The 144179-nt window shown below is 45.4% G+C and overlaps 2 protein-coding genes across 2 annotated transcripts; both read left to right on the top strand.

The window, feature by feature from the left end:
* The first annotated feature begins 78203 nt into the window (after window positions 1–78203).
* LOC149339779 (uncharacterized) lies at window positions 78204–81271 on the top strand. Its single transcript, XM_089550994.1, has 2 exons — window positions 78204–79286; window positions 81158–81271. Exons 1-2 carry the CDS (start codon window positions 78327–78329, stop codon window positions 81269–81271), a joined length of 1074 nt encoding a protein of 357 aa, XP_089407120.1. The 5' UTR covers window positions 78204–78326.
* Window positions 81272–87513: 6242 nt separating this feature from the next.
* On the top strand, window positions 87514–139890 carry LOC149339778 (uncharacterized). The gene is made up of 6 exons (XM_089550571.1): window positions 87514–87910; window positions 112697–113068; window positions 129486–129833; window positions 134551–134571; window positions 135345–135436; window positions 137879–139890. The coding sequence occupies exons 1-5, from the start codon at window positions 87856–87858 to the stop codon at window positions 135431–135433; spliced, it is 885 nt and encodes a 294-aa protein (XP_089406697.1). The 5' UTR covers window positions 87514–87855; the 3' UTR covers window positions 135434–135436; window positions 137879–139890.
* Window positions 139891–144179: the final 4289 nt, after the last annotated feature.

Below are 144179 nucleotides of genomic sequence, written 5' to 3'. Positions count from 1 at the left end.
ACCCAGCACGGCATGCTGAATGGGAAAATAAGATGAAAACATTTCCAGAACGAATGCATCGAAAGATCTTTTCAAGATTACGGTGAACGACGTCGTGAATGAACTCACGCCTGAAGCCACATGCTGTCCCTACAGTATTCGAAAATTATCCACCTCATCTTGTGCCTAAAAAGACGGTGAAAAAGAAGGTGCGAAGCATTTGCGACCAAGGACCGGCACCTAAATAACGGAAGCGAAATGTTGAGCTGGTGGATTCCGAGTTGTCCTCTACAGTCGACGGTGATGATACGCGGGCTGACCCTCATTGCATCGCTCGTGGAGGCGCATCAGAGGAACTCCAGAGGTGTTCAGATTCCGAGCAGACAGACATTGTTACAGGACCGGTGTGTGATAGCGAAGCGATACTGCAGTGTCCGTGCCCAAGTGATGTTCGGCACCCGTTCGATGGAATTCTGATTCCGGTGACATGGATGAAGTTGCCTGCTGCGTCAAATGGCGCTTTAACTTATGTCTGTTGCCAGACCGAAACTGGTGACTTCTCGAAACAATTCATCGAAAGAATGGTGACTTTTGTAAAAACTTTGCGTGAGCACGGTTATGTAATTGCCACAATCTGCTTCCGAGGAAGAGAAAAGGAAAAGCGCGTACTTGCATCCCGCCATGAGGCAGATTAATCTAAGAAATGGCTCTGCGTGGCCTTTGTAATGGATGCGGCATGATTCCTGTTGCAGGCTAGCACACTTCATACAGAAGTATGCACTTTGCAGAGAAATGCATGCTGACCACCGATAGAAAAGGAGAGTCTTGCTTGCAGTGCAAATATTTACGGAAGCTCTCGCAGAACAACATGTACAAAAGAAAAAAGACGAAAGATCCTTGCAGTGACAAAAAAAAATCAAGAATTTTTCTCGTGCTTTGAGTAAGACAAAGAAAAGCGTGGCCAATGCTCAGCAACATGTGACTCAAATGAAGGAGTAAAACAATGCACTGAGCGAAGAAACACTCGTGGCAAAAAATGCAGTCACTACCGAAGAAGCAGCAGTTAGCTGTGAGAGCTTGTTTCCTGGCCGTAAGACGAAAGTCTCTGAGAGGCATGCCTTATGATGATGCCTGGATTGTGGAATGTTTTCTAATGAGGAGCCCAAAGCTCTGCGAGCACCTTCGGAAGCAGAGCATCATGATTTTGCCTGGGCGAAAATACTTGCAAAAAAACACGAAGGTTTTTTTAGGCTTTAAGCGAAAAGACCAAAAGCATGGACACATTCAGCCGTAATCGTAACAACTTCTCTTTACTTGGAACTTTTAAAATTTATATAAATTATAGGCTGTAATGGATTAACAATAGCGTAGTGTTTTATCTGTTTCCGTACTAATATACTCAAAAGCTGTAAGTTTGATATCCTGTCGCTTTGGCAAGTATAAAATGTGCTACTCTATCACACTCAAAGTTAATTTGTGTAGGTGAAGCCTACACAGTGTCTATCTGTTGCTGGCTATCTGTGACAATGCCTATCTGTTGCCACTGCAATTGAATACGCACTTTATCGTACTTTCTGTTGGCCAAAAAGCCTTACCCCCACTCGCACTTCCCCTTTGATTAAACATACTGCATTCATTCTATTAAACCGAATTGTGCGTTTTGTGAAACGTGTTTTTTTTTTTAGCTTGAATTCCATCAACCGCTTACGCTCCCGTGTGCTTACAGTTGGTTTGGTTAGCCCTTTCCAACCCTCAGAGGCGCGACGCGTGCGAGAAACCGGCTCGCCCCGACGCGCGCGCTCACCCTACACCCTCCCGCACCACAGCGCCGCTACGCGGCCGCGGCGGCAGGCATCACCGCGGGTGCCACCGCGGCGCCCGCGCTCAGCACACTAGCCAGTATATTCTAGGCACTATAACATGGTCTCAGGAAAGATTTATCCACTTTGACCCAACTATCATGGGTTATTCGCAGGTTTGCAAGTCTTTAACCACTCAGAGCAGGTAAATGCCATTTTTTATATTTTCAGAAAGCTTTTGATATCTTGTAACATGCTAAACTAATGTATAAACTTGAACTAATTGGTCTTCCTAAATTTGTAGTCCTATGGGTTTCGTCATATCTCACCAACCGTGTACAGATTGTTAGCATTGACGGCTATCATTCAAATTTTCTACCATTTACTTCAGGCGTGCGACAAGGTAGTGTACTAGGGCCGTTGGTATTTCTAATATATCTGAATGGTATCGTTACTGTTATATCCGAACCGGTCCAAATTAGGCTCTTTGCTGATGATTGCATTTTGTTTAACGCAATCAACAGTCCTGAAGACCAAATTCTCCTTAACACTAACCTCCAGAAAATTGACGTATGGTGCTGTAATTGGGATATGCAGCTTAATGCTGCCAAAACACTTTTTATGAAAATCACCAACGAAAAAAATTGTACACTCATTTCCATACACCCTTCCATCGCATCCCCTCTTGGAAGTTAAGGGATATAAACACCTCGGTGTTACCATAACTAATTATATAAGTTGAAAGAGTCATATTGCCAATACATGCTCATCCTCGTACAGAAAACTTGGACTTCTTCGCCACAAACTTAAAAATGTTCCTTCCCGGATAAAGCAGTTAGCGTACTACGGCCTCATGGGACCCAAAGTAGAGTATGCTTGCACAGTCCGGGACACTTACACCAGGAAGAATAATGAGGCATCGGAGGCTGTACAGCGGAAAGCCGTGCGCTTCACCTTTTCAAAATATCGCAAATCTGTCTCTCCTTCCATTTTAATGAAAGAAACTGCCATCCAGCAAATAAAAATGCATAAGAAAATCCACGGACTAAAATTTCTATTTCTACTGAAAAACAACAAACTTGCCTTATGAGTTCTGAACTTAACCTTGCGCCCCTTACAACTCGTCCCACAAGACATCATCATGCATATGCTTTAACTCCATATCAAGCTAAAATTAATGCCTTTAAGCATTCCTTTTACCCTCGTACTATTGAGGAATGAAACAAGCTGCCTTCTGATGTCATCATGTTCATTGACTCTATTGACAAATTGTTGACGTCTACCTCATAGTCGTGTTTCGCTTTTATCTGTGTTTTCTTGCAAGAGTTGAACTTCTCCCATTGTATTTTGCTCACTTATGTTTCGCACGATGAATTCATATTCATAACGCTGTATATTCTCGCCCCTCCTGCTAGGGTCCCCTTAGAGCCTGCGGTATTTGTAAATAAATAAAATAAATAAAGTATGCATGTTTGAATAAATTTTCTTTCATCATTCGAAGGTGTTTCCGCAAAGAAAGCTCAGCTGTACTGTACTCTAGGAAAATATCACACCGCTTGAAAGAATGAAATAGAGACCAGAGAGCCCTTTCTAGACACTAAGTAAAATTTGGTGACGTCAACCTTTGCTTTCTACTGGTGAGAATCGATCCAGTTTTCTACGTAGAAAACTGAGCTGCCACTCTGTACTGCAGGAATCTTAAATGTAGCCGCCACCTTAGGCAATGTAGAAACTCCTCCACACAATTCGAAAAAATTTCCACAATACACATTGAAACTCGTAGACGCATTACCTAAATCGGCTAAAAGGGCAGCTCCGGAGCTTTTCGAACATACTGATGTACTGGTCTTATCGAATTCCTTGAAGCCCCACGTCTCCGGCACAACAAACTGTTTTGAAAACACCAAGTAGAACTAATTTATAAGAGAAAAAGGAGCAAACCAAAACTCGGTTGATGGCCAGAGATCATTCTCTGGTTGATGCGAGCTAAGAGATCGCATACAGCATTTTAAAAAATTTCGTACGCATGTTTATTTGCTGAAATATCGATTGGGAATCAAGGCTCAGTTCATAAAATACATTATATAATCTAATAGAAGCCTCATAAATTGCTGTTTACGCAGGGAGCCGGAATGACGTACGATTGCTGTCTAGGACTTCGTAAATGCAGTTTTGCCCTTAGAAATCATCTTAACTGAGGCCAAGAAAATGGACAGGTTTAAAATTGATTTGCGCCCGAATCGATCGGCGCAAAATTCAGCCTTAGTACCTGCTGGCCCACTCGTATTTACGACCTTTCAAATTTACGGAAGTGCTGCCTTTCAACGCATACAATCCAAACAGAAGGTTTCCGTTCCGTTCCGCGAGCTGAAGGCGCACAGGCAAATCCCCTTTCCTTCTACGTACACAAAAAAAAGGAAATAAATATTTGAATTGAATTTGAATTTGAATTTCATGAATGCACATCATTGCCCGCACCTCAGATGCAACTTTCTAAAGTGCTGTTTCTCGTTCCTCTGCTCGTCCGATTCCGATTGAGCGTTCTCCATCGATGAAGGAGCCAGCTCAGCCGATACGACATGCTCCGTTTCAAGCTTAGCAGCGAGCAGCTTTTCTGGGGGGATTCTTCGCTCATCTTTTATGTGTGTATTGCGAATGCCAGGATGAAAAGAATGCAACAAAATATACTGAATCACCATTCTGGTCTCCTTGGATAGAGTGGAAGTCAGTTCCTGCTATCGATAGGAGACTCGCACGGTTCGAAGGCATGCTCGACAAACAGGCCGTCTAGTTGTAGGAACATTGAAATGAGCGCTCTGTTATTATATACAGGCTAACCTGTGCGCTGCTGTGCATTACTTACTGTGGAAGCTTTTTTTCGGATACCTATGGTCGCAGACAGCGCTCGTCTTTCCGTTCTTCCTACGTTTCCGTATTTTTTCGCGCTCACTACACTAATGGGTTGCGAATTCACCCAAGCATCTGGTTTAGCCTATCATCATTACCGTTACCCGCCCACCTAACTATGTGCAGCTCCCTGTTAGGTTGCGTTTTCTTGGAATGCACTCCGTCACCCTTATAAACCAGCGGTTATCTTTCCTACGCATTACAAACCGTGCCCAAGAATATTTGGTACTCTTAATTTGGACTAGAATATCATTTACCCGCGTTTGTTCCCTCACCCACTCTTGCCGCTTCCGGTCTCTTAACGTTACACCTATCATATTTTCATCCATAGCTCGCTGCAATGTGCTTAACTTAAGCTACCTATAGCTGTACTCAACATAAATGAGACCTCGTAGCGTTCCTCAGGATAAAATAACGTGACATTTGCCGCAGTGCGGGTTTCTCCATCGCTTAATTTCTTTCCAAATCCTGCTCTTCAAGCCTTTCAGCAGTTCCGGTAGAACAGAGTGGTGTTGTGTACCTAGAGTTGCAAGAGGTCATGAAATTTTGGTGTGCCTGAAAACAAACAGCATTTTCTCGAGTTTTCGTTTCTATAAATTATAAAAAAATGAAGAAAAACATATATGCAGAGAGCCCTTCAAAAGTCTACAAAATTCTTCCTTCAAGGCAGAAAAGAACGCATGGCATTGATATAATGGGGTACAATGTCTCATAGCTACTCTTGCTAGAGAGACGCCGTAGTACAGGGCTCCGTATAATTTCGACCACCTCTGGTTCTTTAACGTGCCCTGACATCGCAGAGTGCACGAGCATCTAGCATATCGCTTCCATCGATAAGCACGCCGCCGCGGTGGCTCAGAGGTTATGGCGCTCTGTTGTTGACCCAAACGACGAAGGTTCTATCCCGGCCACGGTGGTCGAATTTCGATCGACGCGAAATTCTAGTGGCCCGTCCACTGTGCGATGTCAGTGTACGTTAAAGAACCCCAGGTGGTCGAAATTTCCGGAGCCCGTCACTACGGCGTCTCTCAAAGCCTCAGTCACTTTTGGACGTCAAACCCCATAAAACCAACAAACCAACCATGGATAAGCGACTGCCACGCCCGGAATAGAAACCGCGTTTTTGGGGTCAGCAGCCGAGCACCATAACAACTTAGCCACCACGGCGGCTGAAAGCAATGTTGTTATTATATGATTGAATCGCAAATGTTCAAGCAGAGCTTTCAGGATGAAAATTTAGGCAAGATATCACGTAAGGTTTTTTGAGCGACGAACGGCGTCAACCTGTGTTCGTATACATTTCAGCTGAACGGGTTCACACTTCGCTGTGCACCGGACGAAGCCTTCCTGACGTTGAGGTTAAAGAGGACACACATGGCTTTTGCACGCGGTCCCTTTGAGCCTGCTGCGCAGGATAGCGTGCACATTTCTAAATTCCACCAAATTTCCTTCACAGGTCCCGAAAGAGTCCGTGACAGGCGAGTGGGCTCAAGGGTTGGTTGGAGCAAAGTCCTTGCCCCCACGTGGATAAGTGCAGGTGCTTCGCAGAATGCCATACTCCTTCTCTTCAGTAAGCTCTCTTAGATGTTCTCTATTTATTTATTTATAGATACTGCAGCGCAATTATTGCTCTATGGCAGGAGTCGGAAAAAACAAAAAGCAGAATGCTCAGCAAAGGTAACAAAATTCAACAAAATGTACAAAGTGAGCACAATAAAGATCAAATCACACAAAAAAAGTACCAAACAAGAAAGAAACTGTTAATGACACGGTAGGAATATTTAGCTATTATGCGTCTTCGATGGCAGTTTGAACTGGAACTGAACTTTGAACTGGAGATGAATGAATGGACCCAGGTAGAGAATTCTAGGCTTCTATTGAACGGGGAAAAAACTGAATTTGAACAAATTAGTACGTGCAAAATACGGTATAAAATTTAGCTCGTGATGACTTCTTGTAGATGATGATGGTGCAGTGTTAATGGACTGGTTATCTGAGAGCCTTACCGAGAAATTGCTGATACAATGGCATCAATCTCTATTCTGCGAGGTTAGAGATTAGTTTCCCGATGTCTAACCATAGGTGCTCTACCCGCAAGTAGATCCAGTCAAATGGGACAGCAGCCTGCGCGTCCTCCAGGTATTTGCACGATACTTTGGCTCTGGGAGGTTAGCAGTGATGTGAATGGGGCGCACTCAGAACGCCTTCTACCCACTGATCACATGAAGCTACTGGAGTTATAGGGAGTTTTACCTAATATAACCAGGCAATGTGAAGTAGTTGTGCCAGCCTGAAGCATAGCACAGCACGGATAATGTTTTCCGCATGCCCGCTCAGTTGCCTTTATGTGCAATACATGGTAGTGTATCAAGAATCCGGTTCCCGTCGTGTGTCATCAAAACCGAAGTGGAAAAGCAGATTGTTTTGGCATAAGAAGAATGTTCCCGAGGGGCACTTACAATACTGTAACATCGGTGCTTCTCTAGTGACCAGAGATTAAAGATGTATGGAAATGCGAGCTTTGTTCTTCCGTCTACTAGAGATGTTTAATTGGTGTGTACAAAAAGCTATTTATGAATTATATCCTGATCAAAGACAGAAACACAATTTCTCCACTGCGTCCAGGTGTTTGAAGTTGAATACCTGTACGAGGCATTTACTTGTATGTACGCAAGTATGTACCGTGCATGTCTAATTTGGTTCAAATCACAAAAATTATCCCCTTTACATATTAAACTCAGCACTGAGAAAGCCGCGATCTGGAGGCGATTACAGAGCAACAGCTTCCCTAACCTTTACTTGCACAACGTCCTCCACGCTTCCAGATATCTTCACACCTCTGCCTTGGTACGGTGAAGAGGTCATGGTATTTAGTATTTCGTACAGTTACGTGGGAAAACCATCCCAGCTGAGGACATCAAAAACATTATATGAGCAGTGGTACACAGCGCTGACTAGCAATCGTTTTGGAAGATGAACCCCAGGTGATCCCACTGGCCTAAACAACAGTGCCAACGACTTGAGCTCTGACTCGTCCAACATCTAAAAACGAATATTTTCTCTCTCTGACACCCGTCGAGTTGCTGAGAAAGCTTCAGAAATATTTTCATCACAGGTAGCTGTAATTTTGAGAATTTTATGTGTGGCAGGAATGTCACTTCGTTGTCACAAATCAATCATAACAATTTTTCCACGCCCTTATCGGTCGCGCAGTTAATTTAGGTGCATGGTGGCATCAGTTTGCAACACCCGTCTGAGCGAGGCTAGACAAGTCTTGAAGTGAAAAAAGACCTCAACCCTTATGTGTGAGCCAAAGTAGCCAGTTTCTTTGTAGTGATCTGTATTTGTCTCTCAAACATCGATGCACTGGAGGATGCGCATGTTGAGTGGAAAAGTTCGCAAAGTGAACAGACAAAGAACTTGAAAATAATTTATTCTACGAGGTTCATTTTCAGATGAAAGCAGTATTACTTATAAGACACTCTTGCGGCACACCGTATTCGTGCACGCAACCCTTTCATAGCGTAGCGCTTAGGCGTGTTTCAAAGGGACGGCTGTGCAGAAAGGTCCTGAAGACGTTAAGCATCTTCCTGCAGATGCGTAGTTGTCCTATGTCCTGTAGCAATGCTGTGCTTCGGGTGGCACCGTACGCTTTCTCTACGTCGAACAAGACCGCAAGACAGGGCTGGTAATGCAAGAATGCCCCTCGAAATGCATTTTCAGGAAGAGCTATAGATAAGGAATTGTCGAGTCGGACTTTGTGAAACCCCTTTCATACGCCCACTGCTAAATTTTCAATATTTCTTATTGAGGTAAAGGTGAGCTTTTTACTGCAGAAAAAGAGCAGTATTTGGCGGACGACAAAAAAAGAGCTAATTTGTAATGACTACTAATGCGATTGACTAATTACTCATTATTTAATTTTTTGTTTCACTGTTATCCGTAGGCGCTCACTTGCGTCAGCCGGGCGCTTGTGATAACGAGGTCAGTTATAGCCATTAAGAAAACGCAATTACCATTGTCACGGTGGTGTAACTAATTTAGGCCATTTCTCGGGGCGTTCGAAAACCGTGCTCCAACGGTGAGCGCAACCCAACGTCAATAAAATCGCGATACCACGTGAAGCACTCACGACGCGACAATCTCTGCCCCAGTCGTGCTGCGGAGCTTCGCTCCTCTAGCCACTTCACTGCTACTTTGCTATTTTCCTGTTCACTTCACCAGGTAATAAAATTTGCCTGTTTTTTGACGTCGCCAATAGTGGTATTACTATGCTGAGGAAACCTTGTGTTCACCTCCAAAAACCCTATGGCTAAAAATTGGTTGCGGGCTTCCCTAAAACCGTGGTACGTCATGGAATTGACGAGATACGTGAACAAGCGCTCGCCTAATATTTAAAACGCTTTCAAATGATTTCTTAAGATAGCTCGGAAAGATTGGTTTATGGTTATTGGGGGTTTACGGTCCGAAAGCGACGGAGGTTATAAGAGACGCCCTAGTGAAGGGCTCCGAAAATTTCGACCATCTGGGGTTCTTTAACGTGGACTGATATCGCACAGTACACGGGCCTCTAGAATTTCACCTTCATCGAAGTTAGACCACTCCTAAGTATTGAGTGGTGGTTTACCGGGTTTTAGCAAAGGTACCAGCAGGTCTGTTTCTAGGCTTTCGGTATTTTGTCTCTAACAGAATTTCTTAGAGATTTGTGAACGAGCCTCTACGCCACCCATGGATGTGGATTCACTGTGTATAGTATTTTATCTGGTCGTGTACCGTCTGTTTAGCAGAAGATCGCACTATTTTTAATCATTGTAGTGTATTGGGCAGAAACCTATGGGGCAGAAACGTGGTAGCTAACGAAGAGGGTTCAGCTTAACGACAACGCAGCGAGCTATGGAAAGAAAATGGTAGTTGTAACATTAAGAGATCAGAAGCTGGCGGAGTGGATGAGGAAACAAACGCGGATTAAAGACATCCTAATTGAAATCAAGAGGAAGAAATGGGCTTGGGCAGGGCATGTAATGCAAAGGCAGGGTAACCGCTGGTCCTTAAGGGCAACGGAGTGTATTCCGAGAAGGCAGGGCAAGAGAAGGCGTCAGAAAGTTAGGTGGGCGGATGAGATTGCGAAGTTTGCGGGGATAGGGTGGCCGCAACTGGCAAAGGACGTGGCTTAATTGGAGAGACATGGGAAGGGCCTTTGCGCTCTAGTGGGTGTAGTCAGGCTGATGATGACAGTGGTGAGTGCGATCAGCCTTTTGTAGACATCCTTGTGCCAGTTGCTGTAGAAAGTTGTTGTTTTTCTGCAATACCACTGTGTGTTTTTTGTTGTAATAATATATTCACAGGAAGCAGCTAAAACCTGCTGTCGAATGTTCGCCTAATATATTGCCACCAAGCGGCCCCAGGTAGCACCAAAAGACAAGGAGTTTAATGATTTCACTAGCGCCCTGATAGCTTTTCTGGGAACGCTGCCGGTGAGCGGTGTCTCCAACCTTGGTTCCGTGACAATATTTCCCTGTTCTTCAAGAGCTTGTTGATTCTCGGCTGTTGATAACACGGGCATAGTAAACGTAGAATTATCGCGTTCAATTCCAAAAATGATTTTAAAATCAGACGTGCTTTTTGAGGGCATATATTTTTTCTTAATGTTCTTTCCGCAATTTTCCGCATGCAGTGTCAGCTAGCCGTGGAAATTTTAAAAATCACAACATTCTCTGCTGTGTATAGAAAAGCCTATGAATGTCAGCCAAACATTTTTTTCTTATTTACACTACATTGTTTCTTGTACCTTCCGCTTTCTCCGACAAGTCGTGATGCTTTAATGTTAGCTAGTGTTGGTGCAGCGAATATGCGTTCGGAAAACATTTAATTAAAGTCGCGTATGCTGAGCTGCTCTCGAAAGGCATGCAATGCAGCATTTTCTTTTTTTTTGTAAACGCTAACCATTTTGAGCGTTTGACGGTCTTATTTGGAGCAAAGGAGTTGGCGATAATAACTTGAAGGCTTCGGTACATGATTTATGCCGCGAAGGTAGCACAAAAAAAAAGGCATTTAAACCGTTAATATTCGCGGTGACGTGATGGTAAAACTAAGGCAGATTTGCGAGAATTATATAGTTGTTTGAGTGTTCAACAACCTGTCTTGTTCGAGAGCATAAAAAATTCAAGCGTCTGACCTCTATTGTCTTTGCGCTCTGTTTCTTCAAATTGGCAGTCAACATTAAAATCTTGCAATGTCGTCTCTGGCATTGTCCAAACATTTCCTATTAATCATCATTAATTGCTAATATGAGGTTAGTTTAGGTGGTTGGTATAAAAACTGGCACCACAGACCATTGTAGCCTCGAAATTTGTATGCAGAATTGACCGAGCTATTGGTATAATTGTGTCTATGGTTCTTCAGCAGACGCTTAGAACTCATTTGTATTATAAGCGGCATGTTTTAATGTTCGGTGCACGAAAAAGAAACACGATATTTTATCTGCTCTTTTTTTTTCGGGGGGGGGGGGGGGGGGGGTGCGCTTACTGGGCTCTTGCCCTCAGAGATATGCCGGCCCTTCAACGCGGGCGCGATGGAAGTCTTGTATATCACCTACGTGGAAGTCGCTGGAGGTGATCGGTGAACCCGCTCCTGTACGCATGTAAAGCCTCGCCTGACGTGTAGAGGTCTTGTGGCCATCGGCCTAGAGGCTGGCAAGCACTTTTTCAGATTTAGTGGGCACCCTTCACCGCGTCTACAAGGGGCGTGGGTGTCTCTGCCACGGGGTAAGTGAACACGACCTGGGCAGATACTCAAGTACAGAGCAGTGCATGGACCATGCGCACTACGTCGATGCAATTGGTTTGACAGTGAATGAGAACATGCCATAGCGAAAGAAAATCTTCTTCGAGCCTCTTTAAATCAAATATTTCTGATATGTTAAAGTAATCACTTCATTTTGATTACTCCACGAGGAGGACGACATTGGTTTTGATGCGGAGTCTTTTCTGTCGCAGTTTTCGCAGTGTGACGCAGCGTCATAGCTGTCATTAGAGAGTGCGTTAGAACCATATTTTGTGGCGCTTTGGTGACCGCAGCAGCTGTGCGAGCTGTGGCTGTATCTCTGGCCCTTAAACATCGATCGCGGTTCGGCCTGCGTGATTCAAGGTGAATATTCGTATACCGCGCTTCAGACGAGTCAGGCAGTGTAAAGGAGTTCAAGGAGGGAAATAGGTACTTTGTTCGCAATTTTTTGGCTAGCCATGAGATTTTTCATCACGTAGTCTGATTACAATTTTACGACTATGCCAAGCTATCATTTCTCCGTTTTCTGAGTAGCAAATCTCCCGGAATAAATTACTTATGCTAGGACGTCGACATGGGGTACCTTTTTAGTACGTAATTCGTCACATATACAATATTTGTCGCAACAGGTCACCATTAGCCGTTTTGTTTACTTGTACCCTCAGACCTAGGCATATTTAGCACTTTTAAGACCTGGGAACGCGATAGAACGCTAGCTTTTTTTTCAGGATGCTTCACTCTAAAACACATGATGGTTTCTGTTTTTTTTTTCCTGGAAGCACGCCTCCTTTTGGAAGGGAATTATTTTAATGAAAACGCCGAAGCCAAAAAAAGAATTTTTAATTTGTCTATCTTGCAGGTCGCCCAACAAAAATCGGGACATGAGTTAAGAGCTAGTACTCTGCACTCCAGCTGTACGCCACCACTGTATTCATATATAGTGGAACTATGGGTAGTCGCTACACACGGGGTGACCGCAGCCATTATGCAGACAGAAAGAACCAAGAACAGAGGAGGAGACAGGAAAGTTTTGATCGAAATGATAGTAAGTGAAAGAGAAAGGAGGAAAGGAAAAGGCGGCAGGCGATTACCTTTTTGGGGTCACCCCCAGCAGGCACGGGCAGTCTACGGAAAACGGGGGCCAAAGCTGTGTGTTGCTTCCGCAGAGTGACCTGAAAGCTTCAAACACTAGGTGTTTCCATTAGGATCCCTTTTTGCTGCAGACAACCAAACGGGACGCCAGCTACACATGCGTATAAGCCGAGCCCACGTCTGCTCAGAAAACCGCAGTGTCGCAGCTCATCATCATAACAGAGACGCCGCGGTGGCTCTGTGGTTATGGCGCTCGGCTGCTGACCCTAAAGACGCGGGTTCAATACCAGCTGCGGCGGTTGATTTTTGATGGAGGCGGTATTGTAGAGGACCGTGCACTGTGCGATGTCAGTGCACGTTAAAGAACCCCCGGTGGTCGAAATTTCCGGAGGCATCCACTACGGCGTTCCTCATAGCCTGAGTCGCTGTGGGACATTAAACCTCCCAGAGAACAAAAATCATCACCATAACAAATATATTGCAGATGCTTCTGCGAGGACGAAGGGCAGATAACCTGTAAACTCTTAGGGCCATAGAGTGCATTCCCGAATAAGGCAAACGTAGGAGGTGCTGCAAAGAGTGAGGTGGGCGGATCAGTTGAAAAAGTTTGCGAGGGTGATGCCGTCGTCTCTGGCAGAAGGACCGAGTAAACGGAAGCTGAGTGGCAGAGATCTTCATCCTGGAAACGATGCACTACAGTTCGTAATTATTATTTTGGTGTGGAGCCTCAAACACGTTACAGTCAAGGTGAAAAATGGTTCATAAAGGGAAACTCTCCACAAAGCGATGAAATAATGCCAAAACAACAAGCAAGAATTGTGTAAAACAAATCTATGGCTATGAAATTGAATGGTGCCGAAATTCTCATGATGGTCGAAAGCATAGTATTCAATATTAAACTAATAACTAAAACAAGCAACACACGCAAAGAAAAGTTAGACATACAAAGAAAAGTGCACCACACATGCAAAGTAACACGGATGCTTGGGTTAGTGTCCCACCTTATCAAGGAAATGGGGTTTACGGCCTATGATGGGCGACTATGGCAAAGAAAACGGCAACGCACTCTGTCAAATGAACCTTTCCTCTGCTCTCGTAGCTCGGATAAAATTTTCTCGTAACCTTATTTTGTGTGATGGAGCTTTGCGATCTTTTCTTGCGACGTACGTGCTGAAAACGCTGCCCTTCCTAAGGAAGCGCGTGTAGTTGTTGTTGGCATGCCGTTCGCGCTTCCTCGGTGTTCTCGAAATGTTGCTTCGGTTTCACTATCATTGTTTCTTTATTTTTTGCAGTATTCAATGGTGCCAGAAGCCAGCGCTGCCGAGCTTCACGAAGAAGGCAGCCTCGCTTTCGCCGTGTGACCTCTCACTTGATGGAGCGGCCCTCCTCGACCGCGCCTATTCAGCCGCATCTCGCGGTGGCCATCTGTTTAGGTTTTTATGGCGTACGCAGCCTGGAACATTTTTCACCTTGGCACGCGCTGGCTGCTGATAAATGAGTGGAAAGGCGAGGAGCAATGACAGCACTCGCTCTCCCTAAGCTCAAAGAGAGCAACCGTACGCTATAAGACGCCGGCCGCATGCTTTATTTTATTCTCGTTGCGTGAACGCCTATAGCTTTGTTTACTTTTATCTGCCAGCAGAGTTTTAATATGTTGGAAACTAGACGTTGCAAACGTTCGCTTCTTCTTGTAGTGAATTCTGTCCTCCGGGTCAATTTCACCTCGTTGCCGTAGCCTTCTCCTTCTTTTACGTGTTGCCGTAACAAGGTGATAAATCACTGGTAATATCAGCGCCCTCCCTGGGAGGTATTGGGTATTGCACCCCTCACCTTTAGAACCAAGCGAAAAGCATCCAGAAGAAGTTTTAGTTTACTTCTAAACTTCTAGTGTTTTTTTGCGATCAAAGTGTTATTGAGCGGCCATTTAATACCAAACATTTTAGAGGACCCGCAGAGGATAAATAGAGTCGAGTGCCGCAAATGTTGAGAAGAAACTACTTCAGAAGAAATTCAATTGCCCTGGTTCTCAGGACGTCATCAAAAACGTCTCTTGAATTGGAGCCGCCTGCTTTACGAAATCCTCATCTACACTGTTCTTGGAACCCGGTGCTTCAGGGTTAAGAAAATACGCAGCCAGTATGAACTGATGAGATCGTATCATTGTGGCGTCTAGCTTGAACATGCTGCGGCCATAGAGTTTCTAAATTTTACAAAGAGGAAAAGCCGGCGCCGCCATATTCGGGAGTTTCTTAAGGAGCACTTCATTCTCCGCTTGAATGTCGGAAAAACAAGGTTTCAAGTTTTTCTTGCCTTGTGTTGGGCTGAATTTATCAATTCCACCTCGGAATCGATAGCTGCGCCGCGATGCTCTGCTGTATGCGCGGAATAGACTATTTAAATAGCACGTCTCTCACCGCAGTAAATTTAATGAAAGCAAGCAAAAGTTTGGTGTTAACCCGGCAGGAAAACTTTCGCACGATTTCTTCTATGTATGCCTCGAGAGGAGTTGTATTGTTAAGGCTGAATCCACGTGTTAATGCCAAAAATATTCAGACCACATGATAAACCTAATCTTCTTGGCGTTACTGCGTCTCTTCATTGCTGATGAAGCTCAGCACCTCCTGCTTTAACTCTAGGCACCATTGGGAAATATGTGCTTGTGGCAGTGTGGTACGGACAAATCCGACTACACAGTGCGGCAAACAGTCTTTTAGGGTTTTATTCAAGCAGGGCCTGGCGTGATTCTGGGAGGCCAGGAATAAGTCTACCGCTCGTACCTGATGACCCCAACAAGAGACCCTGGAGAAGCAGGCAGCCCACAGCACAAGTACGCTGGTGTGCTCACTGTACTTTTGCTTATAAGCTGGTCCATGAAATTCATTTGGAAAGACATTTGTACAAAATAAAGTTGAACATTGCATGAAATATAGCTTTCTTTACTTCCAAACTTCAACCAATGAACTGAGAAGTGTTTGTGTTGTTTTGCAGCATTCTGTTTGCTTCTTTCAGTGTTCATACGGTGTAAATGAAATGCCACAAATGAGCACATCTAACACTTGTTCAGCGCGCAAGCAAACAGCTCCTATATGACTCTGATTTGTATGTTTGGAGCAGAACAGGCTTGGGCAGGTTGGCAATTCATATTAACACAGTAATCATAGCGCGCGAACAACGCAAGACAAAGAGGAGACGGGACAAGCGCTAACTGTCAACACAGCGGATTTATTACAGATCAGGAGCATATATACACTATTGATACAGCAGATAGAAAGAAGAAACACGAAGAAACATAGCAACATGCCACATGCCGTCATGCCATGAAATCTACCTCTTTCTCCGGTAATGTCAGAGACGGTTTGCTGACGCATTGATCTCCTGCCCGTGCTATCCCACACACTACCTTGATTTCTCTAGTTAATTCGTTATGGTGCCAATACAAAATGACTGTTTTGTTGAACAGGGGAAGACAAGGTGGTACTGCGTCACATTTTTTGCAATGGGCCGCCAGGTGGCCGTCTGTGGTGATGTTACCAACTTTACTGTTGTGCTCTAGTAAGCGCACATTCATTGGTCTTCCATTTTTGTGCTGGCTTGAAAGAAAACTCTAGTGCTGAAATGAATGAAACCACATAACCAAATCTGTTGCTTTATTACGAAAGCTGAATTATTTCTTTTTCTTTACGCAGGTACATGTCTCAAATAAAGACAAGCAACACAGTAGAGAGGGCTTTTGCGATCTGGAAGAGGAAATTCCCATTACTGACCGTGACACTCGAGATAAAGACGATGACGACACCAGTTGTGGTAATAGCTTGCGCTGCCCTGCACAACGTGGGCCCTGTACTCAATTAGCCGTTTCCACCGGCATCAAAGCAGCCGCCTCCTGACAACCATGACCGGCAGTCTGGTCAGCTGCAGTCACCAGATGGCATTGCATGCTAAAGCTAACGACAGCCCATCTCCCCGCGTTAGCGACACTCACTGAAATGACACCAAAGTCAGCAATATTCCTCATTACACGCAGACCAAAACATTGGTCAGGAATGGGAAAGCACGAACTGTTTCTTGTAGTTTCTCTGCCTTCAAAAGGGAAGTTTTTGCATGCAGGAGGTCGAGGTTCTCCCTCTTTACCTTTAAACTGAGCTCGAAGAGCTGCTTCGACTGGTTTTGCTGGTGCAGCTGGGCTCTCAACAACTTCATTCTCAGAAGGTTCTCTTTTTCTCGCTTATTTTCTTCGGAAACTCCCACAAAGCGACCCTGCAGCTCTGCCTCGCCAAACGCAGTACTATTGTACTTGTGCGCCCGTGGGACCACTGCTAGGGATTCTACAGCAGTACCACTTCCAGGCCAACGTTACTAGACTAGCCAACCAGCGCTGAAATGCGGGAGAAAAGGTGCGCAGACTTGTAGTAACGCCCCGAAGCGTTTGGGGGAGAGGGATGCGCCGGAACAAAGTGCAGCAGTAATTGAGTTTAACGCGTGCGTTCGTGCGTTTACTGGGCTATGCTGAAGGCAGAGTGTATGGAAACAAGGCTTCGTACGCGCAAGCAGCACGTGCGTGCATGTACAGGCAGAGTGGGGGCGAACTTCGTAGCTGCAGCATGCGGTCGCGTCTAAGTGTTGCGTCGGATCGAAACATGTTCATAGAGGAACAGTGCGGTTTCTCTTTTTACCGCATCCAACACATAATGTATAGTTAGCATAATTATATAATTAAAAATACAACGGGCGCGTCTGTTTCTTATTCTACTGCGCTGATTTCCGCAACGCACGTCGCTGGAAAAATGCTCCCTTTTACAATGACGAAGGCTGTTCGAGACGCGGGCGCCGTAATCTTGCCACTTTTGTAAGTGCTTCAGCAACATCGACTAGACTTTCAAGGCCGCAGTGCTCGCTCCTTGACGTCACGCGATGAAGGTGGGTGCGCGTCGCCGGGATGCGCGCAAGGAGGGAAAGCGTGCACGAATCTGAGAACGCGGATTTCGCGGTAGCAGCTTTTTATTTGTGAATTGCCTCCCCGTGTCAAACCTGCCAACCAATGCCCCGAGTCGATGTTTAGCTAGCACACTTTCCCCCACCTCGTGACGTCACGGTGCCAGCACTACGCCCTTGAAGTCACTACTGTCGACCCAACGTTACCAGGCCAACGTTGCTAGTCTAGTAACATTGTTCCAGGCAACCTCGATGCATAGGTTGGAGGCTCGCTTGATGTTTCCCGAGCTGGTGCAGGGTCCAGGCTTGACTCGTGTGCTGCTTTACCTGTGAAGTCATTCTTCGGGCTCAGCTGGTGCTCTCGACAGTCAGCTTCTACAAAGATTTTAGCTGTTATCGTATCACAACAAAACATCTATTAAAAGTGGAATGCTAAAAATAACAACCCACGGACACGGGCATGCGACAGGTACAACTGCCTAATTAGAGGGAAGAAAGGAATGGTGATAGTTTGCTGTGCTTGAAATTTAAAATGTTCTACATTTTTAGACGAATACACAGATAGACGTGACAGGACGGGCGCTGGCCATGACATGTCTATCTCTGTATTCCTGTCATGTGTATCGCGGTCATGTCTATTTGTGTATTCGTCTAAAAACATAGCGCGTTTTAAATTTCAAGAAAAGAAATTGCATCACCAACTAGCCCCGCAACATGTTTTGCTGTGCACTTACAGCACACGAGCAAAGAAGAGAAAAAAATTAGATATGGAACTGTGAAAACAAAATATGGTAGTAAAATAGAGGCACTTAAAAAAGTGCAATTTTCGATGTCATTCTAACTACATAATCCAAGCAAAAGCGTCCAACTGGTATGATTGTGCACTAGACAGCAAATAAAAGAAGAAGTCTCAGAAAACACGACAAGCAGAAGTTACTCAGCAAAACGGCTCTGAATCATTTGTCATAAGCAGACCCATTTCACTGTCTGCAAACATGAGCATAATGCACGAAGTAACGGCTTGCATGCTGCTCGCTAGTTGAATAGCTCGGCGTGGCATAACTGACAATGTTAACTCTGCACGGCTTGGAGACACTCGTGTCCCCTAGCCTCTACACGAGCAGCACACATGATACTCGATTCATATGGCAGGATGTTGAGCAACATGAGACACATTAACCAACATGTTTTGTTCATATCGCTGGTGTGCTTCGGCAGTGTGACAGAAGCTCAGAACCATATTGCCTGAACTGCAGATTTTTAAAATGACGAGAAAAAGTTGTCAGCCAAGTTTCGGGAGAAACGCACAAAAATCATACTATTAGCACTTTGCGTCGCTTGTAATAGGGCCACTAAAGGAAGGGCGTAATTTCCACTGGTGCAAGAGTCACTTGTGTGTCGGCCACGGTCACTGTCATAGATAATAGCGAGTCTTGTGTTCATGTCCCCAGCCACAGCACCAGCCTGTTGCAGATCGTCAGTCATTTGGCTTCTAGGTGGGCTTTTACTACCTGGAACAATGCACGTTTTTCAAGATTAGCATCCTCTCGGAACATATACCACAAAATGTGACAGACAGCCAATCGCCTGAATCCAGTGATGAGACAGCTACGTTTCGTGTGCAGACATACGCACCCTTGCTCTAGAAGTAGCAGTAATAATATCAGTGTTGACTGGCCTACATACTGCTTTTTTTTAAGTTAAACTGTTAGTTAAAGAATTAATGAACGAGTGAATATAAATTTCATCAGTTTGCTGGGTGTACAGTCCCAAGCAGGCTACACAGAAGGCCCCACTGGGAGAGACTGGGAGAGACTGTAGTAGCCAATACAAAGGAATGTCAAAAGATGCAGCACAAAAAATGTGACCAGAGGGGTTCAGTCTATCAAATTATGCTGCCAGTGATATGCAAGGGCCCAAACACATAACGATGCGACAGTTATACGGTAACTAATTAGCTGTGTTGTTCACTTTGGTTCTACTTCACCGTACCTCACAAACCTTTCATAGCATCCAACCAAACATCATGACGACCTCTGCGTCTACCAGCACCGCTTCCGTTCCAACCCGTAGTGCCTTAACAGCTAATTAGTATCCCTGTGTCCTCGCATGGCTGTCGTTATTCAATCAACCCATTTTCCTCACCACTCCTCGTCCCCCTTACATATGCTGCGTGGTGGTGGGAGAACACAGCGGTAATCCAACAATCAGCACACTTGCTCTGAGCTTAATACTCCGATAACAACAAACTCATTTCCTGTGTTTTCATCTCTAACGGCCCGGCTATTCAACCGTGATCTCAATCAGAATACACTGCGCCCCACCGCGGTGGCTCAGTCGTTACGTCGCCGAAAGACGCTGTTTCGATCCCGGCCGCGGCGGCTGAATTTCGATGAAGGCGAAATTCTAGAGGCCCGTGTAGTGTACTCTGCGATGTCAGTGCACGTTAAAGAACTCCAGGTGGTCGAAATTTCCGGAGCCCTTCACCACGGTGTCCCTCATAGCCTGAGCTGCTTCGGGACGTTAAACCCCGATAAAGCAAACAGAACAGAATTACACTGTTGACCAAATGTTTAGGGGAATCCCCCAAGGTGGAGTAGATTTGTAATAAGGGAGTAATTACTCAATTCGCTCTCGCTCTACCATAAGCTTGCCGTCCCGGTTAGCTCAATTGGTAGAGCGACTGCTCCGGTGTAGCGGTGGTCCCAGGTTCGAACCCCGGACCAGGACGAATTTTTCTTTAACTACGAAGTTTCTGAGAAAGCTGTATAGCTTTCCATTGTAGCCGTATGGCTGCGCTCGGGTGGACGTCAATGAGTAATTACTCACTTATTACAAATCTACTCCACCTTGGGGGATTCCCCTAAACATTTGGTCAACACTGTTTCCACTTCGAGTTATTGATCAATTCGCTCTCGCTCTACCATAAGCTTGCCTTCCCGGTTAGCTCAATTGGTAGAGCGACTGCTCCGGTGTAGCGGTGGTCCCGGGTTCGAACCCCGGACCAAGACGAATTTTTCTTTAACTACGAAGTTTCTGAGAAAGCTGTATAGCTTTCCATTGTAGCCGTATGGCTGCGCTCGGGTGGATGTCAATGAGTAATTACTCCCTTATTACAAATCTACTCCACCTTGGGGGATTCCCCTAAACATTTGGTCAACACTGTTTCCACTTCGAGTTATTGATCAATTCGCTCTCGCCCTACCATAAGCTTGCCGTCCCGGTTAGCTGAATTGGTAGAGCGACTGCTCCGGTGTAGCGGTGGTCCCGGGTTCGAACCCCGGACCAGGACGAATTTTTCTTTAACTACGAAGTTTCTGAGAAAGCTGTATAGCTTTCCATTGTAGCCGTATGGCTGCGCTCGGGTGGACGTCAATGAGTACTTACTCCCTTATTACAAATCTACTCCACCTTGGGGGATTCCCCTAAACATTTGGTCAACACTGTTTCCACTTCGAGTTATTGATCAATTCGCTCTCGCCCTACCATAAGCTTGCCGCCCCGGAAAGCTCAGTTGGTAGAGTGACTGCTCCGGTTCCTTTCATATTCCGGTTCCTTTCATATTCGGTCAAACGGAGTCCATAATATCCAACATTTAACTACCTGTGAAGCTCTGTTATTCCTGAGAAAAAAAATTTAGCTGTGGCTTAGCTAAGGTTAAGCCTGGATATCTCGAAGCGAAAAGCTCTCGCTGCTTTTCAGCCAACTCCCAAGCTACCACTTCTGGATCGGTGTTTCTGCGCCGTCCGACCGTTGCTTCTTCTTCTCCTTCCATGGCGAGTGTCTGCGCCTGCGCTATGGGCAAGCGCGCCTTATATACCCCGCCTTTCAAATGCACACTGGGCACGGCTGCGGCAAAAGGTCGAACGGTGGCGAGGAGGAGAAGCGGCAGCGCACATGCGCAGAGCACGCGGCGGCGACGACGGCTGCGGCAGCAGCGTCCACCTGCGCTCCGCGTAACGTCACTCGGTTTCGCGCATGCGCAACTGTGGCAGATCTGTAGTGTGGCTCACGCGAAGCGCGGTGTTGACGAGCCTAGTGGAGCTTTTCGCTTCAAAAATGAGGAACTTGGTATGCCTCATAGCTTTAATGTAGTAATGGCCGTATATGCGGAATATTTCATTCTGTACTTTATATTCATAGACACCCGCCACAGTGGTGCAGCGGTTAATGAAAGCGCCACTTCTCTAAGATGGCAGATGCTGCCACCGACGAGGCATACGAGACCCAGTATGCTCTTCCCCAGCAACATCTCGCAGCCATTCGTTAATTTAAATGCCTGCCATGGTGGGCAGTTTCCGCATAATCCAGTTAGCTGGTTGCGATGACATCAGCAGGCCATGTCACCTAAGTGGCGCACCCGCCACCCACGTTGCTTCAGCTGGGGTGATTCGTGGAATTTGGCTCTCGGCTAACGAGGCTGACGACAACACCAGCTGTTTTGCGACACACGATCTTAATGTTATCACGCTATAATAACAAATGAAGTGAAGTGAAGTGAAGTTTATTTTTTGACATCAATTTGTCAGAGGATATGGGACAAAAGGCAATTCATTTTTTGCCTGACGTGGCCCCGTCACCCGTTACATTGCTCAGGGGGGTGACAAATTACACAGCAAAGTACACAAAGCAAAACAAGAAAAGTTACAACATCGCATACGTACTACATGAATTATATGTAACGATCAATGAGTTACACATAATTAACACAGATGCAATTGAAAATGAAGGAAACAACACCGCATAGCTAAAATGTCTATAGGACAAACAAAAAATTGAAATAGCAAACAATGAGATACACAGGAATAACATACAGGCAAGGAGAGAAATAGGACGCAAACCAAAAACAATAAAAACCGCATCGCTTACCTCATACGTCTTTAGGACAACAAAACCAAAAATAGCGAACCTGGACATACACGCAGCGAGTAAAAGAAAATAACCAGAATAAATATTTCTGATGGCCACATATAATTCAAGTGTATGCCGGAAACAGTATAAAACATAAATAAAAGGACTTGTTAGATATAACAATTGCTAATACGCATAAATTTACTAGAAACGAAGATTTAAAATAGTGCTAGTTTTGTTCAATTCTTAACCGCTCTAAGTCAAAAAGTTTGTTAATTTGGCATGCTCTAGATTTTGCTTTTTTTTTTTTCAACTACACTTTCGTGAGGAAGACGAAAACATCTGCCACAAGTGAATATCACGTTGAAGCTCTGGCCGTGAGCTGTGTTGGAAACGCCCTGTTTTTGTACGTTATCAACAAGAAAGTGGAGCCACTTCATTGAGGTTTAAGAGTTCGACATTTAGAGTCCCTTGTCTGGCGTTCTCGTTACGACCGCTGCTTGTGTCGCGTCTGCCAGGAGCGAATGTCTGTGTGATGGCAGCCATTTTCAGACCTGTTTAATCGCGTCTTGTGTGTTTGTGATCGATTTTTCATTTTTAGGCCCTCAGCCTGATTATACTTTCATCTTCATTATGGAGCCGGAGAAAAACATTACTGAAGCAGCCTCTTCTCCGCACCCCCTTAGATTGCCGTGCTTGAGATAGGTGCACCACTAAGTACGTTCGTTCTGAGTAATCACGTCACTTGCTGCTTGCGCATTCTGTTACAGGCAACGAGTTCCACAAACCGCTTACCACAGACCGCTGGATGACTGGTCCGTTTTATACAATTGCCGCAAAAGAGATTTAGCAGCGCCGCTTAGGGAAAGACGCTATTCGGTGCTCAAATGTGTTTGCAAATGGTCGCTGCCTTTTTGAATGGTCGTTATAACGACGAAGAAGGCCTGTTCATAATAGCTGCACGAGTAACGGCACGGACATTTTTGTTTTCGGTGCGTTGTTTTTCATCGAAGGGAAGCTGTTGCAGCTCAATATTGCTTTCCTAAAGTATCTGAGGAGAAATGAACATACCCTCTCAAAATGTGGCGAGGTCGCATTATGCGCATGGGAGTTACAATGGCTTTTCTGAATGCCAGAATGCATGCACGTGTTTGCTCAGCGCAAAAAAGGCCTCTTATGAAAATATTTCGCTGGCTTTGCTTGCAGAAAACAGCAGTTGGCAGCAGAAATCAGTAGCTTCACTACGGTTGTCTTTTCGAGGGTCGTTCTGTTTCAGTTACCCTTTCCACCTTGCAGTCTTCATTCCGTAGGTGTGGCCTTCTTGGAGCCGGGTTTAAATTGGTTTTTGAGTTTAGCTGAGAAATGTGCGCCAGGCAATTAGATTTGGTTATTTGCCAGCGCTGCTTTCGCGCCATCATGCCTCGAGGCACATGCATTTCGCTTGCCATATGTCATAAAAGTTATTCTATACTGTCGTCTGTTCCGCACACTAAATTACTTTTTTCTAAAACGAAGTGTAATACATAATATTATTGAAGGCAGAGCTTGCGACAACGTCAGCAGTGACAACATACTGTTCTGCATTCAAGAATTGTCACCTGAAAGCGTCGCTAAGGCAACGGCACATTGACAGTATTGTTCAGTGCTTGTGTGAGGAATGAGCAGAATTCCGATTCATTCCGGCTAGCACAGATCGGCCTCCGGAATTTGATAAGCCCAATCTGCATTTCTCTTCGGTCGTCCTTTCTTCGGGAAGTTAGTAAGGCAATAGTCCGCTAAAATATCAGCATTGAATGTATAACAAGTTTACATAAGAAAGAAAATCTGGTGTGCTTTACGTTGTTTTACTTCACAAGCTATCCTAGCTAGCGAGTCTTAAAAACGCAAAATTTCGCTTTGCACCGGTTTAAACTGAGAACTGTATTTGTCAATAAGTAAATACATTAAAAGTAATGGTAGGCGGAAAAGAACGGAATGTAAATATGAGCGCTTCCTCAGAGGAAGGAACAGAATAATCGGAAATAGCCATACTAAAACACTTAGCTTGCTAATGTGAAAATACAAGGTATTTGTGGGATTTGCCGATGCAAACATAAAGAAACCACTCTCAACAACACGTCTCTATAGTAAGAAGCCCGCGACCAAACAAAAAACATGTGTGCTCCATGTAGCTACGACGCATTTGGAAATCGCGGCTTTTAAACCAGAGTTAACAGGATCGTGCTTGTAATGCGGAACTCTTCATGACAGTCAGTAATGTGAATTGGGCGAGAAAATGAACCCGAAGAGGTGCAGCCTTATGCTTTCTTTAGCATGCAGCATTCGCAGCGAAAACTTCAGCAGAAAAACGCAGATTTTCTCCCTACTTATTACCTGCAGAACCAAGCTCCAAGTTAAGTAATTTCTGCTTCATTCTTTTCTGTAGTGGAAATTTTCTAAATAGGTACAGATATAAAGTCGCCATGACAACAGACACGGTCCCTCGATGCTTTTTAATGGTTTGTCCGCCGTAATGAGGGTGTAATTACTCATCGGCTTCCATCCAAGCGCACCCATACAGCTACAAAGGAAAGTTATACAGCTTCTTCAGAAGCTTCGCAGTTAAAGAAAAAATTCCTGCTTGTTCGAGTTTGAACCCGGGACCACCGCTTAACCGGAGAAGTCGATCTACCAACTGAGCAAACCAGGACGGCAAGCTTGTGGTAGGGCGAGAGCGAATAGATCAAGAACTCGAAGGGAAGCAGTAATCAGTGGCATCCACTCAGCGTCCACAGTGTTCCCACTTCGAGTAGTTGATGAATTCACTCTGGCCCTACCCTAAGTATGCCGTCCCGGTTAGCTCAGTTGGAAGAGCGACTGCTCCGGTTAAGCGGTGGTCCCGGATTTGAACCTCAGGCAATGAAAAATGTTTTCTTTAACTTCGAAGTTTGTGAGAAAGTTGTACAGCTTTCCTTTGTACCCGTATGGCAGCGCTTGGGTGGATGCCAATCAGTAATTACTCACTTATTACAAATGCACTCCGCCTTTCCCTTAAACATTTGACCAACACTCTCTGGCGTGTGGAATACCACATAACGTTCTTTGCACGACGGCCGACCTGTCATCAGGAAAGCTTAGTTTAGTCTTAGAAAGCTTAGCATTTATACGCCACTCCACGCGTATAAATGCGCGCTTGCCTTGGCGTGAATGCTTTGCTATGCAGTCCTCTAAGGAGAAGTGGCAGCGACAGCAATAAGCGAGAAAGCGACAACGTGCACAAGAGGCGCCAGAACAGCGTGAAGAACGTTTTGCAAAGCGTCGTGCTAAGGATGCAGCTCGGCGACAACGTTCTACCTCGCAGAGTGGTTCCATGTCATCGGTCACCGATGAATCTCAACAGCGGACTGCTCAGGAATGCCGCAATGCTAACGCAATTTACCCGGATTAACCAGAACTAAACCACATCATTTTTTTTTTCACAACTTGTTTTGTATTTACGTTTGAAGAATTTTTAATTATGAGCTTCTAACCTTATGTCACCGCACTGCTTTTGATCTACCAATATTGCAATCGTTTTTCGCTGACTTCTGCCGCACGTCCAAGCACATTAAACTAGTTATCTATCACTCCCGGAGCCTCAGGGAGAGCTATTGCGCTTGTATCGACATCTGGAGGGATGTTCCCACGTTCTAATAAAATATCTTCTGGATTAGTTTAGGGGGGTTTAACGTCCCGGAGTGGCTCAAGCTATGAGGGAAGCCGCAGCGTTGAGCTCCGGTAATTTCGACTGCCTGGGGTTCTTTAACGTGCACTGACATCGCACAGCACATGGGCCTCCACATTTCTGCCTGTATCGAAACTGGACCACCGCGGCTGGTATGGAATCCGTGTCTTTCGAGCCATCAGGCGAGTGCCATAACCCCTGAGCCACCAAAAAAAGAAAAATATCTTCGTGTGTTTGTACGGATTTACCAGAAACTCCACATATGTAACCTTCTAGGTTAAATTTCTTTTTGTAGCTTCCCGCTCTAAGATACCGTGACCTCGCTTCAGCTGTTAGGGCTCTGCCTCTAGAGTTCTCATAGATCGACTCACTCCTGATTTCTTTTTTCCGCTTTTTGTACAGGTCAACAGTTTGCTTTTTTTTTTCATTGAATTATTCCAGTCCTTCACCTCTGCGTTTTTGGCCAGCCTTTGGAGTTCGTTATTTCTCTGAATTTGGAATGCTGCAATATAGCGCCCCCATTAACGCACAGTTCTTCACAGGCTGACCACATTGGAGCAGGGTAAATGCTGCTTGAGTTGGAAGAGCACTTCGGCTACAGATGTGGAACCATCAATGCCATAAAAGGGTCTAGCTGGAACTGTCTTTCTTATAAACTTGAAAGCGCTCCAACTTGAAAGTTGAAAAAAGTCATTTCGTAAAAGCACGAAACACATGGTAGCTGTTTGTCCTCTATGAGCACGAAACTAATTTGGGCAAAGCAATCAACTTGGAAGGTTGCTCAGGGTGGTTAGATGCCTAAAATGACGCGTCTAGTGCGACGGAAGATGAAAAACGTGAGAATACAAAACGCGAAACGTTTGTGAGCAATGTTTTATGTTGTTCTAGAGTGTGATGTTATTAACGATGCTCCTGTCCTTAGCAGTCGAAAAATTATGATGATTGTTGCAGCGAAGGATTCGACAAATGCCCAACATGCACCGTGAATGGCTCGAGTGCTGGGTTAAGTGCCTGCGTCTTAATATGGCCAACGATTCATTGGTCTGTAAAACACAATCATTCTAAAAAAAATATTTGCGCAGTGTAAGGTTAACCTCTTCTGTCATAGCCGGGGTAAAAGTTTTTCGAAACCTAATTTTTCATAAAGGACTTTCTGATGTTTTCCTGCGACCAACTACCGCGATACGCGGCACTACCCAAACGTGTGCATGCCTTTTTGTATTTTGTCATTACTCGGTAAATGCAACTTTGGTTAACCTCTGGCGTTTGGTTTTCCTCTGTTAGCGCTATCACTTTGATGAAAAAGGCGCCCTCATCTTCTACACGTGACCTCTGACTTGATGGAGCACCCCTTCTCGACCGTGCCCATTCAGCCGGCTGCCGCGGTGGCTATCGGATGCGGGTTTGCTCGCGTACGAAGCCGGAAACATTTTTCACCTTGACACGTGCGGGTTGCTGATAAATGAGGGGAAATTCGAGGAAGAAGGATAGCATACGCGGTCTCTGGGCTGTAAGACGGGAAGCATGCGTTGCTATGTGCCCAAGGCGGGCGTCACTTGCGTTTCTTAGACGCTCTATTTTTGCGTTTGCATGGCTCAACCAGCAGTCTAGGCCAGATTTTAATATGTTGCTAGCTAGACATGGCAAAATTTCGCTTCGATTTATACTGAATGCATTTGTTCAGCTGATTTTCATTTCTCTGTCAAAGCCTCACTTTCCTCTTACGTGTCGCCGTAACAAGGTCATAAATCACTGGAACTATCAACGCTCTACTGGAGCCGCGGATTACGTCTTTACTCACCGAATGAAAAAATAAACACTCCAACTCCAAATAGCTCTCATTCACTGCGAGATTGTGACCGCACTTTCTTTATTTACGTTGCTTTCTCTTGGAAGCAATATCTATCATTTACAAGAAAATATGTTAGAAGTCTCGTCACCACGCAACCCCTTTTTCGATACTATTAGTGGACGAAAAATGAACGCCTTTCATCTGCGGGCATGAAAGTAAAAAAAAAAATCTTTTGGATTGAATCCACGCTTTCTCATACCGCTTTATGACATCTGTCAGTCAGCTGTTTGGCGTTAGGAAAAGAACAAAATTGCTTCTGGAAGTCTTCGCACTCCTTGGCTCTGTTGCGTCCCAGATCACAACACGATGACATTATAGTAGAGGGCACGATAGTGAGGCGGCGTCTTCCAAAAGTGTAGTGCCAGCACTGAGTTTTGTGATTCCTTCCTTCCTTCCTTCCTTCCTTCCTTCCTTCCTTCCTTCCTTCCTTCCTTCCTTCCTTCCTTCCTTCCTTCCTTCCTTCCTTCCTTCCTTCCTTCCTTCCTTCCTTCCTTCCTTCCTTCCTTCCTTCCTTCCTTCCTTCCTTCCTTCCTTCCTTCCTTCCTTCCTTCCTTCCTTCCTTCCTTCCTTCCTTCCTTCCTTCCTTCCTTCCTTCCTTCCTTCCTTCCTTCCTTCCTTCCTTCCTTCCTTCCTTCCTTCCTTCCTTCCTTCCTTCCTTCCTTCCTTCCTTCCTTCCTTCCTTCCTTCCTTCCTTCCTTCCTTCCTTCCTTCCTTCCTTCCTTCCTTCCTTCCTTCCTTCCTTCCTTCCTTCCTTCCTTCCTTCCTTCCTTCCTTCCTTCCTTCCTTCCTTCCTTCCTTCCTTCCTTCCTTCCTTCCTTCCTTCCTTCCTTCCTTCCTTCCTTCCTTCCTTCCTTCCTTCCTTCCTTCCTTCCTTCCTTCCTTCCTTCCTTCCTTCCTTCCTTCCTTCCTTCCTTCCTTCCTTCCTTCCTTCCTTCCTTCCTTCCTTCCTTCCTTCCTTCCTTCCTTCCTTCCTTCCTTCCTTCCTTCCTTCCTTCCTTCCTTCTTTCCTTCCTTCATTCCTTCCTTCCTTCCTTCCTTCCTTCCTTCCTTCCTTCCTTCCTTCCTTCCTTCCTTCCTTTGTGCTTTCGTCGTTTTTCGCGTTGTCGGTTCATCACAACCGTTATCGTGATTAATCTTCGATCACAAGGATGTTGATCTACGATTTTCTTGAACTAGTGCTTCTCTGTAATCAGGTGTTACCTGTCTGAGCGTTCGGATCAATAGTATCATCAGCCTTTTCGTAGTGTAAGCCTAGAACTAGAGCGGTAAGAATGCCATGCTTAGTCACCAGTTTCAAGAAAAGAAGTCAGCGAAGTGCGTGGGAGGTAGGAAATTTATGTAGACTGTCAAGGAGCTCAAGCGAAACCACAGGATAAATGTCCCTTAAAAAAAAACGAAACAACGAAATAGCATGGCGCGTTTGAAAAGTCTGGCTATTGTTTCAGGGTTAGCTAAAAAAAGATGCTGATGCTTAAAAAAAAAAAACACGACTTCCAATGAGAGTTTTTTGCTCACTCTCAAATAAAATATCTGGCTGTGCATTGCATATTGGCCGCATTTTTTTTTATTTGAAGGGAAAGCTTCGCTAGGAAATAGGCTCCAGCGCAGTGCAAAATAAGGTCCCATTTGTACCAAAAAATGCGTAGGTGGCACTCTGTTTGAAGCCTGAGCGCACAGGGCCGAAAGTACTTGACATACAAAGAGGACGTTTAAGACAGGCCGCTCTCTCCTGTGTTTACCGCACGTAGCGAGAGTCTCGCACAGCCCGCAAATCTGCGGCTGCTTCCAGAAGCAGCCGGCTCTCGTATACATTGCCTAATGCTGCATACTGGTCCAGAACCCAGCCTCCCACCAATTACCATGACCGGCCGTTATGGGATGGCCTGGAACGGGCAACGCCGGCGGGAAGCCTCGCAAAGAAGAAGGGGTCCGGTGATTCCACGTGGGTATGAGGGCAGTATAAGTAGGGGAACCTGCTTCCTTCTTTCCAACGCTCATTTGGAGCACTCTGTAAGATGTCTGGGCAGCTTGTAGGCTCACTGGGAAGCAATCTCACGGCTCTGCTCAAGTAATGGTTCTCGGTGGGGTTGTAATGAGACCGCAGAGATGTTGGGAGTGGCGTTCGTGGCTTTAGTGGCCGGAAAAGGATAGCGTTACCGCCGACCGTGCAGAGATCAGAGAGTGTACCAAGGAAAAAACACTCATTTGTTGCTCTGTACGCCATGTTGGTCCGGCTTGACTAAGCAGTGTAACCTTGTTCCGCTTCCTGTGGCAACAAACCTGCCACGATTGCTCTCTGAGCGGCGCAATCTCCTTAATGATATTGAGAAAGTTTCCTTTCTTTACCGTTATTTTGTTTGCAGCCAGACCAATTTCACCGCTTGTTATACCTTGCACAGCATCTCAGTGCTACCGTTACCAGTATAAATTAAAGAAAGCTGGTGCTCTTAATTTGCTTCTCTTTTTTTTTTGACGATATTGCTTAAGGATTTGACAGCAGTGGCCGTGGCATCACCACGGAGCATTGGAGAATTCAAGGATGAAATATTCTATGTCTATTAGGGCATCGTCACGTATAGGTCCTTCACCGTAATCCGGGACGCCGTTTCTAATGTCTGGACGGCTGCCGTCTATTCCGATGTTCACGCTCCTTGCAAAACAAAAACGTTTATAGCTAATTTTTTTCATCACTCCTAAATATTGCTCTTGGAGGCAGGCAGGCAGTGTTCTTTATTTACCATCTTTATTCCACAACAAAGGAACTAAGTTCTTTTGCACCGCCAAGTCATATTATTAGATGCTAATAGGAAATTAGTTATTATCAATCACAATATCTGCACTAGGAATGAGTTGACGTGCATTCATAAGTCACAAGTCATTTTCAAAAAAAGTTGATGGAAACAGAACCGGTAGAGCACATACACGGTGACGTCAGCAAGCGCTGCCACCAAACATTTATTCTTAGAGACGCACACGCATGGATACTGGCCAGAGACATTAGGTAACTGATTCTAACCGCACATCTCACGGGCTTGAGTTAAGAAATTCGCTCTCGATAACAAGCAGAGGCCGTCAGATGTAAGTTATGTGACGTGTTGCTTCTTTGTGTTTGTGTGTCAAAGGCTCATTGAGTAATTGAGGAAAAAACCGCACATTAGTCGTACGCATGAGTCGACATGCTTTTCAAGATTCGGCCAGCTTTAAGGATCGATGACTATTTATCGAATCTGTTTTCAAATAATTACGAATTGAGCAGTAAACTTTTTAGGTAAATATAAGAAAAGCCCCTGCTCTTTATTCCCCTCCCGAGAGGCGAAGGCCAGATGGAGATAGGTGTCAAACTGCTAGTGTAGCACAGTAACAATTTTACATTATATATAGTAGCACAGCTTGCTCGAAAGCTAAACGCGGAATACACACCATGTGATATCGAGCTGGAATCAGGTTGTCTTTTGTCCTCTATGGTAACGTTGCTTAGCAACCTTTTTGCTATTCTCCGTTGAATTCCTCTTCAACACCAGGTAGATGAAGTTTGTCAAAAAAGCCGGGCAGTCTAGCCATGCGCGAGTTCAAATGGTGGGCAATGTGTCGACGTGTGATTGGAGACGTTTGAGGAAAGTACAGCTTCTGGAAGCTTCTAGCACAAGTCGAGACATGTCCCTTAACTTTTTCGCAATATAATCTTCAACATTACGACCACCCGCTCTACCAAAGAATTGGCCTGAGGCCGGTGTAGTGGTGTGGTGACATCAGCGATTCCAAGACGATGATGCACAGCTCCCTCTTCTTATTGAGGAACGATGTTGCTTGATCTGTCACGATCATTTTGGGACTATGAATCATGGCATCTATCTGCTCAACATGTACTATATACATGTTCACTGAAAGCGCAGCGACTGCGTCGATATGAGGTGTGGCATAGTAGATGTAGTATCGCGATCACAATATTACGGAACGCATGTTATTGCAAAAAAATTCATTGCAGCTCTATCTCGCAAAAACGTCGCGTGGTGGTGTTTCCAGCGCATAGACCATATTTGTCTCCTCATAGCGTTAGACATTTCAGGCGACTGGATTACGTGACTGCTCCGACAAAGTTATTTCCACATACTTGCGTCCCCTGAACTTTTGATCGCGATAGTACATGAGCACGTGCTAGTAACTTTCATTTTCTTCCCATGGACTGAAGTGATCTAGTGACGTTACCACGTTTGCATGAGTTCAGATATTTCTTGGCTGCCCCCCCCCCCCCCCCCCCTCATTTCTGGTTCTTAGGTTCACCCTCTTGCAAACGTCACAAGACATATTATAGTTCACTGGACGTTGCATCTGGGCTAGCAGTATATTCTCTGAATTTGGCTTAGGTTGCTCTGTGAAACTATACATCATCATGAATCGAGAGAGATTTGAAGTACGAAATCTCTTAAGAGAGCACGTACTTTTCGGGCACCTTTTCATTAGCACTATCCGAAGCAGAACAAGTAGTCGGCCCAATATTGGAAGCGTATTGGCAAATGCAGGTCTAACCATGGACCATAGTGAAACCATCCTTTCGCAATATTGAGTCGATTACTTCTGCTGCTTGGGATCGCGCGCAAAAATGTCACTTCAAACAGCTAATTATGCGTTCTTCTTTTCGGCCCGTTGGCATATTTGTTTACAGTCCGTGTACGTTTTTTTAGTATTCACTTAGACTGCTACTGCCTGTCATTGCGTCCATGATTATGTCTGTGTCATCTGCTGTCAGGGGAACTTGGGGAGACTCTGACTCTGCGATAGGATCGTCTATCCTGGAAAGCACGCCTGCTATGTTCGGTCCGCCTGCGCGATAACAAGCAGTAAAACTGTATTCTCTTATGTTCACAGTTCATCGTTCGAATGGGCTCCTAGTCGGTCTTTTTGTGATAAGTGCGTGAGGCTCAGGTTCTCTCCGAGTGCCGTAAACTGTGCCCCCCTTTCGGTTTGATTTGGTTGATGCAGTTTAACGTCCCAAAGCAACTCAGGCTATGAGGGACGCCGTAGTGAAGGGCTCCGGAAATTTCGACCACCTAGGGTTTTTTAACGTGCACTGCCACCGCACAGCACACGGGCCTCTAGAATTTCGCCTCCATCGAAATTCGTCCGCCGCGGCCGGGATCGAACCCTTTCCGGTCAAGGACAAAGTTCTCTGCGATAAACAAGCGTGACATGTGGCATGATAAGAAAGTTTCCTGTTTCGTTTATTATTCGACCTTTGTCCACATGAACTCAAAGTCTACTATCAGATTCGGGATAGCCGTGAGGCTACGGGAATAGAGTCTCAATCTGATTTAGTGCTCGGCGTGTGGACACATTCCCAGTTAGCGCTCCTTGGTAGCGAAAGCTTTCTCGTGAGAAGTCAAGATTTCATGCAACCACTTGCGACCGTCAGGGATTGCATCAGTTGTGAGCTCGACTGCGTCCGTAATTTTCTGCTTAATTTAGGGGTCCAGACCGGCTCAAGTATTATTAGTATTTCTCATATGCGTTCATGCCGTTCTGCCACTTATTATGCACAGAAAACAGTTAAAAGCTACGGGACGAGCTAAAGTGTGCACGGGGCAAAGCTCCGTGTTTTGTTCCCTTCCTTTGTCTCAGAATCCTTCCTGACACAAAGCACCATCACCTGTAAGAAAGGGTATAATGTTGGACAGCTTTTGTCATCGATTAAAAAATGCATTATTCTTTTGGACTAGCTGGGAATCGAAGTAGCGGCTGCGCAGTTGAGCGGTTCGTCGCACAAAACAAGCTCCGTTTTCCAGTGAAGTTGACCTCTCCTCTGGTTTTATATAAGCATGCTCTATAGTTTACAGGCGACCACCTAAAGTTTGTGTCTGTGTGTGGGGGGGGGGGGGTGGGGGGACAGGTACGCTCTCACTGAGGCACGCTCGTCACCCATCTCTTCCTCACAGGAGACGATGTGGGGTGGCCACACACCGTGTATGTGCACGCGTGCTTCAACTGTTAATCTCTCCCCCCCCCCCCTCCACCCCCCCCCCCCCTTTCCTCTACAGCGATCGAAATAAGATAGTTCTCCTGTTCTTATAGTCGGCATTTAAGAGCGTAGCTGAGCCATTTCATGCGTGCGTAAAGGGCATGCCTGATTTATTGCCTGCTAACGCAAAAAACACATGCGGTGGGTTCGACATCATAACGACCGATCTGGAATTCTCCATCGCTTGAACCCTGCTATCATAGTCGAATAATACGGTTCGGGGGAACGATAAAGTGGTGTGTTTTTCTTATCGCAGGAGTGGATCTCGAAATATGTAAACAAAAACGCCGACTTTGCCTTTTCCATGTCATACGGAAGGCGCATGTGCGACGCTAATGTCATAGTCCTCGTCTGCAGACGGCTGAGATGGCCTGCTAGAAGCAACGGCGTGTACATGTTCTCGTCGGAACGAAAAACAAAGAGGGAGCGTCAGCATAGGTTAACCGGAGTGAAAATCGATAGCGCTAGACACAGCCTCATGCCGGAAGGGGGGGGGGGGGGGGGGGGTGCAGAGCTGTGGTTTGCTCGCATGAGCTCCACCAGAGCTGTGTTGATTTTCCAAGCAATCCTATCGTTAGTGTCGCACGCAATGAAGACGACCGTAATAGTTTATATTATTCCCTACGGGGGAAAGGGTAAGTGCTCCTACTGAATTAAAGATTAAGGTTCGCTTCCTAGTTTCCAGCAGACATGATCAATTATACAATGCAGGCATTGCGGCTTCGACTGCATCCGTGCAGTCCTCAGCGCGTGGTAGCCGCTGAACTCGTTGTCAGCTGTGCTGGCAGGCTGAGTCAGTTTATAGCGGCGTCTAGCTATGACAGGATAGCCGGGATTGCTGCTCAATAAAAGTTAACAAGCTGCATTTTGTTTTGGAGATCTCGCTGTTTGCATATATACACTACTGCTATGCACTCCTCTGTCACTCAGAGGCTTATCAATTGACCGAGAAAACATAAAAAGACATCCTAACAGTATTTTATAGAGCATCCTTCTTAGCAGAGTGCAAATATCCAACACCTTCTTCGCGGACATTCTGGCAAGAATACATATTAAACAAAAATTAATTGTCCGCCTCAGGAATCAAACTCAGGTGCGCTCAATAGGAAGAAAGCTAAAGAAACGGAAACAAACTGGTTAGCTCAGTGGAATTTAATGTGAGCGTTACTATTTAATAGGCTCTCGAAGGCTGTGTCTCTTATCAAAACGGCAAAATTGACAAGAAGAGTCTACTAATGATTTGCTCCAGTTGTGCCTGTCCACAGAGCTTGTCGTGCGCTAAATAACCTGGACAGAACCGCAGCAGTCAAGGATCAACGACGCCCCAAAATTCTTTTAGGTTCTGAGCAGCGGCAGTAATTGTTCACGAAGTAGCGACTGCAACGTAGGTGGCACTAACTGCTCTTTTTATCACCAAGCGACGATCCTAATGCCTGAGGCGGTAGAATAGCGACGGCAACTCAAATCTGGCGCCGTAAGCATTGGGCCACATAAGAAGCGGAAGCTGTATTTGCACTGAACTTCCGTTGTGCTTTGTGCGCTCAGTGACATTTTATGTGGCAAAAACGCAATTTCTCGCAAATTACGGATTTCAAGCTCAATTTTCGCCTCACTTCCAAAAGCTGGTGCGGCCTAATGTACGTGATGTACTGACTAAGCACAGCAAAACCGTCAGGTATATAGCTTCAGGTGGTAGTATTTGAAATGAGGCTAAAAAATATGAATCGCCTCCCCTGAAATTGTGTTTCCTTGTCCACTTGTCCAAAACTTCACTGTAGCAGTGTTTTGTTTTAGATACTTCCATTTTGATGCATTTTTCAGTTATATATTTTAAAACTTTTCTTTACTAATTTTGTCAGTTTTTTTTACAGTGTACGTGCAGACTATTCGTACTAGCAGTTCCGATTGGTACTTGCCGGAGATTAATTTTGGTGCACCATTATAGTTTTTTTTTCTTATCTTGCCTATCTTGAAGCAAGTTCGACAACTGCTGCTTGCCTTTGGGCATATTCTGTGGTTCCCGTCACAGCAATTGAAGTTGCAATATGAGATTTTAAGCAAGAATATTTCTTGTTAGTTCCAGCGCTGTTTGAAGATGTTTTGCGCTGAGTAACTCTAGTTCTTCAGTCTCTCTAAGTGCATAAGAAAAAAAGAAGTCCGTGATTCGATAATCGCCTCTCCTCTCGCACCTACTTTGTTCTGGTTATTTCCCCTTTTTCTAGCTTTCCTACCGAAGAGCTTGCGCTGCGTGCATATTATTGCTTGTTGATTGTCGATAGCCTCCTCGTGCCGTTGCCTCTATTTTTACTTCATCCAAAACATGGTCCTGCCGTTGTTGGCATCTAGGACGGCGGCGCGCATGTTACAACTCGCGCCAGCAGCCGGAAGAACCGCTCCTTGCGACATAAGGTTGTAGCACCGTGGAACAGCAGTAATGATCCGTGTTGTCGGCTCGCACACTACAGGAAGATTCCTTTGGATGTCTGAACCCCCCTTTCGGTCGTAAGCGCTACGAAAGATCTTGTTTCTGCTCAGAACTGGCGGCAGATATATTCGCAGGAATTCCCAGAAGTGCGATAACAATATCTTTTTCTCCGCTGAAGCTGTACTGTATACAAAGGACGCACACACTGACAATATTTCTTTTGCATATATTTATTTCTTCTTTTTAACCTAACATTTGTATTGGGGAACCTGCTGAGGCTTCTGAGCTTGATTTGCTTTTGAATATCGGGGAGCGCAGTCAAACTTTCCGTGGCCACCTTCTCGGGGCTGCACACACAGCAAGACTGTGCGTACACCGATGTAGAAACATCACGCGGCCGTGGTATAACTTGCATTTAGCCTATGGTTGATTGGGACTTGGTCGCCATTATATTAAGGTGGAATCGTTACCAGGACTCCGCTGGCTGGCGCTTTCTTGTGCGCCCGCTCTATCATCCGTTGCTGGTCTTACGGAGAGGTGCGCTCAACAGCATATGTGGCTTCGGGTTCTCGCATTTGTTGCGTTGCGCTGAGGCTATCGAGCGCGGTACATTTATTACCGTGTCTGCTTGGCAGGGCGATAAAATTGTGGCAGGGCATAGTTCAGAGGGTGCTTATTGGACGCGACCACAGTAACACAGCGTCAGCCAGAGCTAACACAATGACGACGAGAGCCCAAGGGAGTTTGTGTTTAAACCGCCTAGTGACGCTCTTGTACGAGCCATAGAAGACCTAAGTTTCGGAGGGTGAGAACAGCATGTAGCATGTACAGAATATGTAGCACCGGTGGGGATGCAGAACCAGCCACATGGCGTGGCCTAGAAGCAAATCTCCGAGTGCTCCAAACATTTGACAAAGCTTCGCACCTTTAAGTAACATCGCTGTTGGCATCGAAGGGGCAAAGCATATCGCGGTCACTTTGCTGAAACCACTGAAATCTTATTCACAACAACAACAACTATAAAAAAATTAGGCCAGCTTGATCAGCTTGATAAAATAAGTAAAGCTGCTTGTCTTAATGAAAAAAATTCATTTCACGCCCCTTGCTTTAAGTGTAAAAAAATATAGTCAGCTCAGCTCTTGAAAGCTCTCAACCGCTTTAGTTATACAATCTAAATAGTCAACCGTTTCATCAACACCTGCCTGCCATTATCACAAACACCAGGCACGGCATCATCCAAGAACGTTCACTTCTATCAAGTTGCACTTGGTTTCAACTAGCGCGATTTTTTTTTAACCAGGCTAAGCTCCGTTCGCTCACGCTGAGATCTAAAACTTCATACGCTTAATGAGTTTCTCCAATTTCTCTGAGATAGTGAGGAACGATATTTTTAACTAGGTGGCGTAGCCATATGCTTAGATGTACACTACTAGCTGACGGTCCACACGAGCTCAAACGCCCATAAACTCTTTGTCGTTAGCACAGGTTTCTGTCCATCTCACATACCATATTTCCATAATGCTTTTGGGCTCCGTCTGTCTGCGCATATTTGCTAAATTGTCGGGGGCAAAAAAATTCACAGCTGAACGGTACTGAATTCTGTGCTCCCAATGCAATGAAATTAACAACTTATGATGCCTTTACCAGAAGTGGCGTCACTTCCTTTGAGGTGATGTCACGTCTGGCCTGGTGACATAATTTACCCACTGCCTGCCAACGACTTTAGCTTCCGACTAAACATTCTCTTCCCGACGAGGGTTTCCCATTATGCTAGTTCATGATCATTTGTATGAAGCCGTAATAGTCGGGAGCATTTTTTTTTTACCATGGCATTGTTGACCAGCTTCCCTTCAATTGCTTCCTTGATCTAACTTGAGATGTCCACGGTGAAGTCGTTAGTCTCTTGCAGTATAGAGGCAGCTTCTCCAACTTCAGTGTAAGGACGTTCTTGCCCTGTTCCAGGTTAAAAATGAGAGCGATAGCTTTCATGCAATTTGTTCTCCCGCCCTGTTTCCCCCACGTCAGTCACTAATCCCTGCTTATCTGAATCACATGTGCGCGTTCATCGCCTTCGGAAGAGAGTTCAATCTCCCCACGGACACGGCCTATTTGGTCTCTATTCTCAGTGCACAACAGATAAAGGCTGTATTTTTGTTTATCACGCACAATTTCATGAACATGCACACTTGTACAAAAAAAAAAAAGCCGAGAACGATAGTTTTACATGATGTCTCAAGAAAGCAATCCACCGTCCCTCTTCCATTCCATCCCCCCTGCCCCCCCAATTTTTTTCAAATGGGGTTTGGGAGCTTATGCATAGTTTTCGTGACACAGTAATACTAATGTTAGCTAGCCTCTGAACACAGGAAAATGAAGTTAATTACTATCCCGGTTAACTACACTGTCATTGCTCATTTTTACGCATTGCAATGAGGTGCCTTGCTAGAATATGGGATTTGTCGCTGACCATTAAGAATAGCTATAACGACTTATAGTAGCTTTAAAATACGGTTATCCTCCGTGCTGCCACTGATGTATTTATATCGCGCACCATTCGAACACTGGAGGTTACTGTTAACTTCGCTGCTTCGCAATACTTGACAGCGAGCAGCGCAGCGAGCATGTGACAAACAAGTGACGTGGAGCGTGCTACATGAAGTGGCGTGTACTGTTGGGCATCGCTATGTGCGCTCCGCATCTGTACGAATGGTGCACGGCACGCGAGATGGGAAATAACACTTCCGTTTTTTTTATAGAGGGTGTTCGAGGGCGTACCTTAAATAGTTTTATAAAATATGCTTGTTAAGGTAAAACATTCATTCCTCCGCTATCATAGCGTCGACATTTGTGGAAAAAATGTGTGAAATAATTTAATTACTATATTAGTTAACAAAACTCCCCTAACATTGGAGTTCTAGCTTTTAGGCGCCTGGTGGCAAGATGAGAATTGTGTTGGGCCCTCAAGGCACCAATATCAATTATTGCATGCGTTTAAATGTAGTAATTCTTGATGTAATCTTGAGATTAATTTCGGTTGTCCTTGAGCATCGGCTGGGCGCACGCCCGCGACACAGCTAGTGTAGCCACTCTCACCTTCCTCTCGCGTGCTCGTACGAAAGCAGTGTGCTGCGTCTGCTGGTAGCTACGTCACTTCGTGGGCGCGACTGCGCTGGCTTCGTAGTTGCCACGCACCGCTTCCATGCGTCTGGACCACCGACATGCAGAGCGTCGTAGTGCCAAGCGCAAGAGTGAATTTCGCTTCATAAAAGGACTAGCTTTGGCGTAGCCGACTGCTTTTTTAAGCAAATGAAGCCATAAAACCCTTGGGAAAGCGAGCTTTGCAAGCCCCCAGCAAGCAAAAGTTATTGTAAGTTCCTTATTTTGTACTGCGAGTTTGTTTCACAATCTAGAACCTCCTAGAGCCCAAATTACAATGTAACTTTTTGCCACTGCAGGCTTTTGTAGCCTCCCGAAGAGAATAGTTCTATACTTTTCATTGTGACATTATTACGTTGTCTCATATAACGCTTTTTTTTTTCTATTGCTATAACATCTCGTACTGCTCTAAGTTAAAAATATCTCCGCAGAAAATGTAGAAAAAAGCGCAGAATCTATTACTATTACCGACTGAACAACTCATGTAGACAAGGTTTTATTGGTTTAAGGGCAGCTTGGCGGAAGGACGCCATGACTAACATATATGGGGACATGGCAAGCTGGATTGATAGTCTTTTTTCAGACATTGTTTGTCTCTAAAATGGTGAAAAATAAATAAGCAAAAGCGCGAGGAAGTTCGGACCAAGAGTGCTTTGCTGGGTTTGCAGCCAATTGAAGATAAAATAATCTTGGCGCAAGAAAAAGAAAATTAAATTTTATATGCTAAACTGTTTTGTAGAGATAAAACACAAAACAAGAGTCTAGCCCCGGGTCAAAACTGTCAAACCGCAGATTCAAGCGGATTTCTTAAAGCATTTCAGCTGGACACGCTGACGCCTAGAACAAGTGAAAGCTGGTGCTCGTCAAAAAAAAATTAGCTCTGGTTTAACTACTGTTGAACATGGTAAGAAAGCAAAAGCTGTGGTGCATCGGGCAACTAAAAGCAGCTTGGCGTCTGTAATCTTGTGTACGCCCCGGACAACTTCGCTACTCGCTTATTTGGAACACCTGTAATTTACATGATCATAATAAAACTATTCAGGAACGCCTGAGAATATAACTCGAGGATACATTTTCGAGACGACTGTTCATTCACTAGACGCGCTCCATCTGCTGGACCATCGCGTATATTACGGTGTTTTCAGTGTATGCCGTATGATGGCGCTACGGCTGCATGCCATGCGCGAAGGAAATTCACCGGAAACGTTCTCTGCTACTCGATTAATTGGGATATCTGTAATTTACATGCTCATCATTAAATTGTTTATGCGCGCCTTAGCACATCTCTTGAAGATACGCGTCTTGGACATCTGTGCACTCAACGCGCTTTCATTAACTTCCAAGAGGCAATATAGAAAAAAAACAAAAGAACAGTCGTGGCGGAGTGCAAGCCCTCCTTTTCCCATGCCAAAGGCCCGTGCACGATACCCACCTTCAGCACAATTGTGTTCTTTTTTATTAAACGAGGCCGCTTCAAGTTCATATCAACGCCGTAAAATGGCCCTCAAGGTTTGTACGCGAAAAGTGGAGCATTCGCTCCGAAACCGAAGCATAGCCTTCGCTACTAGGGCCCACACCTTCCGAATGCTGGGCGCATGCTGGAAACCTTGGGCTGCGCATATCTAACGTTTGTAAACTGGTTGCGAGAAATATACGCGCGAGGCTATCTATATTTTGGTCAATTGGTACGTCTTTGACCCTTGTATCCAGCGAATCACTTTTCATTCACTTATTCTACAACCAATGCAGTTCATCACGTAGCTATAGTTCACTATTGTGACCTTAATTGCTGCTGCTCGTGCTGAGTTTGTACAATCTTTCGAGCAACTGATAAACCTGCATTTGCTCGTTTAAGAACCACAGTTTTAATGCTATAGCGTTAAGGGCCCCATGTCGCAGAAAAGCCGGTGTCGTCGTCAGCGTCGGCGGTATTGGCCGTGAGCGAAAAATCCCAGAAGCGGTATTAAAAAAATCGAGGAAGAAGTTGATTCAGTTTGGGAATCGAACCGTGGCCTCCGGTGTGCAAGACGAGCACGCAAAGCACTGCGCCACGCCAGTTCTTTTCTTTTTCTTCCATGGTATTTATTCTACATGGTTATGTTCACAAAGGATATATATACATATATATAAGTGTGTGTATAGACACACAAAAAAAAACTATTCGCAGAGCACCTAGGTAGGCGCTACGTGGCACAAACATGATAGAAGTTCTGACCTATGGTTTGGTTCATGGAGCACGACTCCGCATCTGTACGTTGGAATAGAATGGTCTTGTGTGCCTCCTAAAACATCTTGGTGTTCCGCTTCATGCATTCGCATCAAGTGCGCATAACTGGAGAGAGCGAGTTCCGGCTGTTGAGCGTTATGCTTAGACGTTTGCCCCTCATCGGCTTTCTAGTTTTGGTTGAGCCCAGGCTTGCAGCACCTTTCTGGCGACAAGAATTTATTACGTACTCCAGGTCCTTCACTGCGCTAGACATTACATACAGCGTTTTAATTGTATATTTGCGTCGCTTATGTGGGCTCCCAAATTTGAGCCCATGCGGCGTTATAACCTTTTCAGGCCTGTTTGTGCAGGAGGACTGGGCCTAGAGCACCTCTATGTGAGACAGTGTGTTGCCCGTTTCTTCTTTTTTCGTGATTGTTCGCATCCAATTATTAGAGCATTCTTGCTTTATGCACGAAGTTTATGCTTCCTTGCTTTTTTGACAGTTCAGTTTTCAAATAAGTACTTATATTCTGTTTCGCGCAAAAATCGGTACAGGGATTTGATAACGACGCTCTTCCCGCCCCACTGTTTCATTCTCTCTACTTTGGGCTCTTGGGTCATGACGTCTTAAAGCGAATGCGTAAAATGCCAATTTCTTCTTGCACCAAAACATTTTTCTATAAAATACACTCCGCTACTCTACCTGTAAACACGTGGCTGAAGTGTCTACTGTAAACTGCCGCTTGTGCAATGTGCCTGAAACAATTAAACAGTGTTTTATAGACTGCAAAGACGCGATTCTGTTTTGCGATATGTTGCAGAGGACGCTGCAAAAAGATTGTCTCCTAAATTCCTACAGTGTGCTCTACCTTGATCTTTCACAACCTGACTCGAGACTCTATGATGATTTTCCTGATTGGAGTTCATAGCCTTTCGAAAACGCGCATGCAAGACCGGAACGTTGAACCGGTTGTTTCACCCAGAATTCATTTTAGCCGAATGTTGCGCACGTGACGGACATTTCCAAAGAACTGGACTTTTTACCGGATTGGTTTCCTCTCCTGATGCGCTGTATATCCTGACGGCCTTTTAATCCGCCATGCCAGCTCGGTGGTTTGGAATGAACAAAGGCGCGTCTAGTGAATACGGTAGTGAATACGATCTAGAAGGGTGATTTAGAGACATTTACTGTGGTGTATATTTGTAGTTAAGAGCACGGAAATTACAGAAGTCGCAGTTAAGTGAGTAGCAAAGTAGTACGTTTCCGCAACCTTTCCTCATCGCTTGGCGCGCACGTAGCGCAATCAGAAGGAGCCCACGAAAACCGCTCCCTCAGCCTCTTCCTCGCAATGCACACCATTGCCCCAACAGATAGCGCGTGACGGCAGCGCCTCCCGCTCGTCTCGTTCGGGCGCAGTGGGGCCGCGCGTGGTGTAGGAATCACGCGGTGAGCGGCGAACAACGGCAGTGCACATCCAAGGCGCGTTCACCACGAAGCTTCCGGCTTGCTGCCCTTTCGTTCGGAGCGGAAGCTAGACTGGCGTACGTGGCATCGGGTTTGACGAGAACGATGTGCCGACGAACCACGACTGCAACTTGAGTTTCGATGAGAAGTGAGAAAGAAAAGGAATGAGAAGAGGAAAAAGGAGAAGGCGCGATCGCGTCTACTCTTAAGGCGAAGCTTAAGCGTCCTCCTAGTTTTTCTTTCCGGAATTTTGCGTGGGTGCGCGCCTTGCACGAGTAAGCCCTTCAGACATAAAATGCCTCTAGAGACAATTTAGCGCTGCTGCGACTTCTGCGCAGATTAATTACCAGAGCCGGTCACCAGTTAAACAGACTTTTATTCCCTTACTTCCTGCCTCTTTCTCTCCCATTGTTCTCAGATGGCCTCACTTCATCAGAGAGAACCCAGGGACGGTCATCTTTCGTTTCTTCGGTATTGTAAGGAGCGCTACTCCCCTTAGAGCTATTTTAGACCACGTCTGCCGACAACGGAAGCCACGCATTAAAAATCAATGCGCAGACTTGAAGAGAAGCTCTCTTCAGTCGGCCAGTCGGCCTCATTTCATGGCTGCAAGCCGTCAACTAATCGACGTATGAGCGTAGGACTCGAATCACACAGGGCAGCTTAGGAAGCTGTATAGCTTTCTTGTGGTGTCGTATAGCTGCGGTTGGGTGGTTGCCAACGAATAATTACTTCCATATTAGCGCTACTGTGTTACTTGCGTGCACCCACGGCGTGCATATGGCTGACAGCGCGTCTCGCACGTTTGTATGCTGTAGTGCTTTTCTGTTGGTTCAGGTCGCTCTGCAAGGGAGCTTTCTACCCGAAGAGATTATCGGTTTCTTAAGGAAGTGTGGGCTATGCAGGTGTGCTCGTCATGATGCGTCCAGCGTAGCCAGCCGATTTTGACTAGATGAGAACTTTAAGCACAATGTAAATCTAGACTGCAGAGGCAACCCTGACGCTTATATCAGAGGTGTAAAGAAAAGTAGGCCAAGTAGGAGCAAGCGCGAAATGTTTGGGGCGCATAACCGCAACATCAAATGCATGCATCTAGAATCGTTAGAAGAAGCCGAGGAAACACTTTTTTCCAGCTGCCACCGAACCAATTCAGGACGAAAATGTGTAGCGTCTGCTCTTGAACGACGAAGCAGCTGCCGGGTATTGCAGCAAGTATTGTTGCCGCTCATTCTTGCGCCTTTTTTGTGCGAATGCTGAAAAGCAACGACCGCAGTATGGAAATGTGAGCTTTTGGTTTGATTCTCGTCTTCCCCAGTCACCAGGGGAAAGCATCTAATATGAGAGCAGAAAGCGCAGCGATTTCAGGAGTTAAAAAAGGAACATAAAAGAATTGCGACCCAGAATGTTTTTCTGGCTTGTGCTATAGAAAATCCTAAACGGCCGCTTTACACATGGCCGTAGTACTCGCCAGTTCGGCAAGAAAGGAGGGAAAGTGGCCGCCAACATCGGCGTTTTTTTTCCTTCTTCGGTCTGCTGGAGAACAGAGGCCCGCATATTGTTGTGTGCTTTTTCTGTGCGGTGCACGCTGGTCCACTGGAACACCTCCTTCCCAAAACGATACTACTTTTGTCACTAGCATTTCTCGCCAAAGGGTGCACACTTTTGTACCAAAAGAAGCAGTATAAAGCCCTGATTATCTTAACCCAGGAATGCATGCGTACTGTTCAACGTGCTAATCTAATGCATAACGGAAGGAACGAAACAAAGAAGGTTTTTACTAAAGAAGGCTGCATGTCCTGCATTCAGTGCGTCACTTGTAAGCGCCCACATGGCAGCATTGTTGACGTGGAGTATACCGTTTTGTCTACTTAAGAATCCCAGCCTGTGCTCGGCGTCTCGGCACGAGCATCCATTTTTGATTTCATTTAATATTCTTCTGTCTCACGCGTTCCAGGTATATATAGTCGGTCTGCTGGATGTAACAAACGAGGACGCTAGCGTTGCACACGCATGTATGTAGACATTTCATGCACACGACGAGCCAACCAGAGACAGAAACTATCGTACAGGGAGATGAAAAACACGGAAACTACAAGTACATGCAAGTACGGATAGTAGCATATGCGAAGCACGCAACGGAGGCGTACCCGAACGTAACGAAAAAAAAAAAACATACAATCGAGAAAGGCGAAGGAACTAAAAAATAAGAGATGGGATTCTGTGTGTACTGGAGGATTCACGCGAGGCTCCCTTTAGGAATACCTTACAAGAAGCCCGTTTTCTTCCGCTACGTCTGCACGTTTCCAAAAAACTGCATCTACAATAAGTTCGCCTTGGGGAGACCCGGACACGCGACCTTGGACAGGTCAGGCGCTGCTTCGTCGACTGCGAGCTATGTGCAGCCCTTCACGCCCTAAGCATAGTCCTAACCACGGGACGCAGGAGCCAGCAGAACCCGCCATGGCTTTATGATGACATTCATTGCCTCGCGTGCAAGAGCACCGGGGTTCGAATCTCGGAGCTGCGCAATGCTCCACCGGGTTAAAAAAAAGAACTCCGTGCGTCGATGAAATTGCATAACCAGGCCTGGGTGCTGCCTGATCTCGATGACCACAACCGACAACGCACTCCCTCACCAGAACAGGATGAAGACTTCCACCCAGAATTCCTCGCCAGCTGGAAACAGTTTATCACCGACGGCTTGCGATACCATTTCGGTCAAATAAACAGTCCGCTTTGTTGCAACTGCGACTCTATCGAAAAATTGGAACATATGCTGCTTGAGTGCCCTGCATATGCTGACGAGCGTGCCCACTATGAACATTGCATGGAGAAGCTCTCCCCAGTGCCTCTGACAATGGACAGCGTTTGAGGTCTCTTAGCCTGCCCTAGGCATCAGAGACTTACAATGAAGTTTTTATTTGCATATTTAAAGGACATTGGACATATTGACAAGCTATAGTTTCACCTTTCATATTAGCCTCAACCATTTCTCACGCTGTGATCTTCGATATTCCTATGTCGGACTATTTCTTCATTTTACATTTGACACCACTACTCGCCGATGCATCGTAGTATGCATTTAATGGACGTTGATGAAACGATGGCAAGAAGCTGTTCGCAAGAAATGTGCAAGTTGATGGGCAGAGCTGCATCGGACGGCACGAGAACTAACGTGACAACAAGTGAGGTTCCTCGATGGTGGTAAATCCGCTTGCTTCCTACAGAAACCTAGCATTCGCAAAATATTTATTTTAGTTTCTGGAAGTTCAACGTCTCAAACAACTCGGGCGATGAGGGTCACCGTAGTAAAGGGCTCCGGAAATTTATATCACCTGGAGTTCTTAAACGTGCAATGATATCGCACAGCACACAGGGCTCTAGAATTTCGCCTCCATCAACCGCCGAGGCGGGAATCGAACCCGCGGTTTTCGGGTCTGCAGCCGAGTGCCGTAACCACTGAGCTATCGCGGTAGTGCAACCGGGAAACGTAGTTCCTACCGTGACAAGCGACCTTTCCGTTGCGGGTGCAACGCAAAGCACTCAGGCCGTCTTGGTGTTCATAGCTAGGAAGGAGGTCAAGAGCAGGACCGGCACGAAAAAACAGGGTCCCAATGAAGGCATGCCGCAGATGACGTACTGCTGAGCCCACGCTTTTTCTTTTGCGCATTAAATGTAATGTAAGTGAAAGACCTGTGTTATGCAGACAGGGGAAGGTTTAAAAAAATTGTTATATTTACCTCAAAGACAGTCATAATATAATCCTCCATTTCGTGGTTCATGCTCAAAATCACGCAAGACAAATACAAAAGCTTATCTTCCCCACATACCCGTTCCTCCCAATACTGCAAGAACTGCTGCTTCATTAATTTTACCTCCGGGTTTTTTAGAGATATTATGCGGTAAGAGGCCGTTGTGACGCACATTTGCGCTGTAAAAATACTGCATAAATCCCTCCCGTTCTTTGGAAACTGTTTAATTTAAGCGACATTAACACCGACCTGTGGGTCACAATATAGGTTTTCGGTTTTGTATCTCGCTATGCTTACCTGTATACGCTTTTTCGTGAGCAGACATTCAAGCGTATGGTACAAAATCTTTGCATTGTGATCGTCATCAAGAAGAGTTGCGTACACTATTCTGATCCGATTTGTTCATTGGAGCGTAAAGCCGTGTGTTCGAATTTTCCCAACATTTGCTGAGCGAACAAAGGTGTCTCTCAATGCCTCTCGCGAAGTTCGTTTCTGTGAAATAGTCCGGATTGGGTGGTCTCGCACAATAATTTTTTTCTCGACTATAAGCAGTATACAAAGCAGTTACAATGAACTATGCATGAGCTATTCCCTAAGGTTCTTGAGAGTGACAACAATTAGGTCATTAGGTAATTTCTGCAGAAATTATCTCCATGTTCTCCGGTCGTACGAAGGAAAGTTGGTAAAAGCATAGGGAGCCAGAGTGTACCTATCGTTCGTAAAATGAATGCTGTTTCGAAAGAAAACCATAATCGTTCCTGTAAAATTTTGGTAATACATGATCAATGAAAGAAACATTTTAATTGCCATCAAATTGCTATTTGTTTAGTAAAATTGCCGCCGAGCTCTATGTGATTCAATGACAAACATATTTATCCGAAAAAAAACTTGTTTGGGAGTCCTTGTTAAGGCTACAGTTTTTAATTGTGCTGTGGGGCGAAATTTCTTTCCCGCACAATTTCTCCTCCAATTGCGGGGGAAAAAAGGAAATAAATATAATTCTTCGCTACAGGCACCTCTTGTTCGCCGTCTTCAGTCAGTAAAGAGGTTCGAATTGCAAGATGTGCGGATGCTCTTCATGCTTTTATCTATGCACCAGCTGGCGCAAGGCTATAATTATGCTGAAAGTGACGCAAATTCTGCAGAACACTTTCGTACTTTAAAAATATTCTTTTATTGCACAAATAACGTCGACGATTACATTTTCAAGTGAAACTTGACAACGAATTCACACGACTATCTAGCACTTGGCTTGTACTTGGGAAGTTCGTTCACATTCACCTCGTGAGTTAATGTCAGCAGCACTCAATGAAAGTAAAGGAAATTTTTGTACATATTACCAAATGACCTAACTGCTGTCAGTGTAATTGACCTTGGCCGGTAGATTAAGTCTGTCATATCATGTGCTTCTGAAAATGCTTATAACTCAGCAAGGAAGAAGTTCGTGAGCCTACTTATCTGGATTAATTCGAAGGGCTAGTTTTCTCGCTATGTTCATGCGCGCAAGAAAACCAATGAAAAAAAAAACAAGGGATAAAGGTAAGAGGGGATAAACACAGCTCTGCTAGGGGCCGTATTCTGTAAGGATCCATTATCTATTTTTCAGTTCGGATATATCTTATCCCCTGGCATTTTTCACAGTTGTTGGTTAGTTAGCTGCGGTTTTCAACAGTCCGTAGGAACTGACCGGACCATAGTCTTATTGTCGACCTGACCATACCATTGGCTCCATAACACAACCAATGATGAGGCGGTGCATGCGATGAGTGGAGAAGGTTGTCGTCGAGGGAGCGCCTACTACACAGTAATTTCAGTGAATTCCCGCTTGCTGCTCTCGAGCGAGTCTGCCGTCGCACCGACATCACACCAAATGAAATGAAAATCAGTAACCGATCCATATAGAATGCGGCCCTGTACTCAAAAGCAAAAACGTTTATTGGAGGAAAGCAGAAACTTATGCACTTTAACCGTACGCGCGTGCGGGGATGGGGCACGCGTTGTTTTAATTACCAAATTATAAAAACAAGAAACGAAAACTCCTAAAAGGTATTAACCACCACACACATGTTCACCGGCAATAGCGACTCAACTGTGGCCATTTCATGTAGAACAGTTGAGCGGAAGGCTTGCTCTCACAGGCTTTCAAGCCTATCCGGGTTACCTGTTCACGGTGGCGAAATAAACGTTTAGTCTCAGCAAACAACAGCCTGCTATTCTGCTTTTGCTGGGGCTTACAGGCACCAACCACACAACGCTGGCAGTAGAAGCCTCTGGTAATTCTTTACATGATTGCTATCTCACAAAATCTCGGAAAATAGGCTAACCGTCGTCAAGTTTGGAAATTGCCGTTTCGGCATGAGAATGTTTATGAAAATTGTGCAAGAAGGCCAGTTCTGCAGTCATCAAAAATGTAAACATTGCCGTTATGCACGAGCCACGGTTACCACCAGAGTTATGCACCAGTTAAGGCAGGGTACTTATCTCCGTTTCCTTGCGGTCGTCCATACATCGGCAAAACTGCCCGATATCTCAACGAAAGGCTCAAAGACCAAAACTACCACGCCACTGTGGTTGTCTCCGTACACTAAGGTGTACACTGCCACATTGCCAATGTCTACATTGAAATCTGTAGCAAACCACAACTCTGCTTCGGTTCGCGGATAAATAATATGAGGGAGATATAATTTTGGCCTGTAGCTGTTAGTTCATTTTTATGGAAGAACACGGTAAAAAAAGGACAAGACACAGAGCTAGTGTGTGCCCTAAGTGTCGCATCTTTCTTGCCCTGTCCTTCCACCAAAATAAACGAGGTAGGTAATCGAGCTTTCGTTTCGTAAGCATGCCATCGAGTTTCGAGTCAGCATGCCATCTATGTTGTTCAGCGATAGGGAGCGCCTTTTCTTAGGCATGGTGGCCCAGTAACAGCTTCTTCAAGGCTGCCTCTTCACACGTACACTGCCTCTTCTCTGTCCTTTCAGTGCGAAGAATTGTTCATTTGACTGTGACGTGGTATTGTTTCGTGGGAAGTTCATCGCCGCTTTAAGGTTTGGACGTGATATATATCCTCGATGTTTGAGTTTTTTTTTCTTCCGTGGGCTTACATGTGTAAATGCAGGCTCTCAGTGGCAATAAACTAATTGAAATCTGCGCTTGCGGTATCTCTATATCTACTGACGCTCATTTTATGTTCGCTGTAGTGCACCGAATCTCCTGCGATATTTTGCCGCGCATGAATGACGCTTCTAAGACGCAATACGACACGATCCTTTTTCTTTATAGTCGTTATCGAACTACGACGGACCTCCTCACATGCCGCAGACGAAATCGCGCAAGAGAGAGCAATATGCTAACTCCGAATAAAAATTGAGGCCACCTTTAATTAATGAGCGAGGCTTTCGAGAAGTTTCTCAAATAGCAAAGATAATAACGATAAAAACTAGAAAGACATCACGGGTACAGCACTTGGTTACGGTGAACGGCCCGGTAGAAGCTGGCCTAAGCTGACCCTATCAATTGCATCCTGGATACCTATCCAGGTAGGAGAGCTGCTGCCGCTCGAGGCGAAACGACGAACTTTCAACTTCCCTCTCAAACGCATTATGCTCGAAATCAAGCGATTTTTTTTTGTGTGCGTAACTTACCTCATTCTTTTTGGATCCGCACTGATTAGTAACATATTTAGTCATGATCTTTCCTGCGCGCTCTTTGATTGTTGCCAGCGAGGATGCACACCTGCCGAGAGAACATTGGGCACGAGAACGGAACACTGAAGTGCAGCCTTTCGCATGGCAAGCAGCATGACGCGGGAAAAGCGGGAAGTGGACATTCAAGATATACTTCCCACGCGTGCTTGCCGGCGCATGCACAACCAACTGCAGCTGTGGAGCCATACGAAAAGTGTTGCTTTATTGGAAACAGCGATATGGACGGCACCGTAAAGAAGACGGACACAACCAGAGCTATCATACACCGGTTTGTTTCCAGAAGAAAATTAAATGGGCTTTTAAGCATTCAAACACAAAGGACAGACAAAGGCGATGTCAACTTGAGGCATGTAACATGAAAAGCTGGCCCCAAATAGGATGCATCAGGCAAGATATATGAAATCTACGCGAATGTTTGCAAAAACACCTGTTTTGTTTCAAATCTGGCAGGCTTTCATCTATTAAAAGGAAGGTGGATGTATTTTTCAGCACAATATTTAAATTTTTATATGCTGGAACTTCACATTTGTTGCATAATAACCCAGGAGTCCGTCGTGTTAAAGGTTTGGTTCCGAAAAGCAAATAATTTGAAAGGGGTGAACAAAAGCTTTTTTTTCTAATTTCACAGGTTCAGACAAATTTTTTGAAAGGGGAGGGGGGGGGGGGGGGGCGAGAGGGAGAAAGAATACCTTTTCTATCGTAATTCCTAAATGCGGTGACGCAAAGGAGTGAAAAAAAATGTAATTACGAACACTGTCGTATAAGCGCCAGCTCACTATTGATAAGGGAAAGTAACTTGACACCAGGAAAAAAAGCGCGATAATATGACATTTCACATTAAAATACTCTGCCATGTGAAATATCATAAGTACCACTTTCATGCTTGCAGCACTAATAACAGAATGGTTAATAAATCTGACTCTCTCGTGCCGATGTCAGTAAAGCCGCATTAATTTACCACCTTACAAAGAAAAGTTTTTATGATAGATTGGAGCTAATTTTCAAATACTGAAAATAAAAGCAACATGAGCTTTCATACTGGGTAAGTATTTAGTGCTTAAAATTGAATAGAGCACAAAATTGCAAACATTCGACCATCCCCTACAAACGCTCATTAATAAGTTATCAACTCTTGCAGTTGTAAAATTCGTAAAATGAGATTTCATCCTTTCAAAGAGTAAAATTTTTAAGTCTTTCAAATACGCATAAATGCATGAATGATTTCGAAATCCTGCGCTCGGATAAAGTTCTTACGTGCTGCTCCCTGCCGCCTGAAGAGGCATGGAAGCCGCGCGAGCGTCGATGCGTTTCAGCTAGAGAGGCCCAAGGGCATTGAGGCTTGCAGTCCGGGCGCTGTCGACCCTTAATTAACGCGCCGGCTCCGCAGCACCAAACTGAACCCCGGCATTTCGGTCGTCCAGTAATTGGCCTCATCCCAAATTGCTTCGGCGAATTAAACTTTGACCAGCGCTGGCAGCGGTGCGTGTGAGCTTGACCCCTGTCGACAGCTGTTACCCTCTGAGATCTCAACCTTTGGCCGGCTATATTAGGCGCCTGTCGCACTGACGGCCTTGATGCCCTTCCCACTCAAAGAAAATACGATGGAAACGAAGTCTCTTCGTGAAGTCAGATCAAAGGGTGAGATTTATTTCCACATAAATGCGTTCAATCGAGCTGTTTTCTCATATCTGCCTTTGATGTCGTGGACCCGCTTGATTGGAAGCCGGCATCTACTGTCAGAGTTACTAAATAATTAAAAATCAGGTGTTTCCGTATACCATACCGGTGCTAGGCTTGTACTTTTACTTCAATTCCAATACAAATCTGGTACTATGTAAACATTTTTGTTCAGTCATTTTTGGTCAGGAAGATGTGATGCGCAAAATATTTTCAGAATTGAAGGATAGCACTGTACAAAAGAGGTCTTTGTTTTTGCGTAACGGGCCAAACATTCTGCACTCACGATAATTCTGTACATAACAAGCTTTCAAGTACGAAATGGGTGGAGTAAACCTACTCGGAAGATGTGAAAATATATTCTCACAGCTGCTGCAAGTGTCAAATATTGTGGTGGAGTGGTTTACGACATTTCAGCTAGATGATGCCCTAAGACCTGTTGGAGTGCACCTGGCACGTTAGGAGTTGCTAATAACAGTTTTCCAGACTTCAATGAGGGCACAAGGAAATTCAAGACATTAAAGAGGCAGCTGGTCCTCTGACGCTTCCAAAATATGCCACCAAAGGCTTGCTGGATTGCTGCTGCTGCTGTCCTTCAGATAAGGTGAGGAGCCTGTTTCAGTGAAAAGTTCACATTCTCAACAAATATTCCTCGTTTGGAGAATAATTAACCACGGTTTGAAAGTTCTGGGTGGAGCTAAAGACGTCACCTTTATGTACTCGACCCAGGCTCCTAACGTAGGGTAAGAGGGCTGCTTTCGAGAAAAGGTGTTTTTGCCAAAATTTATTAATCGTTGAATAGAACACAGATAAATGAAAAAGAATGTTTATTAGAAAGGAAACATGCATGCTCATTGTGCAGCGGCGGGTTGACAGCCGTTTGTCAGAAGTGGTCGGCGTCCTGAGTCTATCAGTCAATCCCGACCGCGGCGGCTGAATTTCGATTGAGGTGAAATTCTAGAGGCCCGTGTGCTGTGCGATGTCAGTGCACGTTAAAGAATCCCAGGAGGTCGAAATTTCCGGAGCCCTTCACTACGGCGTCTCTCATAGCCTGAGCTGCTTTGGGACGTTAAACCCCAATAAACCAAACCAATCTATCAGTCCGAATATAAAGAAGATGGCGATTTATGGCTTCTGAAGTAGCAAGGTGACGAAAAGCACAATAGGTGATATTCAAAATTCCGCAAGTGCGCTTTCCCACATAACTATGTTGCCCCAGACAAGATGGCCGACTTCGCTATAAATGAACTACGTGGTCTACAGGACAGGCACTAAAGGTGTGAATAGAATGTGAGAAACGTATTTTGGAAGAATCAAACAAAAAACCAGTCTTTCTTGCTTTGTTTCAGCTGGAAACGCATGGTCAGCCATCTTGTTGGGGGCAACGTTGTTATGCGGGAAAGTGCACTTGCGGAATTTTGAATATCCCCTATAGCGTCTCATCAACGTAAATGGTCCTACGTAGAGGTAACGTTCAGGTTTTGTTTAGGCTAAATAATCACTAAACACTCCAGGGTCGCCGAATTCGTGGTCCACGCTTTCGGTGGCACAGATCTGCAACTGTACGCAGTTACTGGCTCGAGCTCGTCGTTCTTCCCGACCAGCATGACGCCCACGTCTCCCCTGATAGTGCTGTTATGGACTATATTCTTGGTGCTTTATTGACAGCACCCGACGACTGCTCGGACTGCAAACAACGCTAAGTTCTTAGAAGGTTTCAATTTCCGCTGCTTTCTAATCTAATGAAGCGTCTGTCTTTTTAAATTGCTTGATGGGTGAGGTGATCCGTAAAGAGTTCTTTGATTGCTCAAGTATTACGTGCAGTTTTCAAAGTTGGATACACATAAGTTTAATGTCAGCAATAATTTGGAAGTCTTCTGACAGCATCAGTTTTCTGCGGTGCAGCGCGTACTCTACCTTTTGTGACCCCATACGCAAAGCGGCGCTCTTTCGGCTTTACGAGAGGCGCGAAACACGTGTTAGCTTCCAGTAGTGCTTGCGGCTTCTTCAGGTTTTAGGAAATGCATTTCGCCATAACAGTTACGTAAACTGGTCAAAAGAAAAAAAGTGTTTCCTTTCAGCTGTGCGAATACAGTGGTCGCAACTGAGAGAAAATTTTGTGGCGCGGAGCATTAGCTATGTGACTTACTCTGAACTTGAACAGGACTTTTAGGTATGGTGAATGAAGCTTAACTCGATCGACTTTCTTTTTGAAATTATATCTGGCATAGTGTGTACTTGAAGTATTTCGAAGGAAACTACGCGGCAGTCATAACTGAGGCCTGGGTATCGTAGATGTCTGGCAGATAGCAGACGCGCTGCAGTGTTATGCTGTTGATTTAGAAGCATTCGGTGTATAACTGCAACTGTTGTCTTTTCGACTGGAACAATTGATTTTGCCAAGGAGTCTTTATACCTTTTTATGATATCGCTCAAAGTTTCTTCTACTTTGTCACAAACCTCAGCGTATTCTCGCGACAAGGCTCCGTTTAGTTTCGGGGAAAGAAGCCCCGCATTTTTGGCTACAGGGCGACGCTTGGTGGTCGATGTGTGTGGAGCCTTAAGTGACATAGCAAAACAATGCTTGAAAATGCCGTTGGAGATATTGCATCTGGTTTTGCTTTGCTCGTGGGGTTCCCTCAGTAGGTATTGAATGCAGGCTTAAGGCCTTTACTCTTCTACGTTGTTGACTACGACGTGGGGAAAGGGCGTGTATTCCAAGTACATGCCATTTATTTAAAAAAAAACTACTGTCGGCTCTCTGAGATGCTTTGGTGTTTTTGCACATAATCTACGCACACACGTTTATTTCACCATTCCCGAAAAACGCAGTGCCTCTTGCGACCTAAACAGGTAGCACAGTTGCACTCCATACGAAATACTTTTTGGTTTTTCAAGGCTTTAACGTCCCAAAGCCACTCAAGGCTATCAGGGATGCCATATTCGAGGGCTCTGAATAATTTCTACCACCTGGGATTCTTTAGCGCTCACTGACATCGCACAGTACACGGGCCTCTAGAATAACGCCACCAATGAAATGCGTGCGCCGTAACCGGGATTGAACCCGCGTCTTTCTGTTCAGCTTCTGAGCGTCATAAGCACTGAGCCACCGCGGCGTCTACGTACAAAGCAGATTACGTCATAAAAGTGGGCTCGGAACATACGATCATTAAGCACGTGTAAGCCAGGAGGTGCCTGCTCCCAAAAGTGTGCAGTCTTTAATATTGTGGTTCATGCATGCTTACAGTTTATCAACTCGTGAAAACCAGTACGGCGTAAGCAGAAAGCATAGCTGCAATTTTCTGAACCTCTGAGGTGACTGCATATTTGACAGCTCTCTTTTTAAGCACTAAGGATTTAAAATTTGGTGAAGCGCGTAATCTTTTTGTAGCTAAATAGCTACTCTCATAGGCATACCCAATAATTGCGGATAAAGGGTTTTTGAACGGAAAAATTTTATGGGCGCAATTTTTCGTATATTGCAAGTTTTAACTTAAACAATCAATATATGTGCGGACCTCCCGTCCGCATGCTTGCACTTTTTTGCATATCGGACGACTGGATCATTATCTTCAAAATTTCTATGCCCGTATCATGCATTTCTTTTTTCAATTTTCAAAATTATTGTCCACTACTATTGCACATATGCGAATTAGTGTTTATTGCAGGCTTGGCATAACAAGAAATTCTTACAGTGAAATATGAAACGTGACAAATTAAGTTCTCAACGATAGATGACCAACTCTCTCATTATTTCCATGGCAATGTTTTCTTTGCATCATCGGGCCATTATTTAAGAATTGTTTTAATGTGACTGCATTCGTAGTAATTACGACATCCTAGGAATCCACAGCGTCTGGGCTTATTGCGTGCGAAAAACGTTATGAAATTAGGCGTGCTACTTAAATAATACTAAGCCTGACGCTTGACATGCTTTTGAAAAGACATGTGATGCCGTCATCCAGATGACTTGTTCGGAATTGTTATTAGCAGCTCCGGCCTTTTTTGACCGGAACCTGGCATATACCCAAAGTGTTTAGGAGACTGTCCTGAGGTGGAGTAAATGCTAGTTGATAATGTTAGATTACAGCGAGCAACTAGGGACTTATTTTAAACGTATCAATCAATTTCAATGTCCTGCCAATTTTAGTGCCGTTGCTGAAACCGTTGTAAGCAAATTGCGCATTTGAACAACTTTCTCGTGTAGGTGTTTATGCAAAGTCGGGTCAGGCAATTTAGTAATTTCGCCACGGGCACCCACCTTTGCTTAATCTAAAATTTGCTGCAGACCGGCGAAGGCTGTATGATTGGCACGTGGACGGAGGACCGGCGCCTCGAGAACAAGTGCAAGACGTTGGCCAGGAAGTGCATGATATGGACTTGTTACCTGCCTGTCACTGATTTTGAGGAAAGTCGAACATTTATAAAGATCCTTGCATTTTTACTGTGCAGATCATGTACATAGGGACAATTTTATGCTTGAGCCGGCTGCAGCATAGTGAGGCCCATAAGCTTCCTGCCATCTCGTTTCACAGTGCGCTTTTCTCTCAAAACACAGGCCACTTTTATCGCATATATGTGTATTTTCCGTGAGCTAATAAACTTGTGTGCTTTGCTTTCAAATCTTTTCTGCGCACACATAAACGGTACTCAACAACTAGACGGAACTCCGTTATTTGTTAGTACTGTTCATGACCACATATGTTTTAAAATTTGTAGCGTTTTTGGATATCATAATGTGGCACGGAGGACTCAGCTTTGAAATAGGCGCTAGCATTTTACTGGACACAAAAGTCTTTTAAGCGATGAAAATGGCGTTCACAGAAAAAATAGGTAGTCTACCGGATGTTCGACAAAACCAAGACCAATCATGGTTTCTGAGTTCAACGTTTTCCGACCATATTCTAGCGATAAAGACTACAATTTGTTTTCATCCCAAGTACACTTGAAAGAACTCACAACGGCTAACAATAAATTCGCTCGCTAAGCTTCAGGCAACGCCTTTGTCATTGCTTTATTGTCCGAAATGTGGCAAGCGTTGCAGAAAAGGCGCGCAATAAATATTTCAATGGCTGCCCATTCCATGCTCAATTTTTGCTCTTCGCAGTTACACGCATGCTGCCTAGCATTATCGCCTGTATCGATTCTTGGGTTCTTGAAGTTAGGCGCAGTTTGATAGATTTCACAAGTCAAACCGATATAGCTTGGATCTGTGCACTTCAGAGCAAACAAACCCTGCGAAAGCAGGGCAAGACACGAAACGACACTGCAATGTTTGTAGGGCAGTGGCGCGAAAAGGAGGCCCCAGTTCTGCGGATTCTGGAGCCAAATACGCCTGTTTTTATTCATCTGTTCATGAAAATACTTTTGGCGTTGTTGGCCTCACAATTGATGCGTCAAAGATTATGGGTATGGTTATTTCGAAGCTGTTTCATACGGAAGGAAATTTTTTCTATCTTTCTTTTGTGGATGCATTCTTCCATAAGACATAGTGATATTCAACATCCCGTAATAAGGCAATTTTTCTTGGCACCGACTTTCTGCATACTGGCTTCGCTCCGCAAAACGACACCGTTACGCAAAGCGAAATCTCGCGTGTAGTGACGGCGAGCGGCTATTTGCCGTCTGGTCTCAAGTTTCTCATGAAATAGATCATTCGGAAACCTCTCATATCAGTTAACCTCAAGATGTGTGAAGTTATGCTCAGTTCGTTGAACTGGTTTTTCTAGTCTTTTTCTCTTGGTTTCATCTTTGGCAATGCTTCCCCTTTTTGCCTGGAAAAGGCTCTTTAGTGAAAGCTTTGTTCAAACGGTTTAAAAATGAATAAATAAATTACGGCCCTTTTTCTCACACTACGAACCACGCTACCACTGACCCGCAGGCACGACCTGCGAAATTCGTGCCTGGTGCTCTACCACCTCAACTATGGCGGAGGTCGTGAGTTCGGATGCTACCGGTGCATGTGGTTGTTTTTCTTCAGGCTTATAATTAGTTATCTTTCAGTGATAAAACAATACACTAATAATACCATATTGGTTAAGCAGAGAAATAAAAAAAAACAAAGAAACATTCCCCTTTCCTACAAGGTTTCGGTGCGACTGGTGGCTTGCTTCATACGTTGAGCTTTTATGCAGTATGACTAGAAGCAAGGCCTGTATAAAGCGTCATGCATTTTAATATATGCTATGAAGTTTTAAGCGTGCTATGGGCTTCCAGTCATGTACACAAGCAACCTTGTGGCCGGTGAGTGAAGTTCTTGTAATGGTAACTAAAAGAAAGAGTGCTAATTGTGTTTAGCACTTTGATTAACATAAAACTTTAGCCATTTGTGCTCATGTGTCCAGTTCGGAATTTGTGATCTTTCATTTCCAATCGTTAGTGCCATAGCCCGGTGAGGCTGGGAAGCCAGAAGCGAGTTCCTCCACTTCTTAGAAAAGCTGTCATGTGTTTTTTTCTTTTTTTTCGAGAGGCCAATTATAATGTTTTAAGTATGGAAATGAAGTACTCTACAAATTAAAGTTTACCTAAGCAACGTGTTTTAAATACGTAAAGAGAATTTATTTAAATGAATAGCGACAACATTAGCAATATTAGCAGTATATTTCAGTGTTTAACGTGCCATAAAGAGTTCTATGTGAGGTGAGAAAAAATTGCCGACGATTACGTTACTTCCTAATGAGAAATTTGAGCGTAGCTCATCAGCTGTTTCAGCTTTTCGATAGATTGAGGTGAATAATTCGAGCTAGACATGTACAGAGGGCAAAACACATGCCTGGAACAAACAAACTCTGCGTTCCGGAGCTCCCAAAGCCGCTGCAACCAAGAAGGCAAAAAATGACGATAAAATTCTATGAGTTTAACAGCCCATCTTTACAACCAGATCATTTTTAACCAAATCTAATCGCTAGTTATCGCGTGCCACGCCCGAAACACGCTCAGAGCGTGTTCTAAACATGCGTTTTGCCCTCTGTATGTACAATTACAGACAACTTGTGTTTTTTCACACATAATGCTTCTTCAAGAAACACTCCACTAACAGTTCTTGATTGTCATGAAGGAAGATTTGTGGACGGAGAAATAGATGGATATATGCTCGACTAGGGTGCACCAATGCCTGGTTCTCAAAGACGAGGTCTGCGGAAGTATTTCGCGAGGTTGTCACAGCTGTGGAAGCCGTTGCGAGCGAGAGGAACGGGATATTCTTCCGCATGAGCGGTAAGAAATTCCCGGGTGTCTTTATAGCTACATTGAAGTCACCACCCACCCTGCCACCCTGGCAGGTAGCAGCTTTTCCGGCACAACGTTGTGAATCCCAAAGCATGCAGCGCACATCTGTCACTATCGGCACGTAGCTTAAAGCACGATTCAGGTGACCACTTTTCGAACAGGACAGTTATGCGCCTTCCCTCTGGTTGAGTTGTGCACTGAGACTTGTGAGACAGATACTGCGGATTTCCTTTCAACAAAAACCAATTTTCAAATTTGGCCCTCTACTTTCTAAGCCCCCGCTCTATTGGCTTCGCCTATTGGGGGCCCACTGGCGCGCCTGTTGCTAAGGAGGAGAGGAGGTTGCGCTTTTACCCTCCCCTTTCCAAGCTCCGGCTCCATTGCTTTCGCAGCTTAAATGGTGCGCTCTAAAACATCCGAGATTATTATATATGCTTAATCTTTGCATTTATGATAGCTGCAAGTTCAGGCACTCTCAAGTAAATACAGTGTGTGAACATCGGCACCTTCATGATGGATATGTAGCGTACACCATTCATGATTAGGGAAACACCGGCTGGTTTACAGACGCGAGTGCCAGGTTTCGATGAGTTCTTTTGGGTCAGCCGAAACAGACTCGCGCTAGGTTCCAGCGTTAGTAGGGGGCGCAACAAGGATGCTGCGTGGTGTCGACTTCATTGGGGGCAGCTGCCACCTGTGCTGCGAGGGACCGGTAGTGCTGCTACAGGTATAAAGTATGAGGGAGATTCCTGATTGATTAGCAGGGAGTAAAATACATAGGGAACACAGTGAAGTTGCTTATTTCAGTTGCGACTTTCTTGTCAGTCGTATCTTGTTACGCGAAAAACAAAATTACAACGATATCGAGCTCGTGCAGGCGGATACAGCATTCGGCGCTAACACAGCGGTGTGAAAAACTTACACTTTGTGGGAACAATCACAAGAGCAGAGTAATGTAGGTCGAAAGAGAGACGGTGACAGAAAGAGGTCCCATTATTTTCCGGCTGGAATCCTACGGTGCCTTAGTTCTCCTTCGCACGAACGACCCATGCGGCTTCCGGAAGGATCGAACCGCGCTCTGTCTGAGCCGCTTGTTTTCTACCTGCCTTTCTCTTTTAGGAGGTTTTCTTCTTTTCACGCCTCTCTTTGTGTCGGGTCTGCGGAGTGGACTCATTTGTCAGGAAGTCGTTTTCTCCGGAGACGGGCGAACAAGTTCCCGAAAATGGCGACGGATTCCACGCGGTCCTTGGTGGGGTGGTTTTGTCTGCTGGGCCGTTTGCCAAAAGAATCCCAGATGGTACGGCGCTATCAGCTGAACTACGTTTTATTTCTATAGTTGCTGATGAAACTTGGAACCGCAGTAACTGCAAACAAATATTCCTGCGTTTACCTACTTGTAGATATCATTGTCGTATTTGGGGTCCATGGTGCAGTCGCTTGCCAGAACGCTTTTTTTTTATCCGGTGACATGTTTGAAGTTCTGCCGTTGGCTCGTTTTGGTCGTATATTAAGCATTGCCACCAAGTAGAGCCAAGTTACACCAACTGCTTTTACCTTTTCGCCACCACGAAGAGCGCAAACTGAGCGTTGCAATTTTTATAGCGATACAAGAAAATGTCAACGAAGGGCGAGTTCTACTCAAATAATGTCTGCCACACAAAGTAATAAAAACGATAAGAAGAAGCATTATAGAGACTTAGTTGACTAAAAAATGGCGCGTTTCGCCGTCATACATCGGTCTGCATGTTGTGGGCCAGTAGTTAGCGTTATTTAAAGTTAACTTTATCTCCAGCTTTTTATTGAAAAAGGGTTGCGGAATCGTGATAATTCATTGTTAAGGAGCAGAATGGATTATTTATAAAGTCTGCAGGGCTGATGAGAACGCTTGGCCTGAGAATCATTATTTTGACAATCGAATAGTCTTTTTCGGCAGTTGCGCAAAGAGGGAACGCCATGCAAGTGGTAATAAAGTATTCACAGTGATAAGTACCAAAGCTGCATAAGTATCAAGGCTAAATACTCACCACACATTCTGGACAAGTGTTTGAGCTGGGCGCGTGAATTAGTGCGTTTGCGCTTCTTATTACTAATGAATAAAACGGAGTGCTAAGTAAGGTGGAGCCCAGACTTCCAGCTGCCCTTTCCGACATATTTTTATACCATATTTCAAGAATATTGCTCCTTTGTCAGTGTTAAGACTTTCTTGAACTGGAATTACTCCTTTTGCGAAATGTGTGGTTGCAGCCCGCACCTTTTGTGTGGTGGGTCAAACGTAAAGTGACGCGGTCATGTCGATAATGTTAGTAGCCTCAGATGAAATTAGCCTGTTAACGTAAATAAGTTGTATTTAACTTCTTTCGAGTCAATGCAGCTGAAGAAAGCAAAACGTTTTCTTCTGGCAAACTGCCGTGTTTAGTTCTTGACGATGCAAATAACTTTCAAGCCTGCTGATGTTTCGTTCCGTGTAGGTCCATGCAGCAATTTCTGTTTTGACAGCTGCTTATGTGCACTACGGACCCACGCATCTCCACCATGTCTGAAACTTAGTGGGCCCGAAGTACTGCCCACCATGGCACTCGCACAAGGCTGCGCAGGCAGAGCGCATGGCACCGGTGTCATTTGGGTGTAAACGGGTGCATCCAGGTGCAACATTACCGCTCATGCCCTCTATGCTCCTCACCAGCTGTGCGATGACCATGTGCCCAACCTCGGAGACGTCTAAATAACGACAAAGCGGTTGACGTACGATAGAAGTTCCGCGCGCTAGCGCTGCCCGAGCATAGAGGTGCGCGGGTCGGCCTAGCCATGAAAGAGCTTGTGCGCCTTGCCTTGATAACAGCGTTCACCAGATTTGCCGGCGGAATCTACAGGCGGTGTAGCAGCGACACGACGTGAGTGGTTCCGAAGACCATAGCCCGGCCATAGCCCTGCCAACAACGCCGTGTTGAAGTAGATTCGTGTGTTGAACTACGCGCATTAGCATTTGTTCGCTTTCCTAGCAGTATTGACGTGTAGACAGCAACCGCGTTGATAGCGGATATCTTTCGTTATTGCATTTTTGTTTTTATTTTGTCTTGTTGTTTTTATTTTTGTTTTTAGATCACTGGACCGGCCCGCACTGGAGTAAAGCAAAAGCAGAAGGTTCACCTATTATACCAACGTCTGTGGCTGTTCTCCCGTCCATGTACTATATCGACGTATATGGCTATTTAGACATCGAAGTGTAATTTTCGCGTTCTTTCGCGTTTAATTAATTCGCTGATTATACCGCATCGCGAAATTTTTTCCCACGACAGCATTTTATCACACACTATATGTCACAATCACACTTTTATGCATTTATCTTCAGAGAACGACGTAATCGCGAGAACAAAATTGCGGACACTGACGCAAGAGAACCATATAATGCTCTGGCAATAAAATAAATCTGCAGAGTTTAACTTCATGCTCAGGTGGAGGTTCGTAATCGTATCCTCTTTTTTTTTATATCTTAAATTCAGTTCTGTACATTTCGCTTTACCACTCATTGGCCCATTTCGCATAAAACACCGCGAATTGCCCTACATATACTAGCTCTTCCGAGGCTTGTTTCGATATTTATTTTATATACTTGCAGGGAGTAGACGAATAGAAAAAATCAACAAATTTCTGCAATTTCCTTCTAGAGTGCTTTTTTAGCATTTCTTGCAGTTATGTTAATTGTTTGTGTATCGAAAAGCTTTGTCGCGCTGAACTATTTAATTTACTGCTACCTACGAGGACTTCTACCATTCAAAATGTTTTCTGCACCTACTGACCTCAAGCAAAAATAAATCTGCGGCGTAGGAGTAGCACCGAACACAATACCGAAATACTGATTTATTTGCAGCCGACTGAGCTGCCGCATGTTCAGATCTCGCATCTTTGGAGCAGTCAGACATGAAATATCTAAGCTACTAGTGAAATGGATGGCTGCGTCACACGGCTGGAACGTACGGGCCAAGACAGCAGCGAAGCATGGAAAAGCGAGTGCAGCGGTAGGCCAATCCCACGAAAAAAAATCGCGCACAAACTCGCACAAGAGAAGACGTCTTTCCGTAGACCTAACAAAGAGGAAAGACACGATGAGCAAAAAACAAGGCTGCCAGCAGGTCGTCTACAAGGCAAGGAAGAAGTTCCCAACTAAACCGAGTCTTTTCGAGTGAGCGCAAAGCAACCCACAATGGAACAAAGAGACGCGCCCGGTGTGTTCTAGACTTCGGCCTCGAAAGACTACATGTCTCCGCACCCAAAACACGTTTCTTTTTCTTCGTTTTTTTTTCTCCTTGAACCAAACATGAGACTAGCAGAGGAAGAGCGAACGCCATTAAAAGTTGGGTACGCCCCTTCACCGGGGTTCGGTACGTAGCTCGTAGCTGAAAAAGAAAGAGCGAAGAAGAAAGCAAAGGCACCTGGGAATCACGCGAGGCCAGGGGTGGTCTGCTTCGGGACAAGAACCATGGCTCTGCGCAAAAAGACTAAGTAAGGAAAAGAAAATTGTCGCAAAACAGAGTGCCGGAGCGCTATAATATTTTCTTCTGTCTAGATGTACGAGGCAAGGACTTGTACGGAAGCGCAGACATAAAAATAAGAGGACGGCTTCCTGTGCAGAACATGGCAGGCTTCCGTTGCCGCGCCTCAATATAGCTGCACGCGACAACGCCCTTCGAGTTTGCAAAGTGATGTCCCTGGTTACATGGAGTTCTTCGGCACAGTATGCAGAACCAAGGCATATGCTGCTGAACGACCCAGTCGATACGGCGTTGTTCTCAGACCGCCTAGCTGAGACCATCTCTTTCGCTTCTTGAATTCCCTGAACTACACGATTTCACCTTACTCTGGGTAAACGAGTAGTCCGCTATGAAAGTAGCAGTAGTTTGCCCTGAGGAGGAGGCCATATGGACCAGAACTATTGCTGCGTATCCCGTTTGTTTCAGCTCTTGGTAGTGGCAGACGATGAATATTTATAATAACTTCGATTTAAACACGCAAGTTCTGCACTCAAACATTATATGAACAAAAAGGAACCACGAAATGCCATCTCACGCGTCAAATTACAGCATGAATATGCCAGCGGTGTAGCCGAAAAGAACCTTTTACAAGCAACATTTAGCGATGCAACATTCGAGCGAGTTAAAGATTTGGCCGGATGTATGTCTTCTTTAAGGCCGGGCCCTTATGTTGCCCAGCGTTCGCATCTGTGGAGGCATTACGTGATTAGGCAGTACGGCATTAGAGATTAAATTCATTCATGGGCACAGTGGAGTATCGACACTGCAGGTTCAAAGGAAGCTAGAATTGATATAGCATCTAGCATATTGAAGAAACGCGAATTCATTGCCAGACAAGAACTAGCTTCCAACAGCGTACCAAAAAAACTTTTGTTCGCGAGGAAAAACATTCAAGGGACACTTAAAGGAGTGTAGACAAAAAATTTTGGTGGTAGTTTCTTCATTGCAATGATGCGTAATATATTACTAAACATGGATCACCACGTGGTGTTTTCTTGCAACACTAAAATAATGTATAAGCGATATTTTTTATCATGCTCTTTCCGTTTTGGTTTCAACAGCACTGTGACATATAAGTTTTACCTAGGTTACGTTAGGCATGGAAAAAAATGCAGTAATTTCATCGCTGCTCCTTCATTCGTTGTCATTCCGGCTCTTGATGCAGTCTTTCTTTAGCATTGCAGTGGATTAAAACGAAAAAGCAGCGATTATAATTTGGCTCTTTATTATGCTCCGTGTGATCTAAACGCCTTTCAGTCGTCCCAGCCATCGTTCGGCGGTTGTAATCAAAACCATAACTGGCATGAGAGAGAAATTCAATGTTAAATTATTTAACAGTTGTATGCGAATAACACGTGGGGATCCATGTATACTAATTACTTACGCATCATTATAAAGCAAAAAAAAACACGGCCCCGAAAATTAGGTGTCTGTACAGCTCCGGCCTTCTTTGCCTATCACTTCACAAAGAGGGAAACAGTTATTTTCGTTCACCATTACTAACGCTTTCACTAGCGTTAAGTGCCCGATGCGATACCATGAGACACCGCTTCCGCGCAAATTCTCCTGCTCTGTCGCCTATGTTCTGCAGACATGCCCATATATGCGGTATCGTTCATTCTCTACTTTAGTCCATGGTAGGAAGAGGTTGGTCAGGTGGTTCTTGGTAATCACACAGTGAACACAGGAGGAGAAAACCTCAGGTTGCTGGCCAACTTTTCGACAAGAGGTCTTATCTTCGTCTGGACAAAGCGTTCATCACTGGCTGGGATTAAGTTGGGTCTCCGCTCCGAGGAGAAAGGCCCGTTGAGGGGGGAGGAAGGTGTGAAGTGGGAACGGTGTTAGATTAACATCATTCCCTTCGGTAGCTTTTCGCTGCCCATTGTGCTTTTTAGCGCTAGTAACCAAGTTTCAGCCAGTGAATCAAAAGCAGCAACTAGTCCGTCTTTCTATTGTAATCTCCCTAAATTAATCCCGCCAATGCTGGACGCTTTGCACAGACGAAGACTGTGCAAAACTGTCGAAAAGTTGCCAAGAACCCTGAGGGTTTCTGGTCCCTTGTGCACTTGGTGATTTCTCTGCATTACACTCATAGATCGCGGCCATTCGTCGTGGCACTCCTGCGGCAATGGTGCAGCGGTTAAGGGATGCGCCACTACCTCCGTATGTGGCTATTTCAAAGATCCACCGGTGGGACCTCTGAGACCAAGGTCCCTTTTCCCTAGCAGCCTTGCGAGCCTAATGAGCAATTTCGACGCCACCTGCCACGGTGGGTAGTCCATGATGACGCCATAACGTCACATGACCTAGGTGGCAGGTGGGCCACCTGATTTTCCGCTCACAACCTTGCCACCACCAGCGACGCCGGATTTTCTAACGAACTGCCGCATACCGCTGTCCGTAGCCTTTTTAGAGCGCAGCTCTTTGGCGTCCGTTCCTGGGTTTCGCGTCGTCGTCGGCGTTGTCGTCGGCCTCATAACCAGCTCCGCCCCCCTTTCATCCCCCCAGCGCTAGCAGCGACCGACTGATACCGATGGATGCCGCTGACGCCGCTAGAGAGTCAAGATAACGTGACTGCATAGAACACCGTCGCCGCCATGCAGAAAGAGGAGGAAAGGGTCCCCCCCCTGTTCTTGTGTGGCGGATAGGGTGCTCTTCAGTTGCCGACGCGCCGGTTATTTCACGTAGGCCCCGGCACGTCGACGAATACGTGACCACCTTCCCACGGCTAGACCTGGTTCTTAGCGCTGCAGAAGCGAGGGTATCATATTGTTTGTGTCGGCATCGGCGGCGTTGTCCCTGAAACCAACTCCGCAGCTGGGGTTGACTCACTATCGAAAAGGTCAAACAGCTTATTTGCTGCGCTCAAATTTCGCATTAGGAAGTAACGTAATCGTCGGTAATTTTTATAAAGTTTATGGACTCTCTATAGACCAATCTTATCTCTAGTCTATAGGCAATACAACTACTATAGACAGTCTATAGGAAATCTTTAGATTTATGGCCATACACCTTTAGTAGACTATGGCGTAGTATGCTGACAGAAAGCACGTGACAACAATTGTCCCGTGTGACGCCAACTGTCACAAATTTGCGTGTGCCCACATCGCCCATAAGGCCCCGCGGTGCATGACGGAACAACTGCCTGCGAATATGCCTTGGCCTCCCAAAGGGTTCCTCTGCATCAGGAACAGTAGCGGAGGCAGGATGTCTCCCACTAGAGGTGATTGCCGCCCAGGAAACTATGCGTACCCATCTCCGCCATGTTCTTCAAGGGAAGAAGCACTTCCTGCACCGTGTCCACCTAACTCACAGCAACTCTAGCTTTGGCCAGGCAGTGCAGCTCCTGCCCATCCCTACTATTAATCAGCCACAGAAACTACTACCTCTGACCTTTCCTCCATGGACACTCTCTCCTCTAAAGGTGAAGAAGTTTGTTCCAGGTGTGAATGCAAAGAGCCGCATGCCACAGGCAGCTCTTCTGCAAACTACTCTCGCCTACTTAACGGAGGAATATAGGCAGCACACCCATATCTTCACCGATGGTTCAACTACTAAAGAAACCTCTTCATGTGGCCTTTATGTGCCCTCAATAGGCCATGCCCTTTCTTACCGGCTGCAGCGGAGGACATCCTCTACGACAGCTGAGCTTCACGGCATTAAGGAAGCTGTTTCTTACATCCTGCGCCGAACCGCTGACCGTTGGGTTATCTTCACCGATTCGAAAGCATCTCTTCAGATCCTGGCCAACCTGCTGAAGAAAACGAATCACCAGCCAGTTTCCCTGGACATCGGATATCTACATCATTTAGCTATTGCCGCAGGCCACTGCATAACATTTCAGTGGGTACCTGCTCACTGTGGCATTCAGGCTAATGAAAAAGCAGATGAAGCGGCCCGTAAGGGCCACCAACATCGGAGATACATTAGAACTTTTTTTACGAAATCTGATGCGTCCCAGGTGGCCAAAAGTTTTGCTTCCGAAGAAATGTATCGGCTTTGGAGTTTGCCGACATATCAGTACCAATTTCTTCACTCAATCGACCCACATCTTAGATCAAGACTCTCACCCAGAATTCCTCGACATCTGGAAACACTTTATCATCGACTTCGTCTTAATGCTGCATATACAAACGGCTTACGATACCGTTTTAGACAAATGGACAGTCCGCACTGTGACAACTGTGCCGCGATAGAAACTGTGGAGCATATCTTGCTTGAGTGCCCTGCATATGCCAACGAGCGTGCGTACTATGAACATTGCATGCAGAAGCTCTGCTCAGTGCCCCTTACAATGGACAAAGTTTTAGGTCCCTTAGCTTGCCTTAGGCAACAGAGACTTGCAACGACTTTTCTATTCACATATTTAAAAGACATTGGACATCTTGATAAGCTTTAAACTCACTTGCACGTCACCTTCATGCATTCTTCATGCAGTGAACTTCGTCAGCCCATTTGACGGACTATGCACTCCATCACTCCATAGGTTACATCAATTCTCGCCATTGCATCCTTAGTACCCATTTCATGGCCGCATTTTATCTTCGTTTTTTTTTACCTCTTCCACTCTGCTCTCCTTCTGTCTTTATCTCCCAAATTCCCCTCCCTACGCAGAATAGCATGCCAGCGATTTTTAAGCGCCGGCTAAATTCTCTGCTCTTCATTAAAGAGTCTCTCTCTCTCTCTCTCACTGAGCATGCGCCGTGGCTACAACTAATTTTTTGAAGAATCGCGCCGGCTACCATTGCAAAAGGTGCTTGCAAAAAGTAATTTTATTTTGTTGTAACCTACGGAAAATTATTTTAAACTATACATTTTTCTTGGCCTTTCCAAGTTTTAGGTACAGTACTTTAAATAATCGGTACCAAAGCGCAGGTTATCTAAATAAGCTGCACAAGTCATTTGTAAATACCACCCATTGCAAAAAAACGCTGTAATTGTGCAGGCATGAGATGGATTGCCATCACAGACGTAGGGTCGCCGAGTTCCTCCATTCGCGAGCAGTCTAAAAAATGTGGCTGTCTCAAAAAGAGTAAACCGGCTGCTGTAGTCTAGTCAGAACCTGTTTGCTCGACCTTAATAATTTAACGAGTCGACTCGATTTTCTGATATATAACCGAACTGCCTCAAGTTTAGTCCCTCGACCGGCAGGCGCAGTTGCCAATTGAGAGAGGGTTGTACTCTCTTCGTTTGTATAATTCAGCGCCGATATTTCATAACATATGACCTGCAGCTTTCGCAGACTACCTCCACCCTTCCTACAGCTGCATACTTCATCCAGCGAAGGCATACATTTGCACTGAAAAGTTTGGGAAGTGAGTGTCTCTTAATTGTCGCAGATGCTGGAAAATATATCTCTACCCCCAGTTAATATTTACTATTTTGTTCATGTATCTAAAACAGCTATGTCTGCAGGATAAACGCTTCGCGGCAGCGATCGATTCCGGAGCTCAAGCATAACCACCCGTTTAATATCCATTAATGTTCCCATTTTGAAGTGAACCATCGATTTAATACTTCATTTTCCAGGGCTACTATGGTCGGAATGCTTAAATTCAGCACAAAAGAAGTTAAATCGCATATTTGAATACATTTAATCGTGTAACAGTACTCTTGTGATCTTCATTTACAAACGACAAAACCTTCAACATGCAGCACGCCATGGAGCTTTCCGAATCAAGTTTTTCTACTGCTTACAACTGGACTGTTTCGTCCTTTCCTGAGCCGCGAACTTTCTTACATTGCAGTTTGCTGTGCAGTAACGGGCAGTTGGAAATTGCAACTCGCAAAATATCTGCTGGCAGAGACCGTGACACAATTGTAAGACATACAATATAAAGATATTCAAAGCAGATAACCCTATCCTAGTGGTAGTCGAAAGGTATCTTCTCCCATTCAATGAAATGGCAGGTTCTAAATATAGCGCTAAGCGAGAGACGTTGTTGTCAGTGGCTATTTATTGGTTTATGGGGTTTAAATTTCCAATGAGACTCGGGCTACGGGGGACGCTGCAGCGAAGAGGTCCGGAAAATTCGACCACCTGGGGTTCTTTAACGTCCATTCAAGTCGCACAATACACGGGCCCCTAGAATTTCGTCCCCAAAGAAATTTCACTGAAAGTCCTGCAGTTATATAGCCCTCACATCTTTTTTCGTAGCAGAAAGAATACAACCACCCCTGCAGGTGATGGTAGATGTGGTGTGGTGAACCTGGACAAATTAGTGAAGTATGAAAAAAGCGTGTACTCCATCTAAATGATTTCCCTGTATTCATTTACTCCTGAGTGAAGCTGGCTGTCTGTGCCTACATCTTGCCGGCATAATGAGCCGTTAGGACTAGGCTGCGCACGTGCGGATATTTAGGAATAGGAGAGTTATAAATGTGACCCTACAAATTACTGTAAAACAGGTCGAGGAGAATTGATTTTACAAAGTGCGGACGACAGCGAAAGGTTGAGAAATATCGGTCTGCTTTAGAACGTTTTCCCGAGACCATTTCCGTCTGCCCGTGCGTCTAGTGTTAACATGCGGAGTGAGGAGCACAGTGGCCACTCACTTAATAATAGAATGAACTGACTAATATGGTGGTATGAAAAAGTGTAACAGGGAAAGGGTTGAAAGAGTTGTTGGTGTTGAAATGCGGCAGTTTTTTTAGATACTGGAGTATCTTTATTTAACGCAAAAGGTGACACTCACTGATATTTTTCAGTAGGCGATTAACTAGGTCACAACAAAGATTACGACAGATGTATTGTGCCCGCATTCAAGAGGGGTTACAAGGCTTTGAGGAGGCTGTTTTAAGAATAAACATGCACTCACCGGTTGGAGAACAAAGCATAGGAAAATGGAGTTGCCCGTTGATAGAAATCAGAGGTAGTACAAATGTCAGAAATTTTATCAACAACAGATTATCTCCGGAGGTAACAGGTATTGTAAGCAGCATGAATTCCTCAAAGGATAACCTATAAGTGACGTCTTCTCCCCTCATGTCATTTACACTCCAACCGTAATTAAGAAAACACCCAGGTGGAATTTCGGTATCTCGGAGAGAATAAACTGCAAGCATTTTCGTCTGATGGCGACATCCTTAATGCAGGAGAAGTAACTGATTTACCTGAAAAAAGTGTTTTTGGGCCTGAGATAACACTGAATTTTGAAGAAGCGTAAAACCGGGTAACAAACAGACATTGCAGCACCGCCAGTGTAAATACATGCGAAGAAAGAGAGCCAAGACTGATTGGTGTAGATTCCAGTATTGAAGTTGTGTTCCCATTGAGAAAATGTGCTGATTATATATTTTTAAGCCTCTTGTTAAGGGTTCTTACTAAGCATACTTGAGAAAGGTTACAAAAATAAAAATGCCATGTAGAGCAAAATACCTTATATATGCCGTGTCTTTGATACAAACCTGGAAATTCAGAAGCAGTGCCTGATTAGGCATTAAAAATAAGTTATACGATATTTAGGAATAGTAGGTAAATCTCATTTACCCCGTTTTGAACAAATATCCATTTCATTCCTACTAACAAAATGCAACACATTAGACATGGGCACTTAGCGAATAAAAGAAAGCAACAAGAACATACTTTCAGCCAGTTTCTTTTCATCCTGACCAATCATATTGCAATGTAAAAAAAGTTTAAAGATATCTCCATCAATTGTGCTTTCGATTTTTTGATTCATGCCTTCCATTAGTGAATAATGGAGCTCGTTCCTTTTAATTTCATACTTTTCTTCACAGACGTATCAGCTTATTATAAGACTGCATGCTAGTAATAAAAAAAATATCGATGAACAGAAAGTTTCTTTTATGGTTCATGGTTCATGGGGGTTTAACGTCCCATACCTACTCAGGCTACGAGGGGCGCCGTAGTGAAGGTCTCCGCAAATTTCGGCCACTTGAGGTTCTTTAAAGGAAAGGTGAAATGCTTTTTGACAATTCTCGGTTAAACAAGAATTCGAATGAATAAAGCATCTAAGTAAAACATGCCTATTCGTTTTGTGCTGGCATTTAAAACGGTGGCGTAATCGCTAATTAAAACGGCGACAGTGTTCAGGCTTCTCCTCATTACGATAAAGAAATGCGGAGAAACTCGTTCTGATGTCATTGTTGCCGAAATTTCAGATGACTGCTGCTTTCGCCCACATGCTTGTCCTGCGTAGTCCGATGCAGCCAAACAATTCCTTGTGGGCATCACTGTCCGTGGCGTTGGTTTTCTTCCTTGAAACAATCGTTTCTTTTCTGAAAACATAGAGCCATCGTACGTGACGTCATCATTTATGCATCTGCCCATCGCTGGGTACTGCTTAGAAGCCTAACGCTGCCGTGGCTTTAATTGGCGGTTACGCGTACATTTCAAATGCTAGCATAAAAATACTTTCTATGCTTTTCCAGCACGTTTCACACATTCGACCACTTTAAACTCGTCGAGTTCTAAAACCTCTTTAATTGCCCTTTACCGTGCACTGACATCGTGCATTACATGAGCCTCTATAATTTTCGCCTCCAACGAAATTCGACCACCTCGGCCGGGAACGAACCCGCGTCTTTGGGGTCAGCAGCCGAGCGCCATAACCACTGAGCCACAGAGGCGGCTGCGCAGCAGAAAGTACATGTCACATGGAAATGGACATTGTCAAAGGTGGTGATTTGCGATGGCCCATACAAGCGATCGCAAGTCCTAATTTGTGAAAAATTCGGGATTTTAGCAAAGAAGCCTGAAGCCACACCTTTTTGGCCCATTTCGGAAAAGGGTGAATGAACAGCTTTAAGGTTTGTGGGGTTCAACGTCCAAGAGCGATTCAGGCTACGAGGGACGAAAGAGCGGTAAGCAGCAAAGCGTCTGCACACCCAGGCGCGGCCACACCGTGGGCGCGGCTCACACAAAGAGGCAATCGGGCGCAGCCTGTGCTGCAAGCATCACCGTCCACGCCGACCATCGGTGGGCGATGTGCGGCGGAATGCTGATCGAGCGGTTAGAAGCGTGGGTTTGGGGATGGCTAGGGAGGGCGTCTGCGCCGTCATTTTGGCAGCAACACCTGCCTGAGAAATCATGAGCAAGCTGTTGCCGAGAAGCGTGGGCCTCGACGCTTCTGCTCACAGATACGCAAGCCGCTAGAAAGATGAGAGCTGGGTGGATGCTGTGTGGATGGTAGCAGGTGATTCCCCTTTTGCTACCGTGCGGTTTGTTGCTTTCGGCAGCGTGAGAAGTCTCGACGGCTACAGGAAAAAAAGCCCACTTAGATGGGAACAGAGGGAGTACCTCACTGACAGCGTTCGAAAGGAAAGACGGCTGGAAGAAACACGAAGAGAAAGACGTAGCTTACAATGATTCGAATTCACGACCGAAAGCTCGGCTAAAAAAGCATGTGAATGGTGGGGCAAAGAGGGATGCGCATTGATTTCCTGCTTCAGGTTCACTACTATCGGGCTGGCCTCCTGCTGCCATTGCTAGGTGAGAAAAACTTTTGAGGCATCTCTTGTTGGCTTCCGTGTAGGTGTTAGGTGACTAGATGTGCATAGAAGGCCAGAATACCACTACTTCGTGGCTGGTTATCCACTACTGTCCGTCTCGTGGCATTGTTTCTATATTTCACTAAAATATGCTCTTAGCCAGCAGGCCCTGCAAAGAAGCTTCTGTAGGGAGACAAACGAACAGCAGAATGTGTTTGCTGTTACTTTCGGTATTAAGCAACATAAGCAGCCAAGTTTACTTAGCGAGAAACGTAAAAAGTGGCGTCGGGTTCCTTTTCTGCCCACGTATACATATCAAATCTGATTTGCCTGTTTTCGTTTTTTTCTTTTATTCAAAACACACAAACAAGGCCGCCTCCTAGAGCACAAACGCCAAAAACGCTACAAACATCCGAAAGTTCTCACTACACTTCGGCGAAGCTTTGCAGCATCCGCGCTTTTTGCTTCCGTTTCCCTGGCTATCTGCACCATGTCGGCGGCAGCATGGGTAGACAGGAATACTTTGATGCCTGCATTGTTCGTACGACACGGTACTCGAACACAAAGACGTCAAATCGAAAGGTTGCGCACAGCTGCGGCCATTTTTGGGACCTTCCTAGCGGCTGCAAGAAATGGCGCGGATTATTCTCAGAGCGACCCGCGGCGCCAGCTTCCGAGAACTGTTCGCGTTGTTTCTAAGAATATCTCAGAAAACTTCTGTTTTCTGTTTTCTATTTTCAATGATCAGCAGTGATAGCGGCTGCGGTTACCTCAGGCCGTGGTCGCACCGAGCCCGTTGCGGAAATGCTGGCGCTCTCCTCGGAAGCAAGCAATTTGCGTGTATTCACTTTTTTCGCTGTGTTCGGGTGTTAGCAGTTTTGAAAACAATCTTGCAAATTGAACGGCTGCTTAAACCTCTGAAATTTGCAAGCAGCAAGTACTCAGCACCAGAGTACCATGGTTTAGGCACTATGAATAGTTTCTGTGATGTGAATCGTGCTTTTGCAGGGACTGGTGCCATGCACAAAATTATTTATTATATTGCACGTAAAAGCGCGGAACTGCAGCGCCGGCTCAAGCAAATAATATTCAAGCAACTCTTTGATTATTGCCTCATGTGACCCATATAATTAAAAACGAATCACGCTTCATATTTGCAATTCATATCAACAGGGAGGGGTGAAATATTCTTTGTGCGCCTAATTCTTTGAAACTGATCCAGTGAACAGAAACCAAAGAACACCTTTCAGCTTCTAACACCTCACGGTGAAGGACTTTTCTCTCCAGAAGCTGCTTGCCGGCCATGATTGGCTTGAAGGAAGGAAAAACTTTATTTTACTCTAGTCCTTTTTCCTGCGGTTTGGGAGCATCTTCAGAGACGTTTTCTCCTTGATTTTACCCCCAGGAGTCTTCTCTGTCGAAGTCGTCCGCCTCTAATCAGTGGTCGGTTGCCCTCAGTCCAGGGCTCCGCTGGCCACTGCCGCCCGTTGAGCTCGCTGTACCAGACCTTCTTGGTCTTCACAGCGGTCGCTGGACAGCAGAGTCTCCCACTGCTCCGCACTCGGGTTTTGTATTTTGGGGACCACGTCTATTGCAGTTACAATGTCAATATTACTAGATAAGTATGCCACAAGGAGGTCATTCTTTGGAGCGACACACTCCCAGAAAAAGCTGGGGATGCACACAGTGCACACAATTGGGCACAAGGCGCGCCAGAGGACCAAGCTTTTTTTTTTCAAGCCAATCATATCACATCACATGATTGGCTTGAAAAAAAAAAGCTTGGTCCTCTGGCGCGCCTTGTGCCCAATTGTGTGCACTGTGTGCATCCCCAGCTTTTTCTGGGAGTGTGTCGCTCCAAAGAATGACCTCCTTGTGGCATACTTATCTAGTAATATTGACATTGTAACTGCAACGTATTTTCCGGGACGTGAGGATATTACATACTGAAATGTACCAAAAGAGTTACGTTAGCTGTATATGCTTCAAAAGTACGATGAACGCTCATTTTGTCATTTCGTTTCAGGCTCGTGGGGTTACGTGCAGCATCGGGGGAAAAAAATTATTTGGCAGCAAAGTGTTGACATTTCCTATCTGTCAAATGCCTGTCTTTCTCCACGAGTATAAACTGTCTTGTTCAAGGTAAAGTCTCTGCTTCCGGCCAGTGGGCATCGAGTTGCGCCTAGTGATGCGTATGCGTGTTTGCAAGTCATTGGCGCTTCTGTACAGAATTCTCGGCTGCTTTTTATTGTATAGGAAGCAATCAACAAAGAAAGAGAAAAGTATCCTGAAAATCTAAGTCGTACCTCAGTTGGGGAAAAAAAAACAAATTAACGAAACGCGATTATGGCCCTTGAGCCACCTTTTAATACGTCAGGTAAAAACCGAATGAAGGGAGGTATTCAAGAAAACGCTGCCAAACCAGAAAATAAAAAGGTGCGTATACATGGTGCAAAGTATAGGCCACCTGCAGAATGATCGGCGAAAGCCATATGAAGGGTGTTTGAAGGCCCGACATGTACTGATATATGATGTAAGTAACCGTTCAAGCTCCCGTTCGTTATTTAATGCGTGGCCTGAGTAGTTAGCGATTTGATTCTTCGCGGGTAGTCATTGTCTTATTGTCCTCCGTGTACTCGTAAGCGTGGTTGGTCACTTGGCACAGAGGGTAATGACAATCAACTGGAATCAAATAAATAAATAAAGCTTTCATGGTCGTCTTTGTCACAAATCTGCAGCCACGAATAAGGTTTGTACAAAACTGTTTACCTAAGCATAAAGAATAAACAATGGAGTTTTTTTTTTATTTCAACCAAGTTTATGGCTCCTTTTAGATTTAAACAGATTATTGAGGTGAAAAAGAAATCACGTGAAAATAGTGACCTGTGCATTATTATTACATAAGAAATTATGCTTGGCTCATACCGCCAGCTCACACCGAATGTTACAAGAATGCAATTTTGTTGTTTTTTCAAACCTTAAGTGTTTGTTAATTACCTTCTCAGCGTTTTTGAATTGTTACAGAGTGTTTTGGGTACCATTTTTTATTAGATATTTAAAACATATTATAAATGCAACTTCTGCTAAAATAGCGACATAACCCTGCAAGACTCGCCTCAACTTCAATAAAAAGTTTGCAAGGAGCCAGCTTTCAGGACGGCGATAGGCACTCCAATACACCACACATAACAGATGCAATTCAAGCACTCGCCATCTAGCGGACACCATGTCCCCAAGATTTTATAGTCAGGGGTGAAGTTGGCCATAAGTGATTGTGCTGGATTTGTAACATGCAGCGTTATCTAACTAAATTTTGGATCTTTTCTTAGAATCAATGGCAAGCATTATCTCAGATGAGAGCTGTGAAGTTTTCTTAGTTGGAAAACATGGCTACCTTAAAAACAGTTCAAAAACGTCTATGACAGAATTTTTAATAATAATGAAAAATTGTTTAATGGGTATGATTTGAGCATTATACTAACATCGGAAATTGCAAAGTTATACAAATAGTATTGAGTAAAACTAGAAACAACATTAGGTGCAAAGCATCTGCGAAATATTTATTTTTTGCGGCAAAATATTCTTTCCTAAGCAGTATATCACGTTATTCGAAGATTTTGCTATTAACATAACATTCCAGTGTAATATGTAACGTTTCTGCGCACTTTTCAATTTTATAGAAATACTGCGATGTTCGGTGACGCCTTGAACATTAGCGTTGCCAACCGATCACTATTAGTCAATATAAATCACGTCTCATGAAGTCGTGCTGTACTGGTATATCAGGGTGATAATGCACACAAGTGCTGTAGCTTAAAGGTCCTTTGATATATTTACGGCAGTAGTAGAAACATTAATTAGTACTATAGCCGAAGAAAGAAAAGTTGACCAGGTGCTACAACCGATAGGAAAGCGATCATCAATGAAAGCTATTTGTACAAACTTTCAGATTTTACGTTTTACCTTTCAAGCAAGGGCGCTGTCAAAGTCGCAGAAGTCGCCCAGGAAACGAAAACCACCTAAATGCGTGAGTTAGTAAGTGTACCACCAGATGAAGGTCATGTTTCCAGAATATAACCAGTGATGTCACTTACAAACAACCCTACGGACCTCTGTAGCTTACGAGTAGTTAGTCTGGAGAGCTGCGCAAGGAGTTACTTTTAAGCTGAACTACCCAACACTTCACTTAATTAGCTTGGCTTTTACTTCTGCAGAATTAGAAAATTTTCTTTCTTGAGACATGGCCCGTGATAGTTCTGTTTATGCTGCGTACGGCATTTGGGCAAGCACTTGAGAAAACGGAGAAGCGGCTTCCGGTTTCCGTGATAACTGATACTGTGAGGAAACGAAGGACACTTTTATTGAGAGCCTCAGTTTAGCCGCCGATGATTCGCTGGAGGCTCTCGTTGGGGTCTAGCAACTAGGAAGTACTTGAAACTGGGCTTGTTGGTGCATATTCGTTAAAGACATGAGAGCGCAAAACGGGGACACGCTTCTCGAAAGAGAAGCGTGTAGCCTGCAAGCCTCGACTATCTGATTGCAAAGTGCTATTGAAAAGCCGAGATAGGACTGAACGTGAGCTTGTGGAAGCCTTCTATATCAAGAAGCGAGGTGATAGTTGTATTAGTGACACGTCAGTTGTTCTTCGCCACAGTGAAATGCTGTTTCTTGATGCGTATTTGTGAGAGGCGATTGTCTGCGATCAAGAGCATGGATAAGAGCAAAGGCTATTTAAACATTCTTCCCTGAATAAATCCTGTTGAAAGTGCAGCGCTCGTCCTGTTCCCTTCCTCGTCCGTGTCCCCGTTTTGCGCTCTCATGTCTTTAACGAATATGCACCAACAAGCCCAGTTTCAAGTACTTCTTAGCCATATTTCTTCTACATCGGGCTCTCTGTTTTGTGTTCAACCCTCGCCTTCCCATGTTCCCCTGCTCATCGCAAACATCGTCACCTCAACGTGCCGGGCCAGGCTACTTGGCATCTTCCTGCGAAAAGGACTCGTTCCTAGTGAAGTCGCCGGCCTCTTCGGTCCTTTTAAGCCTACCATAGGGCACGCCAAACGAATCTGCAAGATACTCCGCTCCGAACTGTGGTACCAAGTGAGGCTGCTTCAAGATCTTTTACGCGCAGCATGCTACGCCCAAGACCAAGAGTGGCTGGCGGCCATCAGACATCGAGAAAGCAAGAAGCTCGCGGCCCAGACAACCGAACTTTGGTGGAAGTGTTCTATGAACCAAGTAACGAGACACTTGGAACAACTCAAGAAGGGGGAGACCAAGAATCCAGGACGCCACGATGTGATAGTCTTGGGAGGAGCCGAACTCCCGGAAGGAATAGCAGCAGTCCTAAAGGAAGGACCAAAATTCAGCGTACAAGCCAAGCTTAAGCCACACGAATGGCTGGCCCTCAACCGACGACTGGCCAACAAAACAACGAAGGAAAACCAGGAAAGGTGCCTCTTGGACGGCGTCGACACCCTCACCAGGTCAGTCAGGGATCCAAACCCTCCCAGCCATCGAGCTGATCCCACGGCGAAGGTCGTTTCGTTTTTTAGAGCGAAAGATCTGCAGCTCGTGCAGGCAGACAAAGAAGGCGGTTTTGTGGCAATGCCGTCCGGTTTATTCAACGAAAAGGCAATAGAAGCAGTGAAGAAGAATTTCAGGTCCGTGAAAGTGAAGACGACTCAAATGAAAAAAGATGCAGTGTCGTTGTGTGATGAGCTGCAACTGCAGACACTAGCCAGGGCCATCAACAAGTCTGAAAAGAGCAGCCTTTCGGTTTTTTTCGCCGCCAAAACACACAAGCTTGAAATGCCTTTCCGGACTATAGTAAGCGAAAAGGAAACTTGGCAACGACAAATCAGCCAATTTTTGCTCAAGCACCTGAAGACTTTGGAAGTAGAAGACCCCTTTGCAACTAAGAACTCGGATGACGTGATAGCCTTCCTTCAGACTCATAGGAACATAAGCTCTGGTTTTTCTATTGATGTAGAAGATCTTTTCTACTCTGTTCCGCATGTACATCTCTATTCTGCAGTGCGTAATTGCATTGACAGAAATGGAGCCACTGCTTTTCAAAACGCTACCGGTTTGAATGTGGACAATTTTTTGTCATTACTTGAGTTTTATCTCAAGGCCACTTTTATTGACTTTAATGACCAAACGTATCTACAAAAAAGGGGCATTTGTATTGGCTCGTGTGTCGCCCCGGTACTCTGTAATATGTTTTTATCTGAGATTGACCGCTCCTTGAGTGAAGAACTTGACACGGATTGTATAGTCCACGTTTTTAGATATGTCGACGATTACCTGATCCTTTTGGCAGATAACGATTTTACTTTTGACGAAGCAGTAGCTGATGTTTTAGGTACGTTTGGTCGGAATAGCATGGGTCTCACCTTCACACACGAACTGCCTAGCAGTAATAACAAATTACAGTTTTTAGATCTCACCCTAACCTTCCACCCTTCACACGTTTGCTGGCAGTACTGTCCACGCGCAAAGAAAGATTTGTTGCCTTTCCATTCGAACCATTCTAAGACCGTTAAGAGGGCTATCGCTTCCCAGTGCTTAGCTTCCGCACTAAAGAAGTCTTGCCACCATGCCATGCACGCAAGCTATGCTTCCCAGGTGTCCAGGCTGCAGAAAGCAGGCTTCCCGGCTTCCCTGGTTCTCTCCGTGGCGCAGACCTTGCTGAAAAAGCTGAAGGGCAGCAAGGAAAACAACCGACCTCAAGAAAAAAAGCAGGCAAGGCCGGAAGTTGTACCTTACGTACACCACACTTCTCATAACCTGAAGAAGGTGGCCAATAAGTATGGCGTCGATGTGGTATTTTCAGCGCCGCGAAAACTCGCCGGAATGTGTTCACGGATTGGAAGAACAAAAGTACAAGAGTGCACCATCAGACACCGAATGCCACATGTCGGCTGCAAGAAAGCAGTAGTCTATGAGTTCCCGCTTACATGCGGCAAGGTGTACGTTGGACAAACCGGCCGTTGTCTTAATGAGCGCCTGCTTGAACACAAGAATTCTTTAAACAAGAGAGGACATCTTCCAGACCACTGCCAAGCCTGTTCGAAAGAGAAGCGTGTAGCCTGCAAGCCTCGACTATCTGATTGCAAAGTGCTATTGAAAAGCCGAGATAGGACTGAACGTGAGCTTGTGGAAGCCTTCTATATCAAGAAGCGAGGTGATAGTTGTATTAGTGACACGTCAGTTGTTCTTCGCCACAGTGAAATGCTGTTTCTTGATGCGTATTTGTGAGAGGCGATTGTCTGCGATCAAGAGCATGGATAAGAGCAAAGGCTATTTAAACATTCTTCCCTGAATAAATCCTGTTGAAAGTGCAGCGCTCGTCCTGTTCCCTTCCTCGTCCGTGTCCCCGTTTTGCGCTCTCATGTCTCTAGCAACTAGGTTCCGAGGCAGGGAGAGCGCTTTTGGACAATGGGCACTTCAGAGCGTTGAGCCAAGAGAAGAGACAGTGTCAATGTCAATGGTTCTTGACCCAAGCGCGGCAACTAGCAGGGCTCTTTTCTTGGCATCGTCAATTACTTGGTTAGCTTCGAAATAGGCTTCAACTTTGAGGAGGTAAGATTACCACTTATCGTTCTTGTCGTCGAACTCTGGCAGGTGGTGGCCCATTGCTGCAGGAAGGTCCGATGCATGGATGCTATCTTGTGTCAGACGAATCCTCGTCGCCACTGTTACAAACGGGCCGGCGGCTGGCGGACGCCTGCCAACGGGTCGGCGGCGGAGCCCGCTAGGACGAATCGAGACGGGTGGCTGGAGCAAAAAGAATGTGGTTTATTTCCTGGCTTGGGTTTTTATAGCCAGAAAAAAAAACGAGAAGGAAAGGAAAGGAAAGCTGTGCTTGGCCGTGACGCGGTCCGTGTGATAAGATGAGCAGGGCGGAAGAGGGCACACGTGGCGCTGACAAAGCAGTTAGCTGCTCGCTGCAGCGGAGAAGGCGGAATGGAAATTAAGGCAATGGGATTGCTGTACATGCTTGTATAGGTGTAACCTGGCGGGGTATAGAAGTAATTTCGCTTGAACTCTACGATAAATGCGAGCTTCTCGGATCACGAAGGACGGGTGCAGCGGTGTGTCGTGATCGTTGGAGTGCATAGTTGTCACCACTTCGCGCAGTTTAGCGTGCGTTCCCAGACACCCTTATAGCGTGGGGGTAGCGGTCACGGACTCAAATGAGATGCCCTCGACTCCGCGTGCCAAGCTCAGCGGAGACCAGCTACCAAGTGACAAGAGGCTTTTGGTCGTTTGGTGCTGAGCTTTCGCCGGTACCAAGCCAGAGAATGGAACTGAGCCAAAGGTTCAAAACAAAAATTCAGGGGGCACTTTGACTGTATAAAGTGGGTAGAGGCGGAAGCGTTTTCCGCACCACCTTCGTTGTTTCTGTGGCACCGGTGGCGTCACATAATTGACTACTAATTACTAAGTGATGACAAATCACTAATTAACGGTTAATTACTGATTAATGCCTGAATACTAATTAACTGCTAATTAATGACGCTTAAGCTTCGCCTCTAGGAGTGGAACGCGACCGCGCGTTGTAGCGCTGCCAAGGAGTCCACGGAACACCACCCGTTCAGCGCGATGCCTTGCCCTTTGAACGCAACGCTTTTTGAGGAAAGGAAATGGCGCAGTAATTCTCTGTCATCTCGGTGGACACCTGAACCGCACCGTAGAGGAAGGGAGGAAGTGGGAGTGAAAGAAGATAGATAAAGAGGAGCCGTAATGAAGAAAATGAAAATTGTATTTGAGGAAAGGAAATTACGCAGTAACTGTCTCACAAAATTCAGGGGGGGCACTTTTTTGACCTAAAGTGTGGTCACTGATGCCCCTAAGAGTGGAACGCGACAGCGTCTTGCAACGCTGCCAAGGAGTCCATAGAACGCCATCGCCTATTCGGTTGTACGCCTAGCTGGTCAGTAAATTGGTTTTTGAGGAAAGGAAATGTATCTGTCTCTCATTTGTCGGTGGACACCTAAACCTCGCGGGAAGGGAATGGAGGACGATGAGAGTGAGTGAAGACACCGTATTCACTAGACGCGCCTTTGTTCATTCTAAACCATCGAGCTGGCATGGCGGAGTGGATAGCATGCTCGTCTCTCACGCCGAAGACCGGGGTTCGATTCCTGAGCTCGACCAATTTCTTAATCGGTTTTATTTATTTATATGGCCTGACTAGTAAAGCTAATTAGGCTATTTGGGTCATTTAGCAGTTAACTAAGCTCAGTCCCACTAAATTGGAGCATCACTATACGATCCCTTCAATTGGTTGCATGGTTACTAGCCAAAGTACAATTGGCCCCGTTTGAAATTCGCGCACTGTGACGTCACGACCGTTTCCACCAGTTGAAAAGCGTGACATTTTCTGTCGACAACTGCTGCTTACAACGATGAGACATTAAAGGCTTCCGCCTTAAAACAAACATCGTACAGCAATGAGACAATACAGAGGATTTCACAGTCACTAGTACAAGCACACACAAAGTGATTAACAAAACAATGCAACTCGTGCAAAGTTACTCTGGGGAGAGATTACAATACAAATGAATTATTACACTTAAAGTGCACTAACTCTCAAGAGAGAGGCAAACGAACAAAACACAATTTGTTCACCGGGCACTGCGACAGTCCGACGACCAGAGGTTCACACGGGGCTTTCCCGCAGTCTGGAGCGCGGTGTCTCGTTGGACCGTGGCTGGGTGAGAGCTGTTGTCCAGGGAGTCGAGTGGGCGCTCTTCTCGGAATCTTAAACTGCGACTCGGGCTAACCGACAGCGGTCAACGCCCTTCTTATGTAGGCTTGTTCCACGTCTGTTTGTTGTTCGCGCCAAGGCAGGAGCGCACATACACCCAGTATCGGCCGTGCAGTCTCCTTCTCCTTCTTGCGGCGGGCGCGTGTCCCCATTGGTCGACTGGTTTCGAGGTGCTTGGAGATCTTTCTGTCGTGGCACCGCCGCCGACGAGCGAGTTAAGAGGGGGAGGAAATCTCAGCACACGCAAGGCTCTGCCCTCTCCGCCGGTATCGAGTAGAAACGCCTCCGACATTCCAGAAGGTTTGGCGTCATGGCTGACGCAATCCCCTTGGCGTCGCGTCGGCGAGAGGGGGTGGAGCGGGCAGCCACACACACAAGGCTACTCGCTCTCCGGGGTTTCCTTCTTTCCGGTTTTACGACGCGCGCTGCCGAGATGCGTCCACGCGGCTCTGTTTTTTAAGCGAAAAGCTTCACTAGGCTCGTCAACAAAGGGTCTGGCGTGCGCCGTGATCAGTTTTAGCCACAGCTGCGCATGCGCGAATCCGAGCGACGTCACGCGGAGCGCAGGTGGCCGCTGCTGCCGCAGCCGTCGTCGCCACCGCGCGCTGACTCTCGTCTGAGCGGCGCCGCTTCTCCTCCTCGCCACCGTTTTACCCTTCGTCGCTGCCGCGCGGTCGCCACCGCCGTCCCAAGAGAAGGTTCTTTTGCAAGGCGTTGCGAGAACGAGTGAGCGGCGGCGGCGGCCATAGAAGAGGCGGCCATCCTCGCCACCGTTTGAACTTCCGCCGCTGCCGTGGGCAGTGCACATTTGAAAGGAGGAGTATATAAGGCGCGCTTGCCCATAGAACAGGCGCAGACACTCGCTATGGAAGGAGATGAAGAAGCAACAGTCGGACGGCGGAGAAACATCGATCTAGAAGTGGTAGCTTGAGAGTTGGCTGAAAAGCAGCGAGAGCTTTTCGCTTATCCAGGCTTAACCTTAGCTAAGCCAAAGCCAATTTTTTGTTTCTGCTTTTTTTTCAGAATTGCGCCGAATTTTGTGACAACAGTATAGCTTCATGGCCGACGAAGACAAGCCCGCTGTGGAACATCGGTGGGCTTGGGCATGGGATCACTGACGCTTGGTGAGAAATTTCGCAGGAGAGCTGAAATGCAACCGCATATGAAAGGCATCGAATTCACTGGTTTTTAAGATCTACTGTTATTCACCAACAACTCCGGCTCTGGCGGGCAGCTCTCAGAAACCAGCAACCCACCCGAGCAGGCTCCCTGCGAAAGAGCCCTGCAGTCACCACGCGGAAAATTAATTTCTTAAAATTGCTATTAGATATTGCACATTAGAACAATAAAACCGTCAGTCGGTCTACAACTCTGCACTCTTGGTGGAGATATTATGGCTGCAATGCGCATTTCACAGACCGGCACCAGAAAAAAACGACATTGACCGTCAATCGATACCGTCTCCTTGTCTTCCGATGGCGCCCATATACCTGGTGAGCGTAGTGCCAAGCCAGATGTGCAGTTCAATAAAGTTGATGTGCTCTGTGCAGCGACGCTACGCGCGCCATAAGTAGCACTTAATTTAAGAGCACAGTTCTTTTGCCATATCTTTTAAAGTGTGACAGCTCTAGCCATTTAGTCTATATTCTTTTTGTAGTCATCCTGAGAAAGAACACCACTTGCAGTTTCTGTCTGCTTGCTTAAAGAGAGTTTTCTATGTCTCCAGAAATTAGGACTTACAGCTTTTTCAAATGGGCGCTAATAATTGGGTGCTTTACGTGCCCATTCGATAAGCGCTCTTAATATTATATGTTATATGCACTGGTGTTACTTATGCGGGAATTGTCGACTCACGCCCTAGTGAAAAAGAACGAGAGGCGTGCATCGGTCATTTATTTCCACAGTCACATGAAGATATATAATTTAATAATTTAGCAGGATCACATTCGTCTATCGCAATTTTTATTTCTGTAGAGTACGACTCGAATAATTTAACACGGTGAGGCTGCGCAGGACTGCTCTCGGGGTAAGCCGACGTAGGATAGCGCTTGCCTAAATATTTCACGGCAAACTCGCGCTTATGTGCCGATCAGTGTGGATGTATGGCTCCGTCAGTGTGCGCTCTAGACGATGCAAAACAATCGAAGAGGAAACGAAGAATTCGCTGTCTGGCGTTTTAAAGCGGTGGACGGGAAGATGAACTGTTAGACGGTCCACGAGCGCTTTGCAGAGAACTTAAAAGCCATCAAATCTACGGTGAAGTATTTGGTACACAGGCTGAATAACAAAACAAGGATATTGGGTTAGATAGACCCAGCGATTGTCAAATTGGCAGGCTGCCTCGCACAAAATAATGTAAAAATGCTTGGCAGCCTTCGTCACTTGAATTTAGTTGATGAAGCCTGTACCCACTGGCGTTTTTCAAGCTCACGTATATTATTAGCCAAGTAGTACATTAAAATCTAGAACTTTGTAGCCGTCTGTACGCAGGTGGAGAACAAAACAAATGAGGTCACCCGTTTCTCCGCTATGACTTCTCGGGTCAGTAAACGATGCCTTGCTCCCTCAAGTTGTTCGGATGCAATGGATGGAAGGTATGTAAAGAGTTACAGCCGCTTTGATACAATTAATTTTGTCAATTCTTTTATATTATAATAATCCGTTATTCAGTCTGATTGCTGTGGCAACGATTTCATTGGAGAAGTGCAGAGCTAAAATAATCAGAATGATACGAAATTGTGATAATATCATTACATTACAACCCTCGGCTTATGAGACAGCATGGCCACCACACCCGCATGCCGTAGTAAGGCCTCCAGATACATACATACTTCTTTGCGCTTGAAATATGACCATTAGTTACGTTTGCCCGGCGACTATCTTTTTCAACATATAGCGGTTCGTGTTTACATATTTTCTTCCAGTAAGGCATATCGTGTATTTAAACATATTAAGCTAGGTGCCTCACAAGAGCTGTGTTGTCATGGGGCTGCGTGACTTTCATTGCAGTGCAGAAGCCTTCTGTACGCATGCTCTCTGTTTTTGGCACCAGAACAATCGGCCATTGATACTTAAAGGCTCTTTTACCTCGTTAGCATGTGGACATTCATGTAACAGTGCTCCCAATATATATTTTTATCGCGAAATTCTGACAACATCTTAATGCGCCAGCGATGCACTCAATTAAAGGAGAAAATGATGCGGATCCGCACGCCGATATTTTTTAGACTAGTTAGAGGTGCCGCCGCATCGCGGCGTCGATTTGGCGATAATCGCTAGTAGTTCCCCTAATACCAATTTCAACCCTTCAGTTCCTAGGGAGACCGCCCTTGCTCTAATATAAAACAGGGCATCTTGCATTGGTTTTACGCTTTTTTCTTCCATGTCTTGACTGTCGAGCCTTGCACAAACATGCAGCAGACATCATTCTGCCTTTCGGATTTGGCATGATGATCTTTTTTTTACTTCTCCCTAAAGGTCGCTTTTCAAATGTTCCTTATAAATGTAGTTTAGTCAACACCAGTATAACTCAACAGTCTCCGACAGTGAAGTCATCAGCCAAAGAACAGCTAGAGAACTTCAATCACTGCACTGGATTTTTCGACCTACACTATAGTATTCAATAAAAGATGAGTGTTTCAGGGCGCCAATTACAAGCAGATAAGCATACTTTATAATAATAATTTCTACATCTCTTGTGACCGTGTCCCGGTGCTTCATATTACGACTATGCCCTCTGCTGCTGATTTTGTCAGGCCTTGAAGAAACGTAACTGTGCACCGTAGTTCAGAAACTAACCAGACCGCTTGAACAACGGTTGAGAGAAAAGGCCGCCTCCACTGATTGGTTGAGTGGAACGAGATACACACAATAAAAGCCGCCTAACTTGCTACTGTCGACGAGGGGCGCAAGATTGACTGATATGAGCGGCATAGGCTTTAGGGAAGGCGCGCAGTGCATCTGCGCTCCTCCCAACTAGGCTTTCGGGTCAGCAAAGGGTTCCCTATTGAGCGGCGGAAGGGAGTAGAGACCCCTCGGCTAAGCGCGAGGGAGCCGGATAGCGCGAGTGCCTTTGAATCCACTCTCGGTTGCCGCCCAATAGGTGGCAGCAGCTCTCGCATGCCCCGCGCTGACGTCACGGCCCACCCACCGGAACACGTGGCCTCGCGCAGGGTCTCAAAAGAAGCTGCGATCGACTGGCGAGCGCGACTGAACACCACAGTGTGGTCGAAGATGCGTCTCCGAGTTCTCTCCTCTCGGCGACAGACCAGTGGCTAGGGCCATGAGACGAGCGACACCGCGTCGGGCTCTGTCGATGCTGCGGCGAAAGAACTGGAGTCGCCGCGCTCTTCTTTGCTGCCGAAGTCTTCGTGTGTGATTTGCTGAATGGGGATCCCGTGGAAACAGGAATACACCTAACACGTGTGGTGTGATATCCAGTGGCCGATTTATTTTCTTCTTACATGATGACAAGCACTGTGTCCAGTGTGACCCTCAGGAGCCGATAGCGCCTTGAGCCTGTTCTTCCACTTCGTGGAGGGACAGCCACGCTGCCTCAGCCTTTCGGCAATGAAGCCCGGACCACGTGCTCTGTCCTTCCTTCTTGTGTTGTTCTCGTTGCGAGGTAAGTTCTGCGCATGCACGCATTAGTAGGCTGATATCTTTAGATGGCCGTGGGAGGCAGTTTATTTTATTTATTTTATTTCAATACCCTAAAGGCCCAATGCGGGCATTACATAAGGAAGTTACCAGAATTATTACTTTTATCAGTGGAATTACCTGAATTCTGGACAGAGAAATCGCTTTGAAGTGTTCGGTTTCATTGCACTGTTATTTCATTATATAATTCTAGCTCCTTGAGATTCTGTGTGAAAGCAAAATGTAGGCTCTACCCACCATACGACCATTGCAAAAGTTCCCTCGATTACAAAAGCTACCAAATGAAATGGCAAATATTAATGCGGATCTAAAACGTGAGAACACGTAAGCTCTACTCGATGGTGTAAAAGTTTTCTTGTGTGGTTGATGATGCAAATAAACGCATTTTTTCAGGCCTTCAAATAACATTGTCATGTGAACAATCTTATAGGCCGCCGGATACACACATTTACGTTAGCACTTGAAATAGAAGACTTCTGCGCAAAGAAGTTCGGCAGTTCGCTGGAAGTGGAGGATTAATTGCAGAATGACTGGCCTTTCCACAAGAGCATGCAGACAGGGTGTGTTTTTAAGGCTTGTACCTGTTCTCTTCTCAAACCAAAATTGGGCGAGAAAAAATATTTTCTTGAAATGGAAGGCATGCGTCATATATTGACATGCAGAGCGCGCCTATCGTTACAATTCCTTGAATTTACACGACTCACTGTTGAACGAGAGATAGGTGGTGAAAGAAAGTAGTCGAGCGCGTTGTAAGTCTGTTACTTCAGATGCAGGATTTAGCAATGGTGCTTAAGGAACGGCTAGTATTCTAGCCTATGCGGAAAGAGACAAAGCGAAAGCGAAAGAGGCTAAGCTTGTTCTGGAAAAAGATGAACTGGTCAATTATCTGAGCCACGATGTTGATGGGATAGACGCTCTTTAAAATCCAAGTTTCTCTAGCTATGCTCACACAGTACGTGGCCACTTCACTATGAACATAGAATATGCGGCAGTAACGACTATTTTTGATACCCAGGGCCGCTTAGATTTTAAAGGACAGCTTCACGTTCGCAAGCCGTGCACCCAGAAGCTTTTTTAGCCATCGTGGGGTAAATCACTCTGCGTCGTTCTAGTTGATCTTTGAAGATAGCAGCTTTCACAAAGCGCCGCCGGATGTTTTAACTGTAAGCACAACACCCGAGTGCCTTGCAATCCGGTTACCTAAGGAGCCGACGCACTTGATATAAAATACTTTACGCAGATCGGCTTACCAAAGCCCTGACGACTGCATTATTAGACCCGTTCTATATAATCTGTTGCGCAACCCCGTAAAGTCATTGGATCCGCGTCGAGTGCAAAGCAGAGGGAAAACTTCATATCTTTTGTATAGTTACGAATCCTGCGCTCGACGTTCATCACAATAAAACACTTTTGATTGGTTTCAGAAAAGTCGACAAACTTAGGGCGACATCTTTTTGTAGATGTTCCGTGGTCTTTGTCAATGGTAGGCAAGGTGCATCTCTTAAAAGCACCACATATGATACACGTCGTCAGCCTCGAATCTTTTCTGAGTAAAATGTTGTCTTGTGTTCGACATTCAATATGAAAGGTATAATCATGTATTTTGTCGAAAAAATTTGCACTATCAACAGTCTTCCATGGCACACTTTGTTAGTTTTATGGCTACTGTCGAAAATATTTTAAGTCACAACGATCAGTTCTTATGCAACCAGTTTTTCACAAGTCTTTCATTTTAGCACAGGTTCCTGTACGTTCCATGATCACTCTGTAGTGGTGGCCTGAAGTTAAGAATAAGATAATTAGATATCTTCACCGCGCATTGAGAAACGTCACTTGGGTACTGCCTTTGCATAGACACATGTGTAGTGCGGAAAGAAATGGCGGGAAGAGAAATAAGCCACATACACTTAAGGCTGCATGCAGTACGAACAGCTATTTCAGCCTGCTATTCCTGTAATTTTTACTCTACCTTATTCCTAGCATATCCTTTCAACATGGTAAGAACAAAATGAGATGTGACTGGATTAGATGATGGTTGTACCAAGGTTAAATTATTGCAATTCGCCAGTTTAGTTCATTGTAAAAGACGTATTTTTCCAGGCAAAAGCGAACTCTGGACTGCTCACTAATGTACAGGTGGCTCCGATTATAAAGATCACTTCGAGAGGCTATTTCACGGCCAAATTTGCTTGATGTCTCTTTTCTTTATTGGGAAAGCTGTAAAAGGTTGCAATGCGTCGTATTGTAAGATAACACATGGCGAGGTCCGACATGCAGTTTTCGATTCACGATATTTTAGTATATTGCATTCATTTTCATACAGCATTGCTTCAAAACACAGTGAGGTGACGCTCACAGAAGTGTCTACTTGACTGAAATGTGTTAAAAGGCAGAAAACTAATGACATCGACCAAGCAAAAGAGAAATTCAAACAAGGACAGCTTACCTTCTCGGGCACTGAACCTAAAGCGTAGACCACAAAGCAGCGTTTGCCCAGCATTTGGTCTAAAAGCGTCGCCGCTCGGCGCCGGCAACTGGCTTCTCGGAACGCAGTTTGAAGAGATAGTGGATGCTAGGAGGCCAATCTCCTGCCTGCAGCTAGTCATCCTAACTTTTCGGCGCCGACATGGTCTGCACAGGCCGCTGCAAGCTGTCACGCCTTTGCTCAAGTTCCAACCAAATGGAAGCGAACAATTGCTTTAACACGAAGCATGCCACTAAGTCCCGTGAGTGCGCAGTGGCCGCGGTGTACGAGATCCTGTAAGCTGCGCATTTACATACACGAGGTGTTTCAGGGAAGATTTTGGTAATTCTCAAAAGCAGGCTTCTTTTTGATAAAAATGTGCCTTTTGCGGCAGAGTATTACTAGTGTTGGCGGACACCAGAATGCCGGTGAATTGTCTTAATTAATGATATAGTTAACTAATTCTTGACAATTTTTCTTACTTTCAGAGCTAGAGTACTGGTTGCAATTAGAGATTTTTATCTGGTGGTTAGTAATAGCCATATCAGTTTTTAGAATTTCAGAAACTCAGTTACCTTCGGCGCTGTGGCTCGACAAGATTTGGCTACACAGTGCCAAAATACATGCGCCGCCGCGGTGGCTCAGTGGCTATGGTGCTCGGCTGCTGACCCGAAAGACGCGGGTTCGATCCCGGCCGCGGCGGCTGAATTTGTTTGGAGGAGAAATTCGAGGCCCGTGTACTGTGCAATGTCAGTGCACGTTAAAGAACCCCAGGTGGTCGAAATTTCCGGAGCCCTTCACTACGGCGTCTCTCATAGCCTTAGTCGCTTTGGGACGTTAAACCCCATAAACCAAACCAAACCAAACCAAACCAAACCAAAATACATGCGCTTTCGAGTAGCATGCATGAAAAGCAACTTTTCCAGTGCGCATAATAAGTCATAAAAGCCAAATTTTGTCTAGCCACAACTTCAAGCGTAATCAGCTATTCGAATTCCTAAACACTGATGTGGCTATTACTAACGACCGGCTACAAATCTCTGATTGTAACTAGGCGCCTAAGTCTACTAGTTAAAACGTTGGTTATTAAAATTAGTTAACCAGCTTAACACTGAAGACGACTCAGCAGTTTTTTGGTGTCCGCCAACACTCATAATAGTATGCCGAAAAAGCCATATTTTCACCTCAAATACCCATTTTTGAAAATAATAGAGTATTCCATGAAACACCTGGAATAGGGCAGAAAGGTCCTTCCCTCAACAACTGACTAGAAAAATGCACAGCTTAAGTTACTATAACAAATAATAGGCTACCGATTCTGCCCCGTAAGTTGTCATATGCGCGAAATATATTTTACCTGGGAGGTTTCTTATAGGCGTTTGATTCAGAAGTCATGAAGGGACACGTGGGTTAACGGTAAATTTGTTCCTGAAACAATAATTTAGTTAGCTGCCGCGGTGGCTCAGTGGCTATGGTGCTCGGCTGCTGTCCCGAAAGACGCGGGTTCGATCCCGGCCGTGGCGGTTGAATTTCTTTGGAGGAGAAATTCGAGGCCCGTGTACTGTGCGATGTCAGTGCACGATAAAGAACCCCAGGTGGTCGAAATTTCCGGAGCCCTCCACTACGGCGTCTCTCATAGCCTGAGTCGTTTTGGGACGTTAAACCCCATAAACCAAACCATAAACCAAACCACTAATTTTGTTGCCAGTTCTAGGAAATGTTTTCTTTTGTTGGTGTCTGAAGGTAGGGGATGGTTTTGTTTTTGTTTTAGGGATAGGGGCGTGTGGATGATCTTTTCTGCTCCTCCAATTATTCAACGTTCTTTGCTCTTTGTGGTTGTCTATGTGATCCGCATTTTCATATGTGTAATCACAGACATTTCCACTGTGTAAGAGTGTGGCTGGGCACACGTGTTGGTATTATGGAGTACATTGCTGGAATTAGAGCCGAAATGTACTCCATGGTCTCAACGCGTTTATGGGTTCGCTCGTGTGAGGCATGCGAAGAAGATTGTGTACTTCCCGTTAATCTTCCTAACCGGCCGATGCGGACCTGCCGATTATCCGCAACCTCAGTTGCTCGATCAAGCTATGATTTTCGCGTGGTTAGCTGTTCAGTGTTTTCTGACTTTTATTGCAGCTAGTTAACAAGAAAGTTATGCGCCCTCGGAAAACAGTAGTTTCCTGCAAGTTCATGAATCTATTAGCACCTCACTTTGCGCTACTTCAGGACATGATGCTGGTTACCCACTAAGGAAGCTCTAGGTTACATCCTGAAGACATAAAACTACGCATGAGACAGGACACAGAAAAGATGCAGACAGGACGAGATTAGACTAACAACTGATTTATCGAACGAAACGACCTTCCTTCAAGGGCAACGCATGCGCAACCAAACTTAACGCCAAAAGCAAAAGTACCGTGTCTTATCAACCCAAAAAGTCAAGTTCTTTCTCATACAGGTCTTCAGAATGTCTTACCAACTAGCCTCTCATCACACACTTCTAGGTTACATCGTCTTGAAGACTCAACTTACTGTACGTATATAGCCTGCATCGGTTGTTATAAAGGAGCGTTTATATAAAGGACAAAAAAAAATGTGTTGCATCAAATACGAAACTAGCAGCAAGATGAATGACGCGCCAGAAAGAAGAAAATAAATGGGATCAGTGCCATGAACCCAAAGAATCCAGCAAATGCATTCATATACATAAGTTAACATTGACAGCTGTGCATTGACCGCAGGTTCGCTCTATATGTCAGCCTTAACACCTACGCAAACAGCGGCACCAGTGTATGTAGTCATCTTCTGCTCCCAGCTGGGCGGCGGAGAAATAGGGCAAATAGATGACGAAATAAACCTTCCTTCTTATTCCTCGCCTCCTTTGCTCAACGCGGCGCGCCGCTTGTCCCCTCTTCTCCTCCGACTTTTTCCCGAGTGGCGCCGAGGGTCGCGCCCCGCGTTGCGTGCGGAAATGAGGCGGCCGCGAAAATATATCGATCCCTCGCTTCCGCCGGCGGGCCCTCTCTTGTTCTGCTTTTGCGCTACTTTTTCTTCATGCTCTGGTGAAAGTGCTTTCTGTGATTTGAACTCAAGCGTGCTTCTTGCTGCCCATTTCTTTGCGTTTATGCCGTTTTTTTGTCTGCAAGCAAAAGGTACACCTTATTTACAAGCAAAAGATACGCCAAGCGCCTTGTCCTTGGTCACCCAAGTCGCCGATCAACGCAAACAAACGCTCCAGCTCTCCTTCCCAGCAATTATTTTTTTTCTATTTTCTTCTTTATTCGCCAATTCTTCAACTGCTCGGGCCCCTCATCGCTCTTGGATTAAGCACCGAATTCAATTTTGGATGATTGGGTGAATGTCTCAATGACAAAAACCAACGTAATATTTTTACGGATCCATCTACCATGTTTTCGTGGGGGGAGTGGCGGAAACACGAGTTGAGAGCGATGTAGCAGATTTCTAAGTAGTCCGCGTGCTTCCTACGGTAGCAACGCGTTTCTGGCGTGACTGACAGTTTGATTTCGGAACGAGGAGGCCTCTTAGTGACCATGCTGCTGTTTGGCGAAAGTTATCTGCAGCATTTGCTGGCGCTTAGAATGCACCAAGATTTAAATATTAAATACTGCAAAACAAAGGTTATGCGCTTCGTCAGCACAATCTTCTGGCCATTTGCTATGCCGTTCTTGTGTGCACCTTTATTTTTGCTGGGGCACCTTGCGTAGTGTTTCCAATGCGCTTCTTGACAATTTTGGGCAATCACATTCTTTTGTCAAACGCTTGCATTAGGCCAGGTGAGGGATCATCCGAGCTCTAGCATCTTTAAACGCAAGGAATCAGAGCGATAGATCACCATCTTTTATCCTTCCTCGAAGATGAAAACTGGCACAGATTGCTTTACCATGCTTTAATTATACCTGTAAAACTTTCATAGAATTACGGCACATTTATCTCAAGAGTGCTGATACATAATTATTCAGCAGCATGCAGAACGTCTTTCATTATCCTTCATTACTCGCTGAGGTATGCTTGTACGCTGAGTGTAAGTCGTCTTACACTCACGTTGTTAACAAAGCCCCTCTCACTCGAGTTAACAGCTATAAATACCTCAGTGTAATAATATCCAATGATCTCAGATGGGATTCATATGTCACCTATATCACATCAGCCGCCGTGAAAAGACTCCTGGTTCTCAAATGCATCTTCAACAACAAAAATGATTGCATACAGCGCTTTCGTACAATCGGTACTTGAATACGCGAACGTTGCATGGTTTCCGCTTACTAAATATCTCATGGGAAGTTAGAAGCTATCCAAAGAAAGGCAGCAAGACTTATGATTAACAACTACAGGCCTACTGACTCACCCACCTAACTACTGAAGAAGGCCGGAATTCTCACTCTGGAAAATAGAGCTAAACTGGCACGACTAAATCTACTTTACCAGCTTCTCCACAATCAACTTAACCTTGATAAATCTAGGTACCTGATGGCCCCAGAGACAAGACCTACACGTCAGATTTTCAGAAACATTAAAAGAGCACATATTTTGTACTGATTACCTGAAATACTCATTTTTTCCACTAACTATAAGAGAATAGAACGCCCATGATTATTTCATTACCAGGAGCACATAACTAGATAACTTTACTCAGTTGGTAGAAGATTATCTTCGCTCGTAATCAGACTTCGATTGTGAGGTTTTGTTGGCCGCTTCCTTTTTATTGCCTTGCCATTTTAAAATCAGTGTTAGCGTGTTTCTAATCTACCCAGATATTCCAAGCTTATCCCAATGCGCTATGCAGATATCCGAATGCCCGGCGCGTTCGCTGCAACTTGCACTGTCATGCTTGCAGACTGGTTCGCGCGGGCGCCGCAACCACCGTTGACATATCGGCCTGCCGGCGTCTTGAGGTCGTCGCGCCTTGCCAGCAGCTGATTTCGTTCACTCAAGCCACGGTTGAGAGCAGCAGAATCGTAGCGCGCGAATGAGCTGGTCACGTGATTTTTTTTTTTTTTGTATTTCGCGGCCTTTCTTTGGAGCTCGGAAAAAAGATACACGTGAGGTTTTCTTTACCGCAAATGAATGGAATGGGGGTTTCCGAAGGTGCTCTTCAACTTTGCTATTCACATTTTCTGTATAAAGTGAATATTTATGCATTTAGAAAAATTATCTTAATTGCTAATTAATTAATTGCAAAACAAAAAAATTGCCTATGATGCGCAAGCCGGTTGGTAGATGTATGTAAGTGGTTTCCCTGGTCTACCTCAAATATTTTATTTTTTAACTCTTGGCTAAAGTCAGCGTGGACACCCTGTATATACACCAAAAGTGACCGGCTCTGCCGTCATTGACAAAAGTTGGCTTAGTCGCTTTGGGACGTTAAACCCCATAAACCAAACCAAACCTAAACATAAACCAAACCAAAAGTTGCGTTCCTATTGGTGGACGTATGGTCTTCTGTGAGTGCCGTAATTTTTTTTTCTACAGGGCTAAACAAGCGGTGAAGTGGAAATGGTGATCATAAATGATGGCGCAATTAAATATTAGATGCTTGTATATGAAATTGCGTCATAAATAATAAGCTTCTTTTCAGCCAATGATACGCTCTCAGTGCATCTGGAATCTCAACAGTTGAATACCCGGCAAAGTGAAAATGAAACAAAAAAAACTTTTCCACTTCGTAACTCTGCTTTCCTTCAGGTGTGAATATTGGTAGCGCAGATTTCTCGTGGTTTGGGTTAATTCTGACGTTCCCCAAAAGGGATTTTAAAGGAATAAAGTAAGTGCTTTATAAGCATTCATTTCGACGTAGAAGCTTCCGTTAACTCCTCTCGGTCGCGACTACATTGAAAATTCTCTGTCGTGAAAATTCCATACCTTGTGCGGCGCTCTTACTTGCTGGCAAGCAGGCGACAGTAGCTTGCTCACATATGCGGACAATTTAAATATTACAGGCATTAAGTGGCTTTTCTGACCCATTATGCCGCTCCGCAAGCGCTGAGTGAATCTATGCAATTTCGCACAGTTTTGGTCTGAGTGTCATTGAATCAGATACGCTCAATGGAAACGCTGTAAAATTTTCATCTAGCATTTTTCAAGTCAGATCCCAAGACAAATTACGTTGAAATGACAAGAAATTTTGTTTCACAATATACAGACCATAGAAGCCACTCTAAGGATGCAAAGTGAATCATATTTTGCCTTCGAACGAAGCTTTACATAAGTATTTAGTTACTGCTCCTTCTGTGTCGAAACATCATTTTGCCAAAGTACCAGTAATTATTTCTTCATGCACTGAGAAAAAGAGCAAACGGATCTCTGGATGACTCACACTGCTCACACCGGAAACACAGGTAACAAGTGACTCCCGGGCGCGGAAGGATTCTGTCACTGCGCCTCGCCTGGGTGCCGTGCAAAGTGCTGCGGCATGCGAAGTTTGGGAGCTGAGTTGCTAGCGTGATCCACAGTACGCGCAGCGACAACCACGCTATATTCGTGCGAAACGCGGATTGTTTAGGTAAAGCGGATATTGAACGGCGCACGGCGTGGGAACGAATGCGTCGCGCATCGCTGTTCGTCTTCTCCGGCGACGACGGCGTGTTTCAGCCAGATCAGGAGAAAACATTGAGTCGTGCCAAAACACGAAAGAAATAAGAATGCAGGACGGTTTGCCTCGAGTCTGTGATCGCTGCAAGCGCAGCACCGAACGCAGAAATGTCAATCTAACGTTGTTTTGCAGCGCTCGCTACATCCTGAAAACTGCTTCTGAATTGAAGCTCCGTCGAACTTCGAGCGGAGGCCCACGTATGCAATCCATGAAAGTGGGCACAAAAGTGATTCAAGACGGAAACGAAACTGCGCGCACGACAAAGAGATTCCAAAGTTAGTTGTGTCGTTTTTATTTTGGGACTAGCACATTTTTTTGTTTCCAAACTTTCTGCCATCGCCGTTGGAGGTTTTCATTTTCTCTAAAGGAGGACACTTGTGTTCCTATCAAATGTTAGCTTTATGAGCAGAGAGAATGGTTATTCAGGCAGTGCAATTGCGACAGGCCATGGTAAGGCTTATCCAGCCTTTGCATTAACGCCGCCAACAAAAGAATGGTTCTTAGGTAAATTTTAAAAGGGAAGTGAAAACCTTACAGCCCGCTGAGGTGGCTGTGGCGAGAGGGAAAAAGTACGCGACAGGTGGGCCAGAGAGTGACGTCACTCTGCTGTGATCTTTTCGCACTTGTCCAGCGACGTTCCTGTTTGGAAAAGGCACGTCGGTGGTCTTTGTTTTCTTCACCCAAACACTTGGGATTCTTCGCACTGCAGCGATGTACTGACTCCCGTTTTTGAAGATCAAAATGATTACTTTAACACTGAGAGTACAGAAAACAGAGATAACTATAAGAGAGCACATAATTTTAATAGTTAAAGTGTTTATTAATGCAATGTGGCTATGCGTATGATTATAAACAGGTCTTAGCTGTTACAAGACAACTATTTGTCTATTGAAATCTAGTCTTAGAATACTTCGTACAGTATTCAGGGTAATAGTCTCAACAAGATGAACGGATTTCTGTAAATGTTTGAACTGCTACCAGCGCATTGTTCTGGCTCCTTTCTGCAAAGAGCTTAGAACGACTCACCTTTGTGGTGCTTAGTTTTTAATATGGAGGCACAATATAAGTTGGTCAAATGTTTAGGGGAATCCCCCAAGGTGGAGTAGATTTGTAATAAGGGAGCAATTACTCATTGATATCCACCCAAGCGCAGCCATACGGCTACAAAGGAAAGCTATACAGCTTTCTCAGAAACTTTGCACTTAAAGAAAAATTCGTCCTGGTCCGGGGTTCGAACCCCGGACTAGGACGTATTTTTCTTTGATCAATTCGCTCTCGCCCTACTATAAGCTTGCCGTCCCGGTTAGCTCAATTGGTAGAGCGACTGCTCCGGTGAAGCGGTTGTCCCGTGCTGGAACCCCGGACCAGGCGAATTTTTCTTTAACTGCGAAGTTTCTGAGAAAGCTGTATAGATTTCCTTTGTAGCTGTGTGGCTGCGCTTGGGTGGATGTCAATGAGTAATTACTCCCTTATTACGATAGAAGTTCATATTTTTTTTTACTTCGAAACATAGCTCAGCAAAGAGACTGCAAAGACGGGACTCTCATTTTCCCGCCTTTTTCCATAGGCTACCTTGAGGGCCATTAGTTTAGCCCTTTCCGCTGACGGCACCAGTGGCTCTACACAGCACTTGAGTGGCGTGTATGAACACATATGGTAGAAGAAAATGGAGGGCACACTTGTGCTCCACGTAAGTGTGTGGCGCGATAGCGTTAATAAGTTTGTGGAGATGAATGGTAGACACAAGTCGTTTTCGGGTCTCCACAAATATCTCTAGCAGGACCCGCTCAGCCAGCTGGGAACGGGACAGCACGCCGCCATTTGTGCATAGGTTGAGCAATGCGCTACTGACCTGGAATGGAATTCTGGCACCAGTGGGAGGCCTGCGCGACCCACGTTGTTCTGTATTAACCTCTGGCGAGAATAATTAACCTGTCGCGAAGTCAATAGTTTGACTGCTACCTCCCACGGTTGTCATTTTGCTCACAATCCGGTGGGCAGGTTTAATGGCACCAAAAGGTCACGTGACATGATTGTTCCACCTAGGTTGCTTTGCGGATTTATCGCTCACTACGCCGATGGCGACGACGCCGGATTTTCTTCTGAACGGGAGTCTTAACGCTATCGCATTATTATTAGCAGACGCCCAAAGAATCCATAGCCTGAACTGCGACAGCACAAGCAGCCCGTTGAACCGGTTTGGTGACGTCACGCTCGCAACCCTTAAGCCGAAGACGCCATCAGTGTTTGTCTTATTAAATAAAAACAGCAGCTTTACTTAGTTATGATTATGGTGTAGCGCCCGCCGACGCTATAAAGCGCCGGCGCTGAGATCGGCGTTACAGCGCGCGCTAGAGGAAAATAAAGACGGACAGCGCGTGCTCGTGGCGCACGCCCGGCACGGGCAGTCCGGAACTAGAAGCCTGCCACGCTGGTCGTCTCTGTCTGGTGCTCCGCTGCGACCCCGCAAACCCTCAACAGTGGTGACCTGGCGAACCGTGCCTTCTATCTCAGCGGCGTTCCAGCATGGCGTACTGGCAGCACCCAAGTTTCGACCCGCCGCTCCCGGCGTTCCGGCCTGCAGGCGTCGGCGGGTGGTTCGCCCAACTGGAGGCTGCGATGTACCTGAACGGCATCACCATCCAGCCGTTCAAACACGAAGTCCTTTGTGACATCCTCCCGGCCGACCTCCTGCGTCGGCTCACCTACTCTGCTTTCGGCGACCGGCCATACGATGAGCTGCGTGCGGCCGTCTTGGCGTACTTCGGCGCCTACTACGTTCCGCCGCCGCTCTACGACGCAGCGGACCCGTTTTCGCCGCCGCCAGCCTCTGGCCCTGCACCGGCCTCGCTCGCGCCCACGCAGCCTTCATCAGAACCCGGCCCGCCTCAGCAGCCCCTTGCCGCATCGCCGCCACTCCCGTCCAGCGTCTCCAGCCCGGCTGTCTCTCTCGACGCCACACCAGGTGGGATCCGCACGAGCTTCGCCTCGCGTCCTTCTCCCACTACTATCGTACCCGCGTCCCTGGCCCTGCCTCTTTGCGCTTCAGTGGCGTTGTCGCCAGAGCCTCCTGCAGCCAAAGACGACTCTGCGGTAGCAGCCGTGCCGAGGCTTCCGGCATCTCCATCTACCTCGTCACTACCGCCAACAGCTCTGCAGGCCCCTTCTGTGAGGTTGAAGCCGTCGCCCGCTGATGCTAAAGAGCCCTCGACAACGACCAAGCCTGCTTGTCACACTCCCAGCCCCTCAGAAGGTCCGCAGAGCACTACTCGTCATCAGGAGCAGGATGAGAAAGCCAACCCGATGACAGCAGTAACAAGCACGGCGATCGCCACCAGCCCCACTTTGCCTGAAACAGTTCCTGACCCAGTGTCAGCGCTTGCTCTCAAGCCCGACCATGCCCACACGCGCATCAGCACTGGCCAGTCGCTCCGGACGGCCACTCCCGCTTTACCCCAGCACCTGGAATTGAACCCAGCAACTTCCTCCGTCATCACCACAGCTGTCACCGTTGTCTCGTCGGTCACACCTGTGCCAACCCTAGTGGCCGGACCGCACTGCTCGCGCCCTACATCAGGGGCACCTGAGCCATGTAAGCCAGCCATTTCCACCTATTTGGACGACTTGAAGCTGGCGCTACAGCAGCGACACGACACCACGATAAAGACCACATCTGTCCACGGAGCCGTTTCGACCGCTCCCTTGCTTGTGACGGCGTACTCTGTGTGCCAGCTTCCCGCCGACATCAGCTGCAACGGTCCAGCACCAATGACACTTGTGCCAGCGGGCAGCACTACAGTCGGTGACGGCCCCACCATGGCCTCCATTGCCCTAATATGCTTTGTCAGCTCGCCACCCTGCATCATTCGCCCATTGCGCAGCAGCCAGGCTCGTCCACCTGAATCCGCGCCCTCCACCCGACGGCTCTTCCCGGACTCTGACATGAACTTACCGGACCCTCCCTCCGTCGCGTGACCTCCCTCTGTACCCCGTCGGCGCGTACATTTCGCCGTTCCGTCTAGGCGGGGGGCCCTGTAGCGCCCGCCGACGCTATAAAGCGCCGGCGCTGAGATCGGCGTTACAGCGCGCGCTAGAGGAAAATAAAGACGGACAGCGCGTGCTCGTGGCGCACGCCCGGCACGGGCAGTTCGGAACGAGAAGCCTGCCACGCTGGTCGTCTCTCTGTGGTGCTCCGCTGCGACCCCGCAAATCTTCAACAATGGCATGCTTGGATATGACTCATGTCACAGGAGAGTTGAGTTGTTTGATGCTACAGGTGGAATTAGCCTTGGTTATTCTGCCGGCAATTGCTTCACCATAGCGTCACTTATATGTTAATAATGTCCTAAAACCGGTCAGATCTGACCCGCTATGCACACAGTCGCTTACAATAGAATATAAACCACTCCCGCAGTCACCATTTATGCACACATTCACTCACAGCACAACATTATCCACTACAGAAGTCACCATCTATACACATATTCAGTCACAGTAGATCATAGTCCATTGCAGAGCCACCATCCATGCACACAATCACTCACAGAATAACATAATACCACTCCAGAATGCACCATCTACGCATACATTAAATCACAAAAGCCCATAGTCCATCCCTGCTGTCACTATTTAGAGTCAAAATCAGAGTCCTGCAGGAATGTTAAAAGAAGGCGTGAAGCCTCTCTTCTGCATGTCTGGTTCCCACTTCGGTAGTGAATGTTCTGAACTGCACTGTGGAGGGCTCCTGTCCTCTTGAAAGAAGCGAACGTCACAAAACTTTCCGCGTTGTGCTCTGGGCAGGCCATAATATAATGTTCTATATCCCCGCCCACACCACATATAGAACATAGCGGAGACGATGCCATGCCCGTCTTATGCATCCAGGCAGGAGTACGAGCAGAGCCCGTTCAAATTCGATGTAGAGGAGTGGCCTGGGATCTTCTAAGACCTTTGGTCACACATGGCTTGTGAGGCGCACTGCACAGGCTACTGAAATAATCGAGCACCTTTTTTCTGAAGAAACGTTTTGCATCTGGAGGGACTTGTTTTGATGAATTTCGTAACAGAGCTTTATGGGCGAGACTGTCTGCCACCTCATTGGCTCTGACTCCTATGTGAGAGGGCACCCATTGGAAATATAAAGTAGCTGTTGTGCAGGTTGTCTACCAAGCGTAGAGAGCTTATAGACAAGGTGTCAGTAGGGAACCCGCACTCTAACCTCTGAAGGGCAGATTTTGAATAAGTTAGGATGACAAAAGGTTGAGCCGGACAAGACCCTAACTTGCGTAAAGCCGCCTCAATAGCAAGTTTCGGCCGTTGTGGAGGATACGACATCAGAAATGCGTATAGACCACTTACAGGCCAAAAAAGGAATTTAAAAAACCACTGCGCTAGCTTGTTTGACCTTGTCCACAGAACCATCCATGAAAATTTGAAGATGGCGATCGTACTCATTTTGCAAATGTTCAAGTACGAGTAAACGCGTTGCTGCAAAAGAAGAGCTGCGCTTTGCGCTCACATTAGAATTGTGATCTTAAAGTCGAGGCTCGGAAAATACCACAGTGGTTTCAATTGTTTCCTTTGCCTTGGAACATTAAGGCCTAAGAACTAAGAGTATTAAGTGCCAAGTAGGCCTTCGACTCATATCTCTTGGAGAGCCGCTGAAGAAGGGATTACCCAGCTACCGTCTCTTCTAGGCGGCCAAGATGCAGTAGTAGTCTCTGTGAACCGAGAAGGTTAAGAGGTTTCGATAGTGACACATGAAGTATTGCTTTGCTCGAAGCCGCGTGAGGAACTCCAATGGCTCTTGTTAGGCCCTTTCTATGGAAAACTTCGAGACGTTCAAGCTGTGAGGCCGAGAGAGAAATTAAAGGTAATTGATTCATTATGCTACTGACCACCAGCCCTTCATGAAGTTTGACCAGTCAGAAGGATGGTTTCCCTATTGCTCACTAGACGGATCACATTCAGCTTTTCGCCACTGTAGACGGGAGCCAATAATGACGCCCAGAAAACGCGTGTGATTTAATTGAAGGATGCAAGAGTGACCAAGGTGTATCCGCAACCGCGCTTGACGCCTTCCTACACCTGGAAACAGAATAAAGCCGGATTTTTCCACTGATAGAGACACTCCCACACCTCGAAGGTAAGCTTGCACCGAAAGTAGAGCCTGTCGAGCTATCAGGGCTAATCGCTTGTGTTGGTAGCCAGTAATCCAAATATAAATGTCGTCAGCATATATTGACATACGCACTTCCCTGCAATTTTTTTTCAACGAATCGGGAAGGCGAGCCAATACCACGTTAAAGAGCGTGGAGGAACGAACACTTCCTTGAGGCACACCTCGTGATAGAACCCTTTCGGTGCTTATGGGGCCGCCTCACCGTACACGAACCGTACTTACGTCGCTGATAAATGAGTAAATGAATCTTAACATATGGCCCTGTATGCCCATGCCTTGCAAACTGTTCAGAATTGAGCTCTGAAGCACGTTGTCATAAGCTTTTGCATCGTCAAGAAATATGGCTAAGATGGAAAGGCCGAAAGCTCTCTGGTGTTCAGTGTGACTCACCAAGTCTAAGACGCTATCTTGGGCACTAAGACCTCGGCGGAATCCTGTCATACAAGATGGCAGTTCTTATTCACACACGTCTGCTATTTGGGTGTAGGAGAATAATCACAACGATTTAATCACCAGCAAATTATTCATGATGAATCATCACATGACATGCTTTTCATGACCAGGCATCACGTGTCATTCTTAATGGTACGCCTCACCATACCATTTCTATACACTCATGCCTACAAACACCATGGCTTCTGTACACTCAATACCATGCCATGATTGCTGCTACAAGCACATACAAGCACATTCCATGATTGCTGCTGCAATCACACAACACACCAAGTGCTGACCAAGTCTGGCAGTGACACAACGCCAGGATAGGACATGGACGGGTTCCTTGTGCTATGCCAGAAAAGTATATAGTACATGGAAACATCAAGTCGGGACCTGTAAATAGTTATAACGCTGTTCCTGATAGTAGTGGTTTGTCAAGTTTGTTTTCACTTGCCTCAAAATGTTTTCCGTTAATCTATCAATCACCGCCTTGCAGCGCACCCCATTTCACTTTTTTTACGTACTATGCATCAACTAATTTTTTTTTAGCACAGATACAACTAATTATGCCGTCAGTATGTTCGCTCTTTCTATGCGTCGTCGAGGCAATATTCGGGACATGAAGCCAATTCACCGTTGACCTATGGTCTGGAAAGAATTCCACATCAGCAAGAAAGATCACAGAAAGACATAAAACGATTTCACCATAAGGTGGAAGGGTTTATGGGGCACGGTGATGAGCGTTGGGTGGTCTTCCTAGGTCCAGGATCCCAGTGAAACTTGTCGGTGGTTCGGCTCGCTTAACCAGCATCACCTAGCCTTTGGGGTCCGAGCTGGTAAGATGCTCCTTTCACTGCTCGACTGACGCACTTGCAACCGTAGGTTTTATGGGGCTGGCCCGACAGCCTCAAATGGCGTGATTGAGTGTGGCGGTCTCTCCACACTATGCGCTGTTTGCATTGAATCTAGTAATCTACATTTTATTTAAAGCAGCTGATTTTCATCCAAGTTGGTCTGTAACCGCCGCCATACAGTGGCTTGCTGGCTGGTTAATGACTTGCGTTCAGGTGTATATATAGGGTTTCCATCCCTCCATAGTGTGGTGAAGCCTGTTACCCGCTGAGACAGGGTGTATGACCTTGTCGTGTTCGTTTGGTGCGTGTATCCTAGAACGACGACGTCCTGTTACACATTTCGGCATATCCGCTTATGTCCCGGTGCCGAGATCACATTGTTCCTGCGATTTTAGTTTGTTTCACGTTGAAGAGGCTTTGAGCACATTTTGCTTGTACCCCGGAGGTAGCTACTAAAAGTGGATTGTGCATCAGATATTATCGCGCATTTCTCCCCAGTGCAGATCGCGACCGCCGCTAAGACTTCTTTCTCACCCCCGTTTACTTCTCTCATGATGACAATCATGCTTACAACTTTTGTGTCCTTCTCGTCAAGTACCGCTATGGCCGTGGTCTCTTCTCTTTGTAGGCTCAAGTGCCTACGTAAAAAGCAGAGTCTACGTTGTTTCTCCTGCCCAGAACTGTTTACTCTGTTCGTCGGAACGTTAGCGGGTTCCGTATTGTCAGCAATGAGCCGGTTAGGATTCACTGGCCTGAACGTGGCTATAGGCTGACACGGCTGACACCAAAGCTGCTTGCGCTGAATTCCATTGATTCCTGCTAACTTATACTTACTTGCGTACGCGAACAGAAGCAAAAGCCGGTTGCCAACTCGTGGATTGTCGTACTTCTCAGGCCGCGCCAAGCCTCGACTCCCCAGTTTTCATAAAAGCACAGCCCACAAGCCTGGACCTTGCATAGTACAACGCCATGACTAAAACGGCGCTAGTCAGGTTCATGCAAATGCTGACAGACAGCGCCTCCTTGTAAACTATTCAAAGGCGGAATAGCCTACATGTAATTAGAATATGCGATAATTAAAAGCCAACAAGGCGAGTACTAGCGTGTAAAGCGATTTTTGGAGCATTCGTGGTGGTTTTAGAGCGAAATAATTTGTCGCAGACATGTTCAGTTTTCCTTTTTTTTCCTTCAGTATAACGGTGAAGGCTTTGTAATCGCGAATGTGAGTTCTAATATGTTGAATGACTGGAATTAATCATATGTGTTTACAGTTTTCTCCCTCCCAGCCATAAGCCAATGCTTCTGGCACACTTCCACAGACGGAAGGTCCTGCGCGCGGTGAAATCAAGGATATGTTCAGGATGTTGGGTCGTCTTGGGACCCTACATGAAGTCTTAAAGGACTTAACTGTGTCGACTAGTTCGTTTGCCAGAAGTCAAGCTCAAAGCTCACATACAAATATACACTGAGCTGTCACCAGGTGAACACCACCTCTGACACAATACACGACGCTGGCAGCCCAAGCCACCGAAGTTCTGTTGCAATGCGTACGATTGATTATTTTCTTCATGATTTTTTTTTATTTCCCTGGATACTAGATTGTTTGTAGAGGTAGAATTTGGAGGCAACAACTAGACTGGGCCCTCGTGTCATTTACAAGGCAGCAGCAGACGTTGGTTTCAAAGTATAGATACGAAAAGAATCGCAATAAGATGCAGCAGAATTAAGTGCGGTTCAACTACCCTTGAACCTGGTTAGAGCACGAAAGCTGTGGCGTATCGGGCAAATATACGCGGCTTGATGACTGAAATGTTGAATACGTTCTGGACACTGGATAGGGAGTGCGCCATTGTGCCACCCTGGCAGGTGGCAGTTAATGGTTGATGGCGAGAGCTTGCTCCCCAATGAACGCGGCGGCTTATTGCTGCAGTGCCGCGTGTGTTGCCGCAACATTATAACGTATGCAGCCCACATCTCTTTCTCTCACCACCCCACGTACCTCAAAGCGCGATCCAAGCATCCACTGACCCAGGGAGCCAGTTTTGCGCACTTTATTGCCTTAAAATAACTGGAGTCTAATACATTGTCAACGCCAACGCCAATGAACACAATGAATGCCGACGGCCTGTGGCTTCAGTGCCGTGTTTCTGCTACAACGTTGTCAATGCTAACGAATGCTGCGCACATCTGTCACTACCGTCACGCAGCTTAAAGCAGGACTGAGGTGTCTGCTGTCATAGGGGGCCAGTTATGCGCCTCTCCTGTGCTTCGAAGCTGCCGCTCTTCATCGGTTTTGTAGCTTAAAGCGCGACGGAGGTGTCCACTATCCCGGCGGGGCAGTTATGCACCTTTTCTTTCCTTTTCTTCATGTGAAGGACAAATAAAGGTGAAATCTCCAGAGACGGTGAAGGGCTTCCGAAAATTGGCCACAAGTAGAGACCGCCTGAGGTATTTGCTGTAAGGATCAAAACTTGCCACTTTCCAAGCCAGAAAAAAGCTTTCGTAGCCGTCTTTGGGAGGGAAAGGTTGCCTGTTTAAGTTATTTAGTAGAAACGGTCGATTTTGCTTCATTGGTTAAAAACTGTACTGCGTAGGCAAGCGAGGAGCGAACCATAGCTGGAAGATCCAGTTAAAGTCTTAGGTTCCACCAAAGCTATAAAATGAAGCATATTTTGACCAATTTTGAGGAAAATAAAAGGCATGCATCAGGCGTATTGCGTAGTGATATTAAAAGCTTATTAGGTTATATTGTATAAAAAGATGTCCTGTCGTGGCCGAACGATCAATGTTGGCTATGTAACCGAGGAGTAATTATGGAAGGACCATTATTTTATCAGTATTTTTTCTTGCAATAGTTACCCACACTAAACTGCACTACTTATCTGCGAGGCAGACATTGTGTAGTATGTTCATTTTTAGAGGAAGTACAGTCCGACATCGAGATACAGCTGTATCTCGGTGACTGGAGCTATCTTTAGTCAGTGAAACATGTTTCTTTGCACCATATAAAACATGAGTGTCTCAGGTCAGATGACAAGAAAAATGCACATGAAGCATTTTGTCGGTCTACACGAGGATAGTCTTTTTGCTGTAATAGATGGAGCAGTTCTCCAGAACGAATTCCGTATTTCTGGCTCGGAACGAAACATCTTTCGTTTCATCAATGTTTAATTATATGCCGAATGAGTGGGACGTCTGGTCCCTTAGCAGTTTGGTGTTGTAAATTCACGCATTGTTATGTTAAGTTGGGCAACGTACGTGACGTCACAGGAGAAGTACAGATACGCTACTTTTCTAAACGGCACTGCCCCTGGACGACAACGTCAGTTGCGGTTTCAGCGATCGGTGCGAGGACGAGCGGCTGCGAGAGTAGGTGCTTAGAGCGCCAGTGCACACAAGGTGCCTTGTCTTTTCAACCCGGAGTCGTAGTGAGCCCGTAGCGTCATAGGGGCCGAAGTTTCCGTGCTGGCTCAGGGAAAGCTCGGCGCCTTGCAGATGGAAGTCTTCAGATGCTGGCGACGCCCATCAGTTTCAACGACTGTAGTGCGAGAAGTAGGCGTTGTTGATACTAACTGTTATATTTTTAAATATTACCGATAGGCTCCTGATTGCATTTACAGATTTATAGCCGGCAATTAGTAATAGCTACATCTGTTTTTAGGTTTCGAAAACGCACTCTCCCTCACCGATGTGGCTCCACAAAATTTAGCTACATCGGGCCAAAATATACGCGCTTTCGAAAAGCATGCAGGTAAAGCAACCACTCCAGTGCAAGTAACTAATCGAAATAGCCAAATTTTGTCGAGCCACTGCGCCAACGGAAATCGCGTTTGCCAAGCACTAAAGCCTGATAGGGGTATTATTAAAAGCTGGCTATAAATCTCTAATTGCAGTCAGGTGCCTAGCTGTAATAGGTAAACGGTTAACAATTAGAGTTTAATTAATCGCTTTACTGGTTGAAATGATTCGCCGATTTTTTTCACGTCTCCCAAAACTGATATTACTATTCCTCAAAAAGGAATGAACTCAGAAACACTATTTTTAAGAATTAGTGATCACAATTCCTGAAAAACCTCGTATATAGACATAGGCTGTCGCATTCTAATCCGCTTAGCGCACTTAGACCAGCCAAGCTCTTGATTAGCCGATTGTCATTTCTGGCTCTCCTCGAGTCGAGCTTACTGCGTGCCTGGCTTAAGGAGAGCTTGGCTTGTCCAAAGCATTTTTTTTTGTTTACTGACAGATGGAGGCTAGGGTACTAATTGATCATTTTAATGCAGTTTAAAAGAAGTGTGCCCCTTAAGGGCTAAAGGAATCGTTCTGTCATCTGGTGAAGATGTGCATTTATTAGAGGTGAAAATACATCTCTCGTACGACTCGCGCTGGGACCGGTATTGCTCTGTCACCGCAGCACTGCTTGAGACGTACGGAATCTCACGCGAAACACTGCGGAGAAGACAAAGTAAAGACCAACAAAAAAACGACCAAAATACAAAAACAAGACCACGGGACAAGAGCTTTCCTTGCAGGAGAGCCTGTACTCTTTCTTTTTGAAGCGAAAGCCTGCCCTCAGACATTTGGAGGATATCTCACGCAAAGAAAATGAAGATCGCCACACTGTGTAAAAAAAAAATGGTGTGCACGACAATGGACCAAGCAAAGCTTAGTTTTGTGGACGGCCCTGCATAGTCAGGATTTCAACGTGTGGTATGACACATGAGGTGTGGCTCAGACATGGCTAGGAACACCCGAAATTCGACCTTGTAATGACCTTGACCGGATTTCACTGCCGTGAATATGGTTATTCTCGGGTGAAACAGAGACTTGACCTAGTCCCAAAAGTTAATTGGGCCACCTCAAACAATGGTGTTGTCCCACCCTGGACAATTTGAAAATTCGGTTTACCCACGTTCGGAACTGACCTTGGACAGTCCGAAAATGGGCTTGGCTCACACCCGCAGTTTGGGAGGTCCAGCCCCATAAATTTGAAATCTGAGTTCACCCACTTTCGGAACCGACCGGGGACGCCACCAGAATGGGTTCAGCCCACCCCAAAAATAAGGGTGGCCTATCGTGCTTTCGCTGAATATTTCGTGCTTAGCAGAGCTAAACCACCAGTCATTTTAAACCACTAGCTCTAATGCGCTGCATCGATATCGCCCACTTCTTGAAGGAGCGCTTACTGGTCACCAAATGTGGGCTTGCCAGGTGAAGGCGCTTTAAATGGGCCATAGTTTGTTGGTTAATTGTTCTTTTTATCATTTGTCTAGTTATTTACTTTTTCAGAGTTTTATTACGAACCGTTAGTATTAGGAACCGTTGCACGTGTTTCTGAGCTTTCACGATGAAAAGTTTTTTGCGAGGGGAAGACATAGCCAGAGGATTGCCAGAAAACGGCTGTCCTTGTGTTTGTGTTCGTATTGTGTTTCCCTCGCTCTGATTTTCATCGTGGTAATTTAATTAGTCTCGTCTTATTGTGAATGTGCTACAAAATAAGGAAAAGTGTCTGCCAGCCATCAATAAGTTTCGAAAACCGAACTACATGACAAGATGTCGTCAACTCAGCGCCTAAAGCAGCCGTTAAACTACTTGTCACCCACGCGTAGGTTGATATAACGCCAAAATAAAGTTCAGTTGTTAATGCCAGCGAGTCCTGTCAGTCACCTTTTTTTGTTAATTGCCTTTTTAGCTAGCTTCCACCATGGGAACCTACTACGTTGCCCAGTACAGAATGTAGTGCCCTATTATTTGCCGTGTAGTGAATATCCCGCCTAAAAATTAGCGGCAGATTTTTATTTCTTTTTCAACACATGAGTTGAGCACCTGTGTTTTACAACGAAGTTTCACCAGCAGCCGAAAATACAAATCAGTGCTCCATTATCACTTCTACAGGCATTGCTAGCGTGCATTTTCAGCGAAATTGTGTTTAGAGAGGACCAGAACCTTGTTCTAGAACCACGCTAGGAATTAACTAAACATCCGCTAAGTTTTAGTACATGAAACATTCGAGGCACAAGACGGCAAAAATTGCTCATCGCGGAAAGAAAAGAGGGACAGAATAAACTGGAGAGCAAGACGAGGCGGCCGGAACGGCGAAGGTCAGAAGGGGCGCGATTTAGTACTTACACGGGCTTCCTGCGTTTCTAAACTCGTAAGTCGTAGGCGTGATTTATCACGCGTAAGGACAGCGGCTGTTTGTATTGTGGAAAAATGGGTATACAAAGAGATTCTGGATACCTCAATGTTGCGTGTGTCATTAAATCGCGTTCTGGGTACTTAGGCGGGCTAACCGGGGTGTGAACCTGACAGCGGCGGTCGCGTTCCGACGGAGGCGAAACGCAAAAAGGCGCCCGTGTGCTTTACGATCTCAATGCACCTTAAAGATCCCCCGGTGGTCGAAATTATTCCGCTGCCCTACGCTACAGCACATCTTTATTCCTGTTTCCCTTAATTCTCTCCTTTATTCCTTCGTTGCGGCGCGGTTTGGATGTCCACCGAAACGTGTCAGACAGTTACTGCGCCGTTTTCTTTCCTCAAAACGAATTTCGCATTTCCTGTCCGCGCTTTCCCGCCACGTCAGGATATCAAACGCCTCAATTTTTTTCCCCATCAGAACCAGGATGCCCGCTAAGTGCTGCGTTTCGCACTTTCATTCTTGTAAGCGAACGAAATAACAGAAAAAATCTATCGCCTCCCATGAGCTACATAATTTTATTTACCAACACAAGGTCGACCGAACCACCTGCATAGAAATTTCCGCGCCCAGTATCAACTACATAGATGCCTGCTGAATTACTAAACGATCGAGACCATGCCTCAGTAGAGAAGGAGCGCTAAAAATCAGGGCAAATGACAAGAAACAATCAAAACCAGTCGGACGCTGAGCATATATTTTCTTTCGTCAGGAATTTGAGGTTCTTTTCACATCGACAGCTGTTAAGCGCCTGTTAAGCAGTAATGCATCGTAATCGTCGGAGTAACCGGTTGGTGTGTTGCCATCCGACCCACACGTAGGTTAGTTACCGTAGAAGAAGGAGGCTATGATGTGAATGGAGTAGTCTATAATGAGAATATGATTGCCGTGAAGGTGGAGGGTATGGCGAGAGCATACAATGGCGCACCGGAGGCTGCTTTCCACGAGAACCACCCTGAAAGGAGGAGCAGAATGGTAGAGTGGCAGGGGTACAGTATTCCTGGAGTGCACGAAAGCGTCAGCGGCGGGTGGTTACCGTGGAAGGAGGAATGAGAGGATGGCGAGAACAAGGGAATGTGGTACGGTACCGGCCATATAGTCGGTCTCGAATTATTTGTCTCAACTCGGAATAAAATCTGAATACCTCATCACCTCTAACTGAATCTCGCGTTACTCAGTGGTAACCGATCTCTCAACCAGATTCCCTTTACTGAACAGAAGAGCTGGAATCGAGCGTTGGGCTTTATACCATTTCCCTCGGGTCGCGGGTATTAATATTTTCCGCTGAGCCGCTGGAACTTTCTACTTGATTGGCACACCGCGTCGGCGGCCCCATTTATATGGAGGCGATATGCAGGAATGCCCGTTTGTTGTGCAACGGCAGCACACGTTGAAGAACCCAAGTTGGCCTCAGTTAATATGGAGTTCACCGCCGCGGCGTCGTGATATCCCATGCGTCGCTTCGCAAGCTTATGCCACGCGTACAGCCTTTAATTTTTGTTTTTCAGGAGCCGCCTCGGTGGCTCAGCGATTATGGCGTTGGGCTGCTGACCCGAAAGACGCGGTTTCTATCCCGAACGCGGCGGTCGAATTTTGATGGACAGCTGTTTGCGTCCAATCCCGTGCTTCGACCGTCGCGCTCTACCCCTTGCGACCGCCGCGGCTAAGATCGAGCCCGCGTCATTCAGGACAGCAGACCAGCATCATAAACACCGAGCCACCGCGACGGCTGGATTTCATTGTTCATGGACGTAGGTACTCCCAAACTGCACTAAAATCTAAAATTTGCAAACAACTTGATTCAAAGTTCTATTTTATAAACATTGGTTCTTTAGTTCCTCAAATCCATGTTTATTTCAATGACTGAGAACAGCTTATAACTGAAGACATCCTCGGCCCGCTTGTAAAAATTATTTTCACAAATTTTTCTTACTGCTCAGTTATTTTTCGCTGCCATATTTTCCACCGAGAAGCGCTCGCCTGTTTTTGTTCTGAACTTCGTGCGCAGCCCTGTGCTTGGCCGTAGTCATCCGACGTCTGAGCGTGCCTCGGTGGGTGGAGAACGGCACAGAGACGCCCGTGGTGCTGGACTGCGAGTACGTGTACAACGAGAACGACCTCAAGTTGGTGGTGAAGTGGTTCTTCAACGATGGACCCGAGCCCGTCTACCAGTGGATACCAGAGATGAGGGTCCGCGAGGCCTTCGGGGTGCTCCAGGGACGCTTGGACGACACCTTCTCAGTGAACTCTCGAGACATGTACTCGCAGTACCGTGCCATCCGCATCCTGAAGCCTACCTGGGAGCTGAGCGGCAAATACACGTGCGTCGTGGCCTCACTAGCTGGACAAGACGCCCGGCACCAGGACATGACTGTTTTCGGTGAGTGCTGTCCGCCTGTTCATTAGGGATCTCAAAAGGCTCCTCCTATGGGCGCTCTCGAAAGCTTCACCTAAATGCGCTACTAAAACAATAAACAATGCTGTCCAGGCGGGACGGAGTGCGGCCGCAGTCAAGATTGTATCGCATTTTGTTCATCTACTCACCTGCGATAAACTCATGGCATCGATAGTAGAAGCGTTCGCGTATAGATAGAAGTATACTGACGGGAATAATCCTCGTAATCCTTAATTCCACTCTCCTTACTGCAGAATTTGGAGGAAATTTCGCTGTGGTGCAGTCAAGGTTTCCCCTTTACCTCAAGCTATTATCTGTCACCATCGCGTACAATTACAATAAAAATAGGCTCTTATCGAGTTTACAATATAAACCTCGGTTATGTCGTGGATGGACTCTTGCCCGAAAAGAAAGAAAGCGCTTTCGCATTCGACAAGAGCTACCACTAGAAAGTGGCATAGCAGCATTGCGCACCGGTAATGGAGTGGAGTGGAGAAAAGTATTAACAACTTGTAGGCTTTCAGAACAGCGCTGTGGACTGTGAGTGCGTGCACAGAACAGACACTTGATTGGCGGTTGTGGCAAGCATGTCTGCCCTTCCGGGCCCCTTCTTGAGAGTTAGGTAGAAATTTTGGTCGGGTGCACTGCTGTATCTTAACTAATGAATATTGTGCTTCCTTGTGTATTATGCTGTTCTTGTTTTTCTTTACTTGTTACTCTCATGTTATTCGTTACCAGTCATTCTTATTGCTATTACCAGAACAACCTCTGTTCACATGCCGTTGCACTACTGTGTAGTATGTACTTTCTGTGTTGTAGTATTCTGCATTTTGCCCTTCCTGCGATGATGCAGATTGGGATTGGCAGTATTTCTAAATTAATAAACATCATCTTCTCGGCTCCTCTTGAACTCGGAAGAACAGGCGCACCAGTCCAGAGAACAGTTGAAGGATCAAGTGGAAGAAACAATGCGTATGAATTTCACTCAGTTCGTTTGCTTGGCAGCAGGGATTGTTTAGCTGATTTTCTTGTAGTGCCCTCGCATGCAGCCGTTGCGAAAAGTCAAGCACAAAGGGTTTTCTTCCCAAGTAATCTAGTGGGGGTCAAGTAGTGTCTCTAGACTTGCCCACTTTCAGAGGGACGAAGGACAGGGCTTTTCTTCCCTCCAACAGATTCAAAACGCTGTCGAAGTGTATCGAGCAACTAATAAAACCCTTGAGCTCTTTACAGCTCACAAAGAATGTACATGAACCAAATGAGGCGCGTGTCAGTGGAGATTTAAGGAACATGTCAGTGTTTCACAAGTGCTTCATTTTCGTTGAGCCAAGCAGAAAATTGCAGCGTGCTGTTCGTAAGCCGTTTTGCGCTAATAAAGAAATGCAACGTAATAAAGAAAGGATCAAGGAAGATGTGCTAGCCAGCCATCCGTGGCACTGGCATCGAAACAGCTACTATCGCTTCAGCAGGGATAGCCTTCTGAAAGGCTGGGCGCACTCGCGACTAGAAATGACACCTTCGTCGGGAAGAGCAGAGGGGAGGCAGTTTTCGAATCAACCCTTGCCGCGGTTTTAGTCTGTGTCCTCTTCCAAATAATATTTAGTTCCACATTTACGCCTACGTTGTCTAATTCTTCTCTCTGCCGTGTTTCTAGCGGCGGTTGTAATAATGCAAATGAAATGTCCGCCTCATAACCGATACAAGCGAAAGTAAGCTCCTATCACCCCTACAATGTAATCAACTACTAGAAACGACTAGAAACGACAAACAACTCAATAGTCCCGGTGCATGAAATGACCTTTTGTTTATTTTCTAAAAGACTAGACGAGTAATTCCACCAATAATTGTACTTACTGTTGAAGTCCCCCGTTAATAGGAGGCAATCTGAAAACTTTTTTTTTTATATGGGCTACTTGGTACTGTCGATTGTGCGAATAAGTGTGCAGGTCGTAGGTACTGTTCAAGTATTTTAGCGCGATAAGGTTAAGGGCCTCGTGCCGCAGAAAAGCCGGTGTCGTCGTCGGCGGTGTTGGCCGTGAACGAAAAATTACAGAAGTATTAATAAATAAAACCCTTCGGGAAATTCGTCGAGTTGGGGAACCGAACTAGGGGCTCCGGAGTGCGAGACGAGCACGCTAACCACTCCGCCACGCCAACACGACGGTTTGGACTGAACAAAGGCGCGTCTAGTGAATACGGTGTTGTCTTCGCAGGTTGCTTTAGGGACATGTACTGTGGCGCATATACGCAATGTACGCCACTGCCCCAACAGATAGCGCGCGATCGACGGCAGCTCCTCCCGCTCCTCTCATTCGGGCACAGTGGAGCCGTGCGGGGAGGCAGGAATCACGCGGTGAGCGGCGAACAACGCAGCGCACATCGAAGGCGCGTTCACCACAAAGCTTGCGGCTTGCTGCCCGTTCGTTCTGCGCGGAAGCTATGCTGGCATTTGTGGCATCGGGTTTGTTGAGATGCCTCCTAGAGACTCCGAGCGGCTTGTGAAGGCGGCGCGCCGAACGGGCGACGGCGTTCCGCGGACTACCTGGCAGGCTGCGACACGCTGTCACGTTCCACTCGTAAAGGCGAAGCTTTAACGTCCTCCAAATTTTCTTTACAATCCAAGGTGTAAAATAGGCATAACGTTAGACAATTCAATATTTGGTGAATGTTCGACACTGTAAACCTGTGACGTGACCTTTGACCTGACTGCAGTGCATTTCAACGGCACTTGAAGAGAATAATTTTTACCCTGCAGTTCGTGAGGGGGGGGGGGGGGGGATTTTATTGTGGTGAGATTGTCAGAGTAAGTTGTCTGTACATAGACTCCACATGCTGTGAGCTACATAAATGTACGCGCAAATATTTAGTTGGGAATTTTAACGTGATAGCGTTATGGAGTTGGTGCTGCGGAAAATCTGGCGCCGCCGTCACCGCCATCGGCGTCGTTCACTGCCAACGAAAAATTCATAGAAACCTTAGGAGAAGTAGCCTGGGAGGAAAGTGGGTAGCGTAGGTCCCGTAACCTTGTGCCCTCATCACAACCTGCCCCCCGGTCCCCGGATTGTAAGCAAACTCTGCAACGTGGCAAGTAGCAGTTAAATTAATTATTCGTCGCAATATGCTGCTCGGTAAGAGCAACCTGAGTGGCATAAGCCCCGCCGGTGCCAGAACCTGCAATCGCAGGGCAGTGGCGAATTCCTCACTTGCAGCACCACATGTCAAGTGTGGTATAAGGACTCCCAGGGATCTATGAATTTTAAGGATAATGAGCAATTGTGCATGTATGAACAAAAACCAATTAATATATCGCGTTATGCACTTGTGGTCCTTCGAATTTTTTTCTTGCGCTGAATACTGCCATTGCAATTCCAGGTGCTCCACTGCAATGTGACGGCAACAACACCTTCAGCACTTTATACTGGCTGTAGCGCAGCTTTTGTACTGTGCATGGATAAAAGAAACTGATAAATAGTTTTTACAGGATGATGAGCAATGTTTTCAAGGATCATGTTCGTTGCAAGTAACTTAGGTTTCGCTAAGCTTTTTTTGAAGAAGCCTTCGATCACCGCTTTCCTTGTGGAGAGTGTATAGGAGCTTTCTACTATAGGAAGCACGGCGATTCTTGGCGCATTCTACAATGAGAGCTCGAAATTGAGTTGGCATGAAAACACAAAGGAGCACTGCCGCCCAAATGGGTGCTTATCGATAAATGCCGGTCACGTCGGCCTTCTATATAGCCCTCTGGCTGCGTGGTTAGCTTGCTCGAGATTGATCGAACGAGGTTTGGCCGGCCGCCACTCAACCGCAAACATAGAGACGTGCACAGCTGCACAATCTCTTATGTCCAGCACAGCCGCGCTGTTAAGGGAGGCATGCAGCAAGATATTGACAAAATGGACCCACGCTTGCATGGAGTGAATTTTGAGCAAGCGGCATCTGGTTCATTAGAGCGGCTTACGAGTGGCTAGAATAAGAATGCTATGCAGAGATATCCTACTCAGCTCAGCTGAAAGGTTGGGGGGTGACAGAAAGTCATGCGGGGTAACAAGACGGGGATCAACACAGAAGCTGAAGCTTTGAGCAACTCTTGTTTATTTAGCATTGTTGAGTGTTTTTTGTATGATGCGTTGAAAGGGTTGATTTGTCTCTATATCCACTCGCAGTGTTTGCAGAAACGCCGCGAACAAGCGCGTCAGACGAGAGATTCGCAAGCGACAAGCAGACGATGATCCCGCAGGAATACGTTCGTGATCGTGCCCAGTTTCCAAAGTTCCTCGTCACAGTCAAATTGAACGCTTTCGAGGACAGTAGTTTCTGACTTTCCCCGACTATCGGGCGGGCCTGTTGCTGTGGTGCCATCTCAGTTTTCTTATATTTTAGGAAATGTGAAGTGACACCAGTAGCTGCGCTCATGTAGCGAAGTCGCACGTTAGCAGCGGCAGTATAAAGCTAGCTGCTACACAGCACTCGGCGTTTATGTAGAGAACCATGAAGTGGGCATGGAGGACCTCACAATAATGCCACAAAAAGAAAGACACAGTTAATTTCCGTGGCCTAGTGACTAGCGCATAGAGGCTAGCGAATTGTATTAGTGTGTCAAATACCTAGACTTCTATGGGCACTTCCGCTCAGTTCTCACAGGCCGTAGAGAAGACAACAGTAGGTGTCGTTCGCACTTTAAGAAAATACGTTACACACGCACTGCTTCACTGTTATAGATGCAGCCGTGCAATGTATCCACCATATCGTTTTCCTACTGCCACCTGTTCTACCGGGCTAAGGCGAAAGGTACGCCGTGCAGGGCCAATAAAGCTCAACAACTGGACACCGGCAACAATTCATCCTCTCACATCAAGATAGAAACTGGAGATTGCGTTTTGACAGCCGCAGCTGGTATATGATCCGCCATAGCGTGGCTTCGGTCCGTGGTCACGGGACTACCCCGCACACACTTTGTCGTTTATGCGCGATACCCGCAGTCGTACAACGCCGCCAAATGCTTCGAAATGCCTCTAGGAAGCTACACTTCGTCGGAGACGAGAATCATCTTCTATGCAATGGGTTGAATACAAAGTAGACACCATAGACGACAGACTTCAAGTGTATCCTATTCCACCATAGAAACCTTCATATACGCTAGGCGGTGCTGGATGCACCGAGCGCACGAGTCCATTGCGCGAACAGGATGACAATAGACAGTTTTAGTATTGCGGGTTTTGCGTCATTGCGTGCATAGCGAAATAGCGGGTCCAGAGTGCGCATGCGCAGAACGCTAACGGGGAAATAGCGTTAGCGTACGCGAGCAATTTTTACAAGTTAGCGCTGTGCTGGCAGCTTTTGCGGCCTTAGCGTGAAAAGATGGCGGCGTCCTTCCAAGCAAGAGCTGCCCGCTTCAACCAGATCAGCAGTCCTTGGCATGCCGGTCGGCATATTTTGTGGCAGCTACTGGTGTTGTTTCCTTTCACTATACTTTCCTTGCTTCTACGATTAAGTTTGGGGTACAACGTTGTACTAGGTTTCGAGATACGCTTTCATTCTGGAGTGCTCAAGCCTAATGGGACCTCAAGCAGAACTACAACCGTCTGCAACTGCCCGTAACAAAAACGTCTGCAACGAAACATAAAGAGATTTAGAGTTTTATAGTGGCGTTTTATGTACTTGAATGATTGAACACAACAATTTATTCAATTTAGAAAGTATTTTTGAACATTAAACGTCATGTGATAGAAAATATTCTTGCTTGAGCGGTTTGTACTCAGCATTGCCTTGTCTAGATGGCGCCACTGTTTTACGCTTAGTATTTCACTTTATTTCAATTTCTGGGTTATTTTGCTGGCGAAAATGAGCGCTGCTCTAGGAATTGGTGGCTTAAAACAGACTGTGAAATATTATATTTTGGCTAGTAAGCGGCAGTGGCGACCATTTTAGATGGACTTTTCGCCTCGGTGTCAACGTTTAACGCTTTCATAACGCAATACTAAAACTGTCTGTAGGGATAAGTTGCTTGCGGTGCGCTAATGTAATTTTCCTTAGGTTCGAGATCACGGTAACGCTATACTGAAACTCTCTAATGATTCCAAGCGATGGAAAAGGCAAAAGTTTGCTTTCCAGACCACTAACTCTAAATCTCTCACATCAGTAGTTTTTTCTTTCCTAGCAGTCATTGTAGACTGAAACAATCAAAATTGCCAGAAGAACAAGAATGGAGAGTTGCACAAATGGGACATACTCTCTGGTTGTGAACTTCACCTTACCAATATCCTCAAGAGGAAAGTAAGTGAAAACATTACTCTGCCAGCACTTGCGCATAGAGGGCTGACGATTATAGGCTAACGAAAAGGCTTAAAGTGAAATTGAAGATAACGTACCGGCTCTGGAGAGGAAACTGACAGGCACCATGTAACAGCGGAATAAAGATTAGGTGAATAGAAAGCAAACACCGTTGAACGGGATCCTAGTTACGATAAACAGCAGGAAATTAACCTTAACGTTACAATAATGCCAGCAATAGACAATTTATAGTTTGATAGGCCAACATAATGGATTCCAAGCCAAGAGGAAAAAAACAAAGGATTGCAGAGAGTCAGGAGTTTATATGAGATTAAGAAATTGGCTGATTTATATTAGGCGAAGCTAATGCACTACAAATATAATTTTAGATCGCTGTGAGGCGCTTTTGTATTCAACCTGACTCGAGGTCTCTTGTTCCCCGCGTTTGTTAAAGCTGAGTTTCGAATGTCAGCTGTACAAAACTTCGTGAATCTGCTCAAACTCCTACTCTCGTTCATCTATTCTGCATCGATAATGAGTTTGGTAAGACAACGCTAACTTTGCTATGGAGCCAAGAATACGGCGGTGTTAACGGCTGTCAGATAAAATCACCTTGTTTCAAAAGCCTGTTATTCTATGTATCTGGATGCAAAGAAAGAACTTTGTGGTACTTCGGCTGCTTCCTTGCTGCTCTTAGAAGGCAAGTCGAAAAGAAATCTTATACGTCCAAAGTAGATCTCGCTAAATACAGTGCCTACAAGGACTTTATTCTCTTGCCACAGCGATAATACTTACAAAAATATTATTGTCTTTTACAGAGGAATGTTTCGTTTTGGCAAACACATGAAAGGAAAATGAAATATGGTGCAAAATCATCATTCATGCTCATTGTGTTTGCAGAAATAACGACTTTCACGCCCACACAAGTCGCTGCTAGAAAACAGGGCATCACGCGTTCTGCATCGCCACACCTATGCGAGTATAGGGCGCATTGCAAAGTTTCCGTAGTGAATCTCGGTAGAGATACAAGTTAAAGAGTGAAATGCACTTTCTTTTTATTTCTTTGTTAAATGAGTACGTTAAACGCACTTAGACGTTGAAAGGAAGAGAAAGAAACAAAATGAAAGGTATGAATGAATAAACGAAAATACAGCGAGAAGGAGTGAAGCAAAAACATGGCAAATTAAAGTAAACGCGTATACAAAAATTGAAGGCAAGAATGGAAGAAACAAAGAGGGAAGGAAATAAAAGAAGAAAGACGCAAGCAAAGGAAGTAAGAACGACTAAATAGATAAGGACTAAGATAGGAGAGCAGGGGGCTGCTGGGAGGGAGAGCAAAAGGTAAAAAATTCTACACTTCCTGTGCCAGTTCCGAACCAGGTGGATAGACTCGAGGAAGAAGCCTTTAACAATATGCACGGCAGGAACTCAAATTCTGATGTCCAGAAACGCGCGGCTTAACACATGCGATCTCCAACTACGAGGAAGCGGTCAGCGGTTTTATTGCTCGCAGCAGCTTTCGCGTTAACCGTCGGTAAACTTCCGCGCCCCCTGATGGCTCCGAACAGAATCGGCACTCACTGATGACCTAGACGAAAGGCATAGCCACGATGTAGAAATGTGCGCCGGATGAAGAGGGAAGTCAGCCGGTTGCTCGAGCGGCAGTGCTTCGATGAGGAGCCGCATTATGACGTAGTGCGAAGGTGGGAGACTACAGTCCTGATGACTTTCTCCTACTTTGAAAGCGCTTAGCACGTGCACAACTGCAATGACCCTTCCTTTCAGCACTAAACCGTAAATGTAAGCACTGAAGGTCGCTTTGTGCACGCTTTGCATTTTTATCTCTCGAATGAGCTTTGAGCGAGCCACGTTTTCATAATTTTATTCCTAGCCCCATTACGATAAAAGCCGGTGGCTTGTGTCAGTATGTTGGCGTGTGTACTTTCAGAGAGTACAGAAAACCGAAGCGATGGCAAGAAAGATAGGGCGACCTCATCAAGCGGCCATAAGACGCGCTCAGCAAGCCGAGTACCGCCATCTCAGACAATCATAAATTTCGTTATTTTACATTTACCTCAACTGCCACTGGCGCTAGTTTTTCCGATTACAGTCGTAGCATAATTGTGACCAATCACTTGACATACACCGTTCCGAGTGATGTCATACGATTTCTTGTTTCAGATAGCTTAAAGTCAGAGGCAAGCTTGCGACCTAGGACTCTAACCGAGGACATATGTACCTTTGAATGTGAGCCTTCATATACTCTTTACCTCTTCCCTTAAGGCGCATTTGAGGCATCCCGCGAGATGTCATGCAGTTACTGAGCCAATTCTTTTCCTCGAAACCAATTTTCATATCAAAATTGCGACTCAACTGTACATCCTGCATCGTTGCGGGTGGTGTCATACGATTTGACGCTGCATATAGCTCACATCTCTTAGGTTGGAGGCCAGCTCGCAACAGGCATTCCAACTAAGCATTTCACTCGGACCTTTCGTGAATTCAGAATTTGCACCATCAGTGTTCGGGGGCGCGTCTTCGGTTAATATCGCAGTGCGCAGCCTGCGTCGAGGTCGAGCACTCAGGATTATACACCAATGCTTTCGCCTTCAGAACACGTACGCAGTCTAAAAGTGCTTTCTGATTTCCTTGGGAAACAACAAGCGACAAAGATCCAAGCTTCTGCGGTAATATTCAAGGAAGCTGCTATCAACTTTAATTTTATGTACGGTTACTACACTGAGCATCTTGAACGAAAGAAAGCCTGATTTAGAAATAGAACGTAGCCTAACTTAATGATTTCTGGAGTCCACCACTGCTCTTTAATTCACCGATTTACTTTTAGAAGGCAAGTTATATGACGCAATAACTGGACAGAAAAATTTACAGAGGAATTCCTTTCCCCAGCACTAACCTCAACCAAAGTAATTCACGGATTTTTGCATTTTAGGAAGATCAAGTGTGGAGGAGCATAGGTGCTTTTCCTCGCCCAACAACTGGCTTGCTCGTAGGGAGGTTCCAAAGATTATTTTATTTTATTTTTATTTACAACATACTGGTAGCTTCATTGGGGGCTGTGGCAGGTTTGGAGCATAGTATAGCACGTAAGGAATAAAAATTGGTCAAAAAAGCGAAAAAAAATTCAAGAACAAACCTGTTAATCAGAACATCAACAGTGATTTTCAACTTGTAAGCGAACAATAGAAACAAAATTAAAACAGACGCTAACTCAAAACCTCCAGTCGAAGCAATTTCAGAGGATATCCAGTACGGGCAAATAATATAAGAAGGCACTCAGAGTTAATAACAATACTATTAAATTCGGAAAGAAATGAAGAAAGCAAAGTAGTGTTAGGAACAGCACCAGGCAGAAAGAGAGAGAGAGAGAGAAAAGGACGGAAAGGCAGGGAGGTTAACCAGGCGATGCCCAGTTGGCTACCCTACACTTGGGGAGGGGAACAAAGGGGAAAAAAGGAAAAAGAGCGGCAAGGAAATGAGTTTTCTAAGTGTCCAGCGACCACTATGTCACAGGGACAGAGGGCGCGCACTGAAAACTTAAATATTATAGGCGGGAATGCAACCCCGAGTCCCTTAAGAAATTCAGGAGCGCTTTCACCGCTTTCCGTTGTCTGGAAGGTTAAATCCAAGGGCCCAGAACGTTAGACTCTGTTAAAGGACGCGAGTCCAAGCGGAGCAGAGAAGCACTTAGGAAACCGCGCTCTCGCTCAAAACGAGGGCAGTCACAGAGGAGGTGGCTGATCGTTTCGTCACAACCGCACTGGTCACACGCCGGAGAGTCAGCCATTGCGATGAGATGGGAATAGGCGTTTGTGAACGCCACTCCCAGCCACAGGCGGCACAACAGCGTAGTATCACCGCGGGGGAGGCCGAATGGTATATGATGTTGGAGCAAGAGGTTGAAGTGATGCGAGCGGGGTGTCCAACCTCCAGGGGCAGACCACGACGTTACAGTCAGGTTTCGGGCGAGCAGTTGAAGGTGCCTTGCTGCGTCAGCTCTTGTCTGTGGTATGCGGACAGTGTTGGTTGTATCGTGAGCCGATCGAGCAGCATCGTCAGCTAAGGCGTTACCAACAATGCCGCTATGGCCTGGTACCCACTGGAAGATGATTTCATGATCTTGTTTGATTGCCTGGTGGTGCAGATATCGTATATCCGCTGTAAGTTGCTCATGGTCGCTATGTCTCAAGGCAGATGAAGACATTGTAGGGCAGCTTTTGAATCACAGAAAACAGTCCATTTTTGAGGTGATTGTTGTGAGATATACTGTACTGCCGCAAGAAGTGCGGCCAACTCTGCTCCAGTAGAGGTAGTCCGATGCGAAATTAGTTGGTGAATGTGAGTCTGTCGCGCAGGAACGACCACGGCGCAAGCAGAACTAGTAGAGGTTACTGATCCATCCGTATAGACGTGAGTGCGGTCCGAATATTCGAAGTGGAGCATGGACAGTATCAGTTGCTTAATGGCTGGCGTCGATAAATTTGACTTCTTCGCTATCCCCGGAATAGCAAGGCGCACACATGGGAGCCGCAGAGCATTCCAGTCTAACAGCTGCAGGTGAATAACGAATACCTGAATGGGACTGTATTAAACGTATATTCATTTAAATGTTTAGAACGTTTGTTCCTTGTACTGCGTGTAATTGGTAAAGGCAAATATTGACACGTCCATTTCAATCCACCATTTACAAGGTGGAAAGGAAATTTGTGGCGCATGAATTTGACTAGCGCATTTATTAGTGGAAGGCCGGCTCGATGCAAAAGTTGGGTTGGAGAATCATCACGTCTGTATCGGTTGCAAACAAATCTTATCGCTATGCGTTAGACGCTCTCTAACTTATCTGTAAAATGTTTTATACGTGGGAACCAGTCTATGATTCTATATTCTAGTATAGGGCTATTTAGTGAAGTATAAGCTAGTATTTTTGTGACCGATGAAGCAGATCGGAATGCCGCCTGCTTTAGCGAATAGAGACAACTCATGTATCGGGCTAGGTTATATTGCAGAAGTTGGAATGTATTGTTTTAACGTCCCAGAGCGACTCAGGCTATGAGGGACGCCGTAGTGAAGGGCTCCGGAAATTTCGACCACCTGGTGTTCTTTAACGTACACTCACAAAATACACAGGCCTCTAGAATTTCGCCTGCATCGAAATTCGGCCTCCATGGCCGGGATCGAACCCGCGTCCTTCGGGCCAGCAGCCGAGCGCCATAACCACCGAGCCACCGCGGCGGGGAAGTTGGAATGTATTATTCGCTTTCTTTATCAGGAAGTCATTCTAACAATGATGTTATGGGTGGTATACCTAAATAAGAAAATAAATATTCTTTTAGGATTAGTGCTGACAACTTTCTGTGGTTGGAGAACAAATCACGCAGATGTTAAAAAACCCTCAGAATGTAGACGTACAGATAGCGCAAACATTATAACAGTAAGAAAAATTACACGATTTTGCATCGCCTTAGACAAACACTGTGCTTGCACGTGTTTCAGAGACGTTGTGTAGCAGAATCCAAGGGCACACCTTATAATTGCGTGGCCATCACTTCATAAAAATTTGCTTGCCTCCATTCAAGATTTTCGGAGAACGCTTGACATTAGGTAGATTCGTCAGCGTCTACTTTGACCTGCCAACTGCCACAAAAATCAATAGAGGTTGAAGCGAGTCTTCAGATCATATCTGAGGCAAATGTTCAAAAAGTTATAAGCGAAATTTTACGTAATTGGTCTGGAACGTTATGATTTTAGAGAATTTTTTTGTCAGTTGCATTAGAAGTGTAGGCGAGCATGGAGAGAAAAAAATGAAGAATAAACACTCTACCGTCTTCATATGTAGACCACTAATTGGAGACATCACTCGTAAACGAAATATATTAGTAATGTACCAAACAGCAATAAACTTTCTGATGTTTATGCAGCAAACTTTTCAAAGGGTCGTAAAAGTAGTAAATCAGTACGCTAGAAGAATGGTTGGGTTTGCAAGATTGTTTTCGGAGATTGAAGTTTTTCCACGTATGCAATACATTTTATTGGAAAGGTGAGAGCTCCCATTGAATTCCTTGTCATGACCATACCTTTGTTAAATGAGCGTGAACCGAACTCGTTCGGAAAACTGTAGGTAGCCTCCTTTATGGCAGTTTCCGTGGTACTTGTGCAAGAGCCTGCAAGACTGGAACAGAAGACAGCGAGCATTTCCATCGATAGAGCAAGATGACACTTGACCACAAGGACACATGACTTGTATAAAATTTCCAGGTGACGCTCGGTCGCCGCGTCGCGCGGCTGCAATGAAAATGGAAGACGAACTATCATGAGAGACTAAGGCGGCTGATGTGCGATAGTGTGTCCTGAACACAAAGGCTCTGCTTCAGGAGCTTCAGGAAGCTCCTGAATGAAGCTCCTGAAAGGACTTCAGGAAGCTGCCTGAATATTTGAATTACACAGCTAGATAATACCGCCTAAGAACCTAATAACAAATTGCGCATATTCAATTCGTTACGCTCAACAACATAGGACAGAATCAATAAAATACTGCAACATTCAAAGCATGCAGCAGTTTGATAACATTGCAGCAATCAGAAAAAAGTATCAGTTGAAACATTGGGCGAAAACACTTCGTTCTCTAGTCGCAAAAATTATTTCCTGCTTTATTGCTGGAATGGTTGGTGTGTTGTCCGGGGGCATCAAAGATTGTAATGGTATTTTCTAGATTGGTCTGACATACAATCCACCTTACATAAAATACAGCTACAAATTCTACTCCGTTAGGTGTGTGGAAAACCTGTGGTACTTGTTGAACTAAATGTACTGAAATATATGGCTGCAGCACTCACTAAATTACCTTTATTCCTGAACGGCATCGAGTGGTCACTTAGTAGAGGTCCAATAAAAAAAGTGTAGAACTAAAAGCACATAGGAATTATTCGTAAGTACCGCACCATGACGTTGTAAAATACAACCTGCATGTGACAGGCATATGAGCCGTGTAGTTTTAAATTCGTAGCTTTATGTTTAGCAGTGAATGCTGCCTCAACTCTCACTCGCAGGCGTGAAACTTTTGTTGGTAAAAAATGAGCACTCTTAGGCGAATACTAATTTGTTAAACACAGCTAAGGAAATGAAACAGACAGGTGTTATAATTGTTTTCAATGTATGTAAGTACTAAATATGAACACCTCTCAGCTGCAAAACTATTCTTTTACTATGGGGAATATCACGACAGTATATATATTTTTTACGTGCACCAAATATTGGATTCTCATAGCAGAATAAAACCACAGCAGTCAGTAGAAAGCCTGAATAGGAGCTAAAAACTTGACCTTCGCTATCTTCGTGGGGGATTCCTGGATAAAAAAAAAGTGCAAACAAACGACAGTGGTGGAATGTAATTCGTAGAATGGCTAAGCGTCAACTGGCGGGCGAAGTTACTGTTCGTCTCAAAGCTTGTATCCTCGTTTCTGTTGATTTCTGCAAAGCACACAAAAATTTCACTTGATGAGAATATCACATTCTTTAATGTATCAAAGCATAACTCAAAATGGTCTGTCGTTTTGCAAATACCGGATTTTGTACAGAGCGAAGAAGCCAATTAAATTCCCTGTGAAAACTATGGAGTTTCTGCTGTAAACTTTACTACATCAAATTGAGTCACTCATAAACAGTACATTCTCTGCTTTAAGATATGCTTATATTCACCTAGCACATTTAACCAAAACCCTGTGAAAAAATTAGGAATTATAGGATTGGTTCGCAGAAGACATACCGTGTCGTTATATACATGATAAGAGCATGTTACTTTGCAGAGCGCGCGTCAAGCACAAGAAATATAGCAAAAAGAAGGACTGCCAATCTCTATTCGGCATTTCATCAACAATGCAGCTTGGTAGCGTGAAACTGCATCCAAGATAACTGCAGATAATAGTTTCTTCAGTAGAAAAAATTCAAATCCGTTACCTTTGATCGTGTGACCGCTGAATAGGTTCCGTAATACAAGGGTACTTATCACTGCCACTCCACTTGCTAAAATTAAAAAGATCCTACCTCCGCATGATTTCAGTTTGTGGTCCTGTCAGCGCAAGCAAATGTTCACGCAGAATACTTCCTCTGCTGCGATATGCAAGCTTTAAAGGGACACTGAGGAGAGCACTATTAATATATTTTTTATAGCAAAATCCGATAGTTCGGCATGTCATGGCTTTGTTGCCACCTGGCCGGCAGCCAAAGATGCATTTATTTCTAAGAAATTTGGATTCGAAGTTGAATAGGTTTTTCCCGCCGCTGTGATTCAAACTTTGGATTCGGCTATGACGACAGAGGACTAAGTGACGTGAAACATGACGTGATGCAGACTCCGTGATTTCTGGCTGCCAGCAGTGCGGCCTAGCAGCAGCCGAAAAGAAAGCTACCGCCGGCCGCACGTTGAAGGCATCTATCGGCTATTGCGGCCGTCGCTACAGTCGCTTCGCTTACGTTTGCACCGGCGTTTTGCGAGCGTTACGATGGATCTCGTTCTCGAAGTCGTCAACGAAGTTCTCGCAAATAGACACCTTTAGCATACCGTGTACCTTGATACCGCTAGCGGAATACCGGGAGCCCGCCTAACGCCGGCGAGCAGGCGCTGATTGGTCCCGATGCTTCAGGCGAGCGCGTAGCTGCCCGGCACGTGGCGCCATCTGGCGACGTCAAGGAGATTTGCGCATGCATTGGCTGCGCCTCAGTGATTTGTGCTTCTCGTGTCCTAGTGTTGCTAGAACCATTGGTTCCAGCAACACTGTTTTGTTATATGACGTCATGACGCTTGTACTTGCGAGTTTGGCCTGTGGCGGCGATACCTGTATTTTGGTTCTTGCTCTTTTCTACGTTACAAGAGCTTTGTTGTCAGTATGAGTGGCGTTTTTGTAATCAGGAGCTGGTATTCTGTCGATACAAGCCAACTTCAATTTCTCCTCAGTGTCCCTTTAATAGGTACAGAAAACAACATGATCAGTGCAATACGAGTTGAAAAGAAGAACCGATTGACTTCGTTCTGCTGTACCACATCTGTTGGGGTGTACGCAAGACAGCACCTTTAGTAGGAGTAAAGATAGACAGCACGCACGGATACACCCAAAGTTAGGTTTTTGTGGAGGTGCCTGTCAAAAAGTGTTTACAGTGCTGCTATATCTCTTCTGGACCACATTGTTGATGCACATCCCAAGGCATACTGCCGGAAAGACAGCAGATATGAACAACTGTTCACTCCAGAAAAAAAAAGATGTATGAACGATGGACACAAATATAGAGAAATTTCAACGCTTAATTCAGATTTATCGAAGCAAGAACACTGCATATAAATAAAACACCTATTGAATGCGCCGTGATGTGGTACTTTGACATCTCACAGCTTACAATTAGTTAACTTACGAGTTTAGATAAGCTTGACCAGAAGTATGGCGAACAGTGAAGTAAAATATGTAATAAGATATCCTAAATCTATGGCTCTCAAAATATTTGCATACTTTTGAACTCCGTATGTTTGTGTGGTTTACTGAAATTTATAATCTCCTCCTTTGTGTCGCGTATGAAAGTGTGGCAATTTCCAGGAAGATAAATCACTATACAGAACTGTAGATTTATTGCTCAAGACGGCATCAATCAAAGGCTTCATTTCACAAGCGGATCACAAGTAACACTGCGTGACTGTGAGCCAAATACCAATTTAAAGCATCTCCTGAAAAATAAGAAATGACTCATGCATAGGCACGTTTATTCTTTTCCTGTACATTCATTCTCACAGCACTCAAGCAGCCACTCTGAACAGCACTGCACTGCACAATGAGGGAGAGTAGCTGAGGTGAACTGCTAGCGTCTTGCACTACCTTTAACTAGTATGGTTAGTGTGTGACGCTACCGTTAAAACTTACTCGGCTACCTCATGAACCGTTTTTATCTTCGAAAGCTCATGTGAAGGCGTCCTTCCTGTGAATATTTCAGCCGGTGACTTGTTAACAGTCAGGAAGATGCTCTTTGCTAAGTATAAATGCTTTAGATCTACCTTTGATTTTCTTCTATTCCTTTACGCTAATATAAGTATGTAATTTGTTATTCCTTCTCCCCGTTCCTCTATGCTGTCTTTCAGTGCCAGCAAAGTCCTTCGCTTTCAACTACAGCAGCTCGTCGCCTCCTTTAGACCACCAGCCCAGGTCTCACTCAGCCGAGCAGACCGTCAGCCTCTTGTGCATGGCCCGAGGCACTTATCCGAAACCAGAGCTGAAGCTGTTCCTGATCAAAGGCGGTATCCGGAGGCCGGCAGGTGAAGCCGGCGTCAGAACCTTCACGAGGGCCACGCCGGACGGGCTCTTCGACGTGGCCCTCCACGCGGACATGGTTGAGAGCCAGCTGTCCTCGCTTGCCGAACTCTTAGAGTGTGTGCTAGAGATACCGTACAGCAACTACGCTCTGACGCGAAGAATGAGCCTTGCACATGGTGAGTTGTTCTTCGTCACTCGCCTGCACTTTTTTTTTCAAAGAGCATGACCGAACGGCAGGCATTGTCGCCTGCAATAAAGTAAAACGGAAAAAAAGTGATATTTCTGAAATGCACCGTGAGCACTGCGATAAAACTACGAAGTGGGACAGGGCTAGCTTGTTCTTCTCACCTAATTGCACTTTGAGCCTCCTTGGCCGTGCCTTAGGGCGAAGGAGGGGAGAGTGGGAAGAGAATTTACCCATTCATTTTTATAACTCCAAAAGAAATGTTTTGGCTTGTGGTGGGCTTTTCTGACGTATGTTTTTTAAACTTACAGTACGTAGTGGAAATTCCACGCCTAGAAGAGTATTCTTGCAGCTATTCCAAACGATTAAATACCTCGTTTTCACTGTGTTAGCATCGCTAGCCATGGCAATAACATGATTCCTTCGATCACATTTTCTTTATACAGGATTGTACCCAAACAAAAGAATTAAATTTTTGGGAAGGTGGAATAAAGCACTGGACACTTCTTGCCTCTGAGTGTTGTGAAACATTGCTGAGGACAAATTTCGAATAAGCTTGCTCTGCATTCTCTAACCCGCTTTGTGTACTTGTAATGCGGATGTCAGTAAATGTGTGATAAGGTGGGTAGAGCGGAGAATAAGTGGTTATGTTGCTTAGGCTTTACACTGCTGATCCCAAAGTCATGGTATAATCTCGGCCACGTTTCGGTGCAGGGAAAATGGAAAAACTCTCCACAGGTGATTCAAATTAACCAGGACCCCTTCACTACATTCGTCCCTGCGGGACGGTAAATCCCACATTATACCGCGTGCAACAGCAGTAACTGAAATGACAGATTGACTACATCGTGATCGCAGCAATGTAAACACTAGAAAGTGACAGCAGAACACTCAACTGAATCCAAAATTTAGTTCTGAGAGTTTGCCGAATCCAGTTGCAATTTGTATCATGCAAAACAGGATTTCTCATTTTACGATACAAAGCGAGATTTAGCAAGAAGAGAGATTTATTCATGTGGGTTGTATAATCGATTTTGAAACGGATGGAACACTTTCATAAATGTTAGGTTATAACGAAAAACCATCGATAAAGAGGTCGATTATGGTTCGTGCCCAGCGCGTTCATTATTGAATATATCATATGTATTGCAGTCCGAAGATGCATGCTGGCTAATTAATTACGCTGTGGGAGAAGGCTCCAGTTCAATTTTGAGAAGCGTGGTTTCCTAATTTTCACCGATATATCAGCACGTGAGCGCTTTGAATTTCGCCTGCCCGGAGTCGAATGCGTGAGCTCGAGCACACCAGCCGAACGCCAGTGTTACTGGCTAGTCGATGTTTTCTATATTTGAATTCCTCAGGAAACAAAGCCGGGAATCAATTTCTGAATAGCATTGTTAAAGAAGGAGCAGCTCACATTTGTGAGGTGCAGATATACAGTTATTGTTTTCATGAAACACGCCTTGTTAATCGCAGTAAGGAGTTTTATTTCAGTTTTTGGATCAAAGATTTGTTGTGAAATCTACATTTCTTCACAGCATAACGTGTCACATAAAGACGATTGTTTGTGCGTACCAGCTTTATGCCACAATGTCTTAACAACACGCGATGCCAGAAGAAAAGCAATCTCTTGAAGGGAAGTTCAGCTTTTTCGAGCACACCGAATATTTCAAAAGCCTTTCAGCTGTACCATTTCGCAAGAAGCTTTGAAAACTGCCACCTTCCGCCAAAAAAAAAAAAAAAGCTTCCCTAAAAATGAAGTTTACGCTTTTATGGAGGTTAGTAATGATATGTGGGAAAGAAAAAGTGTTTCTTTGATTTTCGCTTTCTGTCCTGTAAAGGCTGCGCCTCTTTTTGAGATTCCGAAACGTGAGCAAAATTGCGTAGAAGTTTCTATTTTTCTCTTTTTCTGTTGTAGAATACTAAACTCTCACAAAGGCGCATTATTAAAAATACAGCCCAAATTGCGAAATGTACAAAAAGGGCCGTTGTCAATTTTAAAGCTGTCTTGGCTTTTTGCGGATTTTCAAAGAATTGTTCGCAATTTTGCAGGTGTTATTTGTTCTATTTCGTTTGTGTACCCACTGCAGACTACGGTTAGGTATAGGCAGGAAGGCTACATTCATAAAAAGGCAGTATCACAGCAATTAAATACACCGCTAAGTCAAAAATAATATGGCAGAAAAAATATAACAGTGCAAAATTGCATCAGTGCAATCTATATCACAAAAAAAGAAAACAATGTGGGAACATGTGGCATGACTGAGGAATATAGATTTTTTGGGCGGTCGATAAGGCTGGATGAATAAATTACATTTAGCTATTGTACATGGAAAAAGATCTTAGTGTGAGCCCTTCACTTAAAGAAATATTTCTTTTATCAGTACTGACGTCTAAAGCAGCTTCTTCGATCACTTAGGGTAGTGCCTCTTAGAGGTTCCAGTATGTTCACTTTATTCTATCTCATAATCAAATATTTGCGCACTCGTCATGCCTGTTCCATCATGCAGGAAAATTTATTATTTTATTTTTTCTCCTGCAGTCATTTTTGTTCTAACTCCGCGTTCGCGGTTCTTCTACTAACGGAAAGTGAATATGGTAACCAATGCTAGCAGTAGACGTGTTTCGAAAATGACGGAAAAAAAGAAATGACTGAGTTCAAAGTTGATTTCGTGCTAAAGATATCTAAAAATATTGATAATATGTTCTCCAGGAAAATATCATGGTATACATTGCAGCGGAAAAAAAAATGTTTGAATCCAGCTTCATGTACCCCATTGCTTTAGCTCGCATTTTACTCTGACCACATCATCAGTGAGTTTGGAATGATTTCGTTCGTATGTTTTCATTCATGTCTTCCATCAAACTATTGTTAACAAAAAAAAAGGTTCAAATTGCGCTCCTGATCAAATCTTGCTAATGCTGCTTTGGACGTCCTAAACCATGACGTCGCCTACTTTGAGATATGTTCCTAGATAACTCTGCTCAATAAGTTCGCCTTCATTTTTCCCCACAAAGGAGTTAAAGGTACGATAGAATTTAACCGTGTAAAAATTCTAGCGCAATAGTTCTTGTTAAAACTTTCCCCCTTGTTCTACCCTTTGCCGATGCTACTTCTTGTTGCCAGTCGTTCGGGCTCAGCAGCGTCCAACACGGAAGAGTGTCCTTATGGGCCACTTAATTTAAAATTAGATGGAACTCACAATCACACAAAGCGAGGCACAATATGCAGTTAAATTGCATACAGGTAAAAACGTCGCTTTACTGTCCAGTATTTGAGCCAGTGATGCTGCACATATTACGCCGTCAAGCATTTTACCACCGAGCAGAGGATCGCCTTGCAGTGTCGCCACGCTCTCTGCTACGCCTCAGCGTGCATATCTCGCATTTGGAACTCCTCGCATTACTCTGCAGAAAGTTCCCTTTTTTAGCGGCACTTCCTCTCGCTGCGACAGCCCCCCGGAGCATCTAAACGCGAGCGTCTAAACGCGAGATTTGTTCACGGAAGAAGTCTGTTTGAAATGAAAAGTTCTGTCTTATTTCGGTGACAGTAGCTGGTTGTATACTTCTGGCTCCGGTAATCGTCAATTTTTTTCTGGAAATTCAACTTTCGCTCCCACAGTCCTGGTCTTCTTTCAGGACGTTGATCATCCTCTACATCTTTGCTGGTCTTTTTCTCCGGCTTTTTTTTTTTTGCACTGCCCATAAGCATATGTAAATGCTTTTTCGTTCTGTCGGCATTTGCCAATCTTATCTGCCTTTTTTTTTCTTACTGTCTACACGTCCGCACCTGTGAAGCCGACAGTAATTTTATAACACAGGCTCAAAATGGAGTTTCCGACGCTTTGATTGCTTTTTTTTCTTTACGTTTTCGTATTCCTTCCTAGGTAACCAAGTTTTTAAACCCGTCTCTGCTCATCGCAAATTTAATATATTCCTGATTTAGAATGTTCATTTTCTTCTCTCGTTAGGCCTGCTTTTCACCATTTCACCACACATCAGGCATGCCATTGTCAGACATGTCATCGGTCCTTTAGGAGAAGAGTACGAGCGAAATTTTGCTGATATCCGTGGAAACGTGGGGGAGCGCTACCTTATATCTCAACGAAATTTACTTGGCTTTACGAAATACAGAAGCCGCCATTAAATTGCTAGCCTTACATCCAAATAATACGACGACTTAGTAACTTAGCAACTAATAGCTCATTGCGCAACAAATAAGGACGCAACGTTTCGGTGTAAAAGGAACAACATCGTACTCATCTCCACGGTAAAGTGAGCAATATAGATTTAAGCTCTAAAAGACACCATATATAAAACATCCCACCGCCGCGTAATGCTTAATGACAAAAAGTTTCAGTCGCTTCTCTGAATGTTCCCGCTCTCATGACAAACCACTCTTAAATTTGAGGTCAGATTGACGAGGACATCGTGTCTTATATGAAACCTTGATTCAATTGATAGCGTACTCTCTCTTTCGTACTTGAAGCAGGAAAGCCTAAGATATACTTTTCGGGGAGAACGTTTCTCACACCGGCTAACCACTTATGAATAAAATTATGACCTCTGCACCCATTTTGCATGAGCATCATGGAGCATGAGACGCCAAAACCTTTGCGGCGAGCGCATGACTAACCATATCCGCAAACATTACATCTTGCCCACAATACGCTCTCTAATTATTGCATTGTTTTTTTTCTATTCTCCAGAGCTCACATGGGGAGCCTATGGTAAGTAGCCTGTCTTTTGCATTTTCTGAGCTTGCGGGTCTGCAGCGCGTCCGATTATGGTACTGCACTGTGGCGTGCTGTACAGAGGATGCATTCATTGTCTCATGGGTGAGCTTAATGGGGCAGCGCTGCTTCCAGCAGTACGGGTTTACTGCTTTGCAAAGCGTGAAATATGGTGCGCACACCATGAGTGCATATGAAGGTTATTGCAATATTGACGAAGCAGAGAGCACGGACACCATCACACGCCTTTTCAGTAGGAGAACACTTCTTTAGGTAGGGCGCATGCTGTTTACAAATCGTTTCAAGAATTCGGAAGCCACCCTTTACACCAACTGCTTTATGCACGACAGGCCAAGAATTTCACCTGACAGCGCCTTTCCACTTTAGGTAAAGCTATCTACGGACATTTGTGTATTGAAACTAAGTTAATACTTTTCACCAGTTAGCAATGACGGCGAATCGAGATCGGCCTTAAGACTTGATCTTAGGAAGGAACTTAGCACAGCCATTATCATTCATATCAGCAGCGAGTGTCACTTTATTTAAGCTTTCGCGGTACATTATAATTGCGTCAGCAAGAGTAGACAAGTTGTTATGAACATGCAGGATTATGACATTGTTACGGCTCGCTCATGCGGCCGCAAAGGCGTCTGCCATGAGATAATGCCGTTGGACTGCTTTAAATCTGTGGGAAATTTGAATCATATGTAATTTATTCTTGGTTTGTGCACCCAAGTTTTTGTTACTGAATGTTTTTTTTTTTCTATTAGGTTCCTCCAAGGCGTCTTCCTTCGCCATCCTCTCGACTTCTGTCGTCGCCTTGAGCTTCAGCATCTATATTATCATCATGGCACATTAAAAGGTGCGTCGCGTGAGCAGTCGCGGCTTTGTATCTGTAAGTCTTTTTTTCTGGTCAGAATGCATGATCTCCTGAAAAAATACAAACGGTCGTTCATCATGTTAATTTCCCGTCACGTATGTTATGCGATTTAAGTAGTGACATGCGGCTTTGTTTGTAGCATATTTTTATTTCGCGTTTCTATATTGAAAGTTGTCACGTCTGTTCCTTCATTATTTGTGCGTTCTAGCGTGTGATCTAGCGTGTGTTCTGTCGCCTTCTCTGTCCTGTGTGCGAATTTCGCTAGTCAATATGTGTGATACCGACTACCAAGTAGCCCAGCTTAAAGCAATAGCGTTCCCAAATGCCGTTGCAAATATCGAATTATTTCTACTAGGAGTAGGAAGATCTCATCAGGATCGCACACAGGTGCATTGAAATTTGGTTCATGCAGGCTACTTTGCACATATACACCACAGGTTATTCAAGTTTGCAGTTGTTCTCTCGGATCACGCTTCATAATAGTTGCGGACTACTTGCTACCTCATGCTCTGCACTTTGGTGACGAACACCTTGGAAGGCCGAAGCAAATAGCTTATGCAAACTATTGCGTGTGTAGTGCTACGTCAGCAAACATTATTCACCTCCAGGTGGTTGCAATTATTCCCGAGGCTCCACTGCCGCTTTGCGAACAGCGCGTGCAGCCTCAGAGGTCAAAACTCTATACCTTACGATATCATTATCATCCTTAGCATACCTTACCTTGCCGTACTCTATATTAATACCATGTTGGGTCTAAGAAAAAGAGTAAAACCAAAAGTGCCGACCCCTGCAACTAAGCATAACTGACTCAATTAATGTGAAGTATAAAAATAGCCAATAAAAATTAGTTTCACTTACCTGAAAACTGAAGAACTAAGGAAAAGAGACAAAGTTACTACTACTGTCGGAGCATAAGTTTTTTGAAGGTCTGTTAAAAAGCAGAGTTATTGTATCAGGAAGGTAAATAAAGATTTGGGGGGGGGGGGGGGGGGGTTGATGGCTTTGGTGATGAAACAAGTTCTATAGTAACCGCTATGAGGAGCCGTGACTTCGATATGTTCGCTCCTGATTGGCAGATGTCGAAGGTTTAAATAAAATGGAGTTAAATTGGCAGTGATAGTACAGTATCTTGAGTGTTCCTTCCGTCTCTTGCGGCATTTGGGACATATATTTGAAGGGTGATCTGCAAAAGTACAATTAAGAAGATAATAAGTTCCACCCTTCCTGCCGTGTGTAATGATGAGTGCTAGGAATACTAGGATTAGGCTGGAAATTATCAAGCTGTAAATTTCGAGTGAGTGTTGCTTTGTTTTTCCATAAAGTTCCTTACACCTTCGAGAAAGAGTAGAATCCGTGTTTGTGATATAAAATAATTACCAAAAGTTGTTTTGAGAGGGCGGAGGTAGCTTCCGTTGATAAGCGTTGTATAATGTTTGTGTTTTGGAAACACTCGTGTTTTGTTCATTTGATTGCGAATTACAGCTTTGGGTATTTGTGCAGATTGTTCTTTGTTCGACGGCTGCATACGTACGGTGTCTAAATTTAAGAATCAATCTCTATCCTTTTTTTTTTATCGGTGAGAGGATGCAAAGCAAAAAAACGATAGGAATAAGGTTATAACGGTATAGACAGAATTTTCAGGAGGATAGGGGTGTCATGAGCCACTTTCCGCCTATGTGTTTTAGTAGGTACTCTTGAATGCCATTTTTGTGAAGGCACTCTTTAATGCCATTCACGTCCTTTAGTTTTCCGCGTACTATATTCTACTGTACCGCAAAATGCTATACCTTAACTACCACGGGCTTTTCTTCAATGCTTGCATTTTTCTAGAATGTAGCGAAGTTTAGTATATAATTTTGTTCTATCGACCACCAGCACGCATCTTTCTCAATTTGTAATGCGAGAAGCGCACGGCATGCTTTCGATATATTTAAGCCGAGCGCAATCGATTCGACCACCTTTGAGTTAGGGATGGCGATATCACTATTTCGTCGACAGTGTAAGAGCAGTCTTGGGGGGCACTACAAATCTTGACCGGGGTAGCTTTCGCCCACAACGAACTGAAATTCCCTGCCTCTGCGATAGCAGCAACTGGCCTCTACGGTGTCGAACATGAGAATATTTGTCCGTCCTAGTCCAGCCCAGCTTAGCGGCTACGACAAGCGTTAGAAATTAGACGTCTGTAAAATCTAAGGCAGTCTAAAGCAACATACAAACGGTTTCGCGCGGCTAATACTTCAGATGAATTTCAGCGCGTCTCGCGGCACAAATAAAGTGATAACGCCGCTTGCTACGATTAGAACTGAAAAGGCTAACAAAGCTTTGATGCACTTTTTATGTTAGACTGAAAATGATTGATGTGATAGTGTTTTCTGTGGGTTTTGAATAGAGAGCATATCCATAGAGTTTTATCATTTCTTGCAGGTGGTGATAATGATATGAGCCAGACTTCGTGAGACGTCCCACACGCAGCGATGGTTCCGAAGGGAAGCGGTTCGTGAGTGTCTGCCGTGCACTTGGACAATGGACTCTACGCAGAACTCTTTGGGAAGAAAGTGGTAGTTTTCAGGGTGTTTTCAAAGTGATCATGTATCAAACTTCTCCAAACTAATTCTCTAAGTGGGCTTCTCAGGTGCAAGTTTCACAATCCAACGCCAGCAGTGTGTCCACAACACTGGAAGTGGCTTCTTGATCCAAGCCCTTCAGTCTTCACCATCGTCCAAAAAGATAGCGCTTGCGCGCTTATTTTGTCACTTTTAAGAGAGATGGGATGAGGTTGCGTTGTGTTGCGAATTGTTATTGAAACGCGTATTATAGAGACTTTCTTAGACACATGCCTGTTGGTTGTTGTATGAGACGTTCCTCACTGTCCGTGCTTGTTGCGGGGTGTGTTTTAGGTTTCTGCCGGTAAAAATGCACAAAAAGGCACTAGATGAGAAGCTGGTGGCTCACAAATGTGCGTTTAAAGGTGGTCTTGAAGTAGTTCATCACATGTTAGACGGATATTTCTTAGTAATATGTGCTGCTAATAAATAAGCTCATAAAAAAATCGCGCGGAGAATCGCCAAAAACGAAATAATAACTCCTGCTGATGTAAAGGCCAAGCTCGCAATAAAAACAACTGTAACCTTAACGTGCATACTTCTTGTAATGTTGAAAATGTTGCGAGGGTAATCACTGTTCTGAGAAGAAGAACACGGCTTTATCTGCAGCAGTGTGGTACCGTTCTGTAAGCACTTTCTGACGCCGTAGTGGATGTATACGGATCTATTGTGTAACACGTGCAAGAACTTATATCTCCGGTGCAGAAGAAGCAGAACGCCTGGAGCGAACGAGGGACAGCCTTTAGACGCTCCTTGTGCAAAGGTAATTACAAAAAACTGTCTAAAGCGCACGTTCGCATGCCAAGGTTTTTGTTTCAACCAATCTGCCCGTCATGCATTTTGCAAAGCCGCTTATCAATGATGAACTGACAGCGGCAAACATTGAAAGCTTTTCTTGGGATGGACAATATTTTTCTCTTACTCCTGAACGGTGTTCTTGTCAGGGGCTCGAAATTGAGCCATACATATTTGCTTGAATTCACATTCCTTCACGGTGCAGCAATAAATGTGGCTAGCCTGTATACCATGCGTTCAAAAAACCTCTGTATGGTTATCGAGCTGGCAATATGAAAGTCTTATGAAGCGGCCTAAAATAAATAACCGATTGTTTGTAAATTTTTTAGCATGTTTAGTTTTCACGGATATTTGACAAAATAGTTTTGGGAGGTTTTTCATTGTAGAGCAGGCTCCTTAAACTGTTTCCAGTACGGCTTGCAAAGAATAGCAAGAATAGAGATCGAGATTGTAGGTTCAGGTCGAACAGAAAAACATCACCAAGTATGCAAAAAAAAAGAAAAGAGGCAACAAAGGTCAAACATGAATAAAAATATCAGCATCTCAGCTTTCTTCAGCACCCATTCGAGAGCAGCCACATTTTCCCGGCACTTCACAAAACGCGTGAAGTTGGCACCAGTCATTTCAAGAAAGCCTCTCTGGGGTCTTTGGTTGTGCAGTAAGGAAGACATTTTACGGAAATTTTCACTCGCTAATACAAGGAGATTGGGATGGAGGAAATGTATACTTTTCAATAACAATGCTGTGGTGCCAAAAATAATGTTAAGGTTCTAAAATACTTCATAATTATATAAATAATAGAAATAAAACCACCAAAATTTAATTCGTCGCATTCTATAAAAGTACGACTAAACTACAAGAGCATTTCCGCCATACATAGAAAATCAAGTTTTTTTTTAAATGTGAAATTGCGTATTTAAAGATTTGGAAAAGCATTCTGTTCGTTTGAAGTTGAGCTCCCATGTGAAAACATGTTTTCGTCTCTTCTCGTGGATGCCATATAGTGTGGAATTTTCCCAGTACTCTAACCCAAACACATTCATAAACTGCCCTAGAAGATTCGTTGCTATTTCATCTGAACGAAATAAAAATGTGTCCCTCTGTTTTCCACGTTATCCACCTATGGGTGCATTTTTTTTTCTGATTCCAGGAGCCCCCTGTGATTTCACTCTGCTTTTCAGTGGTAGACAGCTGTCATGTCTCAACCGTCGTCCTTCACGCCATCAAGGGAGTATCTCGCTGCGTCAGACACCCAAGGCAAAAATCTAAAAGAAAAACTGTGCGAATTGGAGAAGCGGGAAGGTCTTTCACCTGCGTACTCCTAAGCGCCCAGTTTCAGAAGGAGCTGAAGAAGCAACATTCTTCTGCCTCATCAATAAAACTAAAAATGCCTGCAAGGTAATTCCTTTTAGTGTTAGTGGTATATAAAACCTAAATGACTTTCTTTGAAGTGAACGTCGGTGGGCAGTTGTACGAAGAGCTAGGGCTACTTGAATCTCGATGCAAAACTGCATGCGAAGTAGCTGATGAGAGGCCTGACCCTACTGCGAAACACAAAAAAGGGGAGAATGCAGACATGGTACAAAGAGCCACGCACTGTGACGCGGGTCAGCCTCGCCGTACACACGTGCACACAGGATGCCGCCTAACGACTCCGTCCATGAGGGGAGTTTGACGTCTCCTGTAATCCCCCGCCATTCGGCGCCTCCCTTCTCCCGCTGGGTTCACTGACCCCTTTCTGTGCGGTTGTGTGGAGGGCCTAAGAAAAAGGACTTAATGGGCATTCCCATAAAGCGACCGGATGCGGCAAACAAACTACAGCACCGCGAACTTCACTCCTCCCAACCAAGAATGTCACACGGACACTTGTTGTCAGTGGGACATTAAAGTTCAGCCACGGTGTTCAACAACAGAAGTACGTACACACGCGCACACACGTACGTCGGCTGTCCGGTCAGTCCACCAACACGCACACATGCGCCGGCTGTCCGGTCAGTACACCAGCACGCACACATGCGCGCACACAGCGGATATTTCAACCCGCACACACAAGGCTGGAGACCAATCTGCACATTCCAGAATTCACCATGTCAGATCGTTGCCCCAAACTGGCAGAAATTACTTCTAGCCGCCTACATCTCGAAACAAAACTTGTTTCTTTTGGGCTTTGTCCAGAAGACTGGTACAAAATTCCGAATTATCCGGGACAACGCCGGTTCCAAAGGCTGCCGCCGCTATCAGATTAGTAGAGCGGACTGGCTCCCCGCGGGCTACGAAGATTGCTGCTGGCCTCGCGTCTACATTCTCCACTTCTTTCAATTTTACATTTCGTTCAGGCCTCTCATCGGCTACTTCACATGCAGTTTTGCATCGAGATTCAAGTAGCGCTAGCTCTTCGTACAACTGCCCACCGATGTACGCTTCAAAGAAAATCGTTCCTTCGAGCCTTCTTTTCTCACAATTGACTCCATCAGCTTGCTGCCGCACTTCTGGCAATGAAACATACTGTGTCTCGTCCACGTCGATACCCACAGGGACAGACGCATTATCCGAATCCTGCAATTCCTTATCGCCTTCGAAAACCATTGCAGTGATCAAACGCGCATTCCTTCCTTCCTCGGCATCAAATGCAGCCTCATCGCTCGTTGTTAGCTCACAATCTGCTGCAAAAACTTTTGCAGCTACCGAATTGGCCTCAAGCTCTACCGGCGTCTCAGATTTGTCTCGAATTTTGAAATGCTCTTCCAAATCAGCTCTCTCATTTTCTTGATGTAGCCGCTCTCTTTCTATCTGGTCTAACAGCGAGTGCGTCTCAGGTGTCACCAACTTCGCTACACCGTCAGCTACATCTGCTGTCACTGCGCAGAGTGTCAGCTCCGGCTGGCTAACCGATTCATCTTTGGCAGCCAGCTTACCTTCGCCTGCACAGGGTGTTCCCGTTATGCGCGCCTGCTCTAGCTTTTCGTCGAGCGTTACAGCTGCACCAGAGTTTGCGCCAACCTGTTCTTGCTCAATGCTGAACTCCTGTTCACAAACAAAACACTCATGAGCCTCCTGGGTCTGCTTTATCTCAGTTTGCTCTGACAGGCAGAGCTTCACAGGCGCGAACAACGCCCCCATGCCCTCAGCCATCTCTTCTGGCACGGCACACCCGATTGGGCCCTGCTGCCTAACCGCTATTTCGGTCCCTGAGGCGACACAGGTTTTAGAACGCTTACCTTTGGTACACAAATCGCCGCATGCCTGGTCCTCTGTCTTATCTGATTGACTGGCCTTCTCAACAATCATCTCCGATTGGGAACACAGCCTCTCAGGCACCAGCATTTCCACATGGGCTACTAGTTTGCACACCTCTCTCCTTACAACCGGAACACTTTGTTCTCGCTTCGAGTTCGGGCAGTTAATCATTAGATGCCCAAATTTCATGCAATCAAAGCATTGAATTGCAGCAAATTGGATCGCGCTAGCAATTTTCGGTCCCTGCTTTAATTTCGCTTGCATCTGCGCAAGCTTTAACTTTTCCTGCTCAATGAGAAGTTTCAGCTTCTCAATCTCCAGCAGCTGCTCTGCCTTCTGATCAACCTCAACGCGTCGCATAATGCCCTCCCGATTATACCGTACGGCAGCCATCTCCCTTTTCCGTGCTATCGTTTATAGCACGAAAACACTACACCGACATGGTGAATTCGGAGGAAGCAGAAAGGTCTCCTACCTCGCAGGTTGCTTTCCTCTGCCACGGCAATCTCGTCGCCCTGAGTGACGACAGCGGGCTCCTTGATGCGGATGAGTTGAGTTGAGCCCCGGCTCTCACAGCAGCTCGCTGACTTGTCCTGCCTCGTTTGACTCGCTGGTCGCCTGGTTCTTGTCTTGAACCTCAACGCGGACGCCTGGTTCCTTCCGCAGCTCACGGATTTGGCACCTCCACGACACGTCGGTCGCCTGGCTCCTTCAGCTTCTCGCAGACTTGAGCCTCCTACGTCCCGTTGACAATGACCAGCTGTCTCATGAAGCTTTCAACGTCGCTCTATGACGCTGACGTTCCTCCTTTAGGACGTACCGCTCTGCAGCTTGTCCACCGACTTGATCCTCCGCCCCTCCGTCAGATACCTCGAGCAGAAAGACGTAGCAAATCCTGTCGACTGCGCCAGTTGGGTTCCCTCTTGATCTCGTAGAGGGAAATTTAGTTAATGATGATTGTTGTAGGATTCTTGACGTCTTGCAGATTCGTTTTGCTCAATCACATTGCAAGAGGACGCTTCTGGAGAGGTTAAACTTTTATAACAATTAAAAGTACAAAGGAGGATACAAGCAAGGAGAAAACATATTTACACTTGACTGGCTCGCAGTTCTAGGTGACGAAACCAGCCCTCGGTCCTGCCGAAGCTGCTGGTTTTAAAACCAATGTCCCCGCCCTCGGTGGGAGAATAACCAATCAAGTACTATACAAACATCCACCCAATAACTTATTGGGGAAAGGAAAATACCACAAATCAGCAGTTGGGGAAAGAATAACACAACCAATGAATGATTGGGGAAAGAAGCTAACTCATCGCGACACTGTACACATATGCACACTTTCCACCATCACGATTTCGGATAATTATGCTTTCCCGCTGCGAGCTTCGCGAACACTCGCTTTCCCAAGGTCCGGTTGCCGCCAAGTTCGAGGAACGCCATTTCAACTCATCTGTTTCTCGTCGTCGCTCCTCATGCCTGCAGCTAGCGTGACAATAGGTCAAAGCATGCCGCTGCAGACATGGTACAAAGAGCCACGCACTGTGACGCGGGTCAGCCTCGCCGTACACACGTGCACACAGGATGCCGCCTAACGACTCCGTCCATGAGGGGAGTTTGACGTCTCCTGTAATCCCCCGCCATTCGGCGCCTCCCTTCTCCCGCTGGGTTCACTGACCCCTTTCTGTGCGGTTGTGCGGAGGGCCTAAGAAAAAGGACTTAATGGGCATTCCCATAAAGCGACCGGATGCGGCAAACAAACTACAGCACCGCGAACTTCACTATCTTCGAAAGCTTTTCCTCTTTATGACTCCTTAGTCGGCTATGTATGAATCTTTCAGACGTTCTGCTAAACATATATTTTCTTTACCTACCACGATAACATGTCCGTTTAATTTTTTGAGACTCAATAATTTTAAACCTTCAAGCTTAGCTGCTGCCAGCTTATTTCCTTGAGTATTATATGTCATTCAAAATGCTATCAACTTGGTAAGTCAATTTATAAATAGTAATATAATATATATAACATAAATATTAAAAACGAGTAATAACGTAAATTTGTACATTAATAAATATGTTTTGCTTTGTCTGCT

The sequence above is a fragment of the Amblyomma mixtum genome, chromosome 6, assembly GCF_055824585.1.
Source record: "Amblyomma mixtum isolate Tamu chromosome 6, ASM5582458v1, whole genome shotgun sequence".
In the NCBI taxonomy this organism is placed as follows: domain Eukaryota; kingdom Metazoa; phylum Arthropoda; class Arachnida; order Ixodida; family Ixodidae; genus Amblyomma; species Amblyomma mixtum.
Note: the sequence above shows the minus strand (reverse complement) of the source record. Positions and strands in the feature narration are given on the sequence as shown.

What these genes read in the sequence shown, in the direction of transcription:
- LOC149339778 (XM_089550571.1), top strand. Translation starts at nt 87,856, where the DNA reads ATGAAGCCCGGACCACGTGCTCTGTCCTTCCTTCTTGTGTTGTTCTCG. An exon ending in CCAGGACATGACTGTTTTCG is followed by an intron (nt 113,069 to 129,485) that starts GTGAGTGCTGTC and finishes GCTGTCTTTCAG; the next exon opens with TGCCAGCAAAGTCCTTCGCT. An exon ending in GCTCACATGGGGAGCCTATG is followed by an intron (nt 134,572 to 135,344) that starts GTAAGTAGCCTG and finishes TTTTTCTATTAG; the next exon opens with GTTCCTCCAAGGCGTCTTCC.
- LOC149339779 (XM_089550994.1), top strand. Translation starts at nt 78,327, where the DNA reads ATGTCTTTAACGAATATGCACCAACAAGCCCAGTTTCAAGTACTTCTT. An exon ending in CTGAAAAGAGCAGCCTTTCG is followed by an intron (nt 79,287 to 81,157) that starts GTTTTTTTCGCC and finishes CCATTGCTGCAG; the next exon opens with GAAGGTCCGATGCATGGATG.